At 36.8% G+C, this 136,186-nt stretch overlaps 20 protein-coding genes and 1 pseudogene across 51 annotated transcripts; 11 read left to right on the top strand and 10 right to left on the bottom strand.

The window, feature by feature from the left end:
• Positions 1-8,549: 8,549 nt before the first annotated feature.
• Positions 8,550-8,658, bottom strand: LOC137724018 (U6 spliceosomal RNA; annotated as a pseudogene).
• Positions 8,659-10,598: 1,940 nt separating this feature from the next.
• On the top strand, positions 10,599-14,981 carry LOC137722991 (protein PIN-LIKES 6). Of its 3 annotated transcripts, XM_088692856.1 has the most exons (12): positions 10,740-10,920; positions 11,137-11,203; positions 11,413-11,805; positions 12,110-12,189; positions 12,319-12,443; positions 12,591-12,712; positions 12,868-13,086; positions 13,404-13,478; positions 13,590-13,690; positions 14,090-14,142; positions 14,230-14,418; positions 14,496-14,981. In XM_088692856.1, the coding sequence occupies exons 3-12, from the start codon at positions 11,623-11,625 to the stop codon at positions 14,615-14,617; spliced, it is 1,269 nt and encodes a 422-aa protein (XP_088548982.1). In that variant the 5' UTR covers positions 10,740-10,920; positions 11,137-11,203; positions 11,413-11,622; the 3' UTR covers positions 14,618-14,981. The 3 variants fall into 3 exon arrangements, with proteins under 3 accessions (XP_068318234.2, XP_068318235.2, XP_088548982.1); XM_068462133.2 differs by lacking the exon at positions 11,137-11,203 and having other exon boundaries at positions 10,599-10,920; XM_068462134.2 differs by lacking the exon at positions 11,137-11,203 and having other exon boundaries at positions 10,666-10,916.
• Positions 14,982-15,317: 336 nt separating this feature from the next.
• LOC137722990 (uncharacterized) lies at positions 15,318-18,169 on the bottom strand. 2 transcript variants are annotated; one of them, XM_068462131.2, is made up of 2 exons: positions 17,934-18,169; positions 15,318-17,333 (listed from the first exon to the last, which is right to left on the bottom strand). In XM_068462131.2, the coding sequence occupies exon 2, from the start codon at positions 17,325-17,327 to the stop codon at positions 15,615-15,617; it is 1,713 nt and encodes a 570-aa protein (XP_068318232.2). In that variant the 5' UTR covers positions 17,328-17,333; positions 17,934-18,169; the 3' UTR covers positions 15,318-15,614. The 2 variants fall into 2 exon arrangements, with proteins under 2 accessions (XP_068318232.2, XP_068318233.2); XM_068462132.2 differs by having other exon boundaries at positions 15,318-17,327; positions 17,934-18,143.
• Positions 18,170-20,163: 1,994 nt separating this feature from the next.
• LOC137722988 (uncharacterized) lies at positions 20,164-24,042 on the top strand. 4 transcript variants are annotated; one of them, XM_088692853.1, is made up of 12 exons: positions 20,164-20,411; positions 20,561-20,844; positions 21,249-21,290; positions 21,382-21,441; positions 21,547-21,622; positions 21,714-21,759; positions 21,863-21,961; positions 22,207-22,275; positions 22,385-22,548; positions 22,628-22,710; positions 22,794-22,927; positions 23,084-24,042. In XM_088692853.1, exons 1-12 carry the CDS (start codon positions 20,404-20,406, stop codon positions 23,903-23,905), a joined length of 1,887 nt encoding a protein of 628 aa, XP_088548979.1. In that variant the 5' UTR covers positions 20,164-20,403; the 3' UTR covers positions 23,906-24,042. The 4 variants fall into 4 exon arrangements, with proteins under 4 accessions (XP_088548979.1, XP_088548980.1, XP_088548978.1 ...); XM_088692854.1 differs by having other exon boundaries at positions 20,281-20,411; positions 20,564-20,844; XM_088692852.1 differs by lacking the exon at positions 20,164-20,411 and having other exon boundaries at positions 20,422-20,844.
• A 1,062-nt stretch (positions 24,043-25,104) lies between these two features.
• Positions 25,105-28,303, top strand: LOC137722987 (uncharacterized). Of its 2 annotated transcripts, none has more exons than XM_068462129.2 (6): positions 25,105-25,821; positions 26,089-26,247; positions 26,421-26,552; positions 26,666-26,830; positions 27,013-27,177; positions 27,401-28,303. In XM_068462129.2, the coding sequence occupies exons 1-6, from the start codon at positions 25,615-25,617 to the stop codon at positions 27,926-27,928; spliced, it is 1,356 nt and encodes a 451-aa protein (XP_068318230.2). In that variant the 5' UTR covers positions 25,105-25,614; the 3' UTR covers positions 27,929-28,303. The 2 variants fall into 2 exon arrangements, with proteins under 2 accessions (XP_068318230.2, XP_068318231.2); XM_068462130.2 differs by having other exon boundaries at positions 25,407-25,821; positions 26,417-26,552.
• Positions 28,304-29,853: 1,550 nt separating this feature from the next.
• LOC137722986 (uncharacterized) lies at positions 29,854-34,287 on the bottom strand. Its single transcript, XM_068462128.2, has 9 exons — positions 33,872-34,287; positions 33,007-33,662; positions 32,594-32,670; positions 32,320-32,488; positions 31,722-31,810; positions 31,340-31,504; positions 31,122-31,199; positions 30,478-30,581; positions 29,854-30,275 (listed from the first exon to the last, which is right to left on the bottom strand). The coding sequence occupies exons 2-9, from the start codon at positions 33,641-33,643 to the stop codon at positions 30,170-30,172; spliced, it is 1,425 nt and encodes a 474-aa protein (XP_068318229.2). The 5' UTR covers positions 33,644-33,662; positions 33,872-34,287; the 3' UTR covers positions 29,854-30,169.
• Positions 34,288-45,715: 11,428 nt separating this feature from the next.
• LOC137723000 (uncharacterized) lies at positions 45,716-48,284 on the top strand. Its single transcript, XM_068462152.2, has 2 exons — positions 45,716-46,376; positions 46,474-48,284. The coding sequence occupies exon 2, from the start codon at positions 47,012-47,014 to the stop codon at positions 47,954-47,956; it is 945 nt and encodes a 314-aa protein (XP_068318253.2). The 5' UTR covers positions 45,716-46,376; positions 46,474-47,011; the 3' UTR covers positions 47,957-48,284.
• Positions 48,285-50,318: 2,034 nt separating this feature from the next.
• Positions 50,319-52,683, bottom strand: LOC148697606 (NADH dehydrogenase [ubiquinone] 1 alpha subcomplex subunit 1-like). Of its 3 annotated transcripts, XR_015961792.1 has the most exons (4): positions 52,444-52,683; positions 52,193-52,297; positions 50,747-51,628; positions 50,319-50,692 (listed from the first exon to the last, which is right to left on the bottom strand). XR_015961792.1 is itself a non-coding variant. In XM_088692851.1 (3 exons), the coding sequence occupies exons 1-2, from the start codon at positions 52,549-52,551 to the stop codon at positions 52,205-52,207; spliced, it is 201 nt and encodes a 66-aa protein (XP_088548977.1). In that variant the 5' UTR covers positions 52,552-52,683; the 3' UTR covers positions 50,319-51,628; positions 52,193-52,204. The 3 variants fall into 3 exon arrangements, 2 of the variants coding, with proteins under 2 accessions (XP_088548977.1, XP_088548976.1); XM_088692851.1 differs by having other exon boundaries at positions 50,319-51,628; XM_088692850.1 differs by lacking the exon at positions 50,747-51,628 and having other exon boundaries at positions 50,319-50,662; positions 52,444-52,680.
• Positions 52,684-57,907: 5,224 nt separating this feature from the next.
• Positions 57,908-62,501, top strand: LOC137721892 (KH domain-containing protein At3g08620). Its single transcript, XM_068460916.2, has 7 exons — positions 57,908-58,552; positions 58,696-58,784; positions 59,875-60,026; positions 60,996-61,112; positions 61,205-61,321; positions 61,477-61,620; positions 61,986-62,501. The coding sequence occupies exons 1-7, from the start codon at positions 58,473-58,475 to the stop codon at positions 62,130-62,132; spliced, it is 846 nt and encodes a 281-aa protein (XP_068317017.1). The 5' UTR covers positions 57,908-58,472; the 3' UTR covers positions 62,133-62,501.
• A 2,552-nt stretch (positions 62,502-65,053) lies between these two features.
• On the top strand, positions 65,054-67,207 carry LOC137722774 (protein RETICULATA-RELATED 3, chloroplastic). The gene has a single exon (XM_068461861.2). The coding sequence runs from the start codon at positions 65,892-65,894 to the stop codon at positions 66,966-66,968; it is 1,077 nt and encodes a 358-aa protein (XP_068317962.2). The 5' UTR covers positions 65,054-65,891; the 3' UTR covers positions 66,969-67,207.
• A 1,601-nt stretch (positions 67,208-68,808) lies between these two features.
• LOC137722431 (putative zinc transporter At3g08650) lies at positions 68,809-74,796 on the bottom strand. Of its 4 annotated transcripts, XM_088692836.1 has the most exons (7): positions 74,560-74,796; positions 73,817-73,969; positions 71,315-71,955; positions 70,563-70,847; positions 70,319-70,447; positions 70,061-70,158; positions 68,809-69,906 (listed from the first exon to the last, which is right to left on the bottom strand). In XM_088692836.1, the coding sequence occupies exons 3-7, from the start codon at positions 71,792-71,794 to the stop codon at positions 69,093-69,095; spliced, it is 1,806 nt and encodes a 601-aa protein (XP_088548962.1). In that variant the 5' UTR covers positions 71,795-71,955; positions 73,817-73,969; positions 74,560-74,796; the 3' UTR covers positions 68,809-69,092. The 4 variants fall into 4 exon arrangements, with proteins under 4 accessions (XP_088548962.1, XP_068317534.2, XP_088548961.1 ...); XM_068461433.2 differs by lacking the exon at positions 73,817-73,969 and having other exon boundaries at positions 74,564-74,796; XM_088692835.1 differs by lacking the exons at positions 73,817-73,969; positions 74,560-74,796 and adding an exon at positions 72,560-72,998.
• A 153-nt stretch (positions 74,797-74,949) lies between these two features.
• LOC137723107 (putative LRR receptor-like serine/threonine-protein kinase At1g06840) lies at positions 74,950-81,114 on the bottom strand. 2 transcript variants are annotated; one of them, XM_068462268.2, is made up of 21 exons: positions 80,856-81,114; positions 80,535-80,637; positions 80,306-80,456; positions 80,148-80,219; positions 79,960-80,031; positions 79,671-79,814; positions 79,509-79,580; positions 79,318-79,389; positions 79,082-79,156; positions 78,861-78,929; positions 78,686-78,754; positions 78,440-78,511; positions 78,164-78,247; positions 78,001-78,069; positions 77,402-77,922; positions 77,044-77,199; positions 76,657-76,940; positions 76,503-76,554; positions 76,134-76,384; positions 75,922-76,056; positions 74,950-75,710 (listed from the first exon to the last, which is right to left on the bottom strand). In XM_068462268.2, the coding sequence occupies exons 2-21, from the start codon at positions 80,626-80,628 to the stop codon at positions 75,369-75,371; spliced, it is 2,856 nt and encodes a 951-aa protein (XP_068318369.2). In that variant the 5' UTR covers positions 80,629-80,637; positions 80,856-81,114; the 3' UTR covers positions 74,950-75,368. The 2 variants fall into 2 exon arrangements, with proteins under 2 accessions (XP_068318369.2, XP_068318370.2); XM_068462269.2 differs by lacking the exon at positions 80,856-81,114 and having other exon boundaries at positions 80,535-80,754.
• A 1,547-nt stretch (positions 81,115-82,661) lies between these two features.
• On the bottom strand, positions 82,662-86,743 carry LOC137723784 (putative acetyltransferase TAP2). Of its 13 annotated transcripts, none has more exons than XM_088692849.1 (10): positions 86,607-86,743; positions 86,223-86,312; positions 86,079-86,135; positions 85,537-85,723; positions 85,148-85,247; positions 84,976-85,076; positions 84,794-84,887; positions 84,421-84,516; positions 84,185-84,243; positions 82,662-83,093 (listed from the first exon to the last, which is right to left on the bottom strand). In XM_088692849.1, exons 1-8 carry the CDS (start codon positions 86,642-86,644, stop codon positions 84,437-84,439), a joined length of 747 nt encoding a protein of 248 aa, XP_088548975.1. In that variant the 5' UTR covers positions 86,645-86,743; the 3' UTR covers positions 82,662-83,093; positions 84,185-84,243; positions 84,421-84,436. The 13 variants fall into 13 exon arrangements, with proteins under 13 accessions (XP_088548975.1, XP_088548965.1, XP_088548970.1 ...); XM_088692839.1 differs by having other exon boundaries at positions 82,662-83,247; positions 84,372-84,516; positions 86,079-86,132; positions 86,227-86,347; positions 86,607-86,719; XM_088692844.1 differs by having other exon boundaries at positions 82,662-83,112; positions 84,372-84,516; positions 86,079-86,132; positions 86,227-86,347; positions 86,607-86,719.
• A 1,228-nt stretch (positions 86,744-87,971) lies between these two features.
• Positions 87,972-91,187, top strand: LOC137723142 (BTB/POZ domain-containing protein At3g08570). Of its 2 annotated transcripts, none has more exons than XM_068462313.2 (4): positions 87,972-88,227; positions 88,834-88,900; positions 89,042-90,196; positions 90,285-91,187. In XM_068462313.2, the coding sequence occupies exons 1-4, from the start codon at positions 88,148-88,150 to the stop codon at positions 90,807-90,809; spliced, it is 1,827 nt and encodes a 608-aa protein (XP_068318414.2). In that variant the 5' UTR covers positions 87,972-88,147; the 3' UTR covers positions 90,810-91,187. The 2 variants fall into 2 exon arrangements, with proteins under 2 accessions (XP_068318414.2, XP_088548960.1); XM_088692834.1 differs by having other exon boundaries at positions 88,114-88,227; positions 88,845-88,900.
• On the bottom strand, positions 90,902-93,155 carry LOC137722119 (V-type proton ATPase subunit E2). The gene is made up of 6 exons (XM_068461098.2): positions 92,909-93,155; positions 92,243-92,343; positions 91,972-92,128; positions 91,633-91,829; positions 91,421-91,520; positions 90,902-91,277 (listed from the first exon to the last, which is right to left on the bottom strand). The coding sequence occupies exons 1-6, from the start codon at positions 93,008-93,010 to the stop codon at positions 91,254-91,256; spliced, it is 681 nt and encodes a 226-aa protein (XP_068317199.2). The 5' UTR covers positions 93,011-93,155; the 3' UTR covers positions 90,902-91,253.
• Positions 93,156-94,270: 1,115 nt separating this feature from the next.
• On the bottom strand, positions 94,271-99,526 carry LOC137723748 (acid phosphatase 1). Of its 4 annotated transcripts, none has more exons than XM_088692833.1 (4): positions 99,350-99,526; positions 96,204-96,602; positions 95,647-95,859; positions 94,271-94,622 (listed from the first exon to the last, which is right to left on the bottom strand). In XM_088692833.1, the coding sequence occupies exons 2-4, from the start codon at positions 96,584-96,586 to the stop codon at positions 94,445-94,447; spliced, it is 774 nt and encodes a 257-aa protein (XP_088548959.1). In that variant the 5' UTR covers positions 96,587-96,602; positions 99,350-99,526; the 3' UTR covers positions 94,271-94,444. The 4 variants fall into 4 exon arrangements, with proteins under 4 accessions (XP_088548959.1, XP_068319042.1, XP_088548958.1 ...); XM_068462941.2 differs by lacking the exon at positions 99,350-99,526 and adding an exon at positions 98,238-98,662; XM_088692832.1 differs by lacking the exon at positions 99,350-99,526 and adding an exon at positions 96,700-97,212.
• A 5,648-nt stretch (positions 99,527-105,174) lies between these two features.
• Positions 105,175-108,895, top strand: LOC137722280 (uncharacterized). The gene is made up of 5 exons (XM_068461244.2): positions 105,175-105,959; positions 106,295-106,400; positions 106,835-106,955; positions 107,054-107,989; positions 108,283-108,895. The coding sequence occupies exons 1-5, from the start codon at positions 105,779-105,781 to the stop codon at positions 108,691-108,693; spliced, it is 1,755 nt and encodes a 584-aa protein (XP_068317345.2). The 5' UTR covers positions 105,175-105,778; the 3' UTR covers positions 108,694-108,895.
• A 5,769-nt stretch (positions 108,896-114,664) lies between these two features.
• On the top strand, positions 114,665-118,696 carry LOC137722279 (putative inactive receptor kinase At5g58300). Of its 2 annotated transcripts, none has more exons than XM_068461243.2 (3): positions 114,665-114,966; positions 116,238-117,574; positions 117,857-118,696. In XM_068461243.2, the coding sequence occupies exons 2-3, from the start codon at positions 116,311-116,313 to the stop codon at positions 118,510-118,512; spliced, it is 1,920 nt and encodes a 639-aa protein (XP_068317344.2). In that variant the 5' UTR covers positions 114,665-114,966; positions 116,238-116,310; the 3' UTR covers positions 118,513-118,696. The 2 variants fall into 2 exon arrangements, with proteins under 2 accessions (XP_068317344.2, XP_088548956.1); XM_088692830.1 differs by lacking the exon at positions 114,665-114,966 and adding an exon at positions 115,954-116,049.
• Positions 118,697-118,803: 107 nt separating this feature from the next.
• On the bottom strand, positions 118,804-122,538 carry LOC137722281 (uncharacterized). 2 transcript variants are annotated; one of them, XM_068461247.2, is made up of 12 exons: positions 122,070-122,538; positions 121,870-121,911; positions 121,711-121,773; positions 121,534-121,596; positions 121,356-121,418; positions 121,140-121,202; positions 120,896-120,958; positions 120,721-120,783; positions 120,452-120,511; positions 120,047-120,184; positions 119,670-119,765; positions 118,804-119,520 (listed from the first exon to the last, which is right to left on the bottom strand). In XM_068461247.2, exons 1-12 carry the CDS (start codon positions 122,319-122,321, stop codon positions 119,068-119,070), a joined length of 1,419 nt encoding a protein of 472 aa, XP_068317348.2. In that variant the 5' UTR covers positions 122,322-122,538; the 3' UTR covers positions 118,804-119,067. The 2 variants fall into 2 exon arrangements, with proteins under 2 accessions (XP_068317348.2, XP_088548957.1); XM_088692831.1 differs by lacking the exon at positions 121,534-121,596 and having other exon boundaries at positions 122,070-122,498.
• A 4,220-nt stretch (positions 122,539-126,758) lies between these two features.
• On the top strand, positions 126,759-128,855 carry LOC137723012 (ubiquitin-conjugating enzyme E2 28). Its single transcript, XM_068462166.2, has 5 exons — positions 126,759-126,981; positions 127,128-127,256; positions 127,592-127,719; positions 127,821-127,925; positions 128,348-128,855. Exons 2-5 carry the CDS (start codon positions 127,187-127,189, stop codon positions 128,489-128,491), a joined length of 447 nt encoding a protein of 148 aa, XP_068318267.1. The 5' UTR covers positions 126,759-126,981; positions 127,128-127,186; the 3' UTR covers positions 128,492-128,855.
• A 2,751-nt stretch (positions 128,856-131,606) lies between these two features.
• LOC137722799 (thioredoxin H-type) lies at positions 131,607-134,620 on the top strand. Its single transcript, XM_068461894.2, has 5 exons — positions 131,607-131,747; positions 132,327-132,393; positions 132,915-133,037; positions 133,987-134,109; positions 134,298-134,620. Exons 2-5 carry the CDS (start codon positions 132,373-132,375, stop codon positions 134,448-134,450), a joined length of 420 nt encoding a protein of 139 aa, XP_068317995.2. The 5' UTR covers positions 131,607-131,747; positions 132,327-132,372; the 3' UTR covers positions 134,451-134,620.
• Positions 134,621-136,186: the final 1,566 nt, after the last annotated feature.

The raw sequence follows: 136,186 nt of genomic DNA, 5'->3' as shown, positions 1-136,186 counted from the left end.
CTCATTTTTTCATTTTTTTAATTTTTTTCTCTCTTCCCACTTATATTTATATTATATTTTATGATGACCAAATTACCAAATTACCCATGCATTATTTGATATATTATATTGGGATGCTTATGGATTCTTTTGGTTGAGGGGCAATTTTGTCCTATTGTTTTTTGTCGAAGCCGTGACCCCAAATTGAAGCTTTGGCTTTATATATAAGAGATTAACAATGTTTCGTTACCGAATTCATCAACATGATTAGTAATATTTCGTGATCGGAAGGCTGTTACACTATTTTTTTTTTTTTTTTTTTTGGAATAAGCTTTTATACCACTGCCACACCAAAAAAAAAAAAAAAAAAAAAGCCCTAATCATATTAGTATCTCACATAGTCAGGCATTATCATATAAGCGGTTTAGGCACAGATAATATAAACATGATAATATTGTAATTTTCTTTTATCAAAACATGAAAATACCGTAATTAAGAAATGAGAGATGTTCAAAATAAATAAAAAATTGACTCTACTAAGACAACAAACGTATTTATATCGGAAGATGGAAAATAAACAACGAATCAAAGTGAAACTCACATGATCTCAATTAAATTAGTCATATTCCATGCCTTGATCGGTAACTTGGTGAGCTCCAGAAAACCCTACCATACGTGTCACAAGGCATGAGACATTACTTGGCTCAGTTCTCAAGTAAATTGAGACTGAGAAACCCCAATTCTCACTGGCTTTGCACAAAATTGAAGACATCTTTAAATTAGGTGACGCTGGTAATGGGAGTAATGTCCATATGGCAGATGTCAATAGTGTATTAGTTGAATTAGTTAGTTGGTTGAGAGTTGGTTAAATCTATTGAGGGTATTATTGTAATAAGCAAAGAGTGCTAAGGGTAATTTTGTAATAGGCAAAGGAGGGTTATTACTATATAACCTCTTGATGTAATAATTTCATCAAGTAATTGTCTAATACAATATCATATTGCATACTCTCTCTAATTCTCCTGTTCGCACTACTTTCTTCTTCCCTAAGTTTCTTCAATTCCTCCATAGTTAACATGGTATCATCGTCGGTATGGCTAGTCGCCGTTCTCGGTCCTGAGGTGTTTTTCGTTACTCTATTTTCTTCTTTGGATGTGCTACGTAATTGAAGTGGGATTCTAAGCGTCGTGGTTCTGCGATTGGTTAAAGTCGGTGATCAATTGTGAAGGGGTTTTGCGATTTCTATACTGGGGATCATATCAGGTGATATCAATTCACTTGTTGTTATTCGTTTATGTTCACTTCGTGTTGGTCGATCGTTTTTGTTCATTCTTGATGTTGTGAATCTTGTTCAAGATTTAGGGTTCTTTCATAATTTTGGGGGAATTGTTTGATTGTAAAGCAGTTAAATGTTGATATAATTGTTGGGTTGCACTATTTGTTTGATTCAAGAAAGTATCAATCTTTCTTGTGGGGTACGAAAGTTTCATTCTTTCTACACCGGTGTTGTTATATGCGAATTGTATTTGAGTTGTTCTGGAGTTTTAATCTTTTATTTTCTTGCAAATTGTGCATTTTGGTGAGTGTGGAGTAATCATGAATTCTTCAACTGTTAAAATTGATGGTCTTTTGGGTATGCTTACTATCAAATTGAGAGATGATAATTTTGCAAAACGGGCTTTTCAGTTTCAATCTGTGCTAAAAGGGTATAAGTTGTTTGGTCATTTTGATGGGACTATAGTTTGTCCAATAAAATTTGTCATTACTACTAATCTTGGTGTTACTAAGGAAGTTACATATGCATATCTTGAATGGGAGTCTATAGATATGGCCTCTGTTTGATGAAGCCATGGAATATGTTATTAGGTGTAGAACTGCTAATGAAGCTTGGCTTAATCTTGTTGATCAATATGCGTCTGTGTCTAAGTCCAGGGTAAATCATCTTAAAACAGAATTGCATACCATACAGAAAGGTGCTGATTCCATTGATAAGTATCTTCTCAAGATTAAAAACTCAGTTAATTGCTACTGGAGAACCTGTGTCGGATAATGATGTAATCATTGCTGGTTTTGCTGGTTTTCCTAAGGAATATGCAATTATTAGAACTGTTATTTTAGCTAAGGACTCTACTCTTACCTTGAAGGAATTTAGAGCTCAATTACTTGGGTTGAAAATGAGATTGAATGGGAGATTAATTCTTTATCTCAAAGCTTATCTGTTTTATATGTACAAGGGTCTGGTGTAGGGTCTTCTTTGTCCAATGGCTCATCGTCTCATCCACAGAATCACAGCCATATACCTACAAGTACTGGGGGTGTTCTTACTCAGATTTTATATGGGTCTTCACAACTTACTCCACAAAATCCTAATGCTTCTACCTTTCAACCTGACTATCCTATGTATCCTTAGCAGTTCTTCCCTGGTTCTTCTTCTCAATCTCCATATATTCCATTACCTCATTTTGGTTATGGTTTTGTGGGTAACTCTGGACCTAAGCCTCCACCATCTAATTCCGAGTTTGGTTCAACTTCTAAATCTTTCAATGGGCCAAATTTCAGGGGTTCTCATACAAATAAGAACAATACTGGGTACAAAGGTTAAAACTACAATTCTGGGGGTTTTAAGCAGAATATGAATACAAGTTGGTCTGGTAATACTGAAGCAAGGATGCACACTCTTATTAAATGTCATATATGCAATAAAAAGGGACACACAACATCTAATTGTTTTCATAGGAACACTTCTAGTCCTTCTTCTGGCTATTTGATTAAGTGTCAAATTTGTGGCAAAAGATGTCATTCTGCACTTGAGTGTTATCATAGACGAAACTAGGCCTATCAGAGTCAATCACCTCCATCATCCATGACAGCAATGGCAACTCAACAAACCTCTCAAGTCTATCCTAGTGATGCTTGGATTGTCGATTCAGGTTTCTTCCACCATATGAGTGCAAATGTCAGTAGCTTGTCACAGGTTGCTCATTTTGAAGGCAATAAGAAGATCACAATTGGTAATGGTGCAAATATGTCCATCAAGAGCATTGGCTCCACTACTCTCAAGACCAAAGATCATTCACTTATTTTGAACAATGTTCTATATGTACCACATATTGCAAGAAGTTTATTGTCTGTTAAACAACTTTGTGCAGATAACAAGAGTTGGTTCATTTATGATGAGTCTAATTTCTTTGTGCAAGGCAAGAAAACAAGGGAGGTCCTGTATCAAAGAACTGTTTCAAATTCTAGTTCTTAATCAAACTAAAGGAGTACAGTCTGCATTTATGGGATCAGCTGCTTTGGTAGGACAAATGGTGAAGTCAACTAGGTGGCACCAGAGGTTGGAGCATCATTCTAATGAAATATAATCTTGTATGCTTAAGCAGTCTAGCATTCAAAATAATATAGATAATAAGCACAATGTGTGTACTTCTTGTCTTCAGGGTAACATGTCAAGAATGTCTTTTCCATCTAGGACTGAACATTGTATGTTTCCTTTTGATAAGGTTCACACTGATGTGTGGGGACCATCACTTGTAAATTCTTTAGATGGATATCGATATTATGTACTCTTTGTTGATGAATATACAAGATACACTTGGGTATATCCAATGTGCAACAAGTCTGATGTGTATAGTATTTTTACAAAGTTTTACTGCTTTGTTTTGAATCAATTTGGCAAGTCTTTGAAGTGTTTACAAACTGATGGAGGGGGAGAGTATACCAGTAAAGCTTTTAAAGAATTTCTTTCTGTCAAATGACTTACACATATGTTATCTTGCCCCTATACTTCTCAGCAAAATGAAATTGCTGAGAGAAAGCATAAGCATATTGTGGAGACAGTTATTACCCTACTCACTGCAGCTAGTCTTCCTTTAGAATTTTGGTACTTTGGTTGTGCTCATTCAGTTTTTTTTATCAATCGTATGTCTTGTAAGTTTTTATCCATATCTTCTCCATATGGTTTATTATATGGGAAGCGACCTGATTTGACTTCACTAAAGATCTTTGGCACTGCAGTGTACCTTTGGTTGAGACCTTACAATGCCAATAAACTGCAATCTACGTCTTAGACGTGTGTTTTCTTGGGCTATTCTCCAGGTTACAAAGGTGTGGTGTATTTTGACAAACATTATAGAAAATGCATTGTTTCGCGGCATGTGATATATGATGGGTCTGTTTTTCCTTACAAAGTTCATTTGCCAAAGTCAGGACATATAACCAGTGATTATACTGATTCTTCAAATACTTCATCAGTGTTCGTACCTATACCAGTTTCTCAATCTACAAGGGAATTTCAACTTGACATCTCACTTTATACAACTAGCACTTCAAACTCAGCTACAAGTGTGGCTCATGTTTCTACTTCTTCTACTCCAGTCAATACAAGGCATCTACAAGGTCAACAGATGTCTAACTCTTCTGGTCATGAGTTTGAAACATTAAGGTTCTCAAGTCCTACTCTTTCCTCATCCACTGATACTCCTCATTTGCGTCATGTCCTCGATCTTGCTCAACTTCAGGTCATCTTACCAATTGCTCAGTCTTCTATATCACATGTAGATATTTACAATGTGCCAAGCACTAGATCTTCAAGTATTCAAACTAGATTGAAAACTGGTGTCATTCAAAGACAAAATTATGTTGCTTATCTTAGTTCCTAACCTAAATTGGCTTCTTTGCAATCCTTGGATGACTTCACTAAAGGATTTTCTTTCTTAGCTGATGTGTGTGATGTTGATGAACCTAAAACTTTCAAGGTTGCTAGTTCTAAGCCACAATGACAGGCAGCTATGCAGGAGGAATTTAATGCTCTACAAACAGGGTACTTGGTATTTGGTTCATGTTCATTCCGATAGGACTATTATTGGAAGTAAGTGGGTGTTCAAGGTTAAAAAGAACCCAGATGGATTTGTTTCGAGATAAAAGGCTAGACTCGTGGCTCAGGGCTATAATCAACAGCCTGGTTTTGACTATTTTGCGACATTTAGTCCAATAATTCGACACACAACAGTTCGATTAATTCTTGCTCTAGCTACTCATTTTGGTTGGAAATTAAGACAAATAGATGTTAAGAATGTATTTTTGCATGAAGATCTTGAAGAGGGAGTTTATATGGCACAACCTCAGGGATTTATAGATCCTACTTATCCCCATCATGTTTGCAGGTTAGTAAAATCTCTTTATGGCTTGAAGCAAGCTCATCGAGCATGGAATTCAAAGTTTACTAGCCACTTACCTTCTCTGAGTTTCAAAACATCTTTGTCTGATACTAGTTTGTTTGTCAAAGAAGATAATAGAGATATTATTATCTTTTTACTTTATGTTGATGACATCATCTTGATTGGTTCCTCCATTTCAAAAGTTCAATCTGTGATTACAACTTTGGTTGAGGTGTTTGATCTCAAAGATTTAGGACCTCTTACTTACTCTATCAGTCTTCACATTCACTATCAAGATGATGGCTCTCTATTTGTTAGTTAGTCGAAGTATGCAAATGAGTTATTACTTAAAGTAGGTATGGATCAGTGTAAACCTACGTCCACACCTTATAAACCACATGCTCAGTTACTTGATGCGGAAGGTACTCCTTTTAGCGATCCTACACGATACAGAAGCATATTCGGGGCCTTGCAATACCTGACTTTTACAAGACCAGATATTGCACATTCTGTTAACATGGTGTGCCAATTCATGACCAAACCTACTAATCTTCATTTTCACTTAGTAAATAGGATACTTCAATATTTGCAAGGGACGGTTACTTATGGGTTGAGGTATACCAAGTTTGCAACATTATCCATCAATGCTTATTCTGATTCTAATTGGGCAGCCAATATAAACACAAGGAAATCAATTACAGGCTATGTGATTTTCCTAGGTTCTAATCCTATATCATGGCAAGCTAAGAAACAATCAACTATCTCTAAAAGTTCAACCGAGGCAGAGTATAAAGCTTTAGCTCACTATGCTACAAATGTGTTTTAGGTTCGGTCTTTACTAAAAGATCTCAATCAATGTTTGCCTTCTCCTCCTTGCTTGCAATGTGACAATTTATCTGCACTTGCAATCTGCTCTAATCTTGTGTTTCGATCCAAGATTAAACATCTTGATACCGATTACCATTTTGTACGAGAGAAGGTTCAAAATGGTGATATTTTTTAGTCCAGTACATTCCTACTGAAGAGCAAGTTGCAGATGTCTTTACTAAGGGCTTACATAGTCCTGTGTTCAATAAACACCGTCACAATCTTGGTTTGGGATCTGTCAAACATGGTGATGCATCTTCTGTTACTCCATTCTGATTTTGTTCTATTGTCAATTTGTTTGTTCAACCACAGCTTCACAATGTTTCCTCAACTATGGTTTGGGGGGGGGGGGGGGGGAGGAGTAATGGGAGTAATGTTCGTATGGCAAATGTCAATAGTGTATTAGTTGAATTAGTTAGTTGGTTGCGAGTTGGTTAAATCTGTTAAGGGTATTATTGTAATAAGCAAAGAGTGCTAACGGTAATTTTGTAATAGGAAAATGAGTGTTCTTACTATATAACATGTAATAATTTCATCAAGTCATTATCTATTACAATATCATATTGCACACTCTCTCTAATTCTCCTGTTCACACTACTTTCTTCTTCCCTAAGTTTCTTCAATTCCTCCATAGTTGACAGTTGGGTCCACGTGGAGCAATAGTATTGTAGGGATGGGAAGCATGCAGTGCTGGAAAGGAAGAGTTCTCATGTTGTTTTCGGATTTGATTGTCATCCACTTTATGTGGAAGAGAATTTACAAATCGGATTTACCGATGACAAAATTGCATGTCATGAATCCAAATGATCGTGAGCTTGCTTAAATAAGATTCATGTCTTCTTTTACAGATGATATGATAAGGTTCCTCCCTCCCTCTCCCACTTGCGGTGGTAACAGTCATTCTTCCCTTTTCTTCCCTCACTTTGTTTCTAGTTTTTTTTCAAAAAATTCTGCAAAAAGGAAAACCCCCAACTTTTTATATTATTGGAAGCAAACAATTGCAAGTTCTCTGATATGAAGCATTTGAAAACGAAATTTTGTTCATAATTTCCAATGAAAAAAGTCCAAAGCCAAATGGAAGATGAAAAATATATAGATAGATGATTTCATTAGTCATTCAAAAGAAAACTAACATCATTGAGAAATTGGTATTTCACTAGTGCCCAATATGTTACTCAGTTAAGGGTCTTTATTTCTTTTCAGTAAAGATTACGTATGTCTGTGTTTTCCTCGAAAAAGATTGCGAGTCAAATGTTGAAATGTTGTGTGGAGTTGCCATATCAATACCTTGGAACTAGGACGCTAAATGACCCTAGATGTGCAAGATTTGTAAAAATATTCTGCACACAAACAATAAACCGGGGAAGGGAAAAAACTTGAGATGAAAGAAAACAAGAGTGGGATAAAAAGAGGAAAAAACCATGAGTCATTAGATGAATCAATGTTGTAGATTAATTAAGAGGAATAGTAATTATGAGAGTTTTAAAAATGAATATATGTTAAAAATTATAATCAAGGCTTACCACATGACAAGTTTTAAGTGATTGATAGTGCCACTCAGCATGGTCTAGTGAGAAGTTAAGCCCTAATATCAAAACCATGAAGACTAAGTTAACACATATAGAATTGAAAAGGTGTTAGATCAGTATGTCTCAAAAATAGATTAGACCTTTAGGTTAGGCTTTAGAGGGATTAGGTTTCATGTCCTCCCTCTTTCCTTCGTATCTTTGTTATTTTTGTTTCTAAAAGGGTAAGGTTTATGTCTTCCCTTATTTTTCATTTATTTTTTTATCCTTCTTTCTTGTATTATGAGCCTAACTAATTGTACCTCTTTTTTTCGTTATCAATAAAATTTTCCTTCTACCGTTGAGTTTTTTCTAAAAAATAATAAAATATATAAAAAAAATAGGAATTAGATAACTAAGATGAGAAATTGATACGATTCTCTTTCCCTGCTTTCTCATTTCCAAAATTTCAAGTTCTCCAATTCTTTCCTTCTCCTAATAGCATTAATTTATGTTAGTCACGAGAGCTGAAAATGTTGAAATACAAAGTAAATACAAAAGTTGCTAGCATTCATCATATACACGAAACCCTAGTTCGTTTAAGTCGAGTCAACTGAGTGTGCAAGGGTACTCGATCGGAACACGATTATCATGTGGAGGAGATTCCAAAAGCTTATTGCATGGAAACTAGTCGAGTAAAAACCCTAGTACCAAAAAAGAGTAGTTCATTTCGTTTCATTGTTTGTCCTCAACCCACGTACGTGACTTCATCTTCTATAGATATATGTATATACTTATTGCCATTTCTTTTTCGATTTGATCTGAATCTGATATTTTTGTTGAATTTTATTTTTTTTAAGGCTTTTTTCCTCTTATTATTAATATTTCCAGCTGACACAATACAACAATATATATATATATATATATATATATCCAACGTCCTAACATATGAATAATTGGTTGAAGGGAGGGTCATCGTCCCCATTCCTCAACAAACATTCCAAAGCGCCCTTTTTCTTTATATTTTTTTTTTAAACAAGAAAATTTCGACCATTTCTCACTTTATACGTGTCATTTTTACGCAAGGGCCATACTAATCATCTCTGTATTGTTCGAATTTTATTTTCTTTATATTTAAGATGACATGAAATGATCAAAATTTATAAGATATCAGCACCTACTCCACAACTTCTAAACGTCTCTCTTCCCACCCTCCTCAATGATAAATTTTTTATTGTGACTGGAATACGAGTGGTATATCACGTGTTTTTATATAAGTGGTGGAAAATTTTATTTTTTAAGTTATTAACTTTTTAACACACATATCTCACCATTTGTATAATGACATGTAATGTATCATTCCGTATTCACGTCACACTGAAAAATCTCTCCTCCTCAACCAACTACCCTTCAAACGATCACCTTTTACGTCCCTATAAATACAGCCAGGGACCGACTTTTCTACTAGTCTAGACTTCTAGGTGAAACGTTTATCCGTTCATCATTTGTTAAGGTTTTTTAATTAACCATTAATCGAGAGGAATCCTAAAACCAATAATTAAGATTTTTTTGGTTAAAAGTTAAATGAGACAAAGCTAGGCATAAGGATTTTCAAAATCTAAGACCATATCTATGTTGGGCAAGAATCGGAGGTTAGTTTGGCAACCCAAGGTGCCTAACCTTTAATTTGACAAAGCAAATTTTGTTGGGCTAGAAGTTTTTTTTTTTCTTTTTTTTCTTTCAATTTTAACTCAAGATTATCAATTTATTTAGGTTATAAAGCTCCCATTAGATATGCTTTAAATTACTTCTGCTAGATGATGTTACTCACATTATTGGGAAGAAATGCTATTTATTAATTGTTGTATCCAAACAATACCAACGTGATATGTCTTCTGGTGACATAACTTCTAGCTATTGCTACCTCGAACTGTCACAAGAATGTCAATTACTCATTTCTCTCGAATTATTTGGATGAAATTCTCTTGAATCTTACTGTTTTTCTGAGTTCAATTTCATGTTTGTCCCTGAAACTATATTACATGTCTCTCACATAACACCACTGAATGGCAATTTAGATAAAATTCTCTAAAATCAAACGGCAGGGGATAATTGGCAGCTTTCTACTAATTTAGGGGGATCGACGAAAAAAAAAATTCAGAAAATAATTGACAATTTTGTGATAGTTAAGGGGGTATTTGGCACTTTAAAAAGAAAAGAAGATAAGCTTGCTTAGACAGATGAGTTACTCGTCGCATCAACGAGAACACTACAGAATGCTAGTAACTTGTGTCATGTCATCATACATCACACAAATCTTTCTAAGATCTGGTTTCTCTGCCTCCCAGTTCCCATGTATTTTCATTCCTTCTTTTTTTGTGCAATTATAGTTAAGTCACATTAATATTTTGTATTACTATTGTTTTTTATCTTATTATCTTAATAAAAAAATTAATATAAAATGTTAACGTAACTTAACTGTGATCGTACAAAATAAGAAGAAATAGAAGTATATGGAAACTGGCCATCTTTCTATTATTGTAATTAATGAAGGCAAGACTAGACCCGCAAGGCAAGGCAACTCTCCTAACCTTTCACGATGTGACAAGCCGAATGATTTACAAATGACAAATTAAACGATGTGATAACTTCACGATTCATTTAGCCAACCAGGACATGTGAATTAATAATAATCGTTCTCTTTCCTAAATCAAAATTTATGTGCGAGTTTGATGCTGAAAATCTTTTTTGATGGATGATCTGTAAAAATAAAAAAATAAAAAGACTAAAACCTTCACTATAAGCCCTCAAAAAGACTTGTAATATACTCTAATCTTGAAATGGGATAACCACGCTCCCCTAAACTTACCCTTAAAAAAAATAAAAAATAAAAAAACTTCATGATCCATGTCAAGAAATTTACTTTCTTTAAAAATTAAAATAAAAATCTCCAACTTTTATTTTCATGATAAAATAGAAAATCCAACTCAAATTTGCTCTTTACCACAAAAACAAAAACAAAAAAAAACGAAAATTGAACGACTCCAAAAAGGAGGTCCACATGCAGGTGCGTGGAAGTTTCGTTGGTAGGGAATCCTAGAGTTCCTCACGGTCAAGCGGGAAGGGTAAGTAAGGAAGGGCGAGATCGGTAATACATGGAAACACCGAGGGGTAGTTTCGTCAGACAAGCCGCACCATACAAATTGCTGAGAGAGCAGTCGACGTTTCCGAGTTTCAGAATCCCGATATTAAGAGATTAACAAAAAAATCAATCAGAATTTAATATATAAATCGGAAATTAGAGAAGCAGAAGCTTTTGAGAGGGCGGTGGCAAAACCGCCAGCTTAACTGCCACCAAACCAGAGCGGGAGAGAGAGAGAGAGAGAGAGGCACAGCAAGCAAAAGAGTAGGTAAACTCAGACGACCCAAGTTCTCAGTTTCTTTGTTTTGTTCTTGTTTTTATTTGATTTGTAGTTTTTTTTTTTTCGATCTAAGATTCCTCATTTCTCCATTTCCTACGTTGTTCTTGACATCTTGTCTTCTGTTTATTTATTTATATTTATTTTTGGGTTGAGCTTTTCTGTTATTTTATTTTATTTTTTTTGGTTCTTTTTCCCGATTGCTAGAGGGTTTGGCTGCTGCGAATTCGCCGGGGGATCCGTGGCAGCTAGACCGCCTGATGAACACTACAATGTAGGTTGGGATTTTTGGGGTTCCTTGTTGCACATGGTTTTATATCTTCTAATTTGATTAGGTTTACGTTAATTCTATGTCGATTTGGATAATGTTTGTTTTGTTGCGTCCAAGGAGTTATATTTCGACAATGACTAGGATTTTATCTGGGATTTGATGTTTAAGATGGTGGGTGTTTTCTTATTTTTGTCTGTTTTTGTTGATGGAAGGAATTTGCAGTGCAAGAGAGGATTCACCGGAAAAAGGAGGGATTTTTGAAAATCCCCCTTTTTACAATCCGGAATTGTAATTTCGGGGGGTGTTATTCTGAATCGAGAATTGAATTGTGCGTAAACCCGGTTCGGGTTTTGCATGAGAAGGAATTTGTGTGAATTGGGATTATTGAAGACACTGCAGTAAAAGAAACTTGGGGGGAAACCATGGAGAGGATTTTGGCGGCGGTTGAAGTGGTGAATCAAGCGGGAGGGGAATCGTTACTTGGGACAATCAAGATCGCCGTGCTTCCCATAGCAAAGGTTTTTACTGTCTGCTCCTTGGGGCTTCTAATGGCTTCCAAGTATGTGAACATCTTCCCAGCCAGTGGAAGGAAATTGTTGAACGGGGTAAGAAAAACCCTCTTGTCACCTCCCAAGCTTTAGGGACTTTTTGGGATTGCGTCTGGAATGACTAAGTTTATTTTTTTAACAACCAAAAGCGCTTTTGATTATGTTTGGGAGAAAAAGTTTGAAGTGCTTCTTGGTCGTAGCACTTGGATTTTTAATAAAAGCTCTACATGTTTATAATAAAAGCACTTCTAGTAGAAGAACTTATAAGCAGAAGCAGTCCCAAACGAGCCCTTAGCAATTTTGCACTATAAGCCACATTTTTGTTGCATTGTATAACTGATTTTCCAACTATTTTCTGCAGTTGGTCTTCTCGCTCTTGCTTCCATGTTTGATATTCTCTCAGCTTGGACAAGCCATCACCCTACAGAAAATGCTTGAGTGGTAAGATTTAGTTCTACTGTGACATTGCTTCTTCGGCCCGAACCAAGGAATGATGCAAAATTGGATCTTGTTCCACGTAGCCAAAATCCCAATGCATTATTTCTGAACTAGAAATTTCTCCTTTTACAGGTGGTTTATTCCCGTGAATGTCGTGCTTGGTAGCACTACAGGCTCCATAATAGGTTATATTGTTGCATCCCTTGTCCACCCACCGTACCCTTTCTTCAAGTTTACAATTGTACAAATTGGTATAGGTATGCTTTTTGACAACCCTTGTATCAATAGTTTTAACAAATTAGAAAAACCCCTTCTATACATTTTAGCATTGAGTTTCTATATAAGCTGCATTTTTGCTGCTTGGTCTTTGTGCATAATGTGTTGGCTAATACCATTGATTACAGGAAACATCGGGAATGTGCCACTGGTTCTAATTTCAGCTTTATGTAGAGACAAATCGAACCCTTTCGGTGATTCAACCACATGTAAAACAGATGGGACTGCCTATATTTCATTTGGCCAGTGGGTAATTTTCGTTTCACTTTTGATCCCCACAGCTTGTATACTTGAATCCAAGTTGCAATTATGCAGTGATGCAATACATAAGATTTTCGGGTGCATTAGTTAACTTATAAATGATAAGGTATTAAACATTGTAGCTTATTGCTGATGCCGCTATAGGTTGGTGCAATCATTCTATACACGTATGTATTTCAAATGCTGTCCCCCCCTCCAGAAGGTACCTTTGACATTGAGGAAAAAGAACTCCCAATCAAAAGCCCTCGAAATGGCACGACACCTGATCAAGTTCCATTGCTTACACCTGACGAAAATGAAGAAGAGACAGCACGTAAAGAAGAGGTTGCAGAAACTGAGTCGAATGCTTCAAATAAGCCTAAGGTAAGAATGAATTTAGTCATCCACATCTAGTCCTAAACATCTTCCTGTCCTGATGCAAAATATTTCATCCTTCTAAAAAGAGAAAAGGGATACGTTTTATTTTGGCAAGATGGGAGGTATGTTGTTGGGGAAAAAAATTGATAGCAAAGATAGGCAGCTTAAAGTTATTCAACTTTCTATCGCTTAGATATATAGATCCATGAATTTTAACAGCTTCGCACTTGAAAGTTGAGATTTTTACTTCACTTCACTGCTTTATTGTGTTGTTGTCTCTAGTATATACTATGTTCCTAATTACATGTCCTGACTCAACGCAGATTACAAAGTTCTTCGTATTCATCTATGAGAAGTTGAAGCTCAAACAAGTTCTTCAACCACCTATAATAGCTTCTGTAAGTTTGATTTATCCTCCAAACTAATTTTATAACTATTTATTATTGAATTTTATCATTTTGAGCGTTAAGACGAGCAGATTCTAATTAGTATGCACAATTTTGCTGCAGATCCTGGCCATGGCACTTGGAACCATACCATTTTTAAAGAAATTGATCTTTACATCTGATGGTCCACTTTTCTTCTTCACCGACAGCTGCATTATCCTTGGGTATGCTCAGTTGAATCTTATACTCCGTGTTGACTGATAATATTTGGTGGTTGTCTTCAATCCACATGCTGTTGGTTATTAATTTGCTATATTTTCCCATTAAATTTCGTTTGTATTTCTCCTGTTTAAGAATGCTGACGCTGATAGATAAACCAGTGTTTTTTGATATTGATAGATGAATAAAAGTTAATATAATCTATACCGAGAAATTGCAACTTGGAATATTGATGAACTTGAATAGTAATATAGCTGAAACATTGGACTTACAATTCCTATAACCTTTTTCTTGTCGAATATGTTTGTGATAGATGCCTATGGAAATAAAAGTTACTTTTGTGGATTCTGTTGAATTTCATGTTTTATTTGTGAGAAGAATCTCACAATATTGGTGATTATCAGGGAAGCCATGATTCCATGCATTCTGTTGGCGTTAGGTGGCAACCTTGTTGATGGTGAGTTGACATCCCTTCGTCATAAGCATCCACCTAATTTGTTTGGATTTAGATGAATATGTCATGACATCTCTGTGTTATTTGCAGGTCCAGGAAGTTCCAAACTTGGTCTACGAACAACTGCTGCAATTATATTCGCACGATTAGTCTTGGTGCCCCCTGTAGGACTTGGCGTTGTAATGTTAGCTGATAAGCTCGGCTTCCTCCCTGCCAATGACCAGATGTTCCGGTTTGTCCTGCTGCTCCAGCACACAATGCCTACATCTGTCCTCTCTGGTAACAAATCTTAAATTATATAGATAGCTCGACTGTACTTCAAAGTTTCGTATTAACACATCAAACCTTGTCCGCAGGTGCTGTTGCAAATTTAAGAGGCTGCGGAAGAGAGGCAGCTGCCGTTCTGTTCTGGGTGCATATATTCGCCATCTTCTCCATGGCCGGTTGGATCGTCTTGTACCTCAACATACTCTTCTGAAAAGAACTTGCAAAAGTTGTTGCTGTGCCACTCACCCCTATCTACCTTCTGCTATTGATTTTCCGACAGTCGATGTTAATAGTTAAACTTGGAAATTGTTCGTTCGTGTACAATGCAAGGTGTCGACCTGTTTCACGGTGAACTGAGCCGGAGGAAGGAGCATCCCGCCCGGCCGTGAATTTTGTCATGACAGCTGCCCTTGTGTTCGTTAATATTTCAAGTCCGTCAAGGGCCGCTGTCGTCTACATTCAGCAGCGGCCTGTGTGTTTTTACTTTTCCAAGGATTAATGGGGGCAATTTAGTCCCCGAACTGGTTGTAAAGTGGAAGAAATTATTTTTTTATAAAATTTTACAAATTAAGCAACTTAGCAAAAAGAGTACGGATAAATAACCAACGTTACCTTTTGGTACAAGCGATATTATAATCTAAACTATCGGGTAGAGAATTCAAACTTGCGGTGGGTGAATGCTTTGATGCCTTGCAAAGTGATTTTATTTATTTATATTTCAAGCAAGCAACGTGGAGAGGGAAGATCGAATACCACTAAAATTTATTCAAAAATCTTCTTAACTACTTGAGCTACAAAGTTTTCTTAAAAGCTACGAGTTTTGGCGGTGATCTTAAAAAGATAGACTTTGGTCAATGTGCGACCTTTAGCTATGTTAAATGTAAATCAGGTGTCAAAAAACAAACTAGAACTTCGTCTAATGATATTTCTCCTTTCAATGTTGAATCGAAAAGAAGAAACTTGCTGTTCGCATTTTGAAATTCAACCTCTATTACAAAGAAAACTAAACTCACATTTGGTCATAAAAGGTGATGAGCCACACTTACAAGGGACCGAATTTTGACACGATTCTACAACAACAATTCGAAAAACTCACTGAAGATCTGCAACAGAACGACAGCTACAGGCAAATAGACAATAGTCGGGACTCGGGAAAGCAGAAATACCAAACTTAGCATAGATATTTACTAACATTTCACGAACCCTCCTCAGAAAAGTGACCACCATCTCCGGCTTCTGTTCTCCCTGTGGTTGGGTGAGGCGCTGGTGATAGGACTCTGGTGGCGGGCCTGACTGGCGAAGTTCTGGTTTCCTGCCAGACCTCTTCTTTCCAACAGCGGACTTCCTAACCACAGCACAAGAACAATACCCACAAGACTGACAATTGGAGCAGCTGCGAGAAGAAACCATCTCCCCCGGCTATTTTCTCCTCTCGAGCCATTAGTGGTTGGTTCCCTATTTGCTGCACTCTGCTCATGCTCCTCATCTTCATAAGCTCTGTTGAAAGCACCGGAGGAACTGTCCACACTTGCATTCTGCTGCCGGACATTGTGGATCTCTGCTCTAGCACTAACGTTCCGTTTCCCCTCTTCGTAGTCTCTGTCATCAGTCGGTAGCTCATATCGACAGAGTGGACAAGTATTCCGTGTACTCAACCATGGCAAAATACACAAAGAGTGATAGAGGTGAGAGCAGGGAAGCTTATTCACTTCAGTACCAATTGTCAATACATCTTTGCAAATTGCACAGGCTAAGTCATCATGCTTGTCATGTTCCTTGCTAATGACAACACGAGGCAGATTATTCACAAAGGACGCAGAAGCAGGAGGAGCTCCTCGTCTCAAGCTATCAACCTCAGCAAGATGCTCGAGCAATTCTTCAAAGCCTCCAGCATCAAGATAATCACCAGAATTTCCATCATAAGGCAGCAACTCTGATTCGTCCACGTTAGAAAAGAGGGTACGGGTATATATTTGACTCCTCCTCCTCATTCTCCAATGAAACGTACCCTCAGAATCAGGAAAATATGTATGGTGGCGCCCAATGGATGGTCCATTACTTCTGCCTGGACGTGAAACTAAAAGATTACGAAGCCGGCCACCTGGGGTTTCTCTAGATTCAACCATGTTTACTTCAACGTCGGCTTCTTCCCACTCATCATCTTCTTCATCCCCCTCATCATCATCGTCCTCAGTGTCATCTGAGTTCCACTGGCTAAGACCAGCATGCATGGGATCAATGTCAGTATCACTATCATAAGCACTTCCATCATCCGGTGGAATAATCGTTTCAGTATCCAGGAAACCATGTAGGTCCACAGAAGCATCAGAATCCCCTCCATATGCACTTAAAGAAATTGCATCGCTCTCACCATGAAATACCCTGTACCGACCAAAACTGAGATTTGATTCAGTTTCTCCATAGAAAGAATCCACATTTTCGTAACCCTCACTTTCAGTATCAGAGAGCACCCGCCGCCATCTTCTAGACCCACTTGGTGTAGTACGGTTACTTGTGCGCAGCGGTATCCTAGCAGCAGAATCACCACCCACAGGTAGTTCCTCAATCCCAGAGCCAGGGGATTGGTTCTGCCGCACCAGATTAATCATATGCGAGAATTGTTGTGAAAAAGTATTCTCAAGTGACTCGGAACTCCCAGTCCTAGCTCTTCTTCTTGTAGGCGGCGTCCTCTGATAAGAATCATGTGAGGGGGAACCAAGATCTTCAAGGTAAAGAAATTTACAGTCCCCACACATAATTTCAACATCTCCAGTCGCCTCATTCTCGGGTGAAATAGCCCTTTGGCATAGCGCACACGTTGCAGGCTGCCCAGAATGTTCATTTACCACACCACTATCCTCATGATTGTCGACAGCGGACCGAAGCAACTCTTCCAAGAAACTTTGTGAGGCTGCATCCATCTGAAACTGATAGAAGACCACAAGATCATGAACAAAGAAAAGCAAAGTTCCATCCGAAAACATAGGATGATTACAAGAAGGAAAACACGCAGACGGGCAGCTAAGTGATAGTAGCATTAATTCATCGGCCAAAAGAAAAACCAATTACACAACGGACACTAATTATTTGAAAAATTATTTGAAAAATTCGCCAAACTCGAAAGAGTTAGTGTTAAATGGAAAACCCCCGAAATTGAAGCCAACAATTTTTAATCTAAAAGCCTAGAAATCATAAGAAAAACAGATGTTGAGCTGACAGTAATCTCAGCCAGCAGTCTCTAACAAAAATTTGACTATAAAAATGTAGACCCATCTCTCAATCAGTATCAATCTTCTTCCTCAACAAAAAGTTCCAGTTTTTCTTGCAAAAACATACATACCCATCTCGTCATTTGCATCTGAAACCCCATTTTTCTACTAATACACAACGCAATGGCGGCCATTTATACAAATTCTAACAACAAATCGTCAAAAACAATGAGAAAAAGGAAAATTCCACAACAAAAACACAAATTACAATTTGGGTTATCAGAAATTTCAAATCTTTTGGGGGTTCAGAGCAATTACCAAAGAGACGAAACCCAAAAGCAAAACTACTCCGATCTTTCGAAAACCCCAACAACTCCGATCGTTACAGAAAGCTCCGATCTGAGAAATGCAGTAAAATTTCTGAAAACGTGAGTTTTGGGGTAGACGAAGGTCTCACTCACTCGGTCGTTGGAGAAATGAAGGAGATGAGGGAAGGAAGGAAACTTTGTGAACTCGCAAGTCGAATGCGTGTGAAATCACGGCGCACGTCTCATGAAATCACGGCCGTCCATCTCGTTTCATCTTTTCTGCCTAACGCGATCAGTGATACAAGGCGCGTCGAAAGATTGAGTCACTGTGACTCACCACCGTTCGATCAGTAGGGCCTACGGTTTAGCTTTAGGGTCCTAGATTTTGTCGTGGCACTAAGATTGTGAATTGGGAAAGAATTCGAAAATTCGTAAATTGTATCTGTTTATCGTATATCATGCGATCAAAAATTATTTTAAATATTTTTATTTTAAAATAAACATAAATAATATTTGATAAAAAATAATCGTACGATATACGATGAATAGACATAATTCACGAATCTTCAAAATCTTCACCAAAGAGATTCGGAGAGGATCCTGTTGGATCCAATTTCCACCTTCACTTTTGGTGTGGGCCCCTAAGACTGGCCATTTTTTGTGAAATTGGAATAATATAGCTGTAGGTTTTACCACTAGCAACCATAACACCATGTCACCAACCTAATCCATAGGCACTTTAATTTTCCAAAGATAAAAATGTACTTTCTTTCCTTTTTTGTTAAGGGTACCCAAATTCCAAGACATTATTGCCTTCAAGCTACTAATACATATTTTGATCGCTTTTATATCAGTTGAATTTCACCAGGCTTCAAAACCCATGAGCGTATGAGTGATTTTGAGTTTTTGATGCATTGTAGTAGTACTCGCAATGCATTATGAATACTACAATGCATCAATTTTTCATTGCTATTGACGAATGTTTGAGCAACCTTAAGTTGTCGATGCATCAAATAGTCACGGAATGAGGTTTTGAGGTTCAAACACCTCATGCGAGCTTAGACTCGATCATGTAGCGGCGAACGAGCGTAGTATTCCTCAACATGTGTTACCTGAAATGCAGTGGAATCGTTTGCTTCTTGTGGGTGATGTCTTAAAGAAAAGAGCCTGACAGTGGTAAAATATGAAATCACCTCTCCCCTCCCTCAACGTGTGATGCAAAATATTTTAGAGAACTTTAACGAAAAGTTTCTGGTACTATTCATTTTAATGAAAAATTATATTTTTATTCTAAAAAGTCAATCCTAATACTATTCATTTAGAACACATTTTTGTTATTTTCGTTAAAACTCAAAGATTTCAAACTTTTTTCATTAGCTTTGCTAATATTTTAACGGAACCTCGTTGGGTTTGGGTTGCTGTGTTTACACTTTACACGGTCTCCTGCGTATTTTAACTTTTAGATTTTGATGTTTTTTTTAAATAAAGATTTAACTGTTAAAACATTTAAAATGAATACTTCGAAGCACTCAAGAAAGTCTCTGAACTGTAGAGTCCCAGCAAGTATTATTGACCATATTTTTCAACTGTTATTTTTGTTTTCACTACAATAGTATATTTACAATAAAGGGTGTGAAATTGGACTCAGCTAATAAGCAAAAATTCTTGGGGAGTACTCCGGACGTACCCCAAAAAATCATCATAATAAGCTCGTCATAATAACTTGTTAGTGAACTCGTAATTCGATAATCAAATTTAAGATCTCTCACTTACGCATGAAGTTGAATATCTCTAAGCCGTAGTGCTAAGTAGTTATTCTTCATACTGTATTGACTATTGAATTAATATAAAATTGAAAAATGCCCTTCTCCCTCCATCAATTAGGTATAGATTTTGACATTTTTGTTTTAGTTATCTGCACTCCAAACGAAAGACTTCACAATTTTTAAACAAAAATAAAAAGAGTTTAGTGTGTTAACGTAAAAATTGCTGGAGTATTACTATTATTACAAAAAGCTTTAGTATAATTAAAAGTTGAACTCTTCAATATAAATCAAATTTAATTTTGTTAATTTTCCGACATGAATCTCCAACCAATAAGAGAGTGAAAATCACTATCTTTCAGTTATTATTACATTACAAAGAAAATCAGGAAAATAATAATTGTATCCATCGTTTTAGGATAATGCTGGGGGAGCCTGGTATGGAACAAAATAGGCACCAAATAGAAACACACATTTGGGGTTTAACAATTTTACCTTAACCAGAATATTCACATATCTCTCATACAAAGAAACATCAACCCTCTGCAAAACTGTAATCTCTCATGATCCTCCTTCTGATCTCACATTTTTCACCTGCATTTTTCACCACCTCTTCCTTCCTCTGTTTTATAAACCAACACGAAACACAGAAACCCCCCGGTAAAAGCTAAACCCCCCGAAACCCCGGCAAAGCTGATACATTTGTTGTTTGTGAAAATGTCTAGGTGGGTTTTTGTTCCTGCGTGCAAAAATGTACGAGGATGTCCGAAAGTTCTCATCTTTGTCTTTTTTTGGTCCGAAAGTTTTCAACTTTAACAATGTGGGTTTCTTTTTTCTGTGGGTTTTGGTAATTGTTCATGAACTGTTTGCGCAGTAGAAAATTAGACAAGTTAAAATGGAAGGTGGAGGGCCACAGGAGGAGCCCCAGATTATCCGCTTTGGAAGCATGTAAGGCTGATCAGCTGCCGAGGCTTGCGGGTGCGGCTGGTCCTACCGCAACTGCTAATGCTGGTAGTCGTTTTTGTACACGGCAGCGGTTGAAAAGCCAGGTGGGGAAGGATCAGGGACCTGCTTTCTGGACAAGGGACAGAAAGAAGAGAAAAATCAGACCTGTTCATGAAGTTGCTGCCACTGCACCTTCTTCCCCACTGGACCAGGAAAGTTGCTTCTTGTTTTCTGTTTCCCTTTGTGACACTATTGTATCGTCCCATCTCGTTTGATGGCTCGTCCTGGACCCGATTATTTCAGTTAGATTGGACTATAGTGTACTCGTTGCTGTTCGGTGAACTTATAAATGTTGGGGTTTTCGTGTATCATATCCCAATTCACATTATGTTGTTTGCACTCGGTTTCAAATTTTAGTACTGTTGTGGGATAGGATGTGACAATATTCTCGTTTGGTGGCTCGTAACTATTTCAATTAAATTGGACTAGTTAGTCTTGTTTACTTGCCGTTGTTTGGTTAACTTATTAATCCCGGGATACCATATCAAGTCCCCCAATTCCCTTTCTGTTGTTTGCACTAAAGTTCCAAATTCCCATTTTAAAATGTGTTGTGCAGGGTCGAGTGGAAAATGGCGATGATGGTCATCAAACGAGTACTGGTGAGTCTTTTTTGCCGATTAAATTACCTGCTCTTGTATTTCAATGAAATGCTGCTGTTGAATTTGCAGTCTATTTGTTTTTCTCTATCAGATCAACAGGTTGTGCAGGATAAAGATAGCCTTAAGACTGGAGTTCATGCTGCCTCTACTGGTTAACCTCATTAATTTCTTCCTTGACAAGTCTCACTGTACATTTTCTGTACTGTATGATTTTGCAACAAAAATGAACTTCGTTCTGACTTTGTGCTTGTATTAGATCAACCATCGACTGAATCCGCAAAATGGTTGCCGGAAAAACAAATACTTGAGCTTATCCTTGACAAATTACAAAGGTTTAATTTTGTCATATATACATTTCAAATACCTTGCTATAAATTTTCTTCGTTATGTTGAATCGTTGATACATGTTTTTGAAAATTGCAGGAAAGATACCTATGAGATATTTGCTGAACCAGTTGACCCAAATGAGGTGCATATCTTGTTTTTACATTGTCATTTCATAAGGTGAACGTTTCCTTCTCTTTTCAGTTATGACTTGTATTGTTTTCTATTGTTTTCTACTTTTTTACAAGGTTGAGGGTTACTATGAAATCATTGAAGAGCCTATGGATTTCGGGACCATGAGGGCTAAACTTCATGAAGGAATGTATAAGAATCTTGAACAATTTGAGGTAACCTTTCTCAAAAACTATTTCTGCTTTAAATGTAGTTTACTTTTTCACCATAAGGCAGAAAAAGTTCAAATAAGAAGCTAATTTAGACAAGTTCATAACGATTTCGGGGACAACTTACCCTAAATTGGTTCAGCAATTATCAAAAGCTATACATTTGGCTATTTAGACTGTTTGGTATATAAATATTATCTAATGTGACATCTGATTCATCATCTAACTGATAATTAATGAACTGTTTGCAGCATGATGCATTCTTAATAACAGAAAATGCAATGCATTTTAATTCTACAGCTACCATTTATTTTAGACAGGTATGCTAATTGGACCTCTTGAAAACTTTTGGAAAGTTTACTCTGAATTCTCCAACTAGAAAATCTTACAATAGTCCACCAACAGAATAAAACCACTTGGTTTTTACAGGCTCGTGCCATTCACGAACTAGCGAAGAAGGTATTTCATGTTTTGAAAACCTCTCCCGACAACTTTGAGCTAGAATTCTCAGAAACAAGACAAAGAAGTGGTAGGAAAGCTCAAGGTGAAGCTGGCAGGTCAGCTTCTAGCTCATATCTTAAAGTTGTTAAAAAGTACGAAATCCCTTGCCCTGAAACTTGGAGAAACGTTGAAATCTATGCTGTGCTTACTTAGGAGTTCATGAAATTTCAGGAGAAGTCAAGTAAAGATTGGGTGTTCCAGTTATATTGATGCAAGAGAGCACAGAGTTCCTTCTGATAAGATGCAAACAAGATGTAATGCTTTAATACTAACTTTGTAATTACAAAGTCCAAAGTTAAAACTTGAGAACCTTAAATCTTGTGTTTGTTAATAACAGGTACTCACGATGGTAGAAGATCTAGATCGTTCGAAGGAGATCCCCGCAGCACATATAGACCTTGGACATCCTTCCTTGATGAGGATGAGTCGACAAGTCTGACAGTAATTAGTCAATTAAAACAACTTGAGCATGTAAGTATTCGTTTCTTGTGTTTGTGTTATGCACAAGTGTTATAGACAGCACATATTTCCTGCAAGGCTAAGAAAATTGAATCGGATTTTCATTTGTGTTTTCCGATGATTGATGTCATGAAATCCGCCATGAGAACAAGTCATTTTTTGGTGTAGGTGACTCAGCAGGACATTGGTTACACTGAAAGCTTGATGTTATTTGTTAAAGATTTAGGACCAACAGCTCAGAAGATTGCTAGAAAGAAGTTACTTGGATGTTCCGAAATGCATGAAAGTAAAGCTCCTTTGGCATCCACCTCTTCCCAATTGGCACCTAGTCGTCTGAGCAATGTGTTTACTTCACCACCAAGTCATAATTTCCAGGACAAACTTAATGAGCATCCATCAACTATGAAAATCACTGGAAAAAAGGGATCTTTGGGTGATGAAATGGGCATCCAAAGTCCTACAGTTGGAGGGAAAGTCCAATGCAATGAAATTCATCCGAACTCGTCTTCCTTGAAATCTCATCATGCTGGACTTGCAGACAACAGTTGCTCAGTTTCCGGCTTCGAAAACACAGGCAACAACTCGACACCAATGATACTGAACCAATGGAAGTCGGTTAATCAAGCACAACCCTTGAAGCAGCCTTCAGATTATAGTTCTCAGTCAAATTTCTTGGACCCAAGGTTGAGTAACATGGGATTTGCTAGTTTTAGCAAAACTAAGAACAAACTGAGTTCATTGCATTTGAGAGGAGATGATGATCAGACGAAGTCTGAGGCACCCCAAGCGTTGAAACCCGACCAAGGGAGGCCAATGCTGGCTCAACAGTTCACATTTGATCTGCCATATTTGAAAGCCCAACTTGGTAGGATAAATTCTTCAGGACAAGATAGATTAAGCTTGCAGAAAGGTTCAGGTGCAGAGCTGATGGTCTTCCCAGCCGAGATAAAACTATCAGAGAGAGATGAGAAATCAGCAGCTTTATGGTGATAATCAAAACCAAGTATCCGTGGGTACTCAGTAGTCAGTGTAGCTGTAACTTGTAAGAAAGCTAGTTAAATTCTAAAAGTGAAAAGGTCCCCCTTCTGGCACTATTATTAATAGAAAGTCCTAAAGTTACGATTTAATAGCATGACGGGTATATAGACTTGAGCTTTGCCAAGTTGGTTAAAACCGTGTGTTTTTTCTCTACACCAAGTTTGAATTTCTCTCCTCATCCGTTTCAATTTTTTTTCTTTAAATAATTCAAAGTGTTTTTAGAAAAGAACTTAGAAGTGCTTCTACTTCTTCAGAACGAAACTAAGCTCTAGGATAAGTAGGGTTTTTTTTAATATTATATTTTGGTTTAGGGTTTATGGTTCCGGATTTAATTACATTGAGTCGTTTACTATAGAGAGTGATAGGATAAGCAAGATTTGATGCTTATAAAAAGAATTATGCATATAGGTAGAGATTTTCTGTATTATCGGTCCGATATTTTTTTCGGTTGAGTTTCAATACGAATCGGGTTGGTTTCGGATTTCGGGTTTTCGGTTTCTTTCCACCCCTAGCCCTAGCAATTACCGAGTACATCATACATACAGAGAGAGTGGGGTGGCATACAAATTGGGTTACTTGTTGATGAAGCAATTAATTAGATAATCCAATATAATCCATAGATTATATTTTACAAGCATGGCTCTCACGTCAAACAGCTGGCAAGGGTCCACTTCCAAACGTTCAAACTTCCTCTCCAACATATTCCCGAGTTGTCCCACGACAACACATTACAACATGTTTATGCGACACTCCCCCTCTAAATTATTAGGTTGCATCTTCTTTCCTTAATTTTGTTCCCCTTTTTTACTCGAAATTAGGTCGATTTAGTGGGAACACAATGATTAATCTATATCAGAAAGGTAAACCTCTTAATCTGATTCGCTAATACTGTAATACTGAGTATTTTCCTATTGGAGTTCATTTTGAATTTTAAGGACTCGTAAAATGATTAAAAGCGTTTTTAGAAAAATATTTGCTAGTTATATGTTTTTTACTGAAAGCACTTCAAATGTTCTTTTAAAATTCACTTGCATTTTTACTAAGGATTTGTTTCAAAAATATTTTAACTAAAAACGATTTCAATTATTTTAAAAATACTTACATACGAACCCTAGCTATTTATATGCATACGCGTACTTGGCATTGATATTAGCCCATTAGGATATTTTTAGTTATAAATCCATTACAAGTAATCATGCACGTATTTGAGTCCATGACTTCCCTTACATTAGCATTTTGATTAATCAAGGCTGGTCGATCTCATACGTAATTCTAACTTTCTTGAATCATTAGTTTCTCTCGTTTCAAATAAGTAAACATGTTATAAACGTGAATTTGGATCGTCGCATTTCCAAGTGTGTGCCTTTTATTAGTTAAAAATGGCTGAGTTCTATTTTTTTTTTTTTTTCTTTTCTGTTTCTGTTTTGTGTGTGTGTTTTGCGGTATAACATTCGTTCATTTCGTATTTCGGTTTTTTATTTGCTCTGAGAAGAAAAGGCGGAAGAGTTGGTTACTTACACCACCCAAAAATAACCAACCGCCTTCTTCCTCCTTCTTCTCCACCTCCTCCGTCGTTGTCATCGCGACGGTGACGATCGTCGAAAGGGAATAATATCCAGTCAACCCGTTAACAACTAATACGTAAAGCTCCCGCAGCGGAAATGGCGTACAGGAGAAGGCAGGGGATAACAAGGTCGTCAACCTTCAAAGAAGAGATCATTCATCGCCCCCCAGACGACAATTCTGCACCAAATTCATCTTCCCCTCTGCAGTCTTCGTCTTCCTTCTCCGGTTCTTCATCTTCGTCTCTCGCCGCTCAGGCCATTCGTGCTTCTGCGCTTTCCGTCGAACGCAACAACCGATCCAAGGTTTCCTTTTGTTCCAACTGCCGTGGATCTTTCATTCATTCTTCTGGAATGTTTAAATTCCGTAATAATTCTATGTTTTCTGATCTGATCTGCTTATCTGGGTTGGTTTTATTTGTATTGAATTGTGATTGCGTACGTGAGTCAGATTAGTTGATTAGGATAGTATGCTGCCTCCGAGTTCGAAATTTCATGTAGATTAAAGTTGTCTAGAATATCGTCTTATTGACAAAAGTGAGGAGATTGTGATCATAGCTATAAATAATGCAGGACTTCTCTGCCTATGACGATGCATCTGCAAAATCGGGGTTTTGGGGTGTTCTGGCTCGGAAAGCTAAGGCCATTCTTGAAGAGGATGGTGAATTTCCACAAGATGATATTGCTGGAGGGCTCAGATCACAGCCCTCCGTTGCCTCCGGTGGCGCTCAGGTGAATCTCCAACTTGATCTTTGTATGAAATGGGCTTCCTTCAAGTTTCCTACTTTCTCTACAAATACACACATCTCAGACACTGTTAGTTTAGCGCGTTTGATAACCATTTCGTTTTAGCTTTTGTTATTTTGATTGCTGAGTTTTGTTGTATCTTTCCCTTTTGGAGACAGTTCCAACAACAACCATATTATCAGTCATATGACAACTCTAGAAGAATGGAAAATCCTACAATCCGAAAGGGCTTGGATAGAATCACAACTTCCCTTAATCAGCTCGGGGACACGTTTGAGAAGGCTTTCGAGGTAATTAAAATTCCTTGCTTGCTAATTGTAGATAATGGATGTATGTCGAGTTTAGTACTTTGGGAAACAAGTATGTTTATAATGTGCCTTGTGTTTTTGTGTTCGGTTTTCAGGAAGGTCGAACGATAGTGGAGAATAAGACCGCCGACATCCAAAAGCAAATTAAACGAAGAGGAGACAATCCAGATGCACAGAATCAAGCTTCATATTATGGGAACCAGAACAGTTCACCGTTGCAGCCTAAGAACCAAGATACTCAACTCAAGGCATCACGCGACGTAAGGTGGCAATTATGTAATTGGGTGTGACTGGTTTGTGTAATCACAAGACGAAATGATCTGACTTGAGCTGAATTATATGTTGATGTGTTTTGGATGTGATTTTGGCTTTTTGTTTGCGATTCATTTAGACTTGCCTTGAGCCGGATGCATGCATAAATGGTGTTTGTTTTTTGTCACAGGTTGCAATGGCAACAGCTGCCAAAGCAAAATTACTTCTTCGGGAGCTGAAAACCGTTAAGGCAGATCTGGCTTTTGCGAAGGAACGATGTTCTCAACTTGAAGAAGAAAATAAACGCCTTCGCGAGAATCGTGACAAGGGGAACCACAGAGCTGATGACGACTTGGTATGTTTCTGTTTTTCCTTTCGGTTGTCATTGTACTTACCGACGATCCACAAGTAGAATAGTACGACTAACTGCAATTTGGCTAGGACATTGTGCCCCCATCCGCATCCAAGTTTGAATTCTCCTTCTCTTAGAATAGTTTAAATTAGAATATCACTCGAATAGTGCGACTAAATGCAATTTAGAAATGTTTCTGACATATATATGCATGTGATCATATCAGATCCGCCTTCAACTGGAGACACTTCTGGCGGAGAAGGCTCGATTAGCAAACGAGAATTCAGTTTATGCACGCGAGAATCGATTCCTGAGGGAAATTGTTGAATACCACCAGCTGACAATGCAGGATGTTGTGTATTTAGAAGATGATGAAGAAGTCACAGAAGTTAACCCCTTAACCAGCCCCACCGGCGTCTCCAGGATGCTCTCCATTTCCCCGCCCTCATCAGCACCCCCATCCCCGCCTCCAGAGGACTCTTCATCAGCAACCTCACCAGCTACTAAAGAAATACCTGTCCTTACCAAGCCACAAGAAAATAAAGACGTTTTTGCAAGTCAGGCCATGCCAGGCAACGATACCTTAGCTCACAAGAAAGAAGATGCTAGAACACCTTCTTCAACAGAAGCTACTGCAAAAACACCTCCTACAGCAGATGGCATCACTAAATCGCTGACAGCAGCAGAAGCCGCTACTAAAACACTCTCTGTAGCAGCAGAAGATACTAAAAGACCTCCTCCTGCTTCTGCTTAAGAATTCGATGTTCGTTTTCGTCAAAGATCAAAGATTAGTATAGCATTTTTTAATTTGTTTCCTTCCTTTTCCTCTTGGAGAGGGGAAGGAGGAAGGAGGAAGGAGGAAGGAGGAAGGGGGAAGGGGGCATTCTTCTTCTGCCCTAAACTTTATCAATCTGTGGATGTAATATTTTGTTATGTTTTGTTTGAGGTTTGGGTTTATTTCCAGTACCCTTTTGACCTCTTAGCACAAGATAAAACCATGTCTTCCTTGTACAACCAGTGTGCACGATATTTGTTCTTGAGTTTTCAGAATTCTTATTTGGTAAGGTTGTATTTCTTGTTCTAAATAATATTGTTAGTTTTATGGGGTTTGTACCTCAAATTGTGTAAAGCATTCGCCAATGCACCCGAGGTTTTGTTGTGAGATCTTTTCTCCTTAATATCACTTGCTCAAACAAAATAATTATTAAACGAGATTTTAGTTGTATCAAATTCGTGCAATTTGTCTAACTTCTCATATGTTGGAAGTCCAATTATTTCACCCAGACAAAGGTTGGAAAGAGGATGGGGAAATCCTTCACGACATGAAACACCACAATGAAATGAATGGTAAGATTTAATAAAATAAAAAGAATCATGAGGAAGAGTGTCCGACCATGTTATTTGTAAAATATTTTTATATAATAGTAATCCTTTAAATTTTAGTCTCACCCAATATTATACTAGTCTCGTACAATCTTATCGAAATTTCTCTTCAAAATGGGAGGGTTTATAATTACTCTTGTTTCTTTTATTATAACATTGCGATTTTTCCTTTAAAAATTAAATAAAAAGCCTAGAAACAAATACAATGAAACAAGTGTTTCAAATATTGATATGTAAATTTATGGATATATTGATATTGGTTACTTTCGAAAGAAATTATGAAAATTTGCAATGGTGTGGGTATCAACTCATTTAAGTTTAGTCAAAATTAAAGAAAAATTTCTCAAAAAAAATTCAAAATTTTGAAATCTACAACGAGTTCCAACAAAATTTATGTAGTGAATCGCTAAATATTGTTGGTATTCATTAATTTTCCTATATATCACCGAAGTAGGGTGAAGTTTGCATTTCTTGACATATCTCGACCCGTAATGTTCACCTGGACTCTGAATCGAGCTGTGTTGGTTGACACCCGGAAAATTAGGTGGACATCCCAGATCGGAGTGTGTCATTTCACCCCTCTTTCCATATGGATTCTTGATTTTTCCGATCTTTCGACAAAAATATCGACAATTTTGTGATATTTTAAACACTAAGTGAAACAAACTTCGTATTTAATTCTTTTTCCTCTCAAAATTAAATATCATCACATTCATGCATGCATTTAGAAAAATGGAGGGAGAGGAAATTTCTTCCAATGAATTCGGAGTTTTTTTCATTTTTCTATTTTTGCAAATTGCAAGATAAACAATTTCAGAAGCGATCAAAGGGCCTCACATTCCTAATCTGCCAATCTACTTTTCCCCTTCTCTACATCAAACGATCTGACTATACAGTATGAGGTAAGAAACCAAAGAAAAGAACACCGGAAGAAGAAACACCACCCTCTTCGGCAGAATCTCCAAGCTCTCCGACCCTTCTTCGGCAATCGTCTCCAGTTTCGGAAAATTCGAACATTTTTTGTGGGATATCACCTGGGGTGGTGCAACTTCCACCCCGCCGTGCACGTACCTCCCTCCCTTTGCCACCACCATATCCGGATCAAAATGCCGTCGAAACTTCTCAAATCAAGCGAAAGAATGCAATCGAGAGAGATTCCGGTCGAAGATGTTACATTCAGATCGATTAAGGTTGGCGAGAGGGAAGGTTCTAAAGAAAGAGGAGCAAAAATAAGCGGTGGGAAGTTAGCTTTGCCTCACAATTGACGGGCGACATGAGGCAAACTTAACAATAAAATGGCAAAATAAACGGGTATATATATATAGTAATGGTATGTAATCAAAACAACTTCTGTTGCTTAAATTGGCGCATTACATACATTTGACATTTTCTCGATACGACGTATGAACAGTACCAAGTTCAGTTATACCCGACCGTTCTAATTTTTTTTGCGAGGGCAAGACGTGAACAAGGCAGACCAAAAATTACAATCGAATATACCAGTGTATAGTTATGAGGATATGGATTTGGGAGACGGCTGCTTCCAATATGAGCTGGAGCTCCAAAACAGAAAAACTCTTCGGGTTTCTTTTTTTTACAGTGGATGTTTGCTTCAGAACAGCTGGAAAAACAAACTCGTTGATCCATCGCCGAATGATCTGATATCTGCGGGTTTAACCAAAGCTCTGCATAACGGGCACGTCCGCTCCCTCTCAAACCTGCAAGAAAAATAATTAGTGTGTCAGCAGCCAGAACGGTACGGCGAGCAAAGCAGTTTAATACATGTTCATTCATTCTTTCGGAGAATTACATGGATATGATCCCATTCCATGGAAAAGGAAACGAATTTTAACAAGAAATCATCAATCTAATTTGTTTCTCAAAGATGATACATTGGTAGCACAGGAGAAGTAAACAAACCACTCTGATACGCAGTCCTCACAAAAGATGTGTTTACATCGCAGTAGGATAGGAGCATGCATCTTCTCCTGGCAAATAGCACATAAATCGCCAGCTGCATTGACCTGCATCAAACAACCGACAACTGAGAATGCACGAACCACAAGCTCTTCCATGAAAGTATCATAATTACCGAAATGAAACACATAAAACCTTAAAATCCCAAGGAAAAAAAAATTTATGTCAGATTTTGTTCTTAAGACCAATCTAACTAATTCTTAGCTGACAAAAAGTAAAAGAAACTAAATTCAGTGCATGATTAGTTTGAATGCCATCATTGGCATTGGGATTGAACCCAAGACAAATAAAGGATGAAGCCAACTTTTAGTTCCAAAATACAGGAATCATTAGCTTCAACTTCAAGTATTCCATTCAGAGGTTTAAAGACGTTTAGATTGTGCTCGTAATCTAACAACTGACGACAACAATAAAAAGGAAACCCTCAATACTCAAATTGTAACAAATAGAGCTTGCAAAGGATTGAGCTCATCAATCAGATGTTGGTTATATTCTGGATGTGCTACATGAAGCTCCACACTAAGCATCAAACAATTGAGTACACTAGCACATTATTTTGCACATATTTGGGAAGAAATCCGGTTTACCTGTTCTGATGTTGCATATGCCCCATAGTGCACCTCCTTACGTGACAATGCCTTCAATGCAGCAAAGAAGGATTGTACCTAACCATAGCAAACAAGGGGAGAGGCATAAACAGTAATAACAAGTGAGAAACAACTCATTCTCAAAGATGTTCTTAATGAAGAAGTCAGAAAACTTGACAGATATCAAACGCATAAACTATATCAACATAAACTATTACCTTCTCAACAACAGATGTGAGCTTGAAAGTCAAATATAACCCTGTCATTAGTGATGAAAAGAGACTCCCATATTCTTTGTTCAAGAAGAACCGATACCACACTGGTGTTGGCAACAAGGCACGGTACAAGAGCAGTAGATACTCAACCAGAGTAAGCATTTGACCCTATAAAAGCAGCACTTCTTCAGTCAAAAGAGTTTTGGAGAAAACAAAAAGGGATAAAACTGTCAATTATATGAACATATCCCCTCATTTTTGTTCTAAAAATCAAATGAAGATGAGAGGTGATTAAATAAGCTCTCTTGAGCCAGCTCCTGGCTTATTCTTTTCCAACAAAATAATTTGCCCAAACCTAGTTTTGCTTAACTACTTATTACCTCACCTGCTTACGATAGTTTCGGCCTCTACTGTTTTTGTAGTACATCAATAGAAAACACTTCAGCACCATTGCTGCCTGCCGGACCAATGTGTCTGAAAATAACCAATGTGAAGTAAGCATCGCAAGGCTCTAAAATTAACTAACATAAGTTTCCCATAAAAAATTTACACAGAAATAGGAAAGAAGAAGCATCTGATAACAATAACAGTTTTCTATCTGAACCCTTGATGAAGAAACATGTGTGGAGCGTTTTTTTCTATTTTGCCTGACATGCACAGAGCGTTCAAATATGACATAAGGCAAACAAAATTCAAGGTAAAAGTAAATGGGCATGTTCCGCCTTTCACATTGAATAAAAAGTATCGCAACAACAGAAAGCTAAAAAAATATTTGTAATTGCACACCAAAAAAGTTTCACACACTACATAAAAACAATTACTTCTGAATAGTGAATCATCCTTTGTCGAAGAGATTTGAAATTCATATGAAACAAAAACTAAATGTTGACTCATCATTGCTATCATGAGAGCGCTGCTGCAGAATGGAAGTTTTTTAAAAGAGAACAGCCACGATAACAAGTTGGGAGGAAAGAGGTTCTTACCATTCACCATGATGATGAAAACAGCATGCCAGAAGGGTGGTATAACTTTAGGAGGAAGCATAATTAATGGATACAAAAGATCTGCATTCTGGTACCACCAGTAAACACCAACCACATGCAACACGAATGCAAGAGAAATGCCTATTAGAACTGCGATTTTCCTCTCTCCCTGCAGCCACCAACAGCATCTATTCTTAACAAACGAAAAATGACAATACAAAACACAAGAGCCTCTGCTGAAATTGGAAAACAAATAAATTTATATTACTAATACCTTCAAAGCTGTCTGTTTCTTTAATATATCATTTGACTTGAACATAATGGCAGCAATCCAAATTGTAACAAAGAAACCTGTAATGATTGCAAAATGAAAAGTAGTCACTAATTTGGAAGGAAGGGAGAAATGGCCTAAAAAGGTGAGCTTTAATATGCGATATGTCGTTGCAACTAATAACCATTAGTGTGCAAATGCAGGCATGCACAATTAATTCATAAAAACGAAATCAACTCCTTTTAGGTTCTCAGATATACACCAATCCTGAAAAGGCTATCACTTATGAATCCGAATGCAAACTAGGACAGCATGAAATAGAAAATTCCCAAGAGTGTCATCAACCCCATTATCACTAATCCTTTGCATTAAAAAGCATAATCGACACTTGCAGAATACATTGGCAGGACACTGACCTTGCAAATGCTGGCGGATGAAGACCACCAATAGAAGCAAGGAAAAGGGCAGGACTTGTTCAATCCCCCTAGCAGCCTGCTGAATGTCATATCTCTGGTAAGAAGAATCCCTGCCATTAGCCCCAGCTCCATCACCTCCTTCTCCAGCAGCACTTCCAATTAACGATTGGGGAATTCCCTCTCCTGAACTACGATCTGTTCTGCCATCTGTCTGACCCACCTCCTCCGTTCCCAATGCTACAGAGGCCACCCCAGCCATTGGTGGTACAGAAACATCATTTGGCGGTGCAGTAACTTCCCTCAACTGTCCAGCTGCTATCCCAGGTCCTTCCCTATCATGCTCCTGTTCCCCTGCACCAATTATCCTAATAGAAACCTCCCCGTCATTGCTTGTCGTTGTCGGTGACTGATCTAGCTGACTATGATGGTGATCCCTAAATGCAGCAGCGCTACGCCCGTTAATCAAAGACTCGCCTTCTTGGTGATTAGTGCGGCCGCGGAGAATACCCGAGTACTCCAACAAGGTAGAAATTGGCGCCTGAATAATATTGGAAGCCGATAACACCCCATAACGCCTATTACTACTGCTTCCCGGAGAAGCTCTAAACGAGTCCAGATTGCCACCCGACCCTTCCATTTGCCTAATTGCCCTAACCCTAACCACGGCCATCACACGATAATAAATTTTAAACAAAGCAACAAAGCCACAATTCATATAATGATTAAAAAATACAACACGAATCATTTCTTCCGTGTAAAACAAGAAATCCCAAAAGAAAACAAGACGTGTCTTGCTTATAAGCATTAACTCCAGAGAAAACTTGACGAACGCGAAACGAAGAAATTGGATAGAAAGCGAGCTAACCTGCGAAAGCGAACCGGCGAGGGAGTTGTCAGGGGAGAGATAGCATCGAACAAGCCCAAACCCTAAATCGAAACGACGGCGGAGGGATTTCATGGGCGGCGGTGCCAAAGGCGGAATTTGGGGGATGGGGCGGAGACGATTGATGAGTAGAGGGGATCGAGGAAATGGGTAGAGGGAATTTGTGTGTGTGGTGGAATTTGGAAATGGAGAATTTTGGTGGATTTGTTTGTGTGTTTTGTGTTCTCTTTCTCGCTCGATAAGGAAGAGCGCGAGAAGAGAGAAGTGGCCAATCACCCCCAACAACTAACAATGCACCCTCTCTAAACAATGAATTCAACTCTCTCCCTCTTTCTTTCTCTTTCTTGTTTTTTTTTATAAAATTTGGTCATTCCTTTGATTGACCAATGTCAACCAACTGCTAATCCCCCACGCCAAAAACGAAAGAGTCAGTTCACTTTTTCGGAGTTCAAAAAGAGTCGCATAGGCATTTTAGTTGGTTATTATCGTGCGATTCACTATTGTCAGAAATTGAACTCAAAACGTATTATGTGAAATACAGATTTGAAATTCGTTTCAACCACTGAATCACTCCCTCTAGTAAAAATAAAATGTTCACTTTGTAATTATTATGGATGATTGATTGTGAGCCTAAATCCTCATAGTAAAATATTGTTTAAAAAACCAGTAGACTATCATTGCATAAGAAAATTCACCATTAAAGATTAATTTTGCTAAAACAAATTAATTGTTATCAAGATTGTCGATTTGTTCGATATGTGTGGAGTACCAGATGATCTGCACTTATAATCAATTACGACGTGTGAATCAATGATTTGTTAACAGTTATTCACAAAAAGAAGTAACATTATGTTTGGATGAGGGAAACAAACTTGGAATTTGAATTAAACTCGGAATTTATAAATTGATATGCATCAATTTCCTTGTTTGGATTCATAAACATGGAAATTTAGAATTTCCGTATGGAAACAAATTTGGAATTTGGGACCTCTAATTCCCAAGTTTAACTTCCATGTAAATAGGTGTCATTTTCTAATTTCTATAATTAAGAGTTTAAAAATAACATATTCCGTATTCAATTCCATTGTTCTTTTAAGTTTACCAAACAAGAAAATTCACAAATACTAAGAAATAAAATCCCGTCATTCCAATTTCCGTCATTTTAAAATTCCTTAGTAATCTTAAATTTCTTCATCCAAACATAATGTAAGGGAAAACTAATAAAAAAAATGCTTGAAAACTTTGAGTTTTAACGAAAATGACAAAATAAAGGGTAAAGTGAATAGTACCAATATTGATTTTTTAGTGTAAAAATATCGTTTTTCGTTAAAGTGAACAGTACTGGGAATCTGGGAGCTTTTCATTAAAGTTCTCAAGAAGTAATTCATATGAGATTATAAAATATTTTCAATTCTAGCAAGTGATGGTGATGTTAGTTGAAGAGAAAAATTATGTTTTTTTTAACTTTAGTTGAGTAGGTAAATTATATCCACATCGGCCAGAGGGAATGAGAAAAAGCAATTTAAATGGGATTACCTCACTCTAACTAACATTGATGCCTTTTGTGATAAAACTCCACACCTGACGGATTGGGCAGATGGTAAAGTGGGGACAGTATCAATGTTGTTAAAGTGGGCCCTTGGGCTGTCGACCTGAAAAATTTCATCATGGTATCAGAGCAGGTTGTCCTTCGTGTGAAAGTCCAAGGGCCACACATGCTCACACGTTCACCCATTTGTTGTCCACTTGTAGGCTTGAAAACCGGCCACATGTGCGGGGGCATGTTGAGAGTTGAAATGTGAGGAACAGTTGTCTCACAACGGTGAAGGACAAGATTTGCTATGTGCTTATATGGTCTTGGGCTACTCCTCATATTGTCAATTGCCAATTAGTTTTATGGTGGAACCTCAATTTCATCATGGTATCAGAGTAAGGGGACGGACTCGTACTGCCACGTGATTGGGTGGATCCCCTTTGGCCCCGTGCAATGGGTGAGTCCAAACATGGCTCCATGCAGGCCAAAGAAGCCACATGATTGGGTGGGTCCCTATTTGGCCTCGCGTGTTGGGGGAGCCTCAACTTGGCTCCACGTAGTTGCCGATGTGTGGATCTCCATATGTGACCCACAAAATGGGGTCTCACGTGCGGGGACGTGTTGGAATTCCTTTATCCCACATCGGCCAGAGGGAAGGAGAAAAAGCAATTTAAATAGGATTACCCCACTCTAATTAACACTGAGGTCTTTTATAATAAAACTCCACACCTGATAGATTTGGCAGGTGATAAAATAAGGACAGTATCAATGTTGTTGGAGTGTGCCCTCGATCCATCGACCTAAAAAATTCTATAGTATGATCTAGACTCTAGTAATATTGTAAAATAGAAAGTTTCAAGTTCAACTCACGTAAATGACAAGTTTGATATCTAATATAACTTATTTTGGGCCTAAATTCCTCATTCAGAGGAAAATATCCTTCCAACAAAAACAAAAAAGTAGAACATCATTTTAAAACAACAAAAATCACCATTAAAGATCATGTCTGCTAAAAAATCAATTAAACTGCATATCATTGGTTTTTTATTATATCAAATAAATTGAAGGTTCATCATAAAAATCTTAATTGTTACCAAACCTGTCCATTTTGTTTTGGTACGTGTGCATCACGAGATGATTTCCGTTTATAAATTTTTTAGGAATAAAATGTAATTCAAATTATGAACAATTCTAATTATGACATGTCCATCATTGATATGTTACACATGAGTTGAATCATGCGGAAGCGGAAGATGTTCTTCATTTTCATGTCTTTTATTTATAGGGAATTCAAACGAAAAGCTTCCGGTACTGTTCACTTTAACGAAAAATCACATTTTTACACTAAAAAATCAATCCTGATACTATTCACTTTACCCTTTATTTTGTCATTATCGTTTAAATTCAAAATTTTCAAGCCATTTTCATTAGTTTTCCTTTATTTATATGGTCTGAATTTTGTGCGCTTTTTGTGGCTGATGATTCAATCCACTTGCTATCATGGGAGGCTTTGAAGACCCATCAACGTTAACCTTCAGAAACAAGCTAAGCTAGAATGAGGCTCCCTTGTCTCCAACGGAGTTGTTAGGGTTGACAATATTGTTGCACAATGCGAAACAACGTTCCTTCTGTATCTCCCAACATGTCACACCAATCAAAATAAGGAACTTATCCTTTCGAGCACCTTTCACAGAACTAACCATTCCTTGCAAGAACCATGAACCATGAATAAAAAGTGGAGATGCTTTGTGGATTTCAACGGTAGCAAACAGGAGAGCTAAACCACAGTGGCAGTGGGGCAGTCCAAGGGCACAATATGGGACTGTTAGGCAGTTGGCGGCGAACGAGGTTAGTCTTAGTTGGCAGCGCCATTGGCAATGCACACCATAGAAAATAAATCACCATAGGCACTGCCTATATCTTTGATAAAGCCTTCCAAATCGATGCATCAAGGCATGTGACGTATGAACATTGTATGAGCAGTTGGGATTGTTGTTGCGTGGAGCCAATGGTAGCCACTCAGAACTGTGTACATCCCTTTAGTTATCTAAGCCCTTGAACAGTAAGTTAGGGGGACTTGTTACAAAGTCCTTTTAGACTAATTAAAAATAGTATATAGTTGTTATTAGGTCTAATGATATATTTCCAAAGAGAGAACACTAGACTACTTGAGAATGAGAAAGATCAAGACATTGGCCTTACAAGTCAGCCCAAAGAACTCAGCATATAAGGCACTACCTCAGTAACGAAGACGACCGTCATCTGAAGACCACTCTGAGCCTTAGATTGTTTGCCAGCAAGAAAGGGTGCATAACTTAAAGTACTGTTTGACCACTCAAGACAGTTGATAATCCAAACAAATTTTCCGCTCTAACAAAGCTCCAAGGGCAGGTTTGCCCAAACATTAACTTAGGGCCACGCGTTGACCATCGATAAGAACAAAAGTCTCTGAAAGGACATAAATGTTGTCAAAGCCTAACGCTCTACTAAAGTGCTTTTTAACCACTTTTAGATAAGAGCTGCTTGTCGGCCCAAAAAATAATGCAAATACCCTTATGTAAATGCCACTTCTTCTCCACGTACCAAATGGGTAATGGAGACGTAGCTTACATATCACCCTTACGTGTCTGGCCAGTTAATGATGGGCCGGTGGTAAAATTAAGAACCCAAGACTTTTAGAGCTCACTCAAGACTATATAATAGGGCCAAGTACCCCTTGTAAGTGGTTAGACCTTTTTTGTTATGCCCCCCCTCAAAAACCCAACCCAACTCAACTCATGCTAAGACCATATCCAACCCTGACCTAAAACCTAAAAATATTTAGCCCAGAAAATTTAGGTTTTAGTCCAGAAACAACTTTTCTACTCCAACCCTTCTGGCCTAAAATTTTAGCTCGAGATTTTTAAACAACGAATTTAGGCTAATTTTTTTTTAAAATTGACTTTAAAAAAAATTATGTATACTATCCTAAATTAATTTTATGAACATTTTAACCTAAAAATATTTAAATTTTGAAAAATTACTAAATCAATACATAAAAATCATGCTAAACCACATAAACTTAATACAAACGACATTTAATAAATCACATAAACATAATACAAATGACAAATAATAAACCATATAATCTTAATACAATGGAAAACTCATAAACTACATAAACTTAATAATGATATCCACCATCTTGACTTGGTGATGGACTTGGGTGATAGTCTTGAGATGAATCATCATCTTGAAATATACGCCTTGTGGCATTCTTTCGTAAAATGTCATTTTGCTTACCACGTAAATATTTCTTCCTCTCTGGAGTGTATTTGTCGAGATCATCCATCATCAAATTAATTTCGAACCTTTCTTGCTCCCTATCCCCTTCTTCCTTCATGGCCAAACGCATTTGTACCAATTCTTCTTGCCGAGAGATATGGTCTTCATTTATTCTTGCCAATCCGCTAGCAAGTTGTGCACTTATCAGATCTTGGGACTTCCCTTTTATGTTTGCTTCCTTTTGCTTATTTCTACCCGGAGGCCTTGCAAAAGAAGAAGTTGGGGTCATTTGTTAGACACCTTCATTGTCGGCAAAATTCACATCTTCATTGACATCATTTAGGGGTGGGGCTTCATTATGAAATAATCTTCCCCATTGTTGGTCCACATCGGTTCCCCACCTCGGACAATCCTTGAGGATGTTCCAAGCATGATGCAACTTAAAAGCTTGATTTTTTGGTGTAGTTCTTGTCTTGTAAATTGTCATTGCTTTGTGACCCTATGCAACAAACACATAAAAACAATTAGATGCAAAATACTATTATGTACATGACAAATAAAATATCAACAAAGAAACTCACAATTTCTGAGGTGCTCCTTCCACTAGGCATGTTAACTGTGGCTCTCTCCAAGCTTCTCTTCCACAAAGTGCACGCTTTGTTGATAATCTTCTATTGATCATAAACACCACCAGCTTCCCTTCGACCGACGTTGGAGTTTTCATGGAACTTATCACCGATTTTACCCCACAAAACCTTTTTATTTTGATTTGTGCCGACGGCACCATCTTCGCTAACGGAAATCCATGCCAAAACATAAGGTAATATCTTCGTCAAAGGTCCAATTACGACCTCTAACATACTATTTTGCCATCTTGAAAAATTTGGAAATGAGAAGAAATGGTAGAAAGAAAAATTGGAAGATTGTAGGAGAAAAGTGAGTTTTGTGTGGATGTTTGAACAAATACATAGGTATTTATAGAGTTTTTGGTTGAATTTTGAGTTAAATAAATTTTTAAAATTATTTTAGCCATTGGATTTAAATTTGGACCGTTAGATTTAATTATATTCGATCTAAACCGTTGGATTCAATAAATATATAAATATAAAACTAAAAAAAAACATTTGAATGTGGACCGTTGGATTAACCAACGATCCAATTGCCCAGTGCTATGGAGAAAAGTAGTCGTTGGCTACAGACAGATTTTGACAAGCCGGGGGATACACCCACGTGGGTGGGGTCCACCTCGGCTGAATGACTTTTGCGTCTGCACATGGAGCAAGTCTGTTTGGGCGTTTGGGCTTCACAGCCCAGGTTTCAGTCACAGAAGCTGTGGTCCACTTCAATTTGTGGCCTAAACTTGGGCCAGTATTTGACCCCCAAATCAGTTTTAGATTTTGGGTTAATTTTAGGCCATGGGTTGGAGTGGATTTTGTTTTTGAGGGGGGGGGAAGGGGAATTATAGGTTTTAGCCCATGATTGGAGTGGGTCTAAGACCATCTTCAACCCTTGGGCTAAAACCTAAAATTTTTCACCCATAAAATTTAGGTTTTAACCCAAAAACAACTTTTCTGTTCCAATCATTCTGGCCCAAATTTTTTAGCTTGAGATTATTAAAGAATAAATTTAGGCTAATTTTTTCTTTTAAAGTAACTTAAAAAAAAAATTATGTACACTATCATAATTTAATTTTATGAACATTTTAACTTAAAAATATTTAAATTCCTATAAATATTGAAAAATCACTAAATTTGGGTGAATTTGAGTTAAATAATTTTTTTAATTATTTTAGCCGTTGGATTTAAATTTGGGCCGCTAGATCTTTGTTTTATTGTTAGATTTGATTATATTCGATCTCAGCCTTTTGATTCAATAAATCATGGGGACATATCCATGTGGGTGGGGTCCTGCTGGTGATGCCCGCACCATTTTTTGGGCTAAATCTTGGGGGAAATTTAGCTTTTAGCCCACATATTTAGCATGGGTTGCATTGGGTTTTTAGGGGGGGGGGAAGGGAATAAAACCTAAGAGCAGTTCCACCGTGGGAAAGCCCCCCCCCCCCCCCCCGGGCTATCCACTATTTAATCCACCTAGTGAACAGTAATTGCCCTTAATGAACAGTAATTGCCTTTTGCATCTCCACCCCTCACATCACTCCCTCTCTTTCCACTCATCTTTCTCACTTCTTTCCATTTTTCTCTGAAGTTTCTCTTTCTCTCTCTCTCTCTACACTCTCACTTCTCTCCATTCTTAAAACTGACTCGCTTCCTTTTCTCTCTTCCATCTCCGTTTCTCACTTTCACACTGAAACCAACCAAACAGCCCACACACACACACACACACACACACACACACAATCTCTGCAAATTCACAAATTCTAATTTCAAAACTAATTCAAAAAAATGAAGTGCAAATCAACCTGAGCGATGAAGAACCTCCAAGCAGCGTCGTACCTAGAGGCGAGGAAGAAGCTCCGATCAGTGCTTCCTCGCCGGAAGTGACCTCAGATCTCTCCGATTCTTTACTCGCTTTTGAAGCACAATGCTCGCAACGAGACCTTCGGTTTCTCTGGTTTCTCCATGAACACCAAGGAAAAACAGAAGAAAAAAGTGGCTGACGTCAGGGCGACATCAGCTTTGCATCAAACCCACTTCGGGCTCTAGGGCTAGCAACTCTCCACCGGCCTCTCGCGGCTCCCTTGCCAACACACGCTGGACTTGATTACTCGGACTCTTCGGCCCTGTTCACTCACTTGTCCCTCGGGCTCCAGCACACGCTAAAGCTGCTCTAAAAATAGCATTTAGCCCAGGGTTGGGTTTGGTTTAAATGTGTGGGCTAAAAGCTAAAAGCCAAACAAAAACCAAATTCTCCCCAAGATTTAGCCCAGAAAATGGTGTGGGCACCACCATTGAGACCCCACCCACATGGGCATGTATCCCAAGATTTATTAAATCTAACGGTTAAGATCGAATATACTCAAATCTAATGGTAAAAATAAAGATCAAACGACCCAAATTTAAATCCAACAGCTAAAATAATTAAATAAATTATTTAACTCAAAATTCACCCAAATTTAGTGATTTTTCAATATTTATCGGAATTTAAATATTTTGAGGTTAAAATGTTCATAAAATTAAATTATGATAGTGTACATAATTCTTTTTTTTATATATATAAAACAAAATTACTTTAAAAGAAAAAATTAGCCTAAATTTATTCTTTAATAATCTCAGACTAAAAAATTTATGCCAAAAAGGTTGGAACAAAAAAAGTTGTTTATGGGCCAAAACCTAAATTTTCTGGGGCTAAAAATTTTAGATTTTAACCTAAGGGAAGATGGTCTAAGGTGAACCTCTTAAAAGTTAAATCTTGTTGTCAATTATCTAGCTTTATAGTCCCAAGCCCATCAAAGGTTATCCATACTGGTGTTTGTTGATCTCCTAATTTTGAGCGTAGGCACTTGTCTAACCTTTTCTGCCAATACAATGACATCATTTTCTTCCCCAAACCAGGTGTACTTTGGGGCCAGTGAACTCCGCGCCGAAGAGATTATTAGCATCAACAAAATCTCTTAAAAATCTTCTTCTGTTTGGGCTCCATGGGGAGCCCCATCCTTCTCATAATACCACTCACCTCATCGAAATCAACCAGACATATCCAAGGACAAATCATGTTGTCAAAATCTCGACTTTTCTTGACGCCAAAGGTACGTACGGGTGGCCATAAACAAAGACCACCTCCAAACGCATCTACTTTGCCTAACCTCCCAGTCGACAGTGGTCCTGCAATTATACGAGCGTTGTGCGCTGCAATTCAGCCAATAGGGGTGCCATGGGCCTGTATCCAAAAGGTGGCCTTGCAAGGAACAATTTCCTCCAGTGAGCACAGCCCTGCACAGTGGCCATGGTTGCAGCGACAACACATCTTTGTGAACAAACCATATTCCACGTACGATTGCGCAATCTTCAGTCGAGCCACCCTCCTTGGAGGGCAAGTTCAACACCACGTAAGAGTGGGTCCTTCTCAGCAATGTGGAACCCAACCAGGCTAACCCGACAGCGAGTATCATGTGAATTGAGGGGGCTTTCGCTTCGTACCGGTATGATATTAGGTTGATCTTATTAATTAGGCACTCAATTGATAAACTGATAAAGTTAGTCTATGTTCAATCTCACCATGTGCTCAACACTTGTAAGAAGACTGTGCTAACCTTGGTGCAATATACATCAGTCTTAATGAAAATATTTTCATTAAAAACGCTTTTAACTATTTCAAAAATACTTCTATACGAGCTACAAATATTTCATCGATTGTATGCCAGAATCTCCGCAGTGGATGTCCAAATAAATGAATGGACACCTGAGGAACGTGGCCCCAATAGAACAACATACAACAAAGTGGCTTTTCTTTCCTTCTTTCATTATCACACACACACACACACACAAATAGTAGCAAGACGACGTCGGCGCATCACGTGGAGCTAACCTACGCTTGGCTCCAAGCAACCAATAGCATGTGCCATGTGGTGGTCCTACGTGATTTGTCCGTTAGAACCTTCTAACTATGGCTCTTGGTGCAAAATCGCATAGGGGCTGTTTAGTCAATTCAATGTTCCTTACCCTTTGTCACGCGCCTTTCTTCGTCGGGTCCGGTCGGGTCGGGTCCCCATTAGGATATTGCGTGGTTGCGTCATGTGTGTGTCATCATGTGCGCGCGCTGCGTACTTTAGCATTTGGTGGACCGTGTGAGTGTGGGCCCACTTTTATCATTACGGATATGAGTCAGATCATATGAGCTGGCTCCGCTGTAACAGAAGGATCCCACAAATGATCCGGAGAGGATCTGGGGTTCCACAAACCATATATGGAACTTTTTATTTTGTACTTTTTGGAAGTAAAATTACTTTTTTTTGTTGTGTTTAAATTTTAAAGCGAATTCAAACTTGAATGCGTAAATAAGCATATTTTTTCTGATCAGTGTCATGTCTAACTTTGTTTTTGTGTGTTTGGAATTACTTTTAAAATGATTGAAATCATATTTAATTAAAGTGTTTTTAAAAACTAATCTTTAATTAAACTGTAAATGAATCTTAAAAAAAAAACACTTGAAATACTTCCTAAGAACATTTTGACCAAAAAAGTTTTCTGTCATTATAAAAACATTTCAAAACAAACTATTTATTTGTTGCTACAAACCGAGCAACTAGTAATTGATTTTGAGTCCCTCAGTCAACCTCAATAAGGCTCACAAATTAATTGTCCTATTTCTTTTGCATTTGAAGATCACAATTTTTTTTTTACAAACCATAGAGAATGATGGCTAGAGACTTCCAATGCAATAGTGAATTCTCGTAATCAACTGAATGCAAGCGTCTTATAATTGTTTATTTTAAGTTAAGAAAACAATATTTCAATTAAATTCAACTATGGGCGATGCTCATTAAAGCATCTCAAATGCATGAACTTGATCATTGCAATTTAGTAAAATATCCAAATTGGGTTACATTTTTTTTCCCTATTTTGTTTTGTTTAAGTTTTGTAAAACACACTTAAATGCATTTTATTGACAAATGGAAATATGGGGTCAACACCAAATTGGTGGCTTTCATTCCAAAAAAAAAAAACACTTAAATGCTTTTTGTTGACAAATGGAAATATGGGTCAACGCCAAATTGGTGGCTTTCACTCCAAATTAGGAGATTAATGTTTGCTAAATAAGATCACAATCCAAAAAAATACAAGATAAAAAGACCTAAACATTTCACAAGCCTAAAAATCAACAAGTAACAACATCACACGATGGACACACAGCTGGTCCTAGGACCGATTTTTGACGTTAGTAAATTACACAATATGACCAAATGAAACTAAAATGCTTATGTCAATTTTCCCGACCTTTTCAAAAAAAAAAGGCGACAACATCACCAAACTTAAAGAGAACGTTTGAACTTTTCAAAACACAACCTAAAATTGCAAAGTTTTGGAGCACTATTTTGCAATTTCTGCAAAATAGGTCACGAGCCTCTCTGTGCAAATTTATGGATTTTAATAGCAAACATGCTCTGTGTGACACTGTGGTTCAATCAGTTTAGTTTGGCTCCTTTCTCTTCTTATAATTAAGCCGCTTTTTATATCTTTTTCCTTCTTTGACTTAAAATGTGGGTTCATATTGTTGTTTTCTAATGCACTACGTGCCTCAGCACTAGGCAATCACAAACAAAGCAACAAATAGACAGATTGACACACTGGCAAATGTAAGACCATGTCGGTCAATAAGGCGAGATTTTGAGCGTAACAATCGCACAGTCAAGTCTTTTTATATATTTACATGTTATAAGAACAAGTCTATTAGGTGGTGAAAAGTAAGAGCAAAGGCAACAATAATGCCCTTCACCCTAAAATCATTTTCACAAGTCCAACAAAGCAAGGGTAAGTGGTGGACCAACCAATGCCTGCCCAAAAGTTCGAGCATCTTAGGTCTGGCCTTGTGCCAACGACAGACTGATGTCAGCCACGATTTATTTATTTATTTTTTTTCTGTCAGACGCATATAACACCCACGCGAAGGAGAGTGGCGTCGATATTGTTGATATATTATAAAGAAATAAACTCAAGCAAATTATCTGATATCCATTCATTATATCCCTAAACCCTATATACTAAATGTCTAATCGAACAAACAATACGTTATGCAAAAGAGTTAAACACGCAGGACAGTACTTATTAGATGAAAGAACTGCCACAGCAATGCCCCGATGGTAGGAAAATTCTTTCTATAGTGTAACACAAGTGAATTTGTAAGAGTCATTTTGTGAAATAGTGAAACAAAAAGGGTAATAGTATCAACCCAAAAAAGAAAGAAACAAAAGAGAGAAGAATTAGGTAGGGTTTAATGTTAAAAGTTAAAACACACCTGTAAATGACAATAAAAAATAATTAGCATATATAATACATATTACAAATTAATTAATTAAAAAAAATAAGTAAAAAACTATCAATTTCTTGCTTTTATGTTTTTTTTTTTTTCCAATTTCCCACACTAGTTCTCTGTCTTTCTGTTTCGCTTCACTGCCAACCAGTACATCTCCTCGCTGGCCATCTCCAATCTCAAGCAGCTTATCTCGTATATTTCTTCCCCATTAGATTTTCTTCTATATTTTCGTGATTTTAATCTCCAAATTAATGGTGCCGTAGCTTATCTTCCACAACCATTAATCCCAAATTTTCCGCTCAAGAAACAAAATGTACTGATTACCCGGGAATCGGTTTCCTCCCTTCTTCACTCCGATCCCCGAATCGGATTCTGCAGCCGTGAAACCGCAGCTGAATCTTTCTCTGTGTTTTCCTGTCGGATTTTTTCAAAATGCAGGCGTTTTCAGAACCCCATTAAAGCTCTGATTCTTTCGCCAACTAATTGTGTCTCGGGGTTGTTGGGAAGCCATTTACTGCTGTGATCTTTTTTGGCGAGAGAATTCAATGGCGATATTCTTGAAGAGCGTCGGGTTCTCACGTGCCTTCTGGTTGCGAATTCTTGTGAGGGATTTGTATTTCCTCGTGGGTTTTTGAGGTGCATGCTCTTTTTACACTCAGCTGTCGAGAAACCCAGAAAACTCCGCCGCAAACCGACGCAAATACGTCAAGATTTAGGGCTTTGCGCTCAAACCCAGAAAAGCTCCGCCGCAAAGATCAGGTATTTAGCTGCCCTGTTAAAATCTCCACCTGGGTTCTTGATCTTTTTACTGAATCTGCTGTTTTCTTTCTCCATTTATTGGTCTGAATTATGATAGTATGATAATCTCACTGCTCAAATTTGACCGTCTGAAGAAGAAAGAGGGGAGAGATTCTCGGGTCGCTTTCAATTTCGATTTATTTCGTTCGTATTAAATGGGTTTATTGCGAATAATCGGGGTTTTAATTTCTTCGAGCTGAAAAGATTCGAAAGCCAAGCCCTTTGAGTCTCTGAGAGATCTTCTTTTACAAGGATTCCAAAGGGAAAAGCAAAATCTGAAGAATTGCAACGGTTGAAACCTTCAAAGTCGCTTTATAAAATACACTTTCTCTTCTCTGAGCCTGACAAATCATTCTTCCTTTATCAAGCATCCGGTGTTTCTATTAGTTGGAGATATAATGGATTTAAAAGTCGGAGACCAGAGGTTTTGAAGCTTGAATTTGCAGAATTTTTTGCACATTTTCAGTTATCATTCTTTGGATCCGAAGTGTTATAAATAGGAAGTCTTCTGGGTGCATATTGTCATCCGGGAATTGGGTTTCTACCAAATTGGTTTTGAGTGGCATTGTGCTGATTTTCGAAGTTCCAAAGCATCGATGGGGCTTCTTTTCCGAAGTCTCGCGATGCTGTATTTTGTGATATGTTTCTCCCGGCTGCCTGATGTGTCTGCACAATCCTCAAGAGGCTCAGCACGCGGTCTTGATGTGCTTCTGCAAGATTATGCCTACAGGGCTTTTGTTCATCCCAAGACTGGTGTTATATTTGATGGTAGTGTTCCCTCGAATTTGACTGGAATTCAGATTGCAGCAATGAGGCTCAGGAGTGGTAGCTTGTACAGAAAAGGTTTTGACATGTACAAAGAGTTTGAGATCCCCGAGGGTATCACTGAGAGTCCGTATGTGGAGAGGCTTGTTTTGGTGTACCAAAACTTGGGCAATTGGTCAATGGTGTATTACCCGTTACCTGGTTACTCTTACTTAGCTCCAGTACTCGGTCTTCTTGCTTATGATGCTGGCAACCTATCAGCGAAAAATCTGCCCGAATTGGATATCAGGGCATCTGGTGATCCCATAACGATCGAATTCCAGGATGTGAAACCGGCCCCTGCAGGGACAATGGCAAAGTGTGTTTCGTTTGATTTGGACGGTTCAGTCAATTTCAGCAATGTGGAATCAGGCAATATATGCTCAACAGTCCAACAGGGGCACTTCTCTATAGCGGTCGAGTCCACTGCTCCTTCTCCAGCACCAGTCTCTCCAAGTCCTACCCCTTCAATCCCTAGTGGTAAACAAAAGAAGAAGAGTAATACAAAAGTGTGGATAATTGTTGGGTCTGTGGTGGGTGGATTAGCATTGTTGGCATTGTTGTCGTTCTTAGTACTATGGGCGAAAAAGTACAGGGAAAGGAAGAATTTACAACGGATGGAGAAGGCAGCAGATGTAGGAGAAGCCTTGCAAATGACCTCAGTCGGAGATGCAAAGGCACCTGCGGCAACATTTACGCGAACGCAACCGACCATCGAGACTGAATACGTTCCTTGATTCCTCCCACCATTTTGTACAAGCTTCCAGTTCTTTCCGACCACCATTCAACATTCAAAGTTCAATTCGTGAATTCACAAATTCGTCCAGTCACACCCTTTTATGGTGGTGCCTCCATCTACGCTCTACGCTTTGCTCTTCTTTGGTAGATTCTTTGTGTCACTGTGGGTAATCCAGGATTTTTTTTGTGTAAATCTGTTGTCACTCACTGATAGTTTACTACGATTCATTGTTGGTGTGAAACCGTGAAATTTAGCCGAAAAGTGATTCCTATATGTCATGAATTTAGTTGTTCCATTGAGAAGAAATCATAAGTTTCATTTGCACATCCTCTTGTTTCCTCTACTGTCTCATCTTTCTAGCATTCCTTCCTTTTTAACATGTTGGCAATTTGTAAGAACTTGATTCTGTCTTGCAAGTTTTGGGTAACTAATTTTATGAGCTGTGTGAATTGGGATTTGACTTGGAGCAAAAGTTAGAGTAGCTTTTCTGATATCTGAGCAAATTCTTTTGGATGATGCTTCCACTTTGCAGTCAATTAGGGATTTGATATGGATGTAATATTTTAACCATTAGATGTGACGGGTTCTGCGATCCCCTCCGATGGTACGTCTTACCTACACACTCTTGTCAAACCACGTTGCATATCAAATGAATAACGTCATATTATGTGTTTCTGCACTTTAAAATGACATTGCATTATCGGTTTGGGATGTCGGTAAGCTGCAATCAATCGTTTTCTGCTCCTTTTTACTGTGAGATTATAACTTTTGATTATCCTATGGGATTGCAGATGACTGAGGAATCCATTATTTTCTGCCATGACTAACGACTAAACGCACCGTCCAATACTTTTGTAGTTTTGTCATTTTCTTTGTTCAGAGTGCTGTCAGCTGTAGCTTTGTCTTTGCTCTCCTCCACCTGCCATTTTTTTTTTAATAAACACAAAAATAAAAGACTATTGTATTTATTTATTTTCCCTGAGAAATATTAAATAATGTTGCATACAGTTTACTTTTATTTTTTATATGAATTTCAGGTCCAAAGTTTTATGTATTAATTGGAATTCTATATTCTTTGGCTCCTTTTTTGTTTTAAATGCTGGTTTTAATAAAAATAAAATAATAATTAACAAAAGTGTTACTAAATAAAAGTTTCAAAAAACAATAAATAATGAGAGATCAATAAACAAAGAATAATGGCACCCAACACCAACAGCTCAAGTTGCAAGAGTGGGTGTCAAGGAATCAAGCTCCAAACTCCAAAACAAGTAGCACCAATCCCTTCCTTCCACCTCCTCATTTCATAATTCAATCCTATGATGGATGAAATTTTTTTTTATTTTCAACTAGAAACTTTTATTAATTAAAAAAACGATTACATGAAATATAAAGCTCAACCGCAGTCCAAATACAAACATAGCTCATAAGAAAATACAACAAAAAAGGTCAAAAACAACGAGCCCACAACAACAAAAATATTAAATTTGAAAGATTGCTGTCTCCATCATATCAGCTCTTTTAAATAATAAGAGAGCAATAAAAATAGAGAATTGCTATTAGCACTCTAAAAATCTTATTTGGCACTCTATACTTTCTATAATTAGAAAGAAAAGTGCACTTATGAGGAGTATAGAATAAGATTTTTAGAGTGCTAATAACAGTTCTCTAAAAATAAAATAACAATTGAAAAAAGTTGAAAAGAAATAAATAAATAATAAAAGAGGAATAAACAAAAAATAATGGCACCGAACACCAACACCAACACCTCAAATGCAAGAGTGAGTGCCAAGGAATCAAGCTCCAAACACCATGACAAGGTAGCACCAATCATTTTCTTCCACCTCGTTTCATATCATGTAAGGGATGACTATATGATCAATTGCTCACTCTCGTTGATGATAATATTTTTGCTCACCACCCTATTTATTACAGTTAGATGCATTTAAATGTCGAAATCTATATAATTTAAACTAATTCAATAGTAACGAGTAGAGTATTGAAAAAATGCACCCTCGTTGATGGCCATATTTCTATTTGACATTATTTTTAAAACGTACTAGAAGCTTTCTAACAAATTTTTATTGCGTCTGGCATAAAAAGGCACGAGTACTTATAAATTATAGAAGAGCTTTTTGACATGCTTCTAGTGAAAGCACATTTGATAAAAGTGATCATGCGCAGAAATGCTTCTTACGGAAGAAAATCCCAAACAAACACCATGCGAAGAGGGATTCATGACGTGTTTTATTGACTTGGAATTGTGAATTGTGATAGTCATTGTACCGAGAAAATTAGAATACGGAAGAGACTAGATAGTATGTTCTCTGAATGCAAGAGCAACTCTTACTCTCCATGAGTAATTAGCAATGAACAATCTACCTTCGGCGGCGGCACCATTATATTTCTACTGTATAATTGTATAGATATCTACAGAGTAGATACGGTCTCGCCTACTGCAAATAATTCGTGTGGACGATAAAAATCGCTGGCACTAACTGTGCGACGGGAAAGACATACCCGAATCACATCCGAAGGTTAACATTACAAATAAAATCGCTCGAGCACATAAGTTTTCCCACTACCAGTCTGACAGCTTATGCAAGTTCTTATACAACGAAAAGACTTGTGATTGGAGTTGCTCTTAGGCTCTTTCTGAATGGGGTCATGACTTTATTGCTTCTCGAAATTCCATTCACAAAGGTTCCTGCAGTTTGAACCACACAGTATCATAAGACTCATAGTCGAGATATTGTAAATCATACACATGCTTACACAGAGTAATGGAGGCACTGGAGTTAACACGAAAGGATCCCGTTCGGTTCAAGTTTCAATTCCTAGCACATGAAAGTTGCCAAAGCCTCTAAATAAAAGGGTTCCTGAAAGGTTGAAACTATCCCTCAAGAGAGGACATTAGTACATGCATTGCATGTATCCCTTTAAACGTCTCTTAGTTTCTTTAAAGCTGGGCTCTTGCATCGTGAAATCACAATGCTTGTTCCTCTAAAGGCCATCCACAAGCTAGTAACTATAAATTAGTGGAGTACTAAAAACTATTCCCACAAGACCTGCTACTGTTAGACTTGTGTTTCATGGGAGGTAAAACTTTGTCAAACTTCCGAAAATAAAATTATGTCATGGTTCTTGCAGCCCTCACATCAACAAGGATATATACAAAAACCTGAAAAGCAACCCTCGTTGAAGCTTCCTAATTGCATTACTTTTTCAAATTCACTGTATTGAAAGCATATATCAATCAACCCCTATGATCATAGTTTTCAAATCCTATAAGCAAAGTTTAAAATCCCAAACTATCATCAAAGGTTATGATGCAACAGATAGCTAAACCAAAGACTAGTGTTCCTATGCAGGAAAGAAAGAAAAAAAGAACCAGGCTAATCTTTGCAAGAAGTAGTAAACAAATACGATAAAAAGTTAGAATCACTTATCGAGTTTCCCATACTCCCCATATGAACATTCTGGCTTTGTTTGTTACGAGGGACTGTCTTGGAGTGGAATGACTTGGCTTGGACAACACAAGGCCGGTGCACCAAAACACTGGATATTTTTCATAGCCAAGCCATACCCTCTTTTACACGGTGAAACAAAAAGGGGGCTCTAAGTTCTAACAAGGCCGCAAATCCAACCAAAGAAAATGCACCATCTGTATCACCTACAATACATGTATATCTAACATCACATTATGTATCGTGCAACTCTGTTGATGGGGTCAAGATTCCCGTACAAATTGACACTTTTACAACCCATTGCAATTTAAAACAGCAAGCATAAGTCCCTTCATTTAATGTCAAATTCCTATGAATCTACCCAACTTGATAGGATGCATCATGTATATGGTAGCGCAACTTCTCAATCCCAAATGACACAATCCTACCCGTCATAGGTTCTTCGAAGCCTCCTTAGTCAAAACACAAATATATGCACCATTGCATCTATAACTTCCAGTCTGACTCATCCTTATACCAAAATTTCCTATGATTTCCTAAAACCATTACGCCTATGCAGTCTTAAACAATTGCATCTATGCAGATACGTCACCATAATTTGTAGATAACATTCAGTTCGAAAGAAACACAATTTACCCTCACAAAGTAGCAGCTGGATTTAAGTTTTAACCTCGATAATCACTATAGCAAAGACAGAAATTAAGTATGAAAAACCCTAAATCAAAAGAAACGATCCCAACTCGGAACCCAAAATTGAAAAAGATGAGTACCGGAAAGGCAATCTACTTCTGGATATGAGCAAACGCCTGCTCCACGAGCTTCTTGTCCCTTCTCTCCATGGCCACGTCCCACATGTCGTTCCCGACGTGCTTCGGCTGCCCAAAACATCACAGATTTCAACTTTCCCAAATCACAATCGCATAAAAATTTTGAACTTTCGAAATCAGAATCACACAAATTCAAACAATTTCTAGAGAGAGAGAGAGAGGGAGGTGGAAATGGATCTGAGAGAGGAACGAACCCGGCCGTGGGCGGCTTTGTGCATGTAATACTGAGCATTCCCCATGACGCAGAGCATTCCCGCTATGATGCCGAGAGGAAGTAGTGCTTCCATCCATACCAGCGACATCTTTCCTCCGCCTTCAGCTTCCTCGTCTTCTCTCTCTCTCTCTCCTCGGCTTTACCTCCAGAGTCTGTGTAACGGAAAAGATAGTCGATCTGTGAGAGACGGAGACGGAGACTCCTTTTACCTTTATTTGTCAAAATAGCACAAATAGCATGGAAAGTTTTAGTTTTGTGCAATTTACCACCTGAATAAAGTATTTTTTTACAATTAACCATCAAAACTTTATGACTTTTTAGTTAAAATGGTGTTTGACATTGACATAACTCTTTACTTTAACATGTGAGATTTGAAATCGACATAACTGGTCCCTGAGTTTGCCTACCATAAATCATTTTGATATTTTCAGGAAAAATTCTGTTAAATAAGGATCAAAATAACAAAAGTACTCTCATTTAGTAAAATAGGCCGAAATGATTTGACAAAAATTGATTGTATTTTTGTCCTTTTATACATATTAAATGAAGATTTTTTACAAAAGAACCAAAATGATTGATAGTAAACAAATTTAAAGACTAATTCTATTTATTTCAAATTTCAAAAAGTAAAGTACGGAGGTATGCCAACCTCAAATACTATTTCGGCTAAAAAACCACTTTGTATAGGTGCTAAATTGCAACACATTTTGACGGTGGGTGGGTGGTTGGGTAAAATTACTAGTGAGCCCAGTTTGAAAACGTTTATTGGTCCAGTGGGCCAGATTGTACTTTCCGGATGTCGGATCCTGTTTTCTTCTCATCTTCCCAATTTTAAGTGAGTTCTTCAAGTGACAAGCAAGTTTGGTTCTACAAGTTTCGAGCTAAATTTGGTTAGTGTGTGTAAGTATAAAAGTGACCAATTATAGTTTATGTTAAGAGAGTTACATCTAAGTAATAATTAAACGTTAACTATATTAATTACAAGTAATGTAAAACTCGGAAAAGTCTTTTGACATAATTGGTTATTTATGACAGAGCGTGCATGAGTCTTATAGTTTGAGATGTGCTTGTGTTTTATAGTGTGTTGCATGATGCGCGTAACTTGAATATAAGACAACTGATGACGCACACAACTCATATGTAAGTGAGTTTAGTGTGAATAGAAAACTGACGAGCTACGACAGCAATCACTGAAATCATGTCTGTTACTAACGCAATGGCGTAACAATGATAAGTTCTTGTAATAGCTTGTATTTTTTCCTTTTATGATAATGCTTCAAAATACTTGATTGTTTAGAATGATAGACCCTAAACCATATGCTGAAAGACATAAGAAGGCAATCCTTTTTTAACCCTTTATCTTCTTTCTTTTGTAAATTCTTCTTACCATATTTAGTTAGCAACATGCACAAAGTAATTGAAAAGTTCGATGTGCAGTCAATAATCTTAAAACTAATGATCTAATACCGATAAATCTCAATGTGTAATATACGCCGATGCATATTTATTAGGAGATTATGTTATCTTAGCATCCATATAAAATAGGTTGTATACATTTTTTCTTCCTTTTGAGGTGAGTTGGATGCAAAGACTGGTCAAAATCTTGGCCTGCATCAGCATCACGATCATTTTTTATGGAGCTTTCGAGCCCCACTATAAGTTTGACAACATTTACAGATATTTATTCGTATTTGGGAGTTTTTTCCCCCTTTTAATTTCATATTATATTCTATATGTTAGCCTTAGTGGCAGAGACAGTGATCAATATCGATCTAGAGTTCATGATGATCAATCTAGGGTTCATGATCCTATAAATGCAGAACTTAAAATAATCAAACACAAAAACGAGCTCAGGTTGTAATGTTTAGTGCCTGCTAAAAATTCAACACCTTGTCAAGTAGGAAAGTAAGGCAGTAGCTTAAAATCTTCACATTTATACAAATTCTTTTGCATTTTTCTTTTCTTCTTTGAGAAAATTTTGGTTAACCATAACATGGATATGAAAGAAGATATAAACCCTAAGGCCTCGTTTGGCAGCTCGAATTGTACTGACTATTTCTGTCGGATAGGATAAATAGCCACCGGATAGTACTGACTAAATCAGTCGGGTGTTTGGTGCAGTATTAGATTTGTGACCGTATTATTTATACTGTGTGTTGGTATTTTACTAGATAGGAAGAATCAAACTTAAAAAAAAAAAAAAAAAAATTTAAAGTGAAATCATTTTTTTGTTCCCAGATCTCTCCACACCCCCCAAACACCCTCCCTCTCTTCCCTTCTTCTTCCCCGACTGCAGAAGAATCCCAAATAATTGTTCTCTAGCTCTCTCTGCCACACCCCCCAAACTCCCTCCCTTTCTCTCCCATATTCTTCTTCCCCGACTAAATAATCCGGGCGTTTTGGTTGGTTTTTTTAAGCGGGTGTATACCGTGTTATCCTATCCAACCGGTTAAATTAATCCAGCGCTTATTTAGTACGAGTAAACGCCAAACACCCGAGTCCGTATAACTAATCCTATCAGATCCTTTATCCGATCTGCCAAATAGGGCTTAATACTTGAAGAGGAGGTGTTACTGACTTTTTCAGTTAGACATTTTTGGTTTTTCATATTTTTCATTGTTGCGCACGGTAAGTACACAGTTTTGAATTTGGTTGATTTTCATAGAATTAATCTTTCAAGAGTATGTTATCTAAAATTCTAATATTATTTAACTGATAAGAATAAGTGTCGAGAAGATTTAAATGAGAATGTTGTTGACATCACTTGTACGAAAAACAGTGAGCATCAAATACAAATTACTTCAATGTAACTACCTACGAGCCAACCCTAATGACATAGAAGAGAATCTGAAACAACTTCCACAACCAGAGTACTGCTGCTCAAAAACAACAAATTGAGTCACGTCAAGAACCAGGTTACCAACAGTTTTTATTTTTCAAAAACTAATAAAATTTTATGTGACATAATTGAAAGGTAAACGTCAAACGAAGAAGTGACGACACCACACACTAATCAAATCATCATAAAAACCAGATTGATTATTTAATATTTGTATACTTCCAAAGTCCAAGTACATTGAGACACACAAATATACATATGCAGGTCGTTTGCGCAAAAGAATCTTTATTTTTTTTTTCGTAAAATGAGGATTAGGTGTGTAGCTTATTTCATATCAAACTTTAACGATCCGAATTATTTATTTTGTAAGTCTCAATTCATGATTATCTTTGCAAAAATTCAATTCAATCCGAAATTATTTACCTATGTAATTGTCAAGATCAAATTTTATTATTTATTATATAACAAAGTATTCGTTTATTTATTTGAACCCAATTAAATGTCTTAAACATTTTCGATTTGACTAATATTTTGCAAGGAAGATTTATGAGGTACAACTTAAAAAATGGACTGTTCGGATCATTAAAATTCAATATGATATGAATCCTACAACTAATTCTCATTTTTATTAAAAAAAAAAAAAATGAAAAGACTTGGCTGCTGAAAGATTCGGAAGCAGCTCCAGCTGCCAACTAATCACGACTGGACATAAATTCACAACTTAAACACGTGTTCAGCAGTGATTTGTTGACAACAAGAGATGCTGTTGAATCTTCAGCAGCTAAGTCTCGTCCAAAAAAAAAAAAATGAAAATCTTTTTCCTTCAAGGTTTCCTAGAAGTCCTGTCAAACCCAACCAGCATGCATGTGTGAGCGGGAGGTGGGTTTAAGCCTTATACTTATCGCCATCATATCACTAATAAGCTGTTGAATACAGCCGCATGTTTCTTCTTTCCTGCAACAAGTCCAACAACCACCACCACAACAATATTAGCAGTAACCTCTGCAGGCTGTAGCTGTAGGTACCACCACTCCACCACCATCACTTTTAACCCTCACCTCCACCTCCATTTTATATTATCCTTTTTGCTTCCCCACCAATCATCAAAAGTGTTAAATACGGTTGTAGCAATATTACTGTGCATAAATTTGGCCGTTGGACATATTAAAACTGCTTTTCACACTCTTTTCATCTAAAAAAAAAATTGTATAATTTTTGTCTTCTAGGTCGCTAATTAAAAATTAAGGAAATTACCACTTTAATCCTATCAACATGCCTACAGGGCGATGCTATTTTTTTTAATTGTTAATTAAATCTGACTATGTTTGGTGGAGCGAGAAGTATCATGATGTGGGTAGAGAACGATGAATGAAAAATAAAGAAATAGAAAAAACAAGTTTAAACAGAAAATGGGAAAATGATTTTTATACACTTTTTATTCTTTAAGTACATTATGTTTAATTTTAGCCTTTATATTGATTGAATAACAGGAAAATAAAATGGTAGAAATAAACATATGAGTGTGTAAAAGGAGAAAAAAAATAGTGTATGTAAATCATTTTCCGACAAATTTGAGCATTGGGGTGAAGGCTAGACAAATGCGTGAGTGGGGAAAAAAATTGTGGTTGTTTAGTAAAGAGCTGTTATTTTAATCTACAACAATTTGTAATCGATAATTGAAAAGAGTCGATGAAATCACTTATGAAGAGAGATTTTCTTTTGACAATTATTCACGTGCATGTTAATAAAATTTCTTTCTATAGGAAATGCTTGGGGAGTTGTTAACGTGTGTGTGACCGTTTACAGTTAAAATCTCATCGAAAGGGAAATACATTGAAACTCATTTTTTGTGACTCTTTAATAAGATTCATGATATTAAGAGACTGATTTCACAACGTAAAATTGAGATAACAATTTAGTTATAGAAGCTAAATATGTATCATATGAGGAAGGATAACGAATCAATATTTCACTTGGTAAGAAACCTAAACAGGAAAAATGAAGGGGCAAAAGTGAGAAGAAACATCGGCTTTGTATTGGATAATGATTGCCTCCATTTTTTCAAAAGCAAACACGTTTTAAATTACTTGAAGGGCAAGAAGGGTAGGAAAGTCTCCGAGTAAATCAATGTTATTTCTATCGGTTGAAAATCCTTTATTTCCTTTCTTGTCATATCTGTTTGAAATGTCATTCGTTTTGATTGAAATTATTTTTCTTAAGAGAGTTGAAACTTCAAGAGATTTTCCGGCGTGTTTAAAAAATTACTATTGTTAATCACGTGACAAATATTCCAGGTACACGTTAACAGACGTTTCAAACAAAGTAGGAAGCAGTAAGATCAGTCATAAAAGCAGTCAAACACTCCCACAAAACATGGTAAAGTGTAGAAAAACCGAAAGGACAAACCAAAACGACGTAGTTGAACCAGCTATGCTTGCGTTGGCAGCATTATTGTTGTCATTGTCCATCGGGGCTATTTGCTTCCCTGGGACCTCTCCGTTGAAGTTCTACACAGCTTGATTATCTGCATGGCCGACACGTGTCCCTCGTTTCCATTGGTCTTCCTCCTCGTTACATATAAACATGGATTTTCCACAGAAACTTCAACTAGCAGTAAAAAATGCCTCTCTCTCCTCTCTCTCTCTCTCTCTCTCTCTCTCTCACAAGTCTCTGTCTTTCTCTCTCTAAACTGTCTTTCTGAGTTCATGGGCCACCGTGAGATGAAAAGTCTCCTGTGAATCTTTACCACCTTAAAAACCAAAATATAGATCCCTTTTTATTTTTTCCTTTTTTTTTATTTTTTATTTTTATTTTTATTTTTTTTTTATGTTTGAACTCACTCATCAGTTTCTCATTGCCTCAAAACTCTTCATCTATTTTTTTTCTTTCCATTTTATTTAATTGAATTTCCTTTTTCTGCGTAGACAAAATAATTAAAGATTTTCTCCTTTCCTTTCTGCAAAATTCACAGAGAGAGAGCTGTCTCAGACCCTTTTCTTTTTATTTTCCATCCTTTTATTTATTTATATAATTTCCTTTTCGTTTTATTCTCCTATTAACAAACCCTCCTTTTGCTTGATGGCTCTTTGTCTCTCCTTTTTCTTCTGCAACACCAGCACCACCAACTAAAACCCTTTTTCCATTTCTTTCAATTTCTTTGAGAAAAAGCCATGTCAGGCTTGTATAATCCCAACTTCTCACCTGCCAGAGCTGCTTCTCCTCAGATTAGAAGCACCCCGGATGTTGACAGGTTTGTTCTTCCCTTCTTCTAGAAAAACCCACCTCTCTAAATCTTTAAAAATTCTACTCCCAGAAGAAAAAGTTAGTCTTGCCAATGAAGTTTTTTGTAATTTAATTTTTGAAAGTTTTGCTTTGATCTGTCTGTTTTTGCAGTCAGTACTTGTCGGAGTTGTTGGCAGAGCATCAAAAGCTTGGACCGTTCATGCAAGTTCTTCCGATATGCAGCCGCCTCTTGAATCAAGGTTTTGCCTGCAAATCTTAGTGTTTTGGATCTAGATTTTTGTGGGGCGTATTGGGTTTGTGCCCTTTTAGTTTGTTTTTGCCCCTGTGAAATGTGCTTGCTTTACCGGACAGATCGGTCTGATTGTTTTTTACTGGATGACACTTTTGGCTGCTAGTTTCCTCAGTCGAAAATAGCTGTTTTTTAACTGATCCTGCATTGGTTTCTGCATTTCGTTGTGGAATTGTGTCTGCAGTCCTTGTTTTCTTCGCATTCTAACTCTTAATTGTGGGCTCATGTGTTATTAGTGGTTTTCCAATGGGGCAGTTAGAGTTTGTGTTGAAATTAGGCTCGAAGGGTTGCGTATAATTGAGTCATTTTCGATGATTCATAAGATTTGATGACAGTTGGATAGAGTACTACTAACCACTCTAAAATTGTGCATCCATTTTCTGGACTCATCAGTGTGCTTGCATCAAGCAAGCATATGATAACAATGTGAGGACCCATCTAAAGGTCTTTAGGCATTGCCCAATTGTGTATTTGAGTGCATTGGAGTGTGGAGTGTGTACTTCAATTCGTTTGAACTGCCAATACCAGTGTACGTTGGTGACTAGTTAAAAAAAAAAAAATGGAAGGGGAATTTAAAAGTAATATATGTTGAGATATACAGATTATAAAAGCGTTAGGAATGTTAATTTTGATGGCTATTTTAGAAGAAGAGTTGGCTAGGGGTGGATTGGCTTTGTTTCATGAGTAGATTTACAATTTACAGTGATAACGTACTCTTTGCTTGGGTAATTTGTTGACGATTGGAGTATCTGAAGTTGCAAGTGCAAGAAAGTAGTCATCCCGATGAATTATTCATGATTGCACATCTTAGTCTTATGAGGTATCCACAATCAAGGTGTGGTGTGTGTTACATTGCAAAGACTAGGTCTAGGTTATGCTGTCACGGTTTCTTCCCGTTTTCTCTTTAAGACGGATAAAATGGCCTTTTTGCTCGGTTCACTTTAGTTTCTTATTTCTTGACCTTGGAACAACATCCTCTCCAGTATGTCCTTTCTAATAGTGTGGGCAGTTTCTCATGTGACATTGTTCTTTGTGTGCAGAGATCTTACGGGTTTCTGGAATGATGTCCAACCAAGGTTTTGGCGACTTTGACAGAATGCGACATAGAAGCCCTAGTCCAATGGCTTCTTCAAACCTTATATCAAATGTTACTGGGACAGGAATGGGTGGCTGGAATGGACTTCCTCAAGAGGTGATTGTTTATTTTTATTTTTATTTGGACATCCTAACTTTTATACCCCTCGGGTTGCTGGGATTTTATACCCTTTCCTCATGCTTCATTCAGTACATAACGACCCAACTCTCATGTGATGATGCCTCGTGTCTTCCTTTACTTGTGTCTTTGGGAACTTTCCTTGCACTGAGGGCTTATTACTGAAAGGTTACACAAAAAATTGTTGGGACCACAGCAATTAAATGATGCTGCCAATCTATTGTGCAAGAATCCCTTAGAGATTGGTCCTCAACTGATATGCTGTCTTTGTACGGATCTGGGAATAGTTAGAACACCACATTTTAAAACATTTCCTTGGGGACCCATCTGCTTTGTGTTATCTTGTACTGACTCCGTTTTTCATCACGAGCTGAGTTGGCCCCCAACTTCAATGTGAAATTGGGTTCTAGTCCATAAAAATTCTATATGTGAAATTTCAGAGAGCTGTTCTTAAGCATGAGCGCGAACTGAAAGCGTTGGAATTACTGATTTTTCTTATTTTGATAAACATTTGGACTCGTAGAACGTCCCTTTCACCTAAAATTAATTCATAAAAATAGCGGATCCTAAGAAGTATGCATACCTAACAATTGATTTTGAAGCTTCTAAGAAGTATGCATGTAAGGTGAGAAAGATAAAGAAATAACATGATTGTCTTGGGATGTGACTTTATGACCGGCAATATGGGCAAGATAAACCATGCTTATATCCTGTAGTATGCTTTTGGTTTTGAATCTAGAAGTTGCAGTTAGTTACTACCTAAAGTGTGAACGATAATCCTTTGTATCTTTTTTCTTGTTAAACATATATGTACTCCTATTTCTGATTCTGCCAGAGTTTCATACTTTTTCTCATTTTACTTTCAGTCATCCATCCCTATCTTTTACCTGTGGTTTGTATTACGCATGTTAAATATCTAAGATGGCAAGATCCTTCATTGTATAACAGAGATTAGGTGGACCGCATGGGATGACGATGGACTGGCAAGGTGCGCCTGCGAGCCCTAGTTCCTTCACTGTGAAGAGGATTTTACGTTTGGAAATCCCTGTAGATACTTACCCCAATGTAAGTCTTTTGCATACTGTTAGCATTATTGACGGTTTGATTGGTTGCCATGTAATAAATAACTGAACGTTTTGGTGCACGATGGATGTCAGTTCAATTTTGTTGGGCGACTTCTTGGACCGAGAGGTAATTCTCTGAAACGAGTTGAAGCTACGACAGGTTGTCGTGTTTACATTAGGGGCAAAGGATCTATTAAGGATCCTGACAAGGTATAACATATTTGTTCATTCTTTTCTAGTCTAAATACTATTGAATTGCCATCAACCAGATCCGACTTTGGAAGGTAGAACATTTTCCATCTTTTGTATGTATAAGTTATTGGTTCTGGTTTACAAGCTTAATCATTTCAATTTTCGGTATCAAGGAGGAGAAGCTCCGGGGAAGACCAGGCTATGAGCACCTGAACGAACCACTCCACATCTTAATTGAAGCCGATTTACCTGCCAGTGTGGTTGACTTAAGGCTGAGACAGGCGCAAGAAATTATAGAAGAATTGCTAAAGCCTGTGGTAATTATCTCCAACCTTTTGGTTATCTTGCTGGATATTTATGTAAAACATCAAGAATGGCTAATCCTCCTTACATTTCTGCCCTGTAACTTTTTCTTCGATGCAAATGTACTTGTATCTAGAGAGCAAAATATGATAATATTAGAACACCTACTTTTAATGCATGGGAGTCATATTCCTGCTTGATCGGAAGACTACAAAAGTAGCTGAACGAAGCTGGATTCTCTCATTCACTGCACCGGAACTTGTTCATAGATGCAAACACTGACAATTCTATATTTATTTTAACTACAAAACACCTTTTTCCTAATTTTGACATTAGCTCTTTATTTCTTTCTTTCTGGATATAAACCTTTCACTTGCAGGATGAGTCACAAGATTTCATTAAGAGGCAGCAGTTGCGTGAGTTGGCTTTGCTAAACTCAAATTTCAGAGAAGAAAGTCCCGGACCAAGTGGTAGTGTATCTCCTTTCAATTCAAGCGGAATGAAGCGTGCAAAAACCGGTCGATGATTGCTCATATTACTTCTGTTCTAATGTTTGCTCCTCCACCTTAGTAACTCCATGGCCGAGAAAGCCTTGCAATACAGATTTCCATCGGCACAGCTACAAGAAAATTGTCTAACAGTTCTTGCTGGTGAGCTTTTCTGTTGGTTTTTGTTTGCTTTGTTTATCTTTCTTTTTGGAACAACAGACAGACAGAGACCCGAAACAGAAAAATCTCAGAAAAAAAACCGAAAAGGGATGGAATTTATATGGTTGGCTCTTGAGTAGGTTTGGTGAGGTCAGTTTTCTGTGTAAACCTAATGCATTCATTGGATTTATTCTTGTGTTAGTTACTTCTGAGGTAAGTGTGAAAATATATGTTAATTAATTGTTCAATCATTAGAGCTTAATTAAGACGATAGGTCCGTCGTGTTTAGCTTTCGTAGCGTATGTCGAATGCCGTTTTCATAAGCATATAAACAGGAGTGTCTGGATTCTTTACAATGTGGATCTTTATTATTTAAATTGTGTCATTTGAAGACAATGCACATGTTGTTGAATTGATACAAGACTACGGTTGGCTTAGTCGTAAAGCAAGCGAAAGCGGATTAATTAAGCGCTTCATGACTTGATTAGTATGATTAGTATATTTCTGGTAGGGCCATTGCTGGATTCTAACTAAGCTATTTGCTTAATGATTCCAAAAGAACCACCCACATGGTAGACCAAGTGGGAGGATTATTGGTTCAATTTTTCTGTATACTATTTGTTATTTTGTTGTCTAGTTAGATAAATCCGACCGTATTCGCAATGAAGCTAGGGCGTAAGAGTTTACAGTTCGTCGTATGCTTAACGTTGTTAAAGTATAACATTTCCCTATTGATTGATGCAAATTAATACGTCTTGTAATCAATTATGGTCCACCTTATATGGTTCTTAGAGCATCTCTTAGAGACTCTTCATATTACAATTTTATGAGGTTCTTTTATCCAAAAGAGTAAATTGTAGCTATGGAACCTCAACTTTAATCAAATTGAAGCAATGGTATTTCAATTAAAAATCTATTATGATTGGTCTCTCAACTAATCAAAATGTGTAGTTATATTCTTTTTGTCAACTTCGAATTTTGGCAAAATAAGTTATGTTAGAAGGAACATTGCTACAATTGGGGTCTCTCAACTCATCAAAAATTGCTTTGACAAAAAAAAAAAAAATGATATGGTTATTTTTGTCAACTTTGTTAGAATTTTATCAAGATAAGTTACATTGGAAGAACCACTATTCCAATTGGGTTAAATTTGAAGGATCATTGCTCAAATTGGGTTAAAGTTGAGGGACCAATTCTCCAGTTGGATTAAAGTTGATGGACTAATGGTAATGGATTTTTAGTTGAAGGACCATAACTGCACATTTTGATGAGTTGAGAAACCAACGGTAATAAATTTTTAGTTGAGGAACCATTGTTCAAATTGAGTTAAAGTTAAGAGACTGTTGCTACAATTTACTTTATCCAAAATGGTTTATGAGATTGATCAAACTTCTCACTTTGGTTTTTGACAATGAAAATTAATAGAAAGTTCTCGAGTTTGTTTATAGTAAATTATTTTGGTCATTTTGTGGAAAATTTGTTAATATTTTCATTAAATTGTTGAGTGAACTACCTTATGCTTACTTTTCAAGGGTATTTTTGTAAAATTGACCCTTTCACTTAACAAGGGTATTGATAGATTTTTTACGGAATGATCAAAATGATTTATGGTGTATAGACTTGGAGATTATTTTTATCGATTTTCATTGTCGTGGATCAATGTAAGAATTAAGCGGGCCTCAAGATCATTCTTGCTAGAAAAAACCTTTAATGAATAGACCTGAAGAATTGTTTTGACTAAAGCTAGTTTTATGTAGGTTAGATTTAGAGTGAATGGGAAAAAATTTGAGAAAGCCCACTCCCTTAATTGGAACAGTTACTGGTCCAACGATCCATGTTTTCTCAATGCCCAGTTCTTGTCTGTTTTTATTTTAGGATTAAAAATTGAAAACTTGTTTCTAATTAATTTTAGTTTTTGGTCGGTTGCTCAATTCTTGTACTCCACGGTTGTGGTTTCGTTGGAGTCTCGAGACCCTCGAGCTGGCCTGTAGACCTAACAATCCAAAATTTCATCATAACTAAATTGACGAGTTATTCAGCATTACGATTCTTGTGGTATTTCTTCTCATTTGTAAGTGAGAGGTTTTAGGTTCGAATTTCGTAAGTGAGCGAATTCGATACCAAATTAGGTTATCATTGTTTGGCTTAGTTGAACTCCTCTCCTTTTATTGTAAATATATTGTTGTACTCCAAAAAAAAAAAAAAAAAGAAAATGCTATGGACCTTATCCATAGTTCTTTCATTATATCGCTTCAAACCAAAGAAAAAATTTATTCTCTAAGTCCCACGGAGAAAAATTTCGTGGTCATATCCCAATTTAATCCTAGTCACTTAACTGCGATACCTTATAGCGAGATTAAATCTTCAGTGTAGTAACCTAATATTGTCATTATAGTCTAGCAACTCTCATGAAAATACGAGATCCTCTTTATTTTAGTCTCATTTGATCTTAATCCGATGTTAGTCTCGCCCAATGTATATTGTTTCCAACTTTCCATCTCAATAAAAAGTTCTTTTCCACGTACGATATATCAACTTACAAGACAATCCATTTGAGCTAAAAATGCATACCATGTTATAAAGGCAATCCTAGAAAGTGGGACTGATCGTATCCACAACCCAACCCACCAGATAGTGGGGCACGAACCAGGACCAGGCACCCTCTAATTACCAAAATGCCACATCACTAGCCAAGCCAAAAGATCCGCCAACCGATTCCGGGCCCCAAATACGGATTACCAGATTTTGCAATATCGTTGTACTAAAAAAAAAAAAAAAAAAAAAACTAGAAAATGCTATGGATCTTATCCCTAGTTCTTTCATTATATGGCTTCAAACCAAAGAAAAAATTTATTCTCTAAGTCCCACAAAGAAAAATTTCATGGTCATATCGCAATTTAATCCTAGCCACTAAACTACAATACTTTATAGCAAGATTAAATCTTCAGTATAGTAACCCAACATTGTCATTATAGTCTAGCAACTCTCATAGAAATACGAGATCATCTTTATTTTAGTCTCATTTGATTCATCCGACATTAGTCCCATTCAATGTATATTGTTTACAACTTTCCATCTCAGTAAAAAATTATTTTCCCATGTACTATATATCAACTTGCAAGACAATCCACTTGAGCTAAAAATGCATACCACGTTATAAAGGCAGTGCGAGAAAGTGGGACTGATCGTATTCACAGCCCGACCGGCCGGACAGTGGGCACGAACCAGGACCAGGCACCCCTCTAATTACCAAAAAGCCCCTTCACCAGCCGAGCCAAAAGATCCGCTAACCGATTCCGGGCCCCAAATACCAATTACCAGATTCCGCAATTGCGTCCAAGTTCAACCATAACACGTGTCACCGTCCCAAGTACGTCGGGAAATGGACATTGACACGCGCGCGTCGCAGTAAAACACTAAATACTCCCTGTCTCTCTGTCTGTCTCTCTCTCCTGCGTCTCTGTGTCATTTGTTAGGGTTTTGAGATTTCGGAGGACAGGGAAGGGGCCGGCCTCGGTATTCCTTTTTGTAATTTTCCTCTTGGTCTTGGGGTTTTTTCCAAACTTTCCACCGTTAGGTTTAAGTTTCTCATTGCATCACTGATCACTCAGGAGGTTGAGATTTAGATTCAGATCAACATGGCCGCCGCCGCTCAGCTGCGCTGCTCTACAGTCGGCAGACACCACTACAACCCTTCCGACAACCGCAGATTCTCCGCCAACCCTAATTCTTCGATCTCCTTCCCCTACTCCAAGACCCAGAATCGCCCTCTCTCTTTCGTCCCAAAACCCATCTGGGTCCAAACGCCAGAGCATTCGTTTTCCGGCGGAAATGGCGGTGGCGGCGCGGGAGCGGGAGGAAATAGCGGCGGATGGAGCCGAGGCGGAGATGGGAATTCCGACGACTCGTCGTCTTCCTCGTCGTCGGTTTCGGGATTCGGAGTTCTGGGTATGTTTCTCAACGGGTGGAGATCCCGTGTCGCCGCCGATCCGCAGTTCCCCTTCAAGGTTCTGATGGAGGAGGTGGTCGGCGTCAGCTCCTGCGTCCTCGGCGACATGGCTTCCCGCCCCAATTTCGGCCTCAACGAGCTCGACTTCGTCTTCTCGACGCTTGTCGTCGGCTGCATCCTCAATTTTACGCTCATGTATTTGTTGGCCCCCACTCTGTCCGCCTCCGCCGCCACTCTTCCGTCGATCTTCGCCAGCTGCCCGGCCAGCCACATGTTCGAACCGGGTTCCTATGGCTTGATGAATCGATTGGGGACTTTCGTTTACAAGGGCACAGTCTTTGCTGCCGTTGGATTCGTGGCGGGGCTTGCTGGAACCGCATTGTCGAATGGGTTGATCAAATTGAGGAAGAAGATGGATCCGAATTTCGAGACCCCGAATGAGGCGCCGCCTACGCTGCTGAATGCGCTCACTTGGGCGGCTCACATGGGTTTGAGCAGCAATTTGAGGTACCAGACGCTGAACGGGGCGGAGTTTTTGCTTGAGAAGGGGCTTCCGCCACTGGCGTTCAAGTCGTCCGTGGTGGTTCTGAGGTGCCTGAACAATGTGCTGGGCGGGATGTCGTTTGTTGTGCTGGCGAGGTTGACGGGGTCACAGAGCGTTGCGGAGAAACCGGTTGAAGTGGAGGTGGGATCGGCGGAGGAGAAGGAGAAATTGGTGGTGGTCGAGAGTGAGGATGAGCAGAGCAATCAGTCGACTTTCAAATGAGGATTTGGTGTTCTTGTTTTTTGTGTGGCTTTCTGTCATTTTTGTTCATAATTTTGAACTAAAACTTGGGTGCTTAGTGTTTTTTTTTTTTTTTTGTAGCAAAAATAAAATCTTAGGGTTAATGGAACTTTAGGTGTTTGTAAAAGTTTATGCAAGTGCTGGCTCACAACTTGAATCTGTTTACGAATTACAATAGCCTTTTATGTTTGCAATCCCATTTGAGATTTTCCTGTTTGCAATTCTTTTTCGTCGATCTATGTTCTAAACTACTCTAATCTACGAGCGACGAGGGGATGTGAACTTGGGCTTGAGAGTGGATATGAACTTAGTGGCACACGCTGCCTTAGTTGATTAACCTAACTCACGTAATTCTTTTTCTTAAAGGGGGAATGTTTTTTTTCTTTCATTTTTTATCACATTTAAAAATTCAAGTTAACTCACGTAATTCAATTATTAAAAAAAGAAATTCTATTTTTTATATTTTTTATCACATTTAAAAGTTAAGGTTTGCAATTTTTGTTCGTCCTAAACCTTAAACCCTCAAGAGATTTAATACTTGACTACAAGGAAACGAGTATGCTGTTCTGGTCAATTGACCAAGCTCACGTATATTTTGTTCTACGAGCATTAAATCACACGCATTTGGGTTGTTGAGTTTGAGTTCCAAGAAAAATGGATGCATTTTGTATTTTCTTAGTTACATTTTAAACAATTTCGCATGAAATGAAACAGTGCTCTTGATGGATGGTGAAGTTTTTGTTTTTGTTTTGTTTTTTTTTTCCTGGGTTAGTTTTGTTGACTATCTTGCCGGCCAAAGAAAACATGATTTGTGGTGTCGTTCTCAATGTGGTAGGTGTGTGTGTCCACTTCACCTAACAATTGGTAAAATACTAAACGACATGTCGACCCACATTTGGCCCCCCTTCACTAGATTTCCTTTCTTAGATCATCTCCAATGGTTGGGCTAAAAGCCAAATTTTTTAATCCGGAAAAATTTAGCTTTTAGTCCAGAGACAGCTTTTTTGCTCCAACTGTCATGTCCTAAAATTTTAGCCCGAGATTATTAAATAATAAACTTAGGCTTTTTTTTTTCTTAAATTAAATTAAAAAAAATAAATATATAGATTATCGTAAATTAATTTTATGAACATTTTAATCTAAAAAAAATTTAAATTCCGATAAATATTGAAAAATCACTAAATTTTCCACAAAGCAAGCCTTCAACTTTCACCAATCCTTCAACCTTGGGCTAACTTTCAATTCACCAACCGTTCAACACCAAATTTTCACCAATTTTTTTTTTTACTGTTGGATTAACCAACGGCCTGATGATCAAGACCGTTGGACGCAAAGAGTCGTTGGATGCAAGGCGGAACGTGGCCGATAGGGCCACGTGGGTGGGTCCCTCGCGGTCGGATGGCTCACGTGTTAGGTGCGTTGGGGGTTGGGTTGGGCTGTGTTTGGCGCCCAAACTCTGAAAAGCAAACATTTCGATGGGGCCCACACCCACTTTTGGGCTAAATTTTGGACAAAATTTGGCCTTGCTTCCCCATTTAGCTTTTAGTCCAAAGTTTCCCCTTGGGTTGGACTAAGTTTGGGGGGAAATTTTAGGGGGAAATTTAGCCCATAGCCCACCATTGGAGTGAGTCTTAGCACTTCTGTCTTTTCCACAGTAACAAAGATTTAAGTTTGGAGCCACCGAAGCAGTGTGCCAATCTCTTTCCACCGATGTAGATTATAGTAATTCAGAATATCGCTTTGTTAAAAAAAATGTTAAGAGCGATGGACACAACGGCCGTTGCTTCCGTTGTTTCAGATCAGCTGTCTGAACAAGAACTGCTTAAAGATAAAAGTTCAGCTTCAACCTTCTCATTTCTTTTCTGTAACATAAATGAACATAAATTTATTTTCTAATGTTTGTACAAGACGAGACGAGCTCCGCTATCATGCAAAACCTTCTCTAATCCTTCCTTAGGTGTCAGCCACTATTCCGGCCTCTCAGCATCTCTCCAATTTTTCAAAAAGTATACTTCTCCGAAGCAGAGGTGCCGAACTCGTATGCTATGGAGCATGGATGATGTTCTTCAACCTAAGAAGTTACATTGCACGAACTGCAGCACGATCTCATCTGACAGCCTCTGGTGCAGAATTGCAATAAGGTGTGTGCAAGCACACCAACTTCGTGCAAGTCAGACACAGAGTTGCAAACCCCACACCAATCAGAATCCCACAGCTACTTTTACGTGTATCCAACTTCACCGCTCTCTTCACTACTTTTGCAAAACTCGGGAGCAGTCCCCCACAAGCCAAAACCATCACATGGTCTAATCCGCTATAATCAATTCCTGCCAGTATTGCTCCTATTGCAGAGATTGGACCCACGAATCCAATTAAAGCAGCCGCCACAAGGGCTGCATGCCAGTTATCAGTAGCCCCAAATATGCAGCTAGCCACAGCTGCACCCCGAGGGAGTCCATGTAGGGAGACAGGAAGGACCATGTGTCGCCCTAGTCCGTAGGCTTTTGGTGCAGCAACTCCTAGTGCAAGCCCTTCGGCCAAAGCATGAAAGGCAACTGCTCCACATGACAAGAATGCCTGGAGGGTGTGAATGCTCACTGGAAAACCATTTGCCGTGGGTAAGTTATGAACCGAAGTTTTTTTGCGACCTGCGAGCTTCAGAATACTAGAGCTCAAAATATGGACGGATCCAGCTCCCATTGCAAGCAGAAATATAGCAGATAGAAATCCCATCTTTAATGAAAAAAGTAGCTGCAATGGTCTCCAGGCACCAAGGACAAAGGCAATGCCAGATGCTGCACCCATCAGAAGAGCATGCTGAAGATGGAAAGCTAATGCAAAGGCGACAAGAACAGTGCCACCGAGCAATGGTCCAAGACCAAAAAGTAATGACACAAAGAAGCCAGAAGCATCCTCTGAGCTGCAACACAGAACATGTCAAAGATAAGAGCACTTCCGAAGGTCAGGTGAAAAGTACATTCTGTAAGTCAAAAAAGCATGTCGAAAAAGAGGACACAAAGTCTAAACTACAAAACAAAAGTGACACGATTTCCCTCAACATTAAATGTACTCACTTGTAATCATGGGTGAAATTCTGAAAAAGAGTGCTAAGAGCTTCCATGAATGCAACAGAGAGAGTAGCTGCTGACGCAACCTGTGATGGAGAGGCTTCCTACAAGCACAACACAAAAGAAGCTACTTTGTTAAAAATGGAAAATAGAACCTTGCGGAGCTTTGATAATGTAAATAGAAAAGGTTTCAAAAGTCTACTGCAAATGATATAAGCAAGTGAAGAAACAACCAGCATAAAGAAGTCTCGTGAGGAATTTTACCTTAAATGCATCAGGAAGTACCTCCGCAATAACCATCCAGATCATACATCCAGCAGCAAAGCCCGTACAGAAAGGAAGGAACTTGCTAAATGCATCAGCGCATATGAATGAAGGAACTGCTACAAGGGGCTGCAACAACAATATATGTGTAGGAGACCATTAAGTTAAGAGGCACAACGTGCGATTCACCTAAAGTTGGTTAGATATTCTCAAATGCCCCGAATTTTAAAAACTAACAAGTTACCTGTGGTAATGATGTAATTATGCTCCATAACATGGCATTCTGCGGAGAAACACCCCTGGATGCAAGCACCATACTCACAGCTAAGCCTTCTGGTATATTGTGCACAGCAATAGCCAAAGTAACCAAAAGGCCCTGAGTGAAACCCTTTGAGCCAGCAAAGGAAACCCCAACACCAGAGCCCTCCCCAAATGAATGAAGAGTCATTATTCCAATCACAAGAACAACTTTAGTTGCATCTGCACCCTTGATGTCTAACATACTAACTTCTCCGTATTGCTCAAGAAACTGAAACCAGATATAATATAACGATGTAAAACATAATGAGAGCTTGTTGCATTCTAGCATTATGTAAAAGATAAGCCCTTTAATTGATAAAATCCGAAAATTGAAAGCCTAGAAAACATCTTACCATTTTTCAACATGCTTGTCCTCCCCCGTAAAATGATAAATAAGTGAAAGGAATGTTTACGGACTGTGACAGCTTAGGCATTTTTATTCAAATTTCTTGAGATGTTGCATTTGGCACCAAAAAATCTATAATTTTTTGTTTTTTACTTTTAAATAGATAATACTACTGGTTCAGAAAGTAATCACACATGTTAACACTGAGAATAAACATCTTGGCAAAATGCAATTGAAATGTGAATTCTATGAAACAGGAACCAAATTTGGTATAAAGGGAAGAAGCAACTACATTTACCAAAATGGAAAAGACATAAACGACGGAGGAAATAAAGGATCCAATTCAATACCTGCTTGCATAGCCAAATAAAAAGGCCCCCAGCTAAAAGCCCAACAACAACCCAGTTCCCAGCACCATGGCCTTGTGCACCATGGCCTTGTCCTTCCTGTACAAGATCAAAGCTTGCAGCCAACATTACACCAGCAGCCATCCCATTGCATAATCCCGCCCATTGTGGATCAAGCTCAACAAAGAAGAATGGAACTGCACCTAAACCTGTGGCAGCAGCCATTGCCAACGTAAATAACGCAACAGTAGAGACTGAGACTTTGCTGTTTGCGCTCTTCACCTCACCCAGTCCATTATTTGAAACCTCAAAATTTATGGCATTCTCCTGACCCGTGCCGTCAATAACATTAATTCTCACATTTTTGTGTGGAGCAGATCTCAGCTTTTGCGTCACTTCATTTTCAATCTCTGATGTAGTGTACCCAAAGAGAACTAGGGAGAACAGCGAAAATAATAGAACTTTTCTAAATGTGAAGGTCATAACTTCAGCCTTCAGGATATTAAGAGATTCCGCCTGTATTCTTCTCTTGAATGCAATCAGAAATACTGGGCTCTATTGAACCATCCGATGCCACTTCTCCGCGATAGCGTAGCACTTACAAAGACACCATTCCTAGCTTGATGTGTGCCTTGTGGTCAACCCTGCAGATTGCCAAAGGCATCACTACACTAGTAATGCAATAACACTTCCACATTCCTCAGTCACACACTAAAAACACACTTTGATCCGAATATTGTTGTGAAACTATAGCTCACAATTAAACCAAAAAAAAATCTCCTAAAATACGTAAATTACTGATTAGTTTAGCACTAAATAACACACAAAAGATGAACCTTCACTGACAAACATTACAAAATTCCTAATGAAACCCGAAAATTTAAGGCCTCAGTAGAGGACGTTGGCTTTAGAGATCATCACAAGGTCAGAGATATATAGCCCACACCACCTTCACAAACAATGTGATAATACAGAATCCAATAGATGATCGAACTTTAAAACTACAGAAATTACTAAAGGAAGTTCAAACTATTCAAGCACCCTTAGTGTCAATGCCCAAAACAATAAACAAACAACAATTAAGGGCCTTAGTTTTGAAATTAAGCAATTCATCAAAGTACCCTTTTCCGAAATTTCACCAAATTCCTCTCCTTTCTGACGAAATCACAGCAATCAAACAAAATATAAGAACCCTAGATTCAAAATTGGGAATCAGATTAAGGAAATGGAGAAATCAAAAAGCTTAACGATAGAGCAAAAGAGGCCCAGGAAGGAAGGAAGGAAGGAAGGAAGAAAAGGAGCAGAGCGCGGGGGCTTGACTGAGACGTCAGTCAACCGCAATTCAGACGGCGACAGAAAAGGTTTCCTGGGAATGAACCCCTTCCGTCGAGTTTTGCTTCGAAATTAAATTAAATTATTTGATTAAATAAGTAAGGCAACGTCGAATTCGGGGATAATGAAATAAATTCAAATTCAACGTCTTGGAGTTGTGGGAGTAAAAATTGGTGGTCCACTCTTTGGGTGGGATTTGGATTTAATAGCACAAAGAAAAAAATAGTGGGACTTTATTGGAATTTTATTCAATTTTGTGGGTCACGTCAGAGGACTCAGCACGCTGGTTTTGCCCAAAACCAGGGACTCAGAACATAGACACAAAAATGTAAAATTTTTTGACGAATGCTAGAGTGACTCTTTTAAAGTGAGATTCAGGATTATGTATAAATTATCTGTCACGTTATAATTTAACTTCAATTCTTCTACTAATAATATAAATATTATACAAAAAATATGATGACCGAGAGTCTATAGAGAATCTCATTTTTAAAATAGTCCCCTTAGCTTTCTCAAATTCTTTTTGCCAAAACATGTATTTAGAGTAGTCCCTTTTGGGCTAAGTAGTAGATTTAGATTTAGTTATGTTATGGGTGTAGATTTTAATTTTCTTACATTGCATTTAAAGTTTTGACATTCAACAAACTTACAAACTCCGTTAACTTCATCGTCTAATCAATTTGTTAACTGCTAAAGTGGCAATGCGAGATCCATCTCCAAACTTCTATGTGGTACGGTTAGTGGATTTGGAGGAAATTAACAAGTACACACAAATAAAACATGTAATTGAACCTTTTTTTTTTTTTTTTGCCACTTAGTACTATGATTTAGTGATATTTTTATTTATTTATAAATGAAAGGTCTTAAATTCGATTCTCGCTAAAAGTGAATTTAAACCACATTATTGTTAGCTCATTGTAAGGCTTAGCTTATCCCCTTTCCCTTAGTGTACATCATCCCCTTTCATTTAGTGTAATATCGTTTGTTAAAAAAATTTAACCATCGTCAAATTAATTACTCTCTAGAAAACACAAGCAAAAAAGCCCGCTCGATGATGCGGGTTTACAACAATGTTTCCAATTCTACTACTTCATATATACAACCATACTCACAATCCTATTTACAGATATACTAATCAGTATTTAAAACTATGTTATATGAGAGGAGTTTTACCTCAATACAAAACTTGATAAAATTAAACAAATCCCCATGTCACTGGTTTTCACTTTGACCCCTACTCTTATAAACTGGGCTGAATGCTGACGCATGGACCGTTGATTTCCACCGCAAAGAAGGGTTTCTCCATCATCACCACCAATGGTGTTCCTTTGTTGTTTTCCTTTGCCCAAACATTGAAAAATCCAATTTTGAAGCCATTTTCTCACACTAAATAGCAAAAAAATAAATTTAAAAATTAGAAAAAAAAACAAAGAAAATCATCTAAAATCTCATATTCGGAAACCTAGATGAGAAATCACCATAAAATACCAAACTTTACCCAAGAAAACTCTAAAAAAATAAAAAATAAAAAAATTGAAGAACCCATTTGAACTTTACACAGAATGCAGCCAAGAAAAGACAAAAAAGAAAAGAGTAAAGCCATCAAGCTCAACCCTTTAATATAAACTCAATAAAAAAAGATTAAACACAACCCCATTGAATCATTAATTTTACCGTAACGACAAATTATTATGGCCAAACACAAAATAGAGACTGAGCATGTTAATTTTATTTTAAAGGATTCATAATTTACCTAATTCATCTGATTAGCAGTCACTAATTACAAATAGATTTGTAGATGTAGGACTAAATTAGTTCAGGTTTGGACTGCAATTCACACAATTACCTATATTTTTCCCAATTGTTATAATTTCTCAAAAAAATTCATAGGAAAAAAAAACAGACTTGAATCAAACCCACCTTCCAGCTTGAGTGAAACGACGCCGTCTTCAATGGAGACAACATCGACGCTACCGTCATCGGCCATGAGATAGGGGTGGACGTCCTCTAGAACCAAGTCGACGTTGGAAATCGTGAGTTCGTACTGCCTGGCGGAGTAGAGTCCCGGGGAAGAAAACTTGGCGGCAGCGCTCGGGTTTGAAGCTCTAACGGCGGTTTTGAGAAAGATCGGCCTTTGAGAGGTGAGACGGTGACAAAGTTGAGGAATTAGAATGAATTTAAGAGATTTTGTACTGTATTTTAAGCATTCATAAATTTCACATCTTCTTATGAGATTTCGAGAAAATTGAATCAAAATTTTATATAAAATTTTTACAAATCAATTAAATTTTATAAAAATACATATATTTATAAAACCATTAAAATATCTCAAATTCTCAATTAAATGCACCCATTTTCAGATTGTTAGTAGTACAAAAACAAGGGCAAGAGAGTGCACTTTTTGCCTATAGCTATATTTGTCCTGGTTAACACTGGCTGGCGTGCAAAACAAGCAGAGAAACGACCGTTCTTCTGTTACTACACTAGCACAAGACCATGTTGCTTTTGTTTCTACGTCCCGATAAACAGAGACAAGGGTTAAAAGAAACACCCGAAACTCGTGTTTTTGTTGTCGTAGTAGTCGTCATTGTCGGAGAAGGAGCTTTATTCAAAACGAAGGAAGCACCGTACGATCAAACATATATGAGACGCTTGAGGCTCTACTTCTTTGCGTACCACCAATATGTGCAGCGTCACTTGACCAGCGTGCGAGGGGAGTTTTTCTTCATCGAGGCACTATGGTTGGGACAGCACCACTGGTTAGATCACTTCCTGCCAGGCTGGAGGACGTGTAGGATCGGTCTCCAGCCAATAAGGACAATGAGGTTGGTGATTGGTCACTGTACGAGGAAGTAGATGGTGAAAATATCGTGTCAGTTGCCGGCGTGATTTTGAGTATGTTTTCGAGCTCCCTCACCACTTCCGGCATATGAGGCCGCTTGTCTTGCTTTTCATTACAACATCTGAGGGCCAAATCTAGAAGCCTTTCAACGCATTCGGATGGATAGGAACCCATTCTGCTGTCTATGATCGAGAACATCAGCCCTGCCTTATGAGCCAGACTCACCTGAAAAAAAATGAATATAATTTCACGATTATTAGCATCAGCTAAGATATTAGTGCTCGGTGTGCTGAGACATAATCTGTTTCAGTGTGCTGAGCCAGACTCACCCGAACACTAGTGTTTGTGTTTGAAATTTATACAAGCAGAGGCATTTTGTTACGTAAGACAAAATCTTAGCAACAGAAATCCCAAAGAAGTGATGTTTCAATGGTACCTCTCGAACTATGTTTTTGCCGTGTGAAATTGGCTGATTGCCCGTAAGGAGCTCCAGAAACACGATTCCTAGGCTATAGACATCGCTTTTGTCTGTCAACTTATTGGTCAGGAAATACTCTGGATCAAGGTAACCCTGCAATGTATGATTAAAAAAAAGAGTTATTCATAATCCTACAGTGAGCTCATTAGCTTTGCATGATTTTAACATACCGGCGTTCCTCTCACAACCGTAGATACATAAGCAGGCCCGATCCCTGCATCATCCTGCAGAGGCGCAAGTCGCGAGAGTCCAAAATCCGCCACTTTAGCCACGAGGTTGGAGTCCAAGAGTATGTTGCTGGCTTTGATATCCCGGTGGAATATTGGAGGATTTGCCTCGGTATGAAGATAAAGGATGCCCTTAGCGGAACCTAATGCAATGCGTAACCTCATAGTGAAGTCCAGACTTCCCTTGGCTTTAGCTGTCATATCATAGCGAATACAGAACTTAAGAAGAGATGTTGGAATACAGTATCCAAAAACACACACATGAATAGGGGTAGGCATTTAAGAAACTGGGAATGCTGGAAATTTTCGTACCACAAAGCCAATTGCGTAAGTTACCATTAGGCATGAACTCGTAAACCAGCATCTGCACAAGCAACAAGAACAAACAAATCATATAAAAAAGGAGCTGCAACTTACAGTGCAAGCAATAGCAATGAGTAATTGATCATGACTGCAAGCTTCGTACCTGCTCCTCCTCTTCATCACAATATCCCACCAAAGAGACTAAGTTTCGGTGGTGTAGCCTTGATAGCAGTTCTATCTCAGTCAAGAACTCCTTTTCACCCTGTAAGGATCCTTCTTCTGCACGCTTTATGGCTACGGCTGTGCCATCAGACAAAATACCTTTGTAAACTTTCCCATAGCCTCCTTGTCCAATTTGCGTTGAAGTATCGAAATTCCCAGTAGCTACTGTCATTTCTTCGAAAGTGAACGCCTTTACACCTTCAATTCTCATAGAGATCTTTGAGGCTGCAAATAGCGGTAAGGACTTCATTCTACTTTCTAGGATGATAGTCAGACCGGAATAACATCTTCAAAATTTGGTCTTAATCAATTACAATTAAGAACTTACATGAATGTCTCCGTGAAGGTGGGTAACGGCGTTTGAAACATCTTGTGGTCAGAAGCATTACTATTGCAGATATAATGAAAACAGCAGCGATGCATCCTATTATAACGCCTGCTAAAGCTCTCTTGCTAATGCTCGTCTTTTGCGGGTCAACAATCACTATAACAACGAAATAAATAAGTTACTCAACCAAGAATAAGAAACATGTTCTCGTCCTTATGACATGCTACCAAGGAATCAATTTCTCAAAGTTAGTAACACGTACAAATAAGGGAGTCCAATGCGAAGCGAATAGCAAAATAAACCAAAATATCCAGATGACTTTGGAAAAAAAAGAAGATGTTTGGGATAAAATACGTACTGTTTGAATAAGGTCCCAGCAGAGTGAAGTTGAGAAGCTCATACGGTCCAAAGAAATCAACTAGAGGAACTTCCCATGATGTAAGAAGGCCTCTCACTCGCTGAACCTCACTTACATTAAATATATTCGAGTGTGAACTTATGAACATAGGAAAAAGCTTCAAATGCATCAGTAAACGAGGCCCTTCTTGCCACACAAATGAATCAATTGATAATTGATAAAGGCGCAGGTTGAGAGAACGAGTTAAGTAGATTTCAAAATTCTGTATATGAGGAGGAAAATATGAAAAACTAGGACTTTTCAGACGATATTCAACTCTTAAAGGTGATGCACAAAAGCATGGAACTGGGCAAGATGGGACATATTCGTAAAAATAGTCTGTTGGACATGCTTCAATAGGGCAGGTCATTGGTTGAGTGGAGTTTATCGAGTTATCAGAAATCCCGTCTCCAGCTTCAGGTCGACAGAACTGCCCTATGTTTGGTATTGTTACATTATTGCAGATAGGATTTCCTCCAAGCCTGAGAAAAGCTGCTATAAGTAAGAATCTGAAACTACAGAAGTAAAACAAGGTGTAACTTTGCTAATAATTTTCATACCTCAAGGTGACATTTGCAGGAGGATTTAGCTCTCCCAATAAACTAGAGAGTGAATTGTTCCGAAGATCACTGCAATATTTAGCTAACATATAAATAAATACACCAAGAAATCAAATAAAATTAATTCAAATGGTTATGTTAGTCTTTTGCTAAAGGAACTTACAGTGCAAGTCTAGCTTTTCTGCTGAAAGATATGTTCTGCCAGATAGTAGGGATAGAACCGGTCAAAAAATTGTTGTCGAGCGATCTGTAATAGAAAGAATTATAAGAATCAGATCCAGAGTTCATATAACCGCACGGTAATATTCTTCCAGTAGAATCATAAGAATATCACACTTGAATGTTGAAGAGACATATCCGAAGCATCTGATATAATACCATATGCACCCGGCATTTTAAAATACGGAACAAAGATTTGGGCAAGTAAACAAAGTCTTACACTTTCTGAAGAGCAGGAAGTTCTGAGAAACTCTCAGGTATGGAGCCGTTAAGATGGTTGTCTGACAGATCGCTGTGACAAATAAAAAGTATTTTAACAGGATAAGTTCTTAAATCAAACAGATAATTACAATTAGTAAGATTTTATAGTTTTCATATGTAGCATTGATTTGAAGTTAGCATACTGATGAAGCAATGGGAAGTATGACTATAACAAGTTACAAGTTTAGTCGGGCCAGATACGTACATTGTTGTCACATTTTCAGAAAGTCTAGGCGATGGTATGCGTCCACTTAGTTGATTGTGGCTTAGATCTCTGTGGCAAGAACTCAGTCAAGGTCAGAAAATAGAAGCATAAATTGAAGGGTAAACAAACGCATTATAGCGTCGATTCAAGGTCTTTGAACCATATCTGTACTTACAGATAACTAAGGTGAGGTATCCTGCTAAAATCGGGAATTTCTCCCTGCAAACTGCAATTCCTAAGACTTCTGCCAAACCAGAAATAGGAAAAAAGAGAAGGTATCAGCAATCCTTCCGAGCAAATTTATGCGTAACTAACACGAAATTAAAGCACCAAAAGCATCTCGAGAACCAGAATACTGATTCAAAGAAAGGCAAGATACTAATAACATAAACTTACAATTTTGCCAATCTGGAAAGGTTTCCATAAGAAGATGGAATCTCAGTCCCCTTGAAGTTGTTGTTATCGAATTGACTGAAAAATGGAAGGAACGACATACAAAGAAAGAAATGATTTCCGTCAATGATGAAGAAAATCTGGTCAAAGGGAATAAAACATTACCAATGAAGATTGTATAAAAGGAAACAAGTGTACTCCAAATTAAAAATCCAGACGGTAGTTGGATTAGGACGTACAGAATGCGCAGGTTTGGTAAGTTGGAGAATTCTGGTGGAAGATATCCGGACAAGTTATTATTATCAAGGAGCCTGTAAAATTTCGTGTCAAATAGACACAATTAGGAATCAGTCAACAAGTATAAATACAGAACAATTTCCAAAAACAACACAATGAAATTATACAAAAGTAAGACGATATAAAAACTCACAGGTGAAGAAGAGTGAGTGCTTCAGAAAGCTCAGGCGGAATTTGACCGCTGAAGGAGTTGTTGTTCATGTGGCTGCGAAGCAAGATACACGAACCTGTCAAACATGAGAAACATAAAACGTAACCTGACATTATTTATCATTTAGCTTGAACATGTGCTTACAGATGTTTTACACTGCTCATGTTAGCAAATGATTTTGGAATTGGACCAGACATATTGTTCTGATCGACTTGTAGTCTATTTAAATTTGCAAGATAACCGAGCTCAGGAGGTAAGGAACCGGATAATCTGTTTCCACTCAAGAGCCTGCACACAAATGCATCACAATAAAAAGATAATACATTGTGTACAGTTAAACAGTGAAATATGTTGATATTTCTTTACATGAAAGCATATGAAAAAGGGCGGATGTACAAAAATATGTCAAGAAAACAACACGAACTCAACTTACAAGAGTGTCAAGGATGTCATGTTTCCAATCTCCTTAGGTATAGTGCCACTTAAGTCATTCCACATGAAATCTCTGCCAGCAGAGCGAAAAATAAATGGCATCTAATTAGAAAATAACTAAAGGTAATCAGAAGAACCCTTCGAAAAATTGGAATGGGAGGGATCGGTTTATGAGATGACACAACTCACAATATCAGAAGTTGGGATAGTTGGCCAAGCTCAGGTGCTAAAGTTCCTGAGAGATTCATATTCAGCAGTTGGCTGCACCAAATTAAGATTACCAAAATTCAGCGAGACGGCATTTATGTTATTTAAAAGCAATTGAGCATATGAAAACAAATACATACAGTTCCTGGAGGTGCAAATATCCATCACCCCCAACAGCATTAAAACACAAAACTCCGGTCCAATGAGATTCGCAAGGATCCCCATCGTCCCAATTCCTTAGATGATTTCTAGGATCAATTAATCTGCTCTTGACTGCTCTCAACACATTCACTGCAAAAGGGCACAAACCATCAGTTACACTCTTCAATTGCATAATATAAAGTAGCACCAATAGAACTGAAAATTCACCTTCTGAAGGATTTGTAACTATTGCAACCGCAACGAGGAAGAAGGAAGAACACAGAAGAGCAATGACACATCCAGAAGCTCTCAGCTTCGACATTCTAACACCCTAAGGAATCAACCCAAATGAGTAATCTCCAAATAAGTAACTGCAACCTACAAATTACCTAAAAATCTCGACTTTCTTTCATAAGAAGTAAACTAGAAAAACATGCAACAGAACAAGATAAAAAGAGATAAGGAAACCGCTAACAGTTTCAAGCTCACAATTTCGGGTAAACAGAAACAGTAAAAGCTTTCTTGTCGATTTAAAAAACAAAATCATACCTATTAAGTGTGAGTGGTGGACTTTGAGACTCGTTTGAGACCTATGAGTTATGAGACAGGTACTTAGGGACAGGAACACAGTTCCGAAATCGAAGCCGAGTCAACGGGGAGGATCCAAGGACGAAGTACATGAAGTCCTGATATATCTTTGTCTTCGTGATAACCTTGATCATGAATTCCAACGCTGAATTATGGCGTTGTGGATCGTCACAGTTAGTTGGAGTAAGTTTTCGTGTTTTCTTTGATTTAATGTTTTTTTAGTCCAAAGTTGTGAAAGGGATCAAATAAATATGAGACGGCGTCTGCTTTGTCTTTAGGGCTGGTGGGTGTAAAGGCAAAGACAATTTCCACATTTAGGCCACGTTAGGGAGACGCTGACTTTTGTGTACCAACATTACCTAAGATTTCCACGAACCCTTTTTTCGTGTGCTGTTGGTGGTCACCACATATCCAATTGACCAGATTCAGATCTTTTGTTTTATTTGTTTTATGCTTATATGCTAAGTGCAGAGAGAATCGAACGTGTGAATTCGGAGGCGGATGTAAATGCTCTAAACTATTTGAATTATAAGTTCTTGATGTCAGTGCTCATGAACATTGAAAGTTGTATCTGCTTTGGGGTTGCATAGTCTCAATGTTAGGGCCTATTTAAGACTGTTTTTTGAAAGAGCTAAAGGTGGCCTACGACAACCAAAAATACTCATGGTTATATTGAACATAAAAACTTAAAATACTCGTAAACATTAATAGGTGATTCTTCAGAAAGCACTTTCAAATATTTTTTTTTCTTCAGAATTACTGGAATTTTTAATAAAATTTTGGTGGCCTTAAAATTGTTTTAAATACCCATTTTTACTAACAACTCTAGCTATAAGTTTATAACTCAAAAGATTTTAATGCACAAAAATATAAACAGAAGATTAGAATACATTGGCAAGGTGCATGCCTCAATTGGGAGGAACTACTTCCATGTATCTCATACCGATGGTGGTTATTTCAATCCAATCATGCGGTATTAGCGTGATATACAATTATCGTGTTGTTCTGAATATAGTGAAATTTCTCTCCTCAGTCCTTAAAATTTCATTATATGCAGTTGAAAATTACAACCAATCCATTTGCCTTTAGAAGAAGTTTCTAATTCTTTCTTTCCAGTAACAGACAAGTCCCCATTTGCCATTTAATAATGAGGTATTGGCAGATTCTCCCCTGGCCGGAACTTGTAAGAAGCTGACAATTTTGTCCTTAAATTTTAATTTTAATTGATTACTTCACTGAACTTTTAAAATTGGCTAATTTCCCCATGAATTTTAATTTTAACCGATTACCCCCTGAACTTATATAATTGGTCAATTTCCTCTCTTAACCTTAATTTTCCCCATAAACCCTAAAATCCAAGCAAAAATATACAAAGTGAACTGGCGGAAAATTAGGGATAAAATTACATTTCTACAATTATAAAATTAAAGTTCGGAAGAGATTGGTGAATTATAAAAGCTTAGAGAGTAATTATGGGATGAATTGACCAATTAAAAAAGTTTAGAGAATAATTGTCTAAAGTCAAATTTTATGTCAAAAATTGATGACTCTTTATAAGTTTGAGAGCAAATCGACAAATACTTCTTTAATAATTTCATCCAATTGCATTTAGAGAGATTCAAATTGCTTTGCTTACAGTCCACACACATGTTTTTCAGTCAGTAGCGTTTCTAAATCCAATGCTGACATTTTGTAGGGTTTATTGACAAAATAAAATACATGAAATAAAAACCCAAAAGAAATAAAAAAAATTTCAATGTGATCGGCATACAGAATAATATATCATGTGTCACTATATAAATGATAGGATATGTGTCACTATATAAATGATAGGATATGTGTTATAAAAAGTTAATAACTTAAAAAAATAAAATTTCTCACCATTTACACAAAAACACATAGTATACCACCTATGTTCCCGTCACAATAAAAAATTTCTCCAAAAGAAACAAAAGATGCAGATGGGACGGTTCCAGTTGCACTAATTGCAAAGGCAGCCGACCTCCCCAAAAGTATCTTGAAAATTTCTGCTGACCTTTCTTACAAGGATAACAAACTTGAAGAGCTCCAAATTGTGCATTAATACATGGTGACATGATGACCCATCCGAATCCTGCATTTATACACAACCTCCCATGGAACTTGTAGCTGTACACGACTCGGATTGTACACTGAGAGATGCCAACTTGTTTGGGTGACCTATACGTTCGTTTGGTATCTAGAATTAGATTGGGTTGGATTAGATTGAAGAACTCGTAAAATTTAATGTATGTTGATGGTGGAGGTGATCGAATTTTTGTTTTGAGGAGATCGGAAGGGTTCGAACATGAAGGAAAATTCTCACTCTCGACCCCTACAAAAGTGAATTGGATTGGCTACCTCATAAAGTTGAAGGTATGTTGCATGAAAAAGGTCGATGCTTTTTTGTTTTGATGAGAGATTTTTTAGTGTGACAAGAACACGGGGTAGTACATCAAGTGTCATTATATAAATGATGGAATATGTGTGTTGAAAAATTAATAACTTAAAAAATAAAATTTCTCACCACTTATATAAAAACACGTGATGTAACATCCGTGTTCCGATCATAATGAAAAATTTATCGAGTTTTGAGAAGATTAGAAGGGATTAGCCGTAAAAAAAAAAAAAAAAAAAAAAACTTTACCCTTCACAATCTACTACTTTTGAGGAAACATGCCCCTTCAAATCCTTACAAAATCAAATTGGAGTGAATACCTCATAAAATTCAATGTATGTTAAACGTAGAGATGAATGATTTTTTATTTTGAGGAGATTAAAAGCGATTAGACAAGTACAAAACTTATTCCTTCTAATCCTACCCTTTTTGTTGGTATTGGGAGGGATAAATTCCCTTAACAACTAATCCATCTTCTATCTTTGACACAGACAAAATTTCTTTCATTTATTCTCTCGACACCCTTGAATATAGTTAGTCATCCAATCTCAAGCACCATACGAACCCTATATACCAATTTCCAAGTTTAAAGTTTATCTCTCTTTTTTCTCTTCAATTTATAAATTCATTGTATTTAAAAAAAAAAAACTAATGAAAAATGCTTAAAAACTTTGAGTTTTAATTAAAATGACTAAAATGTGTTGTAAATGAATAGTATTAGGAGTGACTTTTTAGAGTAAAAATATTTTTTTTTTGTTAAAGTGAACAAGAGCAAGAGTATTTCGTTAAAACTATATTTTTTTCCCTTCTGATTATTTTTTAAAATATTTTCTAAAATTTAGGTGAGAATTTAATCATAGATATTGAATGTTACCTTAGAAACACACTGGAATCTTGACATTGTGGAAACTCACCATCCAGGCATTCAGCTACCTAGTCAAGGTTTGAAGGAGTGTTCCAATCATAAGCTGCTTATTTTCAACTTGAGAATTCAGAAAGTAAAAATAAAGCGATAGAGCCACAAATTTGGAAATTATAAACTTTCACATCGGATTAACCACCTGCTCTTTAAACCAATTTATCATAGCACAATCATGTTACGAGCTTGACCTTTTTGAAGTGAGAACTAATACTTTGGGTACCAAAACATGCCTTTGATGCCCTCCGGGTCCGGTTCAAAACCCAAATTTTGATAGAACTCTACAACTGCAAAGACAATGAGAAGTGAAAAACCCAAACTTTGATGCCTTTGAAAATGGTAAAGCAGGCAACAGCTGAGGTGGAAGTGAAAAACTCGACTAGTCATGAGAAGGAACATCGGTGTAGAGTAGGATTGGCGGAAAACGATTTATGATGTCACCGTGAAGGTGCACATAAAGGTACTTGTATGGCAATGGCAGACAAGCTCATCAATCTTGAACTTAAATAGCACACTGGCATGATATTATAATTGACTAAACGCTACAAATAATTGTTGTTTTACCCTGACTATCTGCAAAGAGTGAAATGTTTCCGATGTCCCTCTGCAGAAGAGCCTGTATCTTCTTTTCAACAAGAGCCTTTCCGAGGCCTTGGTCCTGAACGATAAAGATGTCATGGGTAACAATCATGAAAACATGTTACGTGATTAGTGCTTTAAGTCCAACACACAATGTACAAGCATACCTGATAGCTGGGATCAACAAGGACATCCCAAATTGTGGCATTGAAGGCATGATCTGATGTAGCTCGAGCCATGCCAATTAACTTCTTCTGGTCATTCCCTTCTGTCAAATAATATAGACTGCAACACCAATTGTGTGAAAAAGGAGGCAACAATGCTCTATCCACTATGTACCTGATCCAGGTGATTTCCGAACTGAATGCAATGAGGCAACCAAGTAGCTATTTTTCAAAGTTGCAGCTAGTTTTGTCTGCAGCCTCCGAGGCCAACTTACCTATAAAAATTACATTAAAGTTGCTTGACTTTCGCCAGTAGATGTAAGATAGCATACCATCTCCACATGTTGCCATTGGATAGATAAAGAGAGAAATAGATAGCATTATATTTCATATCTGACGAAAGAATGCCAGACCAAACTTCACTAAAAGGTCAATTAGGCAAAATGCATCCAACAATAAGCGGTCTCCCGACCTATGAAGAGTGAGTTATACACAACTGGGAATCCAAAAGGTATTCACTATCAAAAGAATGTGCAAAAGAAGCACCAACAACAGCGTAATTACCTTATCACAAAGGGCTTGAAGAACGTACATATCAATACCTCCACCAGAAGAAAATATTATTTCTTCAACTGTTCCATCTGGTTCAGTCTTCTGAATGAGAACTAATTCTTGAGGCAGAGGTTCTTCTTCTTCCTCTTCCGGGAGCATGGAGGGCAGTTCAACTACTTGTGTGTTGTTGTTTAAAATACTGCAACAAGAAGTGATTTAACGACCATCATAACTTTTCTGTCTGCGTGTGATGATATCTCATTTTTGATGTTTTAGACTTCAATTAGTACCAATTTCAAAACTGCAGAAGTGGTACGAGCATACTTCCAATAGGCAACCTTTAGAAGCCCAACAAAACATAAACTCTCACTCTACGAAAAAGTATCATAATCCATAAAGTAACATACTTTCTAAACAAGTTTACTAATTAAGGGCTCAAACCAATCAATGGCTTCATATTTGCCCATCTTTCAACAATCGAGCAATAAGTGACACGGCAAATCCAAGATTCTAAAACAATTCACCTGACTAAACTTCATTTTATTTTTAATTACCCGGATTTAATGGATTCCCAAAAGCCAGCCTTGAGTCGATATCCCTTATGCATCCTTCTTGCCGCAAAAGATACAGAAAAAGATCAAAGAAACTTGGATCATGGTTCACTATGCAGACATGAGCAAGTGTACATCAATCACTACATACCTTTGGCAAGCTGCTCTCTCACATTGCAAGGAAACAATAACTTATCCGATGCTTGACGACACGATTCAAACGAAACAATCCGGCATCTGCCACGAACATAGCCGAAAAGCTGCATCATTTTCTTCAATCCACCATCATCAAGTAATTAACTTTACACCCCAATGGTTACTTTTAACACATTCTTTTGTGCAATTAAACAGTTTTCGAACTAAGAACGCTCGTTAGAATCTCGTTTTCTTGATACATAAGCCTACCAATAAGTTATTAAGTGCAAAGCTACCAAATTTTTCAAAATTTCCAAGAGACAGTTCGATAAACAGACATGGGTTGAAGCGAGATTACAAAAAGACTGACTGATGGGTGGGAAAGGAAGAACTTACAGAGGATAGGAAGCGCAGGCAGCACTCAGCGTATGCATCGTCTTCTTGCTTCTTCTTCTTCTTCTTGCTGCTGTGGAGCTGTGTGAGTGACCTTAAGCTCTAAAAACACAAAATTGTCAAATATATTTGCTTTTTCTCCTCCACCTTTAATCTCCTTTTATCAAAATTTTAAAATATTTTTATTCTTCTATTTGAAGTTTAGAAAAATAATAAAAATACTTTTTTTTCGCCTTTTACACACTCTTATGCGTTTAAAAATCACCACCGAAAGAATAAGGGTCAAGTCATATGTTAAAATAAGGGTTGTTCTCAGCGTTTTACAAAAGAATGGTGTGCAGTTCACACACCCAATCTCATTTAGTTAAATTTTAACCGTTTACTCATGAAAAAATTATGCGGGGAGAGAAATTACAAATGTTAAAATTAGGGGAGGGTTTTTAATGGGTATGTATCCGTGGCCCAAACTGTTTCACCAGGCCTTTAAGTTTTATAAGGCCGGTTGGTTTCATTTGGGCTTTTTATCTTCAGCACTAATCCATATTAGTGTTCGAATATGATAAACAAATAATTGATTTGGGAGAAGGAAAGGGAGAAGAATGTAGTACTTGTAATAATCCAGCTTTATTGATTTCCGTGCCAATTCTGTCCCACCACTACAAATATACATTTATGAAAAAATTAATTCAAAAAAGAATATTATAATACAGGTCCCAACTATTCTTTTTATATAGTTACGATATTATCTACAATGTAAGAAAATACGTTAAGCTTACAATGAGTTAGTCCAATATTATTTAGTATGAATTTACGTTTATCCATAATCGAACTTAACGTCTTCTAAGAAAATTTTAAATTTTAAAAACAAGATCTTTCTCTGATCGTTTAAGAAAATTTGTTGAAAAGGTCTAATATGTCTAGATAAAAAAATTACTGTAATTCAATTTTAAAACTATAATTTCTACCCAAGAAACTACATACTCACTACAAATTCAAAATAAGTTGCAATTTAATCCGACTTGAAACTCTCCCGAATTAAAACCAAACAACTTAATGGAAAAAAACTGCAAATACTTTTCTTGGGTAGTTTACTTTCAAATACTTTAATAAAAATTAATGTAATTTATTTGAACAAAAATTTAATGTAATTTTAAATTTGTGTACAAATTAACCTTCATGAAATCTATTTATTTGAAAATTAAATATCATGAAACTGACGCACTGTTTTCGAAATTCAACCAAACAAAGCATTTCTTTTCTGTTTATCTTGAAAATATAAAAAAATAAAAAATAAAACCCAAAAAACAAAAAAGGGAGAACGCAACAAGACAAAGGAATGATAAGAAGCAAAAGCAAAAGGTGGCTGCTGCAGCACCAGCGAGCATGTCCCCATAAAAAGAAGGAGCAGCGGTCCAACCGTAAATTTCTCAACGCCACCGGGTTATTTACGTAAAAATAAGAAGAAAAAAAAGAGAGAAGGAATGATGAATATGATCCGAAAACACTGTTTGAGATTCAGCAGTTGGTGGTGGTGAAGAGAATTAATGGGGATGGTTTCTGAAAACCATTTTTCTTTTTCAAACCGCTCTCCAACTCCTAAGCTCTGCAGTTCCTTCACCACTCGGTAATCTATCTCTGTAACTCTACAACTCTTCTAATCTTTTCTGTTTATTTTTTTCGTTTAATAATGCGATGTTCTAAACTACTCGAATCTAGAGAAATACAGGATTTAAATTCGGGTGTAAGGCCCAAGTTAAACCGGCCTAACTTACGTCTGCATGCTTTCTTCTGTTTAGCTCTTACGCTATCAACTGCATGCTAATTACGCGATGTTTTGTTAAGTTTTGTTAGTGTTCATCACTTGCATAATATGATGCACGATATGTTTTTGTTTTCTTTTGATTTTCTCAACCCTGTTATGTTGCTATTTTAATTCTTCAACTGTTTTTTTGGTTCTATATTTGGCTTGTTTTGTAAGTTTAATTTGGTGATGATTCTGTTTAAAATTCTTAAGTACAATTCCTGGATGTGGGGGCTCACAGAGTTCGTTAATTATTTAGCATATTAGACAGGACATCGCATTTTAAAATTAATTAATTAACAATATAGACAAAAACATATAAACATTTGGAAGAGTACTTTGAGATAGCGGAAGATTTGGCGCAAAACTGAGCGCAATGGAGTTCTAGGATTCATGCAGCTGATCTTAGAATTTCAATGTTTCATGTAGTATCTTTTCAGATGTTGCCGGGGACATTACAATCGTCGTCGATGGAGAGTCTTTCTTGCTGCATAAGGTACACTCTTCTGTTTTGCCAATGTGAAGTTTTTTTGTTACCTGTTATTGCTACACTCTAGGTCTTAAATTAATTGTAATACAAGCTGTAGCATTGCATTTTTCTGTTTTGCTAATCCCACATGGTTCTATCCTGTTGAAGTTTCCACTGGTGTCTCGAAGTGGAAAGATTCGGAAAATGGTTGCAGATACCAAGGATTCATCGGCAAAATTGGAGCTCCTCGATATACCAGGAGGGGCGCAGGCATTTGAACTCGCAATGAAATTCTGTTATGGCATAAACTTTGAGATCACAACTGTAAATGTAGCCCATCTGCGTTGCGCTGCAGAGTACTTGGAAATGACTGAAGACTACAGGGATGAAAACCTTATTGCACGAACGGAGACTTATCTGAGTGAAGTTGTTGTTGAGAGTCTCGAAAAGTCAGTAGAAGTCCTTGCCACGTGTGAGACGCTACCTTCTATAGCGGAGGAGGTTGAAATTCCAAGTAGATGTGTGGAGGCTATTGCCATGAATGCTTGCAAGGAACAATTAGCATCAGGGTTGTCGATGTTAAGTTGTGGCGGTGAGTCTACAGAGCTTAAGAGTGATCGTCTTGAGTGGTGGGTTGAAGACCTCTCGATTCTGAGGATCGATTATTATCAAAGGGTTATATGTGCTATGACAAGACTAGGTGTTCGACCGGATAGCATTTTTGCATCTTTGATGCATTTTGCTCAAGCATCCTTGAAGGGAGTCGGAAAATGTCAAATTTGGAATCCAGGAAAAGTGAATCCAGTTGCTGGCATGGCAGAACGTGACCAGAAAACCGTTGTGGAAACCCTCGTTAGCTTAATGCCAACGGAGAAAAGTTGTTCGGTGCCACTGAGTTTTATGTTTGGAATGCTGAGAATGGCAATAATGGTGGATGCAACAATAGCCTGCAGGCTTGAGCTCGAAAGGAGGATTGCTTTACGGTTGGAAATGGTTTCACTCGATGATCTCCTTATACCCTCAATCCAAGCAGGGGGTTCGTTGTATGATGTTGACACCGTTCATCGAATACTGGTGAATTTTCTGCAGCGGATTGAGGAAGAAGAAGAAAGCGAAGATTGTGGATATGAGTCTGAAGGCCTTGGTTCTCCGAGTCATGGTTCATTGTTGAAAGTTGGAAAGCTTATTGACTCATATCTAGCTGAAATTGCTCCTGATCCTTACCTGAGCTTACCAAAATTCATTGCCATGATTGAAATACTGCCCGATTATGCACGTGTGATTGATGACGGGATTTATAGGGCTGTGGATATATATTTGAAGGTAGATTTTATTCGATTTTGTGTTGCACGATTTTGGATTGAGTTCCCTTTATATTTGAATTGATTTTGTTTCAATGTTTATTTATTAGGTTCATTCAATGATGGCTGAACAAGAATGCAAGAAGCTGTGCAAGTTCATAAACTGCCAAAAGCTCTCTCAAGAAGCCTGCAATCACGCTGCACAAAACGATAGACTCCCAGTGAAGATGACAGTGCAAGTCCTGTACTTTGAGCAGCTGCGCTTGAAGAATGCATTGTCTGGAAGCTCAGGAGACGGGTTCCCCTCGCAGAGAATAAGCAGCGGTGTGCCAAGCGCAGCCATGTCCCCTCGAGACAACTACGCTTCGTTAAGGAGAGAAAACCGAGAACTGAAGCTGGAGATTTCGAGAATGAGAGTGAGGCTGAGTGAATTGGAGAAAGAGCAGTTGTTTATGAAACAAGGAATGATGGATAAAACAGGAAACGGGAAGACCTTCTTGACCTCACTCTCTAAAGGGATCGGAAGGATTGGGATTTTTAATGGCCAAGCGGGAGGCAAACCGAAGAAATCAGGTCGGAAGTCCCGGGGATCTGAGGGGAAAACTGGCAGGAGTAAAAGATATTCTGTTTCCTAGGTAGCTGCTCTGCTAACAAAAATATTGTCTTCAGAAGTAGTTTGCAGGTAGCTTAGAAGGTTTTGAAGGGAACCTGTAGTTTGTATCACGTATGCAAAGAGTAATGCTACATGTATCACATTTAGTGACCGCATTGTTTACAGAGATGGATTCTACTCGAATCCTGCCTCAGGTGATCAATAATGTGGTCTAAATGTTATACAAGTAGTTCTATTGATCTTTGAAATATCAATTAGAATCTCTTAAGTCTGTTTTATTTTCCTAACACATGAATTCGGAGTTTTTAGTAAAGAATGTAACATATTATGAATTAGCTTACCCTAATTTAAGAGTAAGCTAAGAACCGTTATTTTCTGGAAGCAAAAGTTCATCATCTCAGAAGTAAACTGCTAAACCAACAAAGAACAAGTCTTCTTCTCACTTGTAAGAAAGTACTCATCTGGTCTAACCTAAAAGGCGCTTCCGAATCTGCAGAGAAAGAAAGAAAATAAGTGAACTGATCATGCAAGGTAAAGTTGAGTTTTGTTTTTCTTCCTAGTTTCGCTTTCTTTTCGATTCTGTTGTGCTGAATGAATGTCCAGATGAAACTTCATACTTTTGCTTAATCTTACCTCAGGCAGTTTCTGTCTGTACACGACATCCAACCGCGCATCAAGGGTGTTTTCGCACACAATCTTCCCGTCTTGGGAGGCCACAACCACTCCACCAGAACTTCCAAACAATCAAACCAAACAAAATGATAATGTGCATACGGCAGCCTATTGCATATATGTGCACAAATCAATGCAAGAAGAAAACTGAGGTAATGAGCAGAAAGGAATACCAATAGGGTTCGTGGGAATCGCCACCCTTCGGAGGAGGTGGGAGAAACACACGATCGTCGACGGTGATTTTGGGGGCAGGAACATTGGCTTTATCAGCATAAGCTTTCTTTGCTTCCTCCAACACAGACTCAACAACCTTTTTGTCAACCTCTCTGCACCTCAGCAACACTGCTGGCTCCTTTAGCCGCAGTAAACTCTATATACATACAAGTTCAAGAACATTTCCGGCACTTTAGATTAATACGTACAAACACAACCGGTTACAAACATTAAGGAGGTACTAAATCGTGGTTTATAAGCGACGATTTAAAGTTATTCTTCTTACGATGATTATGTACCTGAACAATCAAGTCTTTGAGGAGCTTCTTGTATGTCTTCTTGCCATCAGCAACTTTGAGAAGATCCTTGCCAGCAGATTCTTTCATGGAATTTACAATGTCATCTTGCGCTTGAAGAACTTTTATACGCGACGCGTTCAATTGCATTGAGTATTCGCTACGTACACCGAAATCAAACCCTTAATTAATCACTAATAATCTTTTCAAGAAAAATGGTAAAGATTAAGTGATGGATTAGCTAAGTGAGGATGAATGAAATAAATAAACTCACATTTTCTTTTTCACGTCCACCTGCTTTGCCTTGCGGTCATACTCTTGTCTGATCTTTTTCTTTTCAGCTTCAACTATTTGCAGTTTCTCAATGTTAAACTCCTGTCAACAAATTACTGAAAACAAATTAAAATCCCCATAAATGTCAACTATTTATGCAATATGTTCCGATTGCTAATTTAATTTTCTAGGAACGAATCAAAGCGATGCATGACTGCCTACTGCTCCATTACATGTGCTTGGGTAGGAGTTTTGTATAGATGTATCACCATGCTATAAACGACTTTGAATAATAAGTTATTGTCTTTCAGTGAGATGGAATAGAATAAGAATAACCCGATTGATGCGTAATGATCATACGTCTTTAATGTATATTGTATGCCCTCTTCCGGGAGTCGATTCATAGCTATTACCTTGACGGTTTGATTTGACATTATTAGTATATCGATATTTCCCCCTAATCAAATACTTCAGTAAATTTGTCGGTAGATATTGCAGATTTTTTATTCCACCAGTAGATCGTGACAGCAAGACCACACTACACCACTTAGAATACCTAAGTACTCAAAATTAACAACATTGTTATGATCACAGTCATGAAAATTGCAGTTGGCATGCTATGCAAATTGCAGTTGAGTGTAGAAAAAATAAATGTATTATAAAGTACCTCCTCAGCAGAGACAGAAATCTCATTGGCTTTCTCTTCAGCCTCTTGGCGAATGAATCTGACCATCTGCTGAATCTGCTTCGACACATCTGCATCGTTCATCCTGTCAAGATTAAGATTGAACGTAAATGAATACGGATATGAATACAGATACGAGGTATGTATAGTGTGTTTAGAAGACTCTTGAGAAAAGCCCTCTCAGAGGGAATAATCTTGAATGCAAGTTAAGAAATGGGAGGAAAAAGGTGGAGTTGTAGATTGTGCGACAAGCATTCCAATTAATCTGTGTTGAATAATGCCTATGTGAGAAGTTTCGTCCGAACTTTTTGGAGGTTGAATACTTCCACATTTCCTCCTTGTTTCCCGAATATCTTTTCCATTGTTTGGGAGTTATATAACATGTACCAAAGATTCACATTGTTGGGCCGAAATTCATGGATTTATATATTTTGTGAACATGGATTTGTAAATGTGTTTACTGCTACTCATTGATCTATATATATCTATGTATGTACATTTAAAATGATTGCGAACTGAGAAGGCTAGTATGGACCATTACCTTGTATACTTCCTTTCTAATTTCATGTGTGGATATGATATCCCACCAAGAGTACCTTCTTTTTTTTTTTATTTCATGAGTGTTTTTGGAACCCTACCTTACTTTTAGTAGGTTCCATGTGGTTTTGGAACACTACTTTTGTTCGGTTCCATGAGAGGTTCTAGTTGCCTACTTCATGTTAAATTTCATGAGAGGTTCTGGAATCTTGCTCTATTTCTTTGAGAGGTTTGGGAATCCTATGCATAACTTCTATATGGTTCCATGACAGGCCCTACTTTGTGTATCCTTGCTATCCAGTCCCATGAGGTTATGGAACGCAAAGTTTATGACGTCGCCCTAACCCTATTATTTTATTATATACATATGTGAAAGAAAAGCACGTTGAATTCTTGTGTGGATTCAATTGTGATTTGTGAGTGAGGATTATATTATATACAAATGTTGTGAAATGTTTTATAAATGAGATCAATTTACTTTATTCACATATACGTCATATTAGTGTCACTCACATGAGCTTTATTTTTATCTCTTCTTTGTAGTTGTGCAAGGAATGCCTTGCACTTTGATAACTCTTATACTGGATGCCCTAAAGATTTTTCTGTTTAATTTTATTTTTCTTCTAATAAAAAATTAAATAAAGAGCAAATGAAATTTAAAATTACGAAATTGCCTCTCCAAAATGTAAATATCGAAATTTAAAATACGAGTAAATAATGAACGACAATAAATAAATACGGTGACATTCATCTAATTTGAAAGTTATGGAAAAGTAAGCTGAAAATGCAAAATGCAAAAGTTTGAGATACTCGAAAGTATTTTTTTTTTCTTATGCGAATCTTATTATATCATGATTTAAGGCACAACGTAAATGAGATTTTATATAATTATACCTTTCCGATAATATATATAGTAAAAGTAACAAGACTTCCACTAGTAACTCTGATAATTTAAGGGTTTAGGGTTGGTAATTCAGTTCATTAAGGGACAAAGTACATGGGATTTGGAAGCTTAAAAGTGCGGTTGCCAACACAATCTCCTTGAAGATCAGTCCACTGGTCTCCTATATTTCCCCAAATTCTGTAACCTTGTTCTACCAATTGCCTCCGAACGTTTGATTTGTACACAACTGCGCTCTGCCCTTTGTAAACTGGAGTCCTGCAATTAGGCACACCGAACTAAATTAGGTAGTGACACAACAATAACAAACTAACTTTAGGTAGAGACACTACAATAATACGTGCCAATGTCCAATTATTTTCTTTAATTACTTAATCCCCAACCCATTAGAAGAATACATCAAGTTATTGAAACCTAGTAACATTTGGTAGGTAGTGACATGTATTGATTTTGTAATTAAGCAATAGGATTACTGTAGAAGTGGAATTTTATTGTGACGATCACACTATCAAACAGCTAACAATTTATGCAATAATATAAGTAAATGAATTATCTGATACTTTATGGACATACATATAACCGCATGTGTGGATTGAAAACATAAAGTGTATAACACTTACGCTGGATGTATTCTCAAAAGTTGACACTTCTTTGTTATTGACTCGGATAATTCCAATGAATCCAATCATTAGGCTAAATTTGATACGGCTCATTTGGGGTTGGTTAAATTTTTTTAAAAGTAGTTTCTTTTAAAAGTTGGGGTTTTAATTGTGTTTGGTTAATGAAAAAAATAGAGCTTTTTTTTTTCTTCCAAAATCATGGGTCTAAAACATCAGAAAGCAAAAATTGCTCTAAACATGTTTTTAAAAAAAAGACACGTTTTTCATTGGAAATAGGTGAACAGTACCAATTAATAAAACTTATTCCCATCTTTTTTTTTTTTTTTGCTAAAAACACTTTTAGCATTATGGTTTACCAAATACTTACATGTTTGTTTTTCACAACGCAATAAAAGCGAAGAAAAATCAGAGTAACCCTAAAATAGTCGTAAACATGCTTTTGACTTGGATTGCTTCTAGTGCAATGAATCTTTTTGGTCTTTCAAACCCACTTATCCATTCAAACATGACGGAAGATTTATCATCATGAGATTTTCCTTTTCTCACTCCTTTTTCTATTGGGCCAATTAATGAACTCCTATGCGGTTTGACAAAATCATCCATCGTGATCAATGAAAGAGGGATGCATGCACATATAGTATCACACACCATAACATTCTTACCTCAAAATTAGCCGTTCGTAACCAACAAATCCCTGATCATGCAAGTTTGCGGTAGTAATTTGGCCTAGGGTCGCTTCATCTCTTCCTGTGACCATGAACACCTTAAAGCCACTATTCACCAGCTTGCTAAAAAGTCCCAGCATACCAGGAACTGCTGGGCACCCTCCAGTCATTGCCCATGCCTTGAACCCAGATGAATCAAAAGGATCGCACCTGTATATTACAAAGTAGTCATGGCAAAATGAACTAGTAAATTCATAGGCTTAAATGTAAGCAGAACGTTCTCTTGACCAACAATGTGCAAATATATGATACTAATAGACTTCTGAGAATCTTAACCACGCATTTTAACAAGAAAGTTCTAAACAATATGCATAAATGAATCTCTTGTTAGAGCGTAGGAACACAAGAAGCTTATATTGTTATACTGTGAATCTGAACCATACATGGTTGATGTATTTTTACTTTATTTGACAGTCTGACAATATATTTATCTGACAACATAACTAAATATTACCCTATAAGTTTTGTAATATTTTAACATATATATTACGTACCCGTATCGCTTGCTCTTGTAGTAGAAAAGATTAGATATGCAAGTGTCATCCACGTCCAAAATCCAAGCATCCATGCCATCATCAGATAAAGCTATTCCAATCGCATAGCTAAGAACTTGGCCAACGATAAAATCAATGTCCCGTTCATACTGACCTCCGATCATGTAAGTTTCGACGTAGCGAAAGCACTGAATTGGCACCGTGCGCCACCCACGCATAGTGTTGGTCTCCACCGCCAGTCTCCAACTCAAACAGAAGCTGCTGTCGGACTGCGGCGGGCTTGGCCTAGGGCAAGGCTTCACACTAGTTGCCTTGGAGAGTAAGGCCAGAAACAGAAGAACAAACGCCTCATGGGTCCGCTTCATCATTGCTCTAATATTCATGTGTGCTTAGTTTTATCTACAAGGAGAAGCAAATAAAATGGGAAACATATAACAAATTAATAAATAAATATGAAAATTTCTGGTTTAGGTCAGTAAATGGGAAACACATATACAGGAAAACCTTCTCCCGAAGACGGCGACAAGAAAGTGTGTGGTTGCCGGCCGGAGGAAATAACAAAGTAAGTTTCCCAAATCAACCCAAATGGTTTTGGAGAAATTACAATCAAAAGAACTTAAGAAAGAGGTTAGGGTTGACGAAATCTTTTGGGACTTTTGCATGTCATTTTCGTGGCTTTAACAAAGAAAGTGTGTTTTGGGCAATTTAAATATTTTGTTTCAACTTGTAAAATACAGCAGCTCAACTGGTGAATTTGTGAAGCAATTGCATGAGCCAAGTCAACTCATGAACTAAAAATCGACATAGACCAAAGACTTATGTAAGTTGTATGGCTGAACAACCGGGAAATTTCCAGGTAAATTATCCAAATTATATATTTTTGAAGGAATATATTCATCCCCACATTGTTAAGCAAGGAGGGAACAAATGTTTTGATCGAATCACCAAAAATATGATTTGAGGGTTGAAGAGAAGTTATACTTAAAAAACTATTAAAAAATATTGGAGTAAGAGAGACATCGTGGAAACTTCATCAGCACAAAAAATTTGACTTTAATTAGGTCTCTGCTGTTGTGACTTCAAAGGAAGGAACTTGAACTGTACGTAAATCATTTTATATAGGATAGGAATTGAAATATTTTCTTGCCAAAGTACAGTAATATATTTTAAAAAAGAAAAAAAAGAAAAAAAAGGACTCGTGTTGCAGATATGTCATCATTTGGGTAGACGTATGAAAGACTACGTAATGACCAACAATTGTCATTGGTTCAAATTTTGATACGGTTGACTTGTAGAAGTATAATAGGTTTCCACTAATTAGAGTGGCTCAAAGTGTACGTAATCTATTAATCCACATTTAATTACTTTTAATACAAGTTTATTTGTAAATGACTTGTAATTCAATTGGTTAAGAACATTCGTTTATTCATTCGAGATTCCGTGTTTGAATCAATGAATCTCCCTTTCAAGAGTTTAAATGGTTAAGTGTAGATTATTCTATATCACTTATAAAAAAACAAGGTTATTTAAATTTTGATTACAAATTTTAAGGACAAATACGTGGAACTAACCGAAAAACTTAGAAATAGGGAAGATGAAGGAAATGGAATCTGGAGCAACCAGATCCTCCTAATTGATTTGATTCCTGATTTTTAAATTTTGATTACAAATTTAAGGAGAAATTCAAACTTTTTATATTTTTATCTGTGTTAATAAATACATAGAAACATTTGAGAAGTGAAATAACTCCCATACTTTAGTAAACACGTAAAACTCAAGAATCAAAATAGTTCTAATTCATATTCCCTATAAGTAAACATGTATTAATTGTTAAGGACAACTAATATATAGATAATAGATGAAAATGTTGCCATCAATCTCACACAAGTCAACGATAGACAATTAAAAATTAAAGCTCATAACATGTGATAATTAATGAGAAAGAATGTAACCTACATGCATTGAGAATAAAAAAAATGGAAAATATATACATAAGACTCAAATGTATGTCATGTAATTGTAACAAAAGATTACCATGGTTTTAATAAAACACAATCAATGTTGTAAAAATTGCAATTTGGAGCTTCTCCTTCAGAAGCTGCTTGCTTCCTACTCTTTAACTACTACTGCAATAGCCAATATATAGCTGATCTTCAGCTGCCCACAAACTAGTAAACTACTACTAAGCAGGTAAGAATTTGAAGGTGATAAATGACATCAAGAATCATGATAGATTTAGACAAAGAATGAAAGAACTGAACCCTTGTAGATCCTTAAGTAGCAAAAATGTTGGGTGGGACGGCGTCATAAACCATGAACAATTGCGATGGTGGAGAGATACGTGTAAGAATGGCATGTATGGTCTAATATACTGAGATCAACCCTGGAGGTTTGTGGGGAAGGGTAAAGAGCAAAAGTGGGAATATAGTCACAGCCCACATGTCCTTACAGAAGTAGTGGATCTGCCGTCAGACTACTATGCACAAACACAAATATACTGCACCATAGTACACACCTATTGCATTTCTCTGTGTTGGGACAAATTATATCAGACAGTTTCAATTGGTATGTTTATGCCACTTCCACAATGCACCGACCAACCAAAAGTCGGTGTGGCCAACATGTAGAAGAATGCACATGCACAGTGCAAGTTAGAAAACGATTTATATTTTTTTTTTAGGTCCATTTGCAACAGAAAATACTTCACTTCTTCGTTCTTGAAATGAATCAATTATTTCTTCTAGACAAACTATAATTTTATATATTTGATGTATTGCATTTTTTTAATGAACGATATTATCTTGATGTATTACATTAGAATTGAGCAAATTGGTGTTCCATCGCAATCTAATATGAGGTAGACGGATATATTTTTGGTGTATACTTTGTGGTTGTAAAAACTCTCTTTTTTTTTTTTTTTTTTAAGGAAATCTTGACAGTACGAGGGGAGTTTTATTGATAGAAAAAGAAAAAAAAGGGTACACTTAGTCATGGAGGATATAAACATAACTCCTCATAATACAAGAAAAAGGATTAAAAATACATGAAAATGAATTGTGGTTGTGGAAACTAACGTAACGCATGCTGCAATTAAGCACATTTTCAAAGCACTACTTATGGAGCATAATTAAGTATCTTCAACTTACCTCGTGTACAAGGCATCAATAGGCTAGTGGGACAGGTTAGAAAAGGTCATAGCAATACTCGTGGACCACACACCAATTAGAGGTTATGGATCAAAAAAATCAAAGGCCATTGGAAATGAAGGTCAAAAGGGGATCTAAATGAGAGATTGGTGGGAGATTGTGGAAGTTCTTCAGTGAAGGAGATCCTACGAGAGAAACTCTTGGGTACGGCCACTATATACAACATCACACTCACAAGATAATGAAGTTAAGGAAAACATTTTTTATGGCATAACTTTGTGACGGATAATTTTGGCCGTCTCAAAAGAATGACCTTTCGAAACAGAACTTATGCCGTGTCCAAAGCATTGAGTAGTTACAACAACGGCATCGGGTAATCTCGTTGTCGCAACCTTGTTAGCATTTGCGACAAGGGCATGTTGTCCGAAGGGACGTTTTCCCTAGTAATGTCCCATCCCTTGTAGTAAGCCCACTATGATTGGAGCAAACTGGATCTGCATTAAAGCATATCCTAGCTAGTTTAGGGTTAGGCCCCCACCAAACAATGAACCATTATATTAGCATGACACGTGGCTCGGGTGTTTGTCCAAACTAACGTTGCTTTCTTATTGATTTTATCATATTGTTACAGCCTTAGAGAAAGAAGCGTCAGACAGATTCATGCATGTGAAGAAGGTACGTTGACAAGTTTTTTGAAGATGAAATAGTATTACGTGTTGTTTGCCAATTTATAGTCATGTATCCTTTACTTTTGGGGCACGATTCCTACCCAACCTCACATGCTTCAACTCGAATGCCACCGACAGATTTTACTTTATATTATGATGATATAGCTTTGCTTCAAAGCAAAACTCCGATCTCACCAAATTTAATCCACCAGAAAAACCTTGGTAGTGCTAACTATATTTAATATATAACACTAAGAAGCATCATGGATTAAAAAGTAAATCAATTGTAACTTCCTAAGTCCTACAATCCAAATCATGTAAGTGCATATATTCATAGTGACTTTTGTGATGAATTTTACGTATTTGCCCCAAAATTAATGTGTATTTTAAATTATTTATATGAGTTCATAATTAAGCTTGGTTTGGGAATTTGAGACGGATACCATAAAGTTCATGTAGCAATTTTAGCGTTAACAATTTAAATTAAAGAAACTGAAAGTTCACAATAGTTTTATTTTTCTTATTACATTCGAGGAAATCGAACTCCTTACTTATACACAAATTTTCATTGGTCTAGTAATCTAGTCTAGTATTATGGATGTAATTGACAGATTTTTCGAAAATTATATTTTTAAAATTTATCACTTACGTAATATTTCAAGGACTAAATCGATATTTCACTCTACATGAATTGATAACACGTACTGAAAGGATCTTTTAAGTGGTGATGTGTGATTTTAGAGCATTTCTAATAACCTAGCTAAAATGAGGCTTTTTGGCTTTTTAGCTAAATGGGGTTTTTTGACTTAGTACTACGGTCTAGTGATATTCTTTTTCACTTGTAAGTGAGAGGTCTTAGGTTCGATTCTCCCCAAAGGCACATTATTGTTAGTTCATTGTGAGGCTAAGCCCACCCCCTCCCCTTTAACGTAGATAATATCGTTTGTTCAAAATAAAAAAAAATAAAAAAACAGAAAAAACAAGCTCCAACATGTTAGCTAATTAAATGACTAGCTATTTTAACTTTGCAAACAGTGATTAAATTTAGCTAAGAAGAAAGAGAGTTAAATTTTTACTAAACATTATTGCATTGTTTATGGGCTTCATGAAAAGAAATGGGTTGTTAAGATTATGAAAAAATAATCTCACTATATTTTAACTTAAGCCAAAATAGCTCATAATGTCCAGTAACTAGCCAAATTAATTTGAGTCAATTGGCTAACTATAATAACAAAAATTTAGCTAGTATTGTTAATTAAGTGTTCTTCCATTATTGTTTAAATACTGGTTTGGTACTTAGATGTTTTTATAAAAAGTGGGTATCAAAAAAAGCTGATCTAAAAAAGATGTTTGATAAACACTTAAAAATAGCTTATTTTCACAATTTTGTGTGAAAAAAAACTAAAAACGTGAAGCAGCAAAAATGAGTTTATTCCCACAGCATAGAAGGAGCAGTTTTTTTTTCCAAAACACAACAATACAAAACTAGCTCTAAGTCTTTCTTGGGATTAAGATGGTGATTTGCCATCAAGCCGTGTGACCCATCTTGGTTGTGCACATGTACATAAGAAGATAGTTAGCCAACGCTTGTCATTAACCAACTGCATGTCAAGTCCTTCATTTCGAGAGATTTTTTAGTGTGACTGGAATTCAGACTGTCGAGTTTATGATCCAAACTGTTTATATTATAAATCACTCTATAAATATCATGTTTGAGAAAAATCAATTAAAACTAAGGTCATTGAATTGTGTACCAACATTGGATGGATAGTAAAAGCAAGGTCATCAAATTGTATAAAAACATTGGACGGATAGTAAAAGCATAATGAATCTTCGATCTATTTTCTACAATTGATCAACTGAATAACCTTAGTTTTAATTCACTTTTTGTAGATGTGAGCTTCACAAAAATTAGTTGATCAACTGAATGGCCTTAGTTGATCAACTGAATGACCTTATTTTTAATGCATCAGACACGAAATTTTGAATAGAACTTCTACTCATCTTTCGGTTTTCAAACATTGCTCCTAAAAAAATTAAATGGAGAAATCTTCAAGTTGCAAACCCCAGTAGAGTCAAATATGTCGGCTTATCACGTTATGTAGTGGTTGTTTTTTGTCGGATTATTCGTCTCCAGTGCTTCTGCATGAGGAAGCATCACGTGGCTAAGTCATGCTGGGCTTCGTATGTTGGCCCGGTAAACGTCGCACCCTTCGTTTTCTCACATGGTCCAGCACTATTGGGAGCTTCTGATTACCTGATGGGTAAGTCAGTCCCGGGACTATTTCATTGGAGAAGCTTGGATGCCATGGGCCACTGCTTGCCCATTCGCGATTTCGGATTGCATTGTATTTAATGATTACGATATATTTGACAAAAATATATAACTATGATTATGATATAGTACCATGGTTGGTACCTCCTAGAAAATATTGTGTCACGTCCCTTTTCTAAATAAATAAAGTAATTAAATAAGGTGTCACGTTACATTTCTATTTAAACAGACCGAAAACTTTAGTACGCTCATGTCTATTCTATACGCCAAGATTTGCGGTCATTAAATCTTGATCTCTAAATATAAAAAGCTTTAACGATTTCACTAAACTGTAGGTTTTTTTAACCAAAATGGTCACTGGATTTGCATAAACATATCACTTTGGTCCCTAAGATTTGAAATCAATAAAAGTGGTCCTTAAAATTGTCCACCATCAATCATTTTAGTCATTCCGTGCAAATTTCTGTTAAATAAGGACCAAAATGATAAATATACCCTCAATTTAATAAATAATGGGTCAAATGATTTGACAAAAAGTAATGGCATTTTGGTCATTTTATTCTTATTTAATGAAGATTTTTCACAGAATGACCAAATTGATTGATGGTGTACAAACTCGGGAACCAATTCTATTGATTTCAAATCTTAAGGACCAAAGTGAGGAATTATAAAAATCTTAATGACCATTTTGACGAAAAAGTTTAAATTGTATGGTAGTTGAATGAAAAAACATGAAATATTTCGATCATAAAAAAATTAATTCAATATTTTGAGAGGGGTTTGATTAAAAGGTGAACATATATTTTGATCATGCATGGATTAAACGTGGGAGTCCCTTTTATGAGCTAAAGTTAATCAACCACCACAAAGTGTGTGTAAAAATTAAGATGCATGCGAAACACATGAGCATAAAGGTAGCTAGGATATTTCCATGCAAAGAGGATAATACGTTATTATATTCCCATCGAAAGCTTCATAAATAAGTGACAAGAAACATAACGTGTCATTCGTTTTATGGAATATAAGATGCGTCAAATAATACATATTTTTTAAACAAACGATATTATTTATCTTAAAATGAAGGGGATGAACTTAATCTTATTTTACACGAAGTAAATAAGATAACATCTACATATGATTATCAGTTGTCAATGCATGTGAGATCCACAAATGAAGTCTATGTGTAACGATGATTAAGTTGCACACATATAGGTAAACAACTCTTGCAAAATACCAAAATGGAAACCCTATGTTTCAAGTTAGCATATGTCACTTCTTTGTTTAATAATAGGTTACAAAATGCTAAAATGGAAAAATAGAAAGTTAGCAACTACCTACTCAAATAAATATAGCCTAAATAATCCAAGTCATGAATTGTTAGGTTGGGGGGTTGGCCCTTAATCTTCCTTGAAAGATATACAATTACCAAGAAAGTCTATTGAGGTGGGTCCAATGATTTGATGATATGAGTAGGAATCATATCAATCAAATAGATATTTAATCATAATCATAGTATAGCTTCCAATTAGATAAATCAATTCTCAAAGTCCTTTCAAAAGATTTCCATAAACAAGACTATTATATTATAGGGTAAAGCAAAACATAGTTAAGTAATTAACAAAATAATTAGCAAAAAGGCCTTTTTTCCCACAAAAATCATGACAAAGTTTTTTTTTTTTTTTTTTTTTCAAAGAGACCAGCTGATGGCGAAAGCACGTTTAATTCATTTTTTGGGAGTTTAGAAGATTTACAAAGATCTTTTAGTTTTTTTTTTATTGCATCGGATGATCTATCGGTGCTATAAATTAAATTCCAAAAGCATCGTGTAGAATACGGATATAAATTTGCTCCAACTCCAGTGAACATGATGATGATTGATGACCAATGGAGTAAAATCATGTGGCTAGTTTTGTTGTTGTTTGGTGTGTTCCTGTTGTGTGAATGACATATGAGGTTTATGGTTGTTTGATGGCTTTTGCCTTTGGTCCACTCACATGCCCTGAACGTTAGATTGGGACCCATACCAATTGTGAAAAGAGTAAGATTATTTTCCCTCCTAATTCATCATCCCTTCCATCCTCTCATATTTAAATGGTTACAGTTACGTGACGTTTACATCTTGTTTTGAATTATATATATAAAGAATAAAGCAAAAAACAGAGGATATGAGATAATGAGATGGTAATAGGAGGAGTGAGAAGGGGGTGGAAGTGACTGACCTTCTGCTTGCAATTTGTTTGTCCGTCCCTGACACACCACCACGAATGGGAATGAACACCTATTGGCCACACTTTGTGTATTATTATTTCCCTCGGATTTGGATTATCTCATGAGCTAATAAAAATGATCCTCATGATTAATCATCGTGAACCGTTAAATTTTTATCCAACGGCTACAAACAGGGGTTCCTTTAAAGTTATAATAATTGTAACCGTTGGATAAAAATTATAATGATTGTAGCCGTTGGATAAAAATTCAACGGTCCATGATGATTGGTCAGGAGGATCCTCTCTATTAGCTCAAGAGAGGATCCAAATCCATTCTACTGATCTCCTTGAGACAAATTTATCAGTGTGCTAGAAATACGATTCAGTACATCAAGTGTTATAAAAATGTAAATAAAATTGAGAAATTCCTCAGTGTGCTAGCAATACGATTCAGTATATCAAGTGTTATAAAAAAATAATTGGAATGAAGAAATTTCTCATTGTGCTAGCAATACGATTTAGTATATCAAGTGCTATAACAACGTAACTGTAATGTTTAGTAAAATCTTACAACTAATCGTTAATTAACTCATAACAAACCATAACTTGATATGGAACTTAACGTACATCTCTTTTACTCTCGAGCTAAAAGAAAATAAAAAACAAGAAGGTCACGAGTTGGAAGCTTCAAGTTGATAAGTCTGCTTGACTGTGATAAAAAAAACTAAAATACTCATGTGAGTTTTTTCAATTCCGAAATAGTAAATAATCATAACTTAACAACCGTTATTCTCATTTTTAAAAAGATTAAAAATATATATATAAAGCCCCCGGAAAAATAACACAAAAAAAAAGTAGTAGAAGAAGAAGCATCTTCCCATTACCCAATGATCCAATGACCCCCAAAATAAAAAATTCAGAGTAAAGCTCGGATATTTAACTGCACTGTTGCAATTCCAGTTGCAATTCGACAGATCTGAACGCTCCAGCATCCGCTCGGATATTTAACTGCACTGTTGCAATTCCAGTTGCAATTCGACAGATCTGAACGCTCCAGCATCCGCTCTCTCTCTCTCTCTCTCTCTCTCTCTCACATGACGTAAACGTGATAACGAAAGAGAAGCTCGATATGCTGTCTCTCTTTGCATCTACGACACTCTCTCTTTGCACCATTAGATCTCTCTCTCTCTCTCTTACTCTCTCTCGCTCCTCCACTGCATACAATTTGCTGAAGAAACAGAGAGATATGGTGTGAGGGGCATAGAGGAATTGGAGAGCGATGATGAACAGGAATGTGAGGGAATCTCTGGCCGGAGGGAGGAACTTTCCGATGGGGTCGCAACACCGGCGAGGTCAGAGCTTGAACTTGGCGCCAAAGGACTCCGACGATGGCGGCTTGGATCTCTTCTCGAAGAGCCGCCGGACTCTCTCTGTAACTTCCTCCGACGAGTCTTCCGACGGTACGTTTCATCGTGCTGGTTATTTCCGTTTTCTTCTTGGACAGAAATGTCCTTCCGTGTTTCATCAGTTTGGGTGTACAATTGGTCGTTGATGCGGAGGGCAGTTCGGTCATTTAAGCGAATCATAACTGCCTGAACCGACAACGAACCAATAGGATTTGGCGGCATCCTGTCCATGAGGATATAGATTCTCGATTTTGTTCACGACTAACCACCCAACGGCGCCGTTGGTAGTTAATCCATCAAACGGCAGCGTTTTGTTTGGAAGATTTAGTTTTGATAATTTAGTTGAATTTTGAATTTCTTTTAATTGATTTGATTTTTTGCACAAACAGTTTCTGTGAAATTGGGGAGGCTGTCAGTCGGATCGGCCAAGGTGGGAAGCACTGGCATTGGTGATCTGTTGTCGTCTACAGATGGCGGAAAGCACGATTACGACTGGTAAGTCTAAAACCGTTAAATTAGATTAGAATATCGCTCGAATAAAAGAAGATATCTTTGCTCGTTTTCGCGTTGAACCAAACCTTTTCTGATTTATATGTTTGTGTACGTCTCTTCCACTGCATCACGATCCAGGTAAAATTTTGTTAGATTTAATTTTAATTCACATTCGATCATTTTTTCGCGGCGGAGATGTCAGTTTCAGAATCAACACTCAGAATAATTCCTTGATGACACGCCGGGGAAACGATAGATATAGTAGTGGGGAACTGGGGATACGTATCGATGCGAAATAGTTGGATTGAATGTTTTGTATAATGTTACCTGTATGATGTCAAATATTGTTGGTTTAAATTGTTAAATTATTACCTCATGAAATTTGATAGTAATTAAATTACGTCTCTCTGATTTTTATTACATTTTTGTGTCATCAGGCTTCTCACTCCTCCTGAAACTCCGCTGTTTCCTTCATCGGATGGAAGTGAATCCCAACCGTCCTTAGCTCCTCCAAGAAAAAGTTTAAGCAGACCGAGTTCTGCAGCTAAGCCTTCAAGGGTATGTCTTTGCCAGTTGAATTCATCCGTGTCAATCGTGAATTTCCGTTAGGAAGTGTTATACTTTCATTATTTTCTTAATTTTTATTTCTCTTGCAGCTTTCAGTTTCGCAAGCCGAGAGTAACCATTCATCAAGACCTGCTAGAAGCAGTTCAGTGACTCGCTCTTCGACCTCTGCCTCACTATACAACAACTATTCCTCCAACAGATCCTCGAACATCCTTAACACGAGTTCAGCTTCGGTTTCTTCTTACCCTAGACCTTCATCCCCCATTACCCGCTCTCCATCTACGGCAAGGCCTTCCACTCCAACCTCTCGCCCAGCGCTGTCACGGTCCACAACTCCGTCTAGAGCCCGTGCAGTTTCAACCACCTCTTCCATCGAGAAACCTCGGCCAGTGCAAGGCTCATCAAGGCCCTCAACTCCTAGTAGTTCCAGGCCACAAATTCCTGCAAACTTGAATTCTTCACATGGTTCTCGACCAAACTCTCGTCCATCTACTCCCACTCGTCGGAGTTCATTGCCTTCTTTGTCTCCAGCATCGAGTCCTTCACCTTCAGTTGGTCGCGGTGTTCTGTCAAATGGACGCAGTTCAGCACCCTCATCCCGACCAAGCTCCCCTAGTCCACGTGTCCGTCCCCCACCACAACCAATTGTACCTCCTGATTTTCCTCTTGACACACCGCCAAACCTTAGAACAACATTACCAGACAGGCCAATTTCTGCTGGTAGATCCCGTCCTGGCACTGCTTCCACAATGAAGGGGAAGCCAGAACCCCCAGCTCCCACAATTGTGCCAAGAAGACAGTCATCGCCCATTGCCTCAAGGGGAAGACTCACAGAGACCCCTTCCAGGGGACGTGTACATTCCAATGGTCACCTTCCTGATGTTCACGAGCCTCCTCGGAAGTCTACCAATATCTCTGATATGGGTATGCGGAAACCTGTGAAGTCTTCAACACCACCTGCAGACAGCACCGGATTTGGGAGGTCTATCTCGAAGAAATCCCTTGACATGGCTATCCGACATATGGTATAAATCTCTTTCCTTGGCATCATATAAATGAAGTTTCAGGTTGTGAAATTACTCTTCGTATTGTCTTGTGCTGCATATCATTGTATTAAATTCGTATAATGGTTGCTATCGCGGTACGAACGTAGATGACAACTTTAGTCTGCCGTACACCATGTGAGAAAAAGAACAGTAATTTGTCTAGTCTGTTTGTACTAATTGTAGCCAAGGATTTAATAATTTTTTTCAAATTCGTAAGACAAATTTTGGAACAAGTTAATAGATTCTAATGCTTGATCTACTATCTGATGTAGGATATAAGAAATGGATCAGCAAATGCTCGCCAACTTTCAGGCAGCACCCTCTTTCCTCAGAGCATTCGATCATCCACTTCCGCTCCCAAGGCCCAGTCTGTACGCGCATTGAGCACGCCAGCATCCGCCCACATTAACGGAAGCCACCAAACCAACAGTAACGGATTTGTTTCAGAGAATGGACACATTATGAATAGGCATGTAGAAAACGGAAATGAGGCAGACAGCAGACGATACTCTGCAAAACTGAGTGAAGTGGACATCTACGAGAGCTCGCGTTATGATGCGATATTGCTGAAAGAAGACATGAAGAACACGAACTGGCTGCACAGTTTGGATGATAAACTTGATCAAGGACCCATCTTCGATAACGGATTCGAGCATCTGCCTGAACCTTTCGGGCTCTTATAACACCTGGTGAGCAAGTGATGTTATTGTTTTTTTCTTCTTGTTTTAAGTTATCTGGTTTCTTAATATGGGATGAATCCGCTTTAAAACAGAAGAATGAAGAGCCAAGTACTTGTTTTTTTGCAGTGAAATCAATGCATTTTATTAGTGTTGGTCTTCTGTATTTGCAATTAGCCTCCTAAATCAAAAAATTTAATTTCTCGAATTCTTTGAATTGTGATGCATCATTTACCTGTCTGTCGAAAGAGCTTTGAGAATTGAAAGTCTTTCCGGCACCATTGTTAATCGACAATGCCATTGTTGGAACTTTTTTATTTTTTATTTTTTATTTTTATCCTACCCTGGTTACGGTGAGGGGATTCGAACTTGGTGAAGGGAGACGGCACACTGTCCTAAGCCAATTCACTTAATCCACGTCTGTAGCCATTGCTAGGAACTTAAGTGGGCCAAGAAATGGAGACTCGAATTTTGGGTTGAATTAAAAGCCCAAGAAGATTTAGAATTGTGGGTTTGTTTAGAGGCCCATTTGGGTTTATGGGCCAAAACATTTAAAAAAAAAATGTTCTTTTACCTTGACTAAGAAGAATATTGGACCAACCAAGTCAAGGGACGCTTAGCGACTGCCTATATAGAAGTACTTTTGTTCATAAGCGGTTCAGTATACATGTTTCAAATTTCAATTAGAAGCATGTTGAAATTTTTATTAAAAGTAGTGCTTCAAAAAAAATACTTGGAGTTAGCACTGAACAGGTCTTTAGAAAGCGCAATTGAAACCGTCTAGAACAGGCGTTAGCCGATGATTAAGTAGATCCAACTAGATTTGGACAATACGATACTTTGGGGACTGCAACGGGTTTCAAGTAGTGCTTCAAAATATTGTATTGTCAAATTTCAATTAGAAGCATGTTGAAATTTTTATTAAAAGTAGTATTTAAAAAAAAAATACTTGAAATTAGCACTGAAAAGGTCACTAGAAAGCGCAATTGAAACTGTCCAGAACATGCGTTAACCTGATCATACGTAAGAATTTCTCGTTTATTAGAATTTAACGTATTTCGCTTTGATGTACGTCTCTCAAACGAGAACCAGAGAGGGAAGGGGGAAGGTATGACGCAGCAGCTGACGAGGAACACTGAAACAGGCCACGGTACCAAAGAAAGGAGGGGACCTCCCTTCTTTTTCCAGATTTTTATAAATAATATGAAAGCAATTATTTGTTTTTGAATTTACCAACATATATTCATACACCACCAGATCTGAAATCAAGAGCACAGCAAAGGACTTTTCTTCGTGTCATTTATTTCTTGAAAGAAAATTCAAGATTCAAAAAAATGCATCGAACATGCCGTTGAATTAATATTTTCTCCCTAATTTATAAGCAGGACGATTCAAACTTGAATCCGAGAAAGCATGCACATCGAGTGACTAGTCCAACTCACGATAACTATGTGTCGGTATATGCCTCTGAGTTGTTTGTATTTATTTTCTTTTGAAATCGAAAAGTGTCGCTGTAACAGTATTAAATAGATTTTAGAATAATCATGAACCAGGGTTGGCCCAATTTTGTGAATATCACATGTCCTTGGCATTTTCAACCCGCATTTGTCAATTTGTTATTAATAGCATGCATATAATTTTATTGAGTAATGTTATTCTTATCATAATTTTATACCACGTTTTTTTACCATTTTAGGTGGCAGATGAGTTGGACAAGCCACATCGTTTTATTTCAATTTCAATTTTCTTATTAATTAAAACACTTCAATAAGAAAATTGCAGACTTCAAGTCTCTCTTGCACTAATAACTTAACTGGGTATGAACCCTAATCCGACAGACAAAGTTGATTTTGACTTCTAAGTCTCATGAAAGCTAAGATATTGTTTAATGAAATAATCAGATGCAATCCTTCTACTAAACCACAAAATAAAATTTGAAAAGAAAACAAAAAAAAAAATCACGAGCAAAGAAGCCATGGAGTAGCAGTGAAGATTGGAGAATGAGAGGGGGGGGGGGGAGATTGGGGCTACGGGGATCAACAAGAGTTTGGAGATCAAGCTTGATCATAATCATGGAAATCAACAGAAATCAATGAAAAAACAGGCGTCAAGAAAAAAAGGGAAGGAAGAAGCAGAATTGAAAGGAAAGGAAGGAGGAGGCTCCTCGTATATCACAATTATCATTTAATTAACCAATTTTTTTAATTAATTATTAATTTTTTATATAATTTTTAATTAAAATTAAATTCTGATTAATTTAAATGATATGGCTGTACACATCAGATGTCACCTAAGGTGATATAAATATGGTATAAAAATATGGTAAGAATAGCATTACTCAATTTTATTTGATATTTTTGGATTCATAATAACGTGCATGTTTCCGTAAGTTATATTTGTGGATGAATCATTGCATTTTCTCATTCGTTTTTAAGTGAGTTCAAATCTTCTGCATTCATTTTGTGTGTGGCCTTTTAACTTTATATTTGATTGATACGTATTAAATTTATAGACAACAGGTTAAGGAGAATTAAGTTTACGAACACGCATCAATTAATGATAATTGTCATAGAAATGTAACAAATAAAGTAAGCGTAGAAGATTTGAACTCTTTTCAAGCAATAGTGTACTTTGGGTTGGTGGCTTATGACCCAGAATTTAATAACATGTTTGGTGTCTTTTAATACATATGGACCTATGATTTGTACACGTTTGGTGTATAATAATATCGCATACAACCACCTTTACCGACGCCAAAATATTATATTTTCTAATTTTCTACTTATATCCATTAGTCAACGCTATGGTGGATGTTTTCATATATGGGATTTAAATGTTGGTGACGAGAAAATGATTATCAACCGTTAATACATCGTGAATGTGCATTGACGTTTGAGATACGTTCGCTCACGCGCGAACAACTATCCAATTACAGCAGCTCTTCCGGTGATCATAAACAAACGTAAAGAACACATGCTACAACATGGGCTTTGGCAAAAGTCGCTGGCCAAATTGTTGCTTTCAGCCAATGACCATTCACCTTTCTTCTTCTTTTTCATTTTTTTTTTCTCGATAACATGGCAGAAGAAAAAGAAACATTAAGGAACCACTAATTTAGCTGCAGCGACTCTAGAGCAGTCATCCGAAAGAGTTTGAACTAAACAAGGAGAAGGCTCCGCAAGCTTTGGAAACTTCATCTCGCTGTTTAAACCTAATTTGGCTAACCCGTTAGCTACAAAATTACGCTTTCTATGAACGTGTTGCACATTACAACTCCAGTTCTCTATGATCAAACTTTTGCACTTCGAGACAAAACCATATAGAGGATGATTATTAAGACTAGGCAAACCATGAATCAAAAAGACCACCAAAGCAAAATCAGCCTCCACAATAAGATGAGAGAAATTTGTAGCTTTAGCTATTTTGAACCCATAAAACGAAGCCCAAAGCTCAGCATGGAGAACTTTCCCAACTATTTTTTAGCAATAAAACCAGTGATTCAGTTACTGTGCAATTCACTCTTTATATTTCCACTTTTTTTCTTTCCTTCTGAATTTAATAAATTTATGGGTAGATTTTGATGTTGTGCATGCAAATGGCCAACAAAGAAAATTAATAAGGTATGGCTTATTGTACGTACTTCAAATTTTGTGTCGTTTATTATTGATTGAGACGTGTTAAGTTTATGATCAACAAAATTAAAGGGATTAAGTTTGTAAACACTATCAATCAATAATAAAGACTATATAAAAATCAAACACACAAAATAAATGCGGAAAATTTGAATTCGCAACGAGACCCATCCGTCCTCGGATCCTTTTTCTTTTTCAGAATTTGGAAGGAGCTGCATCACGTGAATTCCTGTATAAAAATAAAATAGTTGACATTTCTTTAGCATTTTCATGACAGGGGTAACGTAAATTTTGGACTTTGTCATAAATAGTCAAATGTAAATTTCACTATCCACTGTCCCCCCCACTCTCAATCCTATATTTTAGAGTTGAACAGTAAAATTGTAAATAAATGTATTAAAACAATTTGGAGTGTTTATGGGTTGTTAAAAGCACTTAAAAAGTAGTAGAAATTCTTTAAGAAGCACTTCAAAATATTTGTGCCTGGTTTGTAGCAAATATTTCTGATTATAAACGCTCTTGTTAAAAATATTTTTATTAAAAATACATCACAATTTTCATTAAGATTTGAAGTTCTTTCTACAAGAGCACTTGAAAGTTCTTGCTTCTCCAAAAACCACTTCTACAATTCTTAAATACTTTTAATTTTTTCTATCAAACGTGATTAAAAACATTTTAATTGTTAAAAAACGCTTTAAACCCTTTGCAAATGAGTTTTAAAGATTTCAATACACTCGTAGTAAGTATGTCGCTTTCAGTAGAGTCGCTGACCAAATTGTTCCTTTCAGCCAATGACCATTCACCTTTCTTCTTCTTCTTCTTCTTCTTCAGGGTGAAATTCACTCCTTATAATTCTATTTTTTTTTCTTCTGAATTTCATAAATTTATGGGTAGAGTTTGCTGTTGTGCATGCAAATCGCCAACAAAGAAAATCAATAAGGTATGGCTTATTGTATCTGACTTCAAATCTTCTGTACCTATTTTATGTGTGTTGTTTATTATTGATTGACACGTTTAATTTTAATAAGGATTAAATTTATAGCACGTATCAATTAATGATAAAAATTATAAAAATATTACACACAAAATAAATGCAGAAGATTTAAACTCGCCACGGACCATCAATCCTTGGATCCATTTTAGAATTTGGAAGGAGCTGCATCACGTGAATTCCAGTAAAAAATAATATACTTGACGTATCTTTTGCTTTTGCATGACAGGGGTAACGTAATTTTCGGATTTTTGTCAACAATAGTCAAAAGTAAATTTCACTATTCACTGTTCCATTCTCAATCGTATTTTGGAATTGAACAGTAAAATTGTAGAAAATTAGAAAAAAAAAAGCCTTAACTTGGGTCATGTTTGGAAGTATATTAAAACAATTAGGAGTGTTTATAAGTTCTTAAAAGCACTTAAAAAGTGTTAGAGATTCTTCAAGAAGCACTTCAAAATTATTGGTATCCTTTTTGTACAATTTACGCAGCAAATATTTCGGGTTACAAACGCTCTTGTTAAAAATACATCAAACTTTTTATTAAGATTTCAAGTTCTTTCTAGAAAAGCACTTGAAAATCCTTTCTTCTCTATAAACCACTTCTACAATCCTTAAACACCTTTAATTTTTTTCTATCAAATATATTTAAAAACACTTTCAATTGTTAGGAAAACACTTTAAACCCTTTGCAAACGAGTTCTAAAGATTTCAATACACTCGTAGTACGTATATCACTTTCAGTTAAAGAAAGAACTAATAAACAGTCCCTCTCAAAATAATTTTTTTAATTAAAAATAACTTAGAAAACTTTATGAAGGACTTTTTTATATTATAATGACAAAAAGCAAAGTTAAATTCAATTTTTTAAATATTGATATGTAAATTTGTGGAAATATCGACGAATACATTAAATATCGATATCGATATCGGTTGCTTTGGATGAAAATTTAAAACGAAACTTTAAAGATTGTCAAACATTAATTTAGATGAAATATAAGAGTTTCTCCGATATTTAACAGATATGTTAGAAATATTGACTATATCTATCGATTATAGTCTAAACTTAAGATTTTCTCCAGTATGAGGTGAAGTTTAGACTTAACCTCCATTTCCATATGTTTTTTTATAACTTTTGGGGTATTTCTATGAAAATATCGAACGCATCAAAGAAATTTTAAATACGGATCAATTTCATGATGGTTTTGAATTAAAAAAATATGTTTAATAATAAAATAAAGTGACCTTAATGATAAAGAAAATTGTTTAAAAGTTTTTGAATAAAAAAAGGTTTTGTGAGGGGTTTTTTTAATTAATTTTCTAGTAAATATAAGGGGTGAAACGCAACTAATTCAAAGAAATGAGAAATGCGCATTTATTGGGTGACCGCTTGAGGCTTTGACAGTTAAGGCCTTAATACTTCCAGCTGAGGAGGAACGCTCTTCACTCTACACACAAACACATTGCTGGCGAATCTCAGAAGTCAGAACGCACCTTCTTGTTTTTCACTCCTTTAATCTTTCAATCTTTCTTCCCTGCGTCTTCCTGAAGGAATGCCGTTAAAGCTCACCCACCAAGAACATTGAACGCTCTCTCTCTCTCTCACTCTCACTCTTACTTCTCCAAGCCTCCACATTTCCAGCTGCGGCTCCAATGGTGAGTCTTGTTTTCCCAGTCTTTAATTTTTCTGGGGTTTTCTTTTTAATTTGTTTAGCTCTTTCTGCTGCCATTGCTGATTTTTATGCTTTTTTTTGGAGAATTTAGTGGTAAATTTGGTGTCTTTCGTCTTTCTGGTCAAGCTGGGGTTTTGGAATCGAGGGGTTCGTCTAGAATCAAATTTAGGATTCGGGAAGTTAGTATTGTGGAAAATTGGGACAATTTGAGCTCCATTGGCGAGAATTTCACAGATTTACTTTTTCCAGCTCTTTCTGTTTGGTTGGTAAGAAAATTTAGGAGGCTAAATTTGATTTCGAGAATGAATTAATGTTGGAAGAAATTTGATTTAAGTACTACTCGTTCTGCTCAATTAAGCGTTAAGCTCATGTATTTTACTCTGCTAATCTATGCCTAAGTAGTGACATTGATGCACTTATGTTAAACTTCACCATGAAATTAAGCACTGGCTTCAGGAATCCGATACCATACTTCTCAAGAAATAAACTGGCTTTGTAAATATTTTGTCGAATTTGTACCGGGCTGAAAAAACAAAGGATTAACAAGCGGACTTGTCATTAGTCGGAAAAATCTGTGTTATTGTCCAATGCCATGTGAAGTAGAATTGACAAGCTTTAGATAATTGGCATTTTAATTTCTAAGTTGTAGCAGTGTTGTGTGTCTTTCAGTTTCGGCATGTGAAACTTTTCGTTTCAGTGTTATGACACTAGTTTAATTAGACCTTTGCACAGTTTCTTTTTGTACGTATTTCTCATCAAGAACTTGGCTGTTGAACTTGAAATCCTATATTCCATTAAGCAAAAATTATAAAAGCTGAAAAGGTATTCTTTCAGGATTCTGCGAGGCATGCTTTAAGCCTTTTGCTTTCTCTTTAGCGAGAAAAGATTTATGCTTTCGCTTTTTGTTTTCTATTCTTTTGTTAAATTTCTTACTGATAAGTTTGTCTTTGAAATGATGTTGAGTTGAATGCTTTCTTGATGCACTGCATGTCTTGAACTTACACGTTTTACACAAATATTCGGAGGAGTGGTAGGCCGAAAATGTGGCCCTCCCGATGTCAACTCTGTATAAACAAATTATATGTCTTTTCCATTTCCTATATGCTCGCACTGATCGAAAGATGTAGAAGTTGATTTCTTGGATTTTTTTTTTAAGAGAATACTCTCTCTATACATTCAGTCACAATCGTTCACTAGTTGCAAGCTGTAGAAATCATTACGAGCACCATTCTGAAACCTTTGTGTATTTTTCAGGGGAAGAAGAAAGATTGCTGAGTGTGCTCTCATAGTCTGACTCGCTAACGGATTTCTGAGCAAACAATACTAGATGAAGCCACATTTATTTTGTGGTGCAGTAATTCTCTTCCTTTTCCTTTGCCGAACTATAGCTGACATCAGTTCAGACAAACAAGCCCTTCTCGACTTTATTTCTGCTGTTCCTCATGGCCGAAAAGTTAACTGGGATCCTGCTAACCCGGTCTGCAAGTCTTGGGCAGGCATCACTTGTACCTTGGATGGCACCCGTGTGCTGACCGTCCGACTCCCAGGTGCTGGACTGTATGGTCCAATTCCGGCAAACACTCTTGGCAAGCTCGATGCCCTCATGATCCTTAGCCTTCGGTCTAACCGCCTCAGTGGGAATGTGCCATCTGATATTTTCTCCCTTCCTTCCTTACACTACATATACCTTCAAAACAATAATCTTACAGGTAATATTCCCTCTTCCCTGCCTCCCAATCTCACATTTCTTGATTTGTCGTCCAACTCCTTCACCGGCAACATTCCAGCCACAGTCCAAAATTTAGCACGTCTTAATGGACTGTACCTCCAAAGCAATTCCTTCACGGGATCTATACCTGATATCAACACAACAATGCTTATGCATTTGAATTTGAGCCACAACCAACTAAATGGTTCGATTCCTCCCACCCTCCAAAAATTCCCCACATCTTCCTTTGAAGGAAACTTGAAGTTATGCGGGCCCCCACTAAACCGTTGTACTTCGATCACTCCCTCGCCGTCTCCATCCCCCAATCTTCCTCCAACAGTCCCCTTCAAACCAAAAAATGGATCAAAGAAGAAACTTAGTATCGGAGCTATCATTGCCATTGCAAGTGGTGGTTTTGCTGTGTTGTTTCTCTCAGTTCTGGTGATCGTGCTATGCTGTTTGAAGAAAAAAGACAGCGAAGGCAGTGCTGTAGTGAAAACAAAAGGTGGAAGGAATGAGCAGCCAAAGGAGGACTTTGGAAGTGGGGTACAAGAGGCAGAGAAGAACAAGCTGGTTTTCTTCGAAGGCTGTTCTTACAATTTCGATCTTGAGGATTTACTAAGAGCTTCAGCTGAGGTTCTCGGAAAGGGGAGTTATGGGACTACTTATAAGGCCATCTTGGAGGAGGGAACGACAGTGGTGGTGAAAAGGATTAAAGAAGTACTGGTCGGGAAAAAAGAGTTCGAACAGCAAATGGAGAATACTGGGAGGATTAGTCAGCACCCAAACGTTGTTCCTCTTCGAGCTTATTATTACTCCAAAGATGAGAAACTCCTGGTTTATGACTACATTCCAGCTGGTAGCTTCTCAGCATTATTACATGGTAGGCCCCTTTTCATCTTGCTCTTTCTCTTTTTACGTCTCACGTATGATACTAATCTCCGAAGCAAACTTGTATAATATCCTCAAATGAAGCTTTACAATAACTTTGTTGGAGGACATGCAACGTTTATTGTAAAGCCTTTGCATTTAGACTAGCAACTTACTTCTCATACCATGAAGTATTGCTGTAATTGTTCTCGGAACTGTAATAATAATACGCCTTGCAGATAAATGTATGAATTTTCCCTCAGAAATGAATTCTCTCGCTTATCCAATATTGCAGGAAACAGGGAAAGTGGACAGCATCTACCAGACTGGGAAACCAGATTAAAGATCTCCCTCGGATGTGCCAAGGGCCTTGCCCACATCCATTCTGCAAGTGGAGGGAAATTCATCCATGGCAACATCAAATCCTCCAATGTCCTCCTCACCCAGGACCTCAATGGCAGCATCTCAGATTTCGGCCTAGCTCCTCTCATGAACCTCACAACTATCCCTTCCAGAAGCGTGGGCTACCGAGCTCCTGAGGTGATCGAAACTAAGAAGTCCTTTCAAAAATCGGACGTGTATAGTTTTGGTGTTATGCTCCTTGAGATGCTGACAGGCAAAGCACCAGTACAAACACCAGGGCATGATGATGTCGTTGATCTTCCAAGGTGGGTCCAGTCTGTTGTTCGAGAGGAATGGACAGCTGAGGTGTTTGACGTGGAGCTAATGAAGTACCAAAATATCGAAGAAGAGTTGGTACAAATGCTTCAAATAGCAATGACTTGCGTGGCAAGGGTGCCGGACATGAGACCTACTATGGAGGAAGTTGTTAGGATGATTGAGGAAATCCGGCCACCAGATTCTGAGAACCGGCCATCATCAGATGACAACAAGTCCAAGGACTCAAACGTTCAGACCCCAATCACCCCAGAAGGGCCAGCCTTGCCGTAATCATCAGAAAATCAGCACCCGTCCGAATGAGCAAATACATGAATCCTTCTCTAAATGTCATATATCAGCAATTGTGTGATTCTTTGTAGTGTTCCTTTGTAAAAGCTTAGCCTTTTTTAACATTGTTCCAAACGATTAAGGGATGTACTTATTAATTGTAAACATGATTTGCTTGTTCTGAAAATTGTTCGTTCAGGAAGACGAGCCATAATGGTTTGTTTCTGAAATTTGCCGTTTGTTCATAAATCATCTACGGCGTGGATCACCATGGCAAGCGATTAAACGACGAAATTCCTGCAACTGAAATGAGAATTCTATTGCCAAAAACGTGCAGACCTGCTGCGAAAAACAGGGTAAAGATCCATAAAAAGAGGAGCGAAGCCCTGAAATCCCACAGCTTACAAGTATTTCTTCAACAGAAGTTACATTTTGTGATACTTTAACAATGTAAATGGCCAAAACAAAAGCCCGACCTCTAAAAGAATAGTAATGTCGACAAACATATCAGGAAGTTATGCCGCTGCTCATGAACAGGTAGAAAGCTAATAACTAGAGTCAAGTAGAACCCTTGTTAACCAAGTCAGCACCGCTAACATATCTAGCAACATATGACATTAACCGGAAAGGAGCACCGATCAGGGGAGCTTCTATAAGTGGCACAGCAGCATTTTTGTCATCCTCGAGAGACACCTCTGGGTTCCCGACTTCATTCTCATCCAACGGAATTTGCACAATTTCACTAATTTCATCAGATACTGGCAACTCTGGAACTAAAGCAGCATGTTCAGAATCCACATTACCATTACTATGCATCTCCTGTTTGATTGGAACATCTTTTGGAGAATCAAGCTTCTGGTCTGATGTTGACATATCCTCATTGGATCTGGGATGGATGACACTGACAGTTTCAGGAGGAACAACTGTTGTATTAGATTCTGCTGTTGAAGCTGTTGAAGTGAGTTCAACTGTTGGGCTCCGTTGGTCAAGTTCACCATACAACTCATTCACCTAGGATAGAGTAATAGATATATCAGACAAATAGTCAGCCCCTCAAAATCTTATAGTAATAGCTAAAACTTAATCACAGGTGTCTCGATGTATAACACGACTGTACACGTTACTCTATAGAAAACCACGGGAGGGGAGCAGCCTTTCACCTTCTCAACAAGCTCTGCATTTTCTGCAACTAATTTCTCAACAAGTGAACATGCTGCTTCAACCTGAGAGTTCAACTCCTCACGTTCCGAAGCATGCTACATTAACACAGAGTCAGATATATTTTCGTCCTTTGACAAATAGTATGTCAAGATATCAATAATAGAAAAAGAGATGTTTGTCAGATTTTTTATTTAAAAAAAAAAAATCTCAGTAAAACTGATAGATTTATCACTCGTAGTAGTTAATAAAAGTTCCAAACACCATTGTAAGAATTCATTCTCCGGGAAACATAAAACACTCCCACAAACTTAGTACCCTAATTGTACATAAAGCTAACCATGAAATTCCGTCATCAGGTAAGCAAATGGAAGCAAACCTTTGCAAGGTCGTCTGATGATGGAGTAGAGGAGACACTCTCAAGATTCTTAATTTGCAACTGCAAACTAGAAATGTTTTCCATCAGCTGTTGATTTTCTTGTACAAGATTATTCCTGGATTGCTCCAATTCCGATACCTGCCAAGCTTTGGTTTTAATTTCCATATCAGAAGAAAATATAAAGATGTTATGTGAACTACTTGTGAACATGAATTAGGATGAGCATGCAACAAGGAAGACAGTCCGACTCGATTCAAACCTATCATACAGGATCTAAGAAAGCAAAGCAATAGTCAAACTCCTCCATACTCAATCAAGTAGTTATGCATGTGGACAACTTGTAGATCAAAAAACAATTTAATTGAATCCATCAAGCAGATTGGCAGGGTCAATCAAGCTACATACCTGTGCTCGTAATCTAGCAATATCATCATTCAGAGTTGCTATTGTTTCTTTAAACGAATCCTGTAAGAGCCACATGATAAGGACCAAACTAAGTCTCTGACATAAAATGATAAAATAAAGATTAAGTAACAAAAGAGTTTCAGAAGATGAAACTACAATGATGTATTTTTCAGGTGCAAATAACAATGAATTCAGCACAAAATTCTAAGAATTGCCCAATATTCCTCATCTACAATTTACAGTTAAGAGTTATTAGAGTATTTGAGTACCTCCTTTAGAATCCAAGTGTCTCTATCTCCGTCTAGATGTTTAATCTTTTCCTGTAAGCTTGCCTGCGGAACAATGCAGGGTAAGTTTTACACTTGCAAAACAGGAGTGAAGGCAATCAAGGGAGGCCAACTGATTATTAGTTATGGGGTTACAATACACAAGAGCGGCTCTAACCTTTTCCGAATGCAAAGTGCCGTTTTCATCTACTAACCGACCAATTCTCTCCTCTAATCCAACCTGCAACAAACACAGCATTACCAACCAATTCCTCTAGTTTGCAATCTTGTTTATAATAATGTTGTACCAAACACTAAAAAATCATGATTATGTGCATTCTGGGGAAGTAAAAACGTAGAGGTGCACTTGCATTGAAAGATGAACAAAGTTTAAAAGAGCCCTATCATGCAACTCAAATCACCTCTTTCTGAAGCCACAAAACTTTTTCGCTCTGTAATTGATCATTTTCCATCTGTAGACCAGCCTGTACATCATTCGATTAAGCACACAGTCTTGAAAATACATGCAGACTAAGCAAACAATTGCACTACGAAGTGTGAAAGAGCACAATCGTAAACACATATACGGATTAACTCTTTGTCAGCTACTTACCTCAAGTAAATTTAGGTGACATTACCTCTTTCTGTATATGTGAATCCTTTTCATCCCGCAATTGCTTTATTGTATCTTCTAGCGTTGGCTGAATAAACCATACACAAAGCCAAAAGGAATGGTCAAAAAGAACCATACCGGACAAGAAAAGGTTTCAACCGCTCTCTCGGTCCAACATCTAAATTCAAAAGATAATCTAGTACCTCTTTCAGTATATGCAAATCCTTCTCATTCCGTAATCGTTTAATAGTATCCTCTAATGTAGCCTAAAATATGAAATAACATCAAAAGTTTAAACTTTAAATCCTTTAAATTACGATAAATGTACCCTAATATTTGGTCCAATATTATTCTCAAATTTGAAATTCACATTATATTACCTCTTTCTGTATGTATACGTCCTTTTCGATTTGCAATTGTTTGATTGTTTCTTCTAATGCAGCCTGTAAAAACTAGGGTTAGTTTCTGTTCAAGACGAAAACTTTCGCATCACAATTGAATATAAATTCTGTTGTGAGGTAATCAATGTTCACACTAACCTCTTTTTGGAGCCAATTTTTCTTAGATTCAGCTAATAATCTCTGCACAAAATAAAAACTAATTCAAAAAACAAAATTCAAATAACATAAATTCACAAACCACAATGTAGCTGGTGATTGATCCAATTCAAATTCGAATGCGTAATAGATAACTATCAATCGCTAATCCTGATTAGTAAATTAATGAAATTGAAGCTTACAGATTCCGTGCCATTGCCCTCGTGCCTCTTCCCATTCACATCTCCGTCTCCATCTCGCTCAGCATCGGAACGAGCACCGCCACCGGCCTCTGAAACTTGGCCACCGCCGACGGCGGGGGCATCATCGGTATGAACATCTGCTGCGGCCTGGGAAGCTTGTCCGTTTCCGGCAACAGGAACATCGTCGGTGGCCTCGCCCTGCTTGTTCTTCTTCTTCTTGTTCCTCTTCTTCTTCTTCTTATCGTCCTCCATTGTTAGGCTCACAAAATGCTCCGCCTCTTTCCCTGCCACCACCCGAGAATGAAATCGAATCGTACCGACAGACCCGAACCCGGATCCGACTTGTTGCTGTTGGATTTTTCCTTCACTGAGATTTGTCTCGATCGGATTTTGTTTCGTCTGTAGGGAGGATGCCAGGAAGTGCTTTCTTGCGTTATTTTTCTAATTTGTTTTTTCGCGTTTTCTTATTATTTTGACGAAATTGCATCATGGTCCGTTTAGTTTTTTGAGATTTTCACTTTGGTTCCTAAACTCGTTTTCGTTAGTATCGCCAGTCCAATTAGTGTATTTTTTATTTTTTTTTCAATGATTGATATTATTTAAACTAAGAGGAGGGGATTGACTCAAACCTCACAATGGGCTAGCGATGTGGTTCAAATTTGTTTTTGGTGAGAATCAAATTTAAGACCTCTCACTTACTAGTGAAGAGGAATATCATTAGACTGTAGTACTAAGTGGCCGTAAGTTTGATTAATTAGGCCAAAACTAATTTTAATTTGAATTTTTAAATGACAGATGTGTATCATCCCTAGCGTACTTCTTCTAGTTTGATTTTTTTTTTTTTTTGGGAAGATTTGTATTTTGTAATTAGTTTGCTGGTATTAATAAAATATTTTGTTTAAATTCTATGATATTAAGCGTGTTTTTTAATTAAGATGTAAAGCGTGTTTTTTAAATTCTATGATATTAAGCGTGTTTAAATCCTTGAACACACATCATAATATATATTTTTCTATTTCACAGTTGAGTCAATTTAAAAAAGATCTAAAGTTAAGGACTTATCAATAGGCAGTGTTGCTCCAATACCCAACCAAAGGCCTACTACAGTACCAATAAAAAAGACGGTTGTCACTACAAGACAACGGAATGAATTTTGGAATTTATCAACATTCTCCAAAAAAAATATTGTTAAATCTCACAGGTGAAATCACTAAAAAAACACCCAATAACATATTTAGCACTTTAAGAAATATTTGAAATAAGGGAAAGAAATACCAATTTTTCTATCTTATGTATTATTCTATGATGTCTAATCAAGAATCTTGTTCAATAAAAAAAATGAGAAATGTGTATGAAATAATAAACAATTTTCTCAGTTGACAAATTTTTATTTTTTATTTGACAATAAAATTGGAAGAATTTGGGCTCAATTATATAATGAAGATATTGATATTGTATCAAGCTCGTCATTGCAAGCAACGTATCATCATATTTATTAGAGTTTTCCTTCTCAACTTACTGTATTTGGTTTAAACTTTTTCTCTTTTTTTAATGTGATTAGTGTATATCAATTATACCGAGAAAATTCGTTTTTTATAAAAAAACAAAGGTTGAATTTAAAGGTTCGGATTTATAAGTAGGCAAGAATACAACCAACTGTAATTAAAGTGAAAACAAAATATAACAAAACGTTATAGAGATCCAAGTGAAAATCAAGTAAAAATAGGAGGACTGTGGTATAACTTTGGGATACATCATACCCGTCTATCAAGACTTTTGATGGACCACGGAGCACTAGATTATTTCCTTTCCAACGTGCTGACTTGGTAGCCTATGATTGGGCGGTTAAGGGATCTGTAGTGTGAATCATCATACGTTAGCATTCTAACTTTTGCGTTAAAAAATAACGGAAGGAGGTCAGTTCGTTACGAACTTACGGCGTTACCAATTCCGGCAAAATAAAGCAACAGAAACTTTCACGTTAACTTGGGACCACCAAAGAGGCACGATTCAAAGCATGTGGGAGCCACGTGACTATCGACCCCGGCTGCGTCGAAAAGGCAATCCATCAAACTACCGATTAACTGATCGTGAACGACTTTAGACCTGCATTACATACGGCATATTTTGAGTTTAATTTTTGATGTATATGAATCACACAATAGTGGTTAAAGAGAGATTGAAATGTCTCTGTAAATTTTTTCAAGCCTCGAAAAGTTGGGCTATAGTGACGAAGCAACTAGCTTTTTTTAAAAAAATAGTAAAAGATATTATCTATATTAGAGGGTAGCAGAGTATACTAAGCCTCCTAACAATAATTTGGTTCCAATTTGCATTTGGTGAAAATCTACCTCTCATTTACATCTGAGAAAAATACCATTAAAATATAGTAGTAAGTGACAATTTCCGTGTGTCTAGATGGTTGGAACAACCCAAATTTAACCCAATTAAATATAGAAAAACTAATGAAAAAGGCTTCAAAACTTTGAGTTTTAACCAAAAGTCACCTAATAACTTTTATTTAATGATAAGGACGAGATAAAAAAACAAGAAAAACAAAAACAAAAATTTATTCAACCCAAAGCGTGTGTGCACGCAAGTAGTGCGAAAGCAAGCATCTACCAATTCAACATAAACCAACAGTGCAAAAGCAACACACAAATTACTTTTTAAATATTTCATCAGGAAGGAAAAGGTTTAGAGAGAGAGAGAGACTATGAGGGTAGAAAGAAGAGAATGCCAACCAAATCCATTCAAACTGACATTAACAAACCCCAAAAAAAATTAGAGAGGGAGATAGAGAGAGAAATTTGCTTAGCCCTCCACGTGGGGTAGCATCTCATCATCACCCCATGTTCAATTTATGGAATTCTTTATTAATTTTAATCATAACCAGCTAAAACATTAAAATAAAAAATATTAGATTATGATCCTCAACGAAAGCACATTAGCTTTTCTGATATTTCATTTATGCTTTTGTTGTTAATTTTGTATTGAATAAATTAAAGGAAAGTCAAATAAATTGTTCGAATAAATGTCAAAATAACAAATAGGAATGTGAAAATCATTATTCTAACTCTATAAGAATATAAATATTATTGCCAGTGATTCATATGATAATGAGAAGAGAGCTTCAAATTTTGAACCTTTTAGTGTTCAGTTTATAAAATAGTCGATGTTCAGTTTAAAAAACAATGATAGTGCTAGTGTTTGATTTTAAGAAATAGTCAATGTTTAGTTTACGAAATAATTAGTTTTTGGTTTAAGAAATAGTCAGTGTTTGGTTTACGAAATAGTGACAGTACTAGTGTACAAAATAGTGATAATACTAGTGTTTGGTTTAAGAAATAATTAGTGCTTAGTTTACGAAATAGTGATAGTACTATTATTTGGTTTAATAAATAGTCTATTTAATTTACGAAATAGTGATAGTACTAGTGTTAGATTTAAGAAATAATCAGTGTTTAGTTTACAAGGTGTTTGGTTTAAGAAATAGTCAGTGTTTAGTTTATGAAATAGTAATTGTAATAGTGTTCAGTTTAAGAAATAGTTAGTGTTCAATTTACAAAATAGTCATTGTTCAGTTTAAGAAGTAGTGATAGTCCGTTTAAGAAATAGTCAATGTTCAGTTTAAAAAATATTGTTTAGTTTAAGTAGTCAATGTTCAGTTTAAAAAATAGTGTTCAGTGTAAGAAGTAGTCAATGTTCAGTTTAAGAAATAGTATTCAATGTAAGAAATAGTCAATGTTCAGTAAATAGTGTTCAAATTTAAGTAGTAGTCAATATTCTATTTAAGATATAGTGACAGTATTAGTGTTCATAAAACTGAATAATGAAAGTTTTCTTTATTTTTGATATTGTAATATTATTACTTAATTTATTCTAATTTTTTTTTGAAAGAATAGTCAAATAAACAAATAATAAAAAAAAAATTGTTTATGGAGTGAGGTGAGGAGAGAGAAGAGTGAGGAGAGGTGAAAAAAAATGAAAAAAAGTTGATGTGAATGGGTGAGGTGAAAAGAGAGAAAAATTGATGGGAATATGTGAAAGAGGGAAAGAGAGAGAGGGGAAGTTGAACGGTTAAGTGAGAAAGAGAGTGTGTATACGTGTGATGTGATGCGTGGTCCCGTGCGTCAATATTTGTTGGGTTTTTTTTTTTTTTGGTTATTATGTAAAATTTTTGTCATTTTTATTAAAATTCGAACCATTGTTATCAAAGTTTAAGCCATTTTTATTAAATAAAATTAGTATATGGTTTTTTGTTAATTAAAAGTTTTGAGAAACCCTTTTCATTAAAGCTCACATTAATGATTGGGTCACCTAAAAAGGAAATAGATCATCTCCTAAGCTCAAGATAGGGATCCTCATGAGCACCTCATTGAAGCCGTTCAAATTTAATCAAACGGTTGCAATTATTATAACCTTTAGAAAGATCCCATGTTTAGAGTCGTTAAATCAAAATTTAACAGACCGAATAAACTTCTCAGGAGGATTCCATCCTAAGCTTAGGAGAGGATCCAGTTCGCCCAGAAATATCCCAATTGGATAAGTCGATCCAAATTAGGTAAGCCGGAGTCCACACCCGCCGACGCCCCTAGTTTTCAAACCAAAATTAAAATTTTAAAATTAGAAAGCCGCCGTAAATAACGTTTACAAATATAAAAGAATTTAAAAAAAAAAAAGAGAAGGAAAAAGTAACGGATAAGAAAGAAGGAGAAGAGATTCATGGACGGTGTATATAAACTGTTGAAAGGGAAATCCACAAAGTCTCTTGAGTTTTTGTTCGGGAAAATATCGGGGGGTCTCGATCGAAACGAGCGATTGGTGGCAGCGGAAGCTTTGGGAGGCGGAGCTCCGGATCTGCTACATACCCGTTTCCCTCTGCTGCCGCTATTTCCGTCCGATCTCTCAGGTATTTGATTGATGGAACATTGGAAATTGTTTTGATTTGATTTGATTGGATGATGGTTTGTTTTCGAATAGCAAAATTGCTTTTGGGATTTGATGATTTGGGTGTAAAGATAATTGGGTTGGATTTGAATTTCTTTGATTTTACAGATTTTCCGGTCCTGGGTTGCGAGTTTTGAGTTGTGATTTGTGAGCGATTCGGTTTCGTCATGGCGTCGAAGCGCATCTTGAAAGAGCTCAAGGATTTGCAGAAGGATCCTCCAACTTCTTGCAGCGCAGGTACTTTTAATTGAGTTTTGAGTTGTAATTTGATGATTTTACACTTAAAAGTTGAAAGCTTTGTTAGTTTGTTATGGTAAATTGATGATTTGTATAGAGATGTGTTCGTCGGCGCGAAATTTATATTTAAATTTTTATAATTACTGAAACTTTGTTATGATTTTATACTCAAAGTTCAAATCTCTGTTAGTTTGTCATGATAAATTGTTGTTTTTGTATAGAGATGTGGGTGTCGGTGCGTGTCAATTTCGATGATTTGTGTGTGAATGGTTGATCTTACTGTGTATTATAGGTTCCCCAATTGGATAAGTAAATTTTTGTTAATTTTGTATAAGGTCCTGTGGCTGAGGACATGTTTCATTGGCAAGCAACGATTATGGGACCCCCTGATAGCCCATATGCAGGAGGTGTTTTCCTGGTCACCATTCATTTCCCTCCAGATTATCCTTTCAAGCCCCCTAAGGTAAATTGTACAATCTTATGTTCAGAATTCGGTCCTGCTTTGTCGTGATGTCTGTGTGGCGATTGTTTGTTCTAGAAGAATAATGGTATTTTGTTTCTCAGGTTGCATTTAGGACTAAGGTCTTCCACCCGAATATCAATAGCAACGGAAGCATTTGTCTTGACATCCTAAAAGAGCAATGGAGCCCAGCACTTACTATCTCTAAGGTTTGTTTGACTTCATTTTCTTGTAATATTTCCTCGAATCCCGCATAACATTGGTTTGTCTTTGTACTCTCGTTGAATCTGGAATTGGTATACATACGATGCCTTGATGCATCACAGAGTTATCAGGTGTTTCCAAAATTATCGCCTAGTTTTTAAGCTAGGCAAGAGTTCTCCATTACTCTCTGCATTGCTTATGCTAAAAGGTCATTAATAGTTCATTATGCTCCTTGTAAAGAGTTGAGAAGGTACTTTAAAATGTTGATGTTGCATGCGATGATCGAGGACAATATCTCATTTTTGGTTTTTCCAATTCATAGTTTTCGGTATCAGCCACGACTTCCTATTCTTCCTATATGCTTCTTATTATTTGCCTGAGATGGTTAGGATTGTATTTACTAAGCCCATTTTGCATGTAAAACCAGGTATTGCTCTCAATCTGCTCATTGCTGACTGACCCAAATCCTGATGACCCTCTCGTGCCAGAGATCGCCCACATGTACAAAACTGATCGAGCCAAGTACGAATCCACTGCACGTAGCTGGACTCAGAAATATGCAATGGGTTGAAGATGTTTTTTCATCCAGATGTAGAGTTTGTATTTGGGGGGTGGGGGACAGGTTCGGGGCGTTGCAATTGAGGAAGAACAGATCGTTGTTCTTCCTTTCCTTAATCATATATATAAAAAAAAGAAGGGTATGAATGCGATGTAATTCTGGTTTTACCACAACTTTAATTTCTTGTTTGATGTTGTTCCTTCCGGATTTCTAGACAGAAACTTAAAATCTTCGTTTTAATTCCATCGACTAAGGAATCGGTATTGATTTTTCATCTACCATTTCTTGTTGTATCTTGAAAGATTGAGAAATATAGAAATCCAATGAACTCTTATGTTTGCTGTTTACTCATCCAATAAATTGTTCTTGTAATGCAGCCTTGATTTATTAATTAAATTGCCGATTGCTTCATCTTGAACCACCTTTTTTTTTATTATTATTATTTATTTTTTATTTTTTGAGTACATCAATATTGAGGAAGTAATAAATTGAAGTTTATCGGGACCAATGTTGCGAGCTTCTGGAATGCAATGGGATCTTCGTAAAGTTGATCATTATGAATGTTATGACGAATTTGATTGGGTGGTACACCTTTTTTGGTTTTTTTTTTTTTTTTTTTGAGTACATTGATATTTTTACACTAAGGAGAAAGGGAGTTCAGCTAAGCTACATAATGGGCAGCCTAATTTTGGTATCGAATTCGTCATCTATAAGATACGAATCTAAGATCTCTCGCTTCCAAGTGAAGAGAAATATCATTAGATCGTAGTACTGAGTGGCAATAGCACCACCCTTTTAAAATTACTCTTTTGATCAATTTTGCATGTGAAAAGTCTATACTAAACTTAATTGATTTTTTAATTGATCACCATGCCCTTCATTGATCATAAACCACAAAAAATGTAGCAACATCCTAACAACACCCAACAACATTCTTAGATCCATTCGGTTGCTCCGCCTTGAATAACCAAATTTAAAACGGTGAAGAATATCTAAAACACCATGAAAGTAGGTAAGCTTCTGATTGCTCCACCTTTTAGATCCATTCTTCTCTCTCTCTCTCTCTCTCTCTCTCTCTCTCTCTCTCTCTCTCTCTCACATCTTGCTTTAGCTCAATTATTCGAAAAGGGTTTAGATTGATAACTTCCCAACCTAGTTGGGATGTATCGTATAGCGATGTACTCCCCTTACCTATAGTTTATCTTACAAATGTAGGATGTGGAAAGAAAAACACACACATTTAAATATGAAACTACAAGGCCCGACCCAAAAATTGAAAAGCCCACTTGGACCCGCTGTGCCAATAGGTCCGGTCCGGCCCGGCCCAATGATTAGTCCTATAATCATTCAGAATAAAGTATACATTAAACATTCTATCTTTTTTTTTTTCCTTCACATCATTATCATAAGCTACTTTTTACTTGGTAACGGTCAAATACGAACATTATATTCTAATTTATTTACATATCATTAACGTGCACGGTTTAGATTTGATGCAGTTGACCAAGCATAAATGTTTGTTTAGTCAAAGATGGAATTAACCAAGCCGGTGGAGGGAATTGAGGGTAATTAACCAGCAAATTTTTAGAGTATTCGAGATACGATTTTGCGTTATTTTTAAGACAAGTTATAACACATGGACTTGTTCTTAATTAACATATTATAAAAGTTCTCTTTTATTATAAAATGAGTAATTGCATACTTTTAGTACATCTCACATACCTTCCCATAATACTCTCATTTGCTTATAATATTAACACCCCACATATTGTTGAATAAACTCTACGTACTTAATACACCCTACATTTGCCTTTTCAATTAAAAATTATCTTAATACACCTCACATACTTCTCCATAATACTCTCACACCTCACATTCTCAACATACGCTTTACATTTTCTACATACACCCCACAATTTTCAAATCTTATAACAACTCAAAATATATAAAAAAAAAAAAATTAAAGTTGTTGATTAGTAGCAGTAGTGGCAAAATCATACATCTCAAAATCATTTAATGTCCAACAAACTGATAATTATAATACTTCTATAAAGTATAACATTGTGAACTGTTATTATAACACGTAAAATTTCATACCATAAAAAAAAATCATTGATCAATGAGATGGAACCAAGCAAAGCCCCACATACATTCCAACTTTTTACCTTCCAAATTTCGTCCACATTTGAATTTGAGCATTAGAAACATGTCACAGGAAAATGAATCTAAACATGGTGGCATATGATCAACGTGCAAGATGGAGATTTGATGAAGTTGACCTAGTCAAATCATTTTTTTTAATAAACGATATTATTTATACTAATGGAACGAAGAAAAGCAATGAGCTAGTAATAATTTAGTTCAAATTAGTTTTTAACGAAAATCGAATCTAAAACCTCTCACTGCAAGTAAAATAGAATACCATTGTACCATAAGTGGTAGCCAAATCATCTTTTAACTCTTTTTTTGGTCATCATGGAATTAACCAAGTTGGGGGAGGGAATTGAGGGTAATTATTAGAACTAATATGGAACTAATAAAGGCATATGATGCCATAATATAGTCTTATACTAAAATTAATAATATTAAAATTATTTTAAAAATACGCCATAGGGTTGGGTATGTATCAAATTTTGCACCAATAATAACTTGATAATTCTCACAAAGTACAAGAGCTCAAGATAAAAATAAATAATAAATTGAATAAATACAAATAAATAGGACAAAAAGCAGGAAAACTATATTTTATATTATCATATTAGTGTATTAGCAAGTGATATGTATCTGCTTTGTTTATATCATCATATAATTTTCTTATCATTAAAAAAAAAAAAAAGGTTATTAAAAAACTTATGTCCTAACTACAAACAAATAAATTGCCAAAAATGATGAGAATTGAATTAAAAAAATATATTGATGGTAAGTAGGATAATAAATAATTTGAAAACAAACAAATAAAGTTAAAACTCCTTAATTAAAGGGGTCTAAATTCCATAAAAATGGAATTAACAAATTAACTTGCACCGACGGAAAAGTTAAAAAAAAACCACGATGCTCCTCAGTTTACTGTTAACGCTGTTAGATTGACTGATTACCTCCTTCTTCTTCTAGAAAATTTCATACCATATTTCTCCCTGAAAAATTGTTTGTATTCTAAAACGCGCGTTTTGGTTTGTATCCTTACCCTCTTTATCTCTGTCACAATCTCTCTGTCGAATTACAGCCGACTCGATTCGTATTACAATTTCAGCAATTCGATCTTCTGAAGGTAATTTCTGATTATATTGTCGCGCATATGTGTGTGTGTATATATATATGTATATATGTATATATGTATATATGTATTTATGTATATCAATTTATTATTGGAATTTCTCAATTTAGAAATGTGTAAATTCTTGCAAGCCAATGTTTATTAGCGATGAAATTGATTATTTTTTCTTTTTATGGGTTGCAAATCTTGTTTTTAATATCTGTTTTCCCTTCGAATTTCAAAATATTGGATTCTGGGTATGAATTTATACTGGTAAAATGTTTCGAATTTTGGTTTTTTATGTTTTTGGGTATTTAAATTTTGATACTTGCCTTATCTCTTGATATTTCAGCTGTATGTACTTGGTCATAATAACTTGGATAATGCTTTTTAAAATGATTAAAAATTTAAAATGTGTTTTTTTCGACGCTTTCGGACTAATTGAATTAGTGGAAGTAGTACACCTTTTGTGCTAATGAGATTGATTATTTCGAACAATCAATCTGTCATGTGTTATCTTTCGATGTTCTTCTTTGCCGACGAATATTATGGCATGCATTTGCATTTGTCCTAATGAAATTGGTGGATGTTTAGGCTTTCAGCGAGCTGCTCTGTAACTAGTTTGGTGTTGGGCATCAAGATGGGAGCTTGCGGGAGTAAGGTTGGCGTTTCTTTCGTTTTAAATTATAGAAAACTAATAAAACGGGCTTGAAAACTTTGAGTTTTAATGATAAAGACAAAATAAAGGGTAAAGTGAATAGTACCAGGATTGACTTTTAGTGCAAAAATATGGTTTTTCGTTAAAATAAACAGTACCGGGAGTTTTTCGTTAAAGTTCCCTTTAATTATTTATCTTCCTAAGAATGGCTTGGTATTGAATGCGGTAATAGAATATCTTCCTAGCTGGTTTAGGACAAGTCCGTATCACCTGTTCAAGCTTACGAAGTTGATAGATAACTCGTTTGATTCATGCAGTAGAAGTCTATATTCTTCCTTCTGCGTTTAGCCTTTAATGTTTTATGTCTGCAGCCTGCCAAGAAGAAATTATCACTGCATGATTGATGTTCTCAGTAATTGGGTGTTTCGTTGATAATGTTGAGCTTTCTTGTTTCCACTTTAGTGTTTATTTGTCGTGTGTTTTCTTCTGTAATCTGCAAGTTATAACTTTCATGATACTTGTAGCCTAAAACCAAAGAAGATGATTCTGAAGATAAACTTGAGTTTGCTGGTGCCAATGTGCACCTCATCACCACTACGGAAATTTGGGATCAAAAGATGGAAGAAGCAAAAAGGGACGGCAAAATTGTAAGTTTAATCACTCTTTCTTTTCAAGAGAAATATACTATGTTGAATCATATCTGATACTTCGTTGTCAAATTTTTAATATACTTCGGCTGAACCTAATTCAGTATTTTTCTATTGGTAACGAGTTACTACATTTAAAATCTGGTAATCATTAAGACTTTTGTGGTTAGTGATAAAACCTAAACCGGGACTCATGAAAAAAATACAAGTCCCATGACCTTGGGTGGGATCCTATGCAAAGCTGCACGTTTTGAGATATAAAATTGGGAAGAACAGTATGGTTATCAAATCTCTATAGATTCTCTTATCTACTGAAACATTGAGTGTCCTATTCAGGCTGTCAAATTTAAGCTTTGGCAACCAAGGAAAAATAGCTAAGAATTTAAACCAACACAATGGGTGGAATAGCAAAAGACTAGTTCTTCTAATTGATAGTAAGAGATCATTTTCTTTAAAGTTTTGATTCAGAAAACCTCCCAATGACGTTTTCCCCTGATGAAAAGATGCTAGTATACAGGGACTTGTTTCATCATAATTTGACCTGGAGTACAATCTGTTGCAGTAATCCTGGCTCCTTTATAACAGGCTTTAAAGAATTTTAGAAGATTGCATTGTGTATGAGACTATGTATTCCCAGTTTGTGAGGTCGTACTTGTCTCTAGTAGTAGTAGATCATTTGTTAAGAATGTGTCGATATAAATGCATCAGCAAACAAGTTCTCTCTGCAGCTTGTCTCCAAATAGGCATTCATCATAGGTCAATGACATTGTTATGCAATATGGTTACTATTGCTCGGAATTCAGGTTGCGTTGGATGTTGTTTCCACATTCATCGTCTTGGATCCTCGTTTGGAAGTATATTATGTGCTTAGTAGGCAAGTTTTATGTTGAATGACTTGTTAGCTTTCTTTTCTAGCTCTTTATCTAATTGAAATTGGTACGTCCAACAGGTGATTGCAAACTTCAGTGCAACATGGTGTGGTCCTTGCAAAATGATTGCACCACTATACCGCGAGTTATCCGAGCAATACCCTTCTCTGATGTTCCTTGTGGTTGACGTTGATGAATTGACTGTAAGTTGCAACTAGTTATGTTAGTGTAATCGTATTAGTGCTATTGCATGCAAGTTATCCTGTTCTTGGTAATCAAATTACTCATTAGTGTACTCGGGGTTCCGCCATAACATTATAATTGTGCAAAACAATAAGTGATGTTTCCAGTGGATTGATGCTCGTTTACACTTGGGTTTTGTATGGTGCAGGAGTTCAGCACTTCATGGGACATCAAAGCCACTCCCACTTTCTTCTTCCTTCGGGATGGGCAGCAAATCGACAAGCTAGTTGGCGCCAACAAGCCAGAGTTGCAGAAGAAGATAGTTGCTGTTGTAGATTCAATTCCAGTGTGTGAAAAATAACTACGATAGTGGTTTCTATGTTTTGCAAGATTGTTCAATACCTCCTTTTACATGTCGCGAGTTGGTGGATATGTTTGGCGTGAAATCGTTTTTTTTTTTTGTAAGTTGGCTTTGGATTGTAAATACGAACAATCGTATGAACAATTTTCGATTTAAAATTTTTCAGTTTATTCTTTTGAGCAAAATTTTCAAAGGCTCAGGGATAAAGGAAGACCTAAGAAGACTTTGTAAGAGACTTTAAGAAAAGACTTAGGGTACTTGAATCTAACGAAAAACGTGACATAGAACCGATCGCAACGGCTTTCTAAGATTCATATAGCTGATTCCATCTAGTAGGAAAATGTTTTGTTGTTACTTTTTGAGCAAAATTTTCGTGATTGTGTTATGCTGAAAGTGCAATGCAATAACAGGTCCAACAGCCATGAAGTTTCAAAATAGTCCAGGTGGTATTATCTCCTCTCCACAAATTTGTTTGGACCCATACGTTTTCTCTTCAACTCCGTGTACCGATCGTTAACTTAAACGGAAATCATTGTCATGTCACTGAGGCATGTGCTATAATATGGCCCGATATAAAGTTAGCATTAATGAATGAAACACGTGTCATAATATTCTTTATATATAAAGCCAGAGCCCTAATTTGGGGTCACCGCTTCGACAAAAATGATTAGTACCAGAATGCCCCTCAGCCAAAAAACTCAAAAGCAGCAAAGAGGAAAGCATAAAATAATGCAAGGGTAATTTTGTAAATTTACTTTTTAACGTAGAACAAGTGGGTGGGCAATCTGACAGAGTTAGGAGCAATTCAGTTTGAACGGTCAAATCACCAAAATATACGAACATTACATCTTAATAGACGTATAATGCCGGATATAAAAAAAGATATTTCGCACATGGATAATAATGTGATTAAATTAATTATCAAATGATTTTTTTTAACAAACTATATTATCTACGCTAAGAGGGATGGGGTAGGCTTAACCTTAAAATGGACTAGCAATAATATGATTCAATCAGTTGTTTATTAAATATTATTTTCTCTATTTTAATCACGTTCAAAACATCTTAAAAGACGTGTAATGCTGGTTATAAAAAAAAATCGTTTGCACGCAGATAATTATGTGATTAAATTAGTTGTCCAATGATTTTTTTTTTCTTTTAATAAACGATATTATCTACACTAAAGGCGAGAAGCTAGGCTTACCCTCACAATGGGCTAGCAAGAATGTGATTCAATTAATTGTTGATTAAATATTATTTTCTCTATTATTAATGTAAATTCTACAGAGACTGATTTTATTATATAAATTCAGTTGTTTTAATTGGTTTATGAGGGGTTTCTTCTAGCATAATATAATGGCATGTTTACGTAACGGTAATGAAAATAAAAGGAATTGAATTGAGGAGGAGTTGGAATAAGGAGAAGTTAGAATCAGATTCTTGTTGAAGCTGTTGACTTAAATGTTCTGGAATCAGAATAGAATTCCATAAAAGCTGTTTACTAATTCAACAGAATCAGAATATAAACCAGTATGATTACTAAAATGCCCTTATCCCAAATCAAATACTTTATATACTTTAATGGGTTTATAAAAAATAGTCTTGGAAATAAAAAAAGTAAGTTAAGGCATAAATGGAATAAAAGTATAATTCTGATTGCCCAAACAAGCAGGAATTGGATTACCACATATATCTAGATAATCCAATTCCACCAATACAAGGAATTGAATTCCAAA

Source organism: Pyrus communis, chromosome 4, assembly GCF_041283825.1.
Source record: "Pyrus communis isolate YQ-2024b chromosome 4, ASM4128382v1, whole genome shotgun sequence".
NCBI lineage: Eukaryota > Viridiplantae > Streptophyta > Magnoliopsida > Rosales > Rosaceae > Pyrus > Pyrus communis.
This window is presented reverse-complemented; position numbering and strand designations above follow the sequence as displayed.

Coding starts and splice junctions, on each gene's coding strand:
- LOC137723000 (XM_068462152.2), top strand. CDS start 47,012: ATGGGGCTTCTTTTCCGAAGTCTCGCGATGCTGTATTTTGTGATATGT.
- LOC137722119 (XM_068461098.2), bottom strand. CDS start 93,010: ATGAACGATGCAGATGTGTCGAAGCAGATTCAGCAGATGGTCAGATTC. Junction 92,129..92,242: donor GTGGACGTGAAAAAGAAAAT/GTGAGTTTATTT, acceptor CGGTGTACGTAG/CGAATACTCAATGCAATTGA. Junction 91,278..91,420: donor ACAGACAGAAACTGCCTGAG/GTAAGATTAAGC, acceptor CTTTCTCTGCAG/ATTCGGAAGCGCCTTTTAGG.
- LOC137723107 (XM_068462268.2), bottom strand. CDS start 80,628: ATGTCGAAGCTGAGAGCTTCTGGATGTGTCATTGCTCTTCTGTGTTCT. Junction 79,157..79,317: donor TTACCAAACCTGCGCATTCT/GTACGTCCTAAT, acceptor TCCATTTTTCAG/TCAATTCGATAACAACAACT. Junction 78,930..79,081: donor CTTTCCAGATTGGCAAAATT/GTAAGTTTATGT, acceptor CTGGTTTGGCAG/AAGTCTTAGGAATTGCAGTT.
- LOC137722431 (XM_088692836.1), bottom strand. CDS start 71,794: ATGACCTTCACATTTAGAAAAGTTCTATTATTTTCGCTGTTCTCCCTA. Junction 70,848..71,314: donor TTATTTGGCTATGCAAGCAG/GTATTGAATTGG, acceptor ATCTGGTTTCAG/TTTCTTGAGCAATACGGAGA. Junction 70,159..70,318: donor TACTTCCTGATGCATTTAAG/GTAAAATTCCTC, acceptor TTGTGCTTGTAG/GAAGCCTCTCCATCACAGGT.
- LOC137722987 (XM_068462129.2), top strand. CDS start 25,615: ATGGCGTACAGGAGAAGGCAGGGGATAACAAGGTCGTCAACCTTCAAA. Junction 26,553..26,665: donor CGTTTGAGAAGGCTTTCGAG/GTAATTAAAATT, acceptor TTCGGTTTTCAG/GAAGGTCGAACGATAGTGGA. Junction 26,831..27,012: donor AACTCAAGGCATCACGCGAC/GTAAGGTGGCAA, acceptor TTTTTGTCACAG/GTTGCAATGGCAACAGCTGC.
- LOC137722988 (XM_088692852.1), top strand. CDS start 20,544: ATGAACTGTTTGCGCAGTAGAAAATTAGACAAGTTAAAATGGAAGGTG. Junction 21,291..21,381: donor TGGTCATCAAACGAGTACTG/GTGAGTCTTTTT, acceptor TTTCTCTATCAG/ATCAACAGGTTGTGCAGGAT. Junction 21,442..21,546: donor AGTTCATGCTGCCTCTACTG/GTTAACCTCATT, acceptor TGCTTGTATTAG/ATCAACCATCGACTGAATCC.
- LOC137722281 (XM_068461247.2), bottom strand. CDS start 122,321: ATGGAGGACGATAAGAAGAAGAAGAAGAGGAACAAGAAGAAGAAGAAC. Junction 121,912..122,069: donor AGGGCAATGGCACGGAATCT/GTAAGCTTCAAT, acceptor TATTTTGTGCAG/AGATTATTAGCTGAATCTAA. Junction 120,185..120,451: donor TTGCTAGATTACGAGCACAG/GTATGTAGCTTG, acceptor AAAGCTTGGCAG/GTATCGGAATTGGAGCAATC.
- LOC137723142 (XM_068462313.2), top strand. CDS start 88,148: ATGGGGATGGTTTCTGAAAACCATTTTTCTTTTTCAAACCGCTCTCCA. Junction 88,228..88,833: donor TGCAGTTCCTTCACCACTCG/GTAATCTATCTC, acceptor TGTTTCATGTAG/TATCTTTTCAGATGTTGCCG. Junction 90,197..90,284: donor CTGTGGATATATATTTGAAG/GTAGATTTTATT, acceptor TTTATTTATTAG/GTTCATTCAATGATGGCTGA.
- LOC137722991 (XM_068462133.2), top strand. CDS start 11,623: ATGGAGAGGATTTTGGCGGCGGTTGAAGTGGTGAATCAAGCGGGAGGG. Junction 12,444..12,590: donor AATTGTACAAATTGGTATAG/GTATGCTTTTTG, acceptor CATTGATTACAG/GAAACATCGGGAATGTGCCA. Junction 12,713..12,867: donor ATATTTCATTTGGCCAGTGG/GTAATTTTCGTT, acceptor ATGCCGCTATAG/GTTGGTGCAATCATTCTATA.
- LOC137721892 (XM_068460916.2), top strand. CDS start 58,473: ATGTCAGGCTTGTATAATCCCAACTTCTCACCTGCCAGAGCTGCTTCT. Junction 58,785..59,874: donor CAGCCGCCTCTTGAATCAAG/GTTTTGCCTGCA, acceptor CTTTGTGTGCAG/AGATCTTACGGGTTTCTGGA. Junction 61,322..61,476: donor CTATTAAGGATCCTGACAAG/GTATAACATATT, acceptor TTCGGTATCAAG/GAGGAGAAGCTCCGGGGAAG.
- LOC137722774 (XM_068461861.2), top strand. CDS start 65,892: ATGGCCGCCGCCGCTCAGCTGCGCTGCTCTACAGTCGGCAGACACCAC.
- LOC137722986 (XM_068462128.2), bottom strand. CDS start 33,643: ATGGAAGGGTCGGGTGGCAATCTGGACTCGTTTAGAGCTTCTCCGGGA. Junction 31,505..31,721: donor GCCGAAACTATCGTAAGCAG/GTGAGGTAATAA, acceptor CTGCTTTTATAG/GGTCAAATGCTTACTCTGGT. Junction 30,582..31,121: donor CATATGCAACATCAGAACAG/GTAAACCGGATT, acceptor TGTTTGATGCAG/GTCAATGCAGCTGGCGATTT.
- LOC137722280 (XM_068461244.2), top strand. CDS start 105,779: ATGATGAACAGGAATGTGAGGGAATCTCTGGCCGGAGGGAGGAACTTT. Junction 105,960..106,294: donor CTCCGACGAGTCTTCCGACG/GTACGTTTCATC, acceptor TTGCACAAACAG/TTTCTGTGAAATTGGGGAGG. Junction 107,990..108,282: donor ACATGGCTATCCGACATATG/GTATAAATCTCT, acceptor TATCTGATGTAG/GATATAAGAAATGGATCAGC.
- LOC137722279 (XM_068461243.2), top strand. CDS start 116,311: ATGAAGCCACATTTATTTTGTGGTGCAGTAATTCTCTTCCTTTTCCTT. Junction 117,575..117,856: donor CTTCTCAGCATTATTACATG/GTAGGCCCCTTT, acceptor CCAATATTGCAG/GAAACAGGGAAAGTGGACAG.
- LOC148697606 (XM_088692851.1), bottom strand. CDS start 52,551: ATGTCGCTGGTATGGATGGAAGCACTACTTCCTCTCGGCATCATAGCG. Junction 52,298..52,443: donor ACAAAGCCGCCCACGGCCGG/GTTCGTTCCTCT, acceptor TGTTTTGGGCAG/CCGAAGCACGTCGGGAACGA.
- LOC137722799 (XM_068461894.2), top strand. CDS start 132,373: ATGGGAGCTTGCGGGAGTAAG. Junction 133,038..133,986: donor CAAAAAGGGACGGCAAAATT/GTAAGTTTAATC, acceptor TACGTCCAACAG/GTGATTGCAAACTTCAGTGC. Junction 134,110..134,297: donor TTGACGTTGATGAATTGACT/GTAAGTTGCAAC, acceptor TGTATGGTGCAG/GAGTTCAGCACTTCATGGGA.
- LOC137723012 (XM_068462166.2), top strand. CDS start 127,187: ATGGCGTCGAAGCGCATCTTGAAAGAGCTCAAGGATTTGCAGAAGGAT. Junction 127,257..127,591: donor TCCAACTTCTTGCAGCGCAG/GTACTTTTAATT, acceptor ATTTTGTATAAG/GTCCTGTGGCTGAGGACATG. Junction 127,720..127,820: donor ATCCTTTCAAGCCCCCTAAG/GTAAATTGTACA, acceptor TTTGTTTCTCAG/GTTGCATTTAGGACTAAGGT.
- LOC137723784 (XM_088692849.1), bottom strand. CDS start 86,644: ATGCATACGCTGAGTGCTGCCTGCGCTTCCTATCCTCT. Junction 86,313..86,606: donor GCCTGCGCTTCCTATCCTCT/GTAAGTTCTTCC, acceptor TGTTCGTGGCAG/ATGCCGGATTGTTTCGTTTG. Junction 85,077..85,147: donor TCGGAAATCACCTGGATCAG/GTACATAGTGGA, acceptor ATTATTTGACAG/AAGGGAATGACCAGAAGAAG.
- LOC137722990 (XM_068462131.2), bottom strand. CDS start 17,327: ATGGATGCAGCCTCACAAAGTTTCTTGGAAGAGTTGCTTCGGTCCGCT.
- LOC137723748 (XM_088692833.1), bottom strand. CDS start 96,586: ATGAATATTAGAGCAATGATGAAGCGGACCCATGAGGCGTTTGTTCTT. Junction 95,860..96,203: donor TACAAGAGCAAGCGATACGG/GTACGTAATATA, acceptor TGTAATATACAG/GTGCGATCCTTTTGATTCAT. Junction 94,623..95,646: donor TACGAACGGCTAATTTTGAG/GTAAGAATGTTA, acceptor GCCTAATTGCAG/GACTCCAGTTTACAAAGGGC.